This window comes from Gymnoscopelus braueri, assembly GCF_963280865.1.
Source record: "Gymnoscopelus braueri genome assembly, chromosome: 10".
In the NCBI taxonomy this organism is placed as follows: domain Eukaryota; kingdom Metazoa; phylum Chordata; class Actinopteri; order Myctophiformes; family Myctophidae; genus Gymnoscopelus; species Gymnoscopelus braueri.
In genome coordinates, this window is record NC_137611.1 from 28,494,122 (window position 1) to 28,632,961 (window position 138,840).

The 138,840-nt window shown below is 43.0% G+C and overlaps 2 protein-coding genes across 7 annotated transcripts; both read right to left on the reverse strand.

Annotated features, from left to right (window-relative positions):
* Positions 1-2,212: 2,212 nt before the first annotated feature.
* LOC308094226 (5'-AMP-activated protein kinase subunit gamma-1-like) lies at positions 2,213-25,232 on the reverse strand. 2 transcript variants are annotated; one of them, XM_080440746.1, is made up of 15 exons: positions 25,012-25,232; positions 23,296-23,367; positions 21,253-21,514; positions 11,150-11,379; positions 8,371-8,422; positions 7,242-7,348; positions 6,521-6,602; positions 5,469-5,527; positions 5,325-5,370; positions 5,138-5,192; positions 4,900-5,026; positions 4,345-4,510; positions 4,200-4,237; positions 3,911-4,057; positions 2,213-3,255 (listed from the first exon to the last, which is right to left on the reverse strand). In XM_080440746.1, the coding sequence occupies exons 1-15, from the start codon at positions 25,096-25,098 to the stop codon at positions 3,139-3,141; spliced, it is 1,647 nt and encodes a 548-aa protein (XP_080296872.1). In that variant the 5' UTR covers positions 25,099-25,232; the 3' UTR covers positions 2,213-3,138. The 2 variants fall into 2 exon arrangements, with proteins under 2 accessions (XP_080296872.1, XP_080296873.1); XM_080440747.1 differs by lacking the exons at positions 21,253-21,514; positions 23,296-23,367; positions 25,012-25,232 and adding an exon at positions 17,536-18,225.
* A 2,392-nt stretch (positions 25,233-27,624) lies between these two features.
* On the reverse strand, positions 27,625-120,905 carry LOC308092880 (histone-lysine N-methyltransferase 2C-like). 5 transcript variants are annotated; one of them, XM_080438988.1, is made up of 61 exons: positions 120,153-120,905; positions 113,955-114,143; positions 105,154-105,242; positions 101,672-101,819; positions 98,046-98,270; positions 95,896-96,005; positions 95,593-95,702; positions 94,838-95,000; positions 94,320-94,491; positions 90,958-91,072; positions 86,216-86,391; positions 85,588-85,949; positions 80,880-80,957; positions 79,658-80,391; positions 78,043-78,165; positions 75,043-75,159; positions 74,552-74,656; positions 72,853-72,957; positions 72,571-72,752; positions 72,207-72,371; positions 71,875-71,981; positions 71,622-71,693; positions 70,591-70,803; positions 66,165-66,284; positions 63,879-64,004; positions 63,593-63,723; positions 62,141-62,333; positions 60,619-60,711; positions 60,085-60,132; positions 58,742-58,882; positions 58,565-58,597; positions 56,357-56,500; positions 53,244-53,379; positions 52,895-53,118; positions 52,572-52,645; positions 51,901-52,098; positions 49,729-51,687; positions 48,739-49,052; positions 45,156-46,714; positions 43,951-44,062; positions 43,685-43,751; positions 43,518-43,578; positions 43,133-43,365; positions 41,017-42,681; positions 40,556-40,747; positions 39,142-39,306; positions 38,881-39,010; positions 38,463-38,610; positions 37,889-38,073; positions 37,569-37,705; positions 36,485-36,767; positions 35,307-35,446; positions 33,984-34,103; positions 32,757-33,876; positions 32,502-32,638; positions 30,436-30,581; positions 30,170-30,344; positions 29,963-30,079; positions 29,807-29,880; positions 29,563-29,671; positions 27,625-29,471 (listed from the first exon to the last, which is right to left on the reverse strand). In XM_080438988.1, exons 2-61 carry the CDS (start codon positions 114,140-114,142, stop codon positions 29,379-29,381), a joined length of 14,961 nt encoding a protein of 4,986 aa, XP_080295114.1. In that variant the 5' UTR covers position 114,143; positions 120,153-120,905; the 3' UTR covers positions 27,625-29,378. The 5 variants fall into 5 exon arrangements, with proteins under 5 accessions (XP_080295114.1, XP_080295116.1, XP_080295113.1 ...); XM_080438990.1 differs by having other exon boundaries at positions 52,000-52,098; positions 80,880-80,960; XM_080438987.1 differs by having other exon boundaries at positions 80,880-80,960.
* Between the last annotated feature and the right edge of the window lie 17,935 nt (positions 120,906-138,840).

Below are 138,840 nucleotides of genomic sequence, written 5' to 3' on the forward strand. Positions count from 1 at the left end.
ACATATTGAGCTTGTGAAATGAGACAGTCTGCATAATGAGTACTTTCACTTTAGGTATTTTAAGTATATTTTGATGTGAATACTTCTGCATTTTTAGTCAAGTAAATGTTGAATTCCGGACATTTCCTAGCAATGGTATTTCTACTTTTGATTGATACTTTTAAATAAGTAAAAATCATTGGTACTTATTCCGTCACTGCTTAGACTACTATATACGTTATAGAACATAATTTAAAGCAATAAACAGCATTAAACAAGGTAGTGACTTTACACCCATATCTTACACCTTATTTTTAACTATGGGATAATTAAGACCTGAGCCTTAAATATCTAGCATTACCATTAAAATTTTATTTTTAATCAGTTCTAAAATGTATCAAAACGTACCATGGTGAACAAATGTCACGGTATGAGGCAAAAATGAACTGCATACTCATCTTAAAAGTACATTCAGTGTCAATTTATTTTTCTGCAGCCAGAAAAATTGAAAAAAGTAAAACAAAGAACATTCATAACTTGTGTAATTTCTCATGCTTGCACATGTACAGTACGTCTCGATCGGATACAAAGTGTCTTTGAATTTAACATATCGCCACAGTATATTTACAAAAATAACATTAAAACCGCAGTCTCTTTAAACCCGATCTTCAGAAACATTCATAAAAATAAAGCTTTCTCTGGCACATTTGCTCAAAATGCTCCTATATTTACAGTGAAAGACGGAGATGAGTCCTGTCAAGCTACAGCACAGGAATACAGCTGTGGGACACCATGTTGCTTTGCATGGTACATTGTAAATTTCAGATATTTTTTGTCTGTTATGCTTATACATAAAATGCAGAAAGAAAAAAAATCTAAATATCTTGAAATTGACGGTCCTTTTCTCGTCTTTTCATGACAAAGAAAATGCAGCAATTTCTCACAATAGATTCCTAATCCTCTTTCAATATAGGAAAAATTCAACGCCTGATCTAGCATATTTCTTGGCTGACAAAGACTTTATATATTGTTAAGTCACTTAAACATAATAATCCACCTGCCTTTTCAATATTTTAGTGTCACAAAATGATTTCAAAATGTATGTATTTGGGGAATCTGAAGTTGAACAAAAATTCTAAGTGGTGACGTGTGTGGGTTTCATTTCACGGGTTACACAGAATGCTCTGGCTATAGATATCTTTCGGGGAGAAAAAAAAGTTTGGAGTATTTTACTTTGTATTTGTCTGACCATTGACTGGTTTTATAATAAAACCAGATTAAACAGTAATTTATTTTTGGCTGTCTGATACAGTATGCAAAGCTACAAAGGGATGATAATTCTAAATTAAAATCTAAATTAACAAACAGATGAAAATACATTTCTCAGTATTTCAACATTCAATGTTCTTCAAAAAGAAAATCCAAAAAGAACATACAAATAAATGCACTTTGGAATCATTTTTGGTACAACTAAAACCTTGTTTAGTGTGAGAAGGACAAGCAAAAGGCACACATAAGTAAATAATGGGGAAGATTTGGGCCTTAATTCCTTCAATGTTGCTGGCTAAAAGATTGTTAACAACATTGATGAAATTACCATATTCTGTATGAAGTGTAGACAAAATTATTAATGTATTTTCAAGGAAGGTTGGCTTTTCACCAAACACTGAGACATTGTCAGTTTCCATGACTGTGATGATACAGTAGGAGGTCAATCATTGTAGAATGTTTACCTTGGTATGAGTCATGCTACAAATAGTAGTTTGGCACTGCTGAAAAACAAATGACAGAGCAGCATGATACAGGAACACCACAACCCAATACACCAAGGCCCTATTTTTATCATTACAAGTCCTCCACCAGATCAATTCTGTGGGAGAATGTGCCTCTGTATCTATTTATATGTATGTGTGTGTGTGTGTGTGTGTGTGTGTGTGTGTGTGTGTGTGTGTGTGTGTGTGTGTGTGTGTGTGTGTGTCTGAGCAGAACATTCAAACAAAAAGCAGTTCTATTCAGACAGCCGATGCTCCAGTGTAGGAGCTTCACTTCCACTTAGTCATCTAGCTCTTTGGTTTCCAAGCCTTTATAGTGCATCAGCGGTGGGCTGCTCTGCGACCCTCAGACTGGCCTTGCGCAGCCTAGAGCTGTGATCCCCGCCTCGAACCCAAAATTCTCCCACTGTCTCCAGTTCTGGTGACGCATCCTCCCTCTCACTCTGTCAGGATATCTGGACCAGAGGAGACAGGAAGAACAAAGGGCAAATTAGGACACAAGAAAGGCAAGACACATCCCAAAACACAGCTGTGGTTGTCACTGCTTAAGGAAGGAGGAGTTGGGCTGGTCGATGTGTCACGTTTCAGTTACATCACAGCTTGTTTACTTTGATGGGGTTATCGCCCAAGCGTACAGCATTCAACCTCAGACATGGAAATGATTCAGTAATGAAATGTGAATCTCTGACATCATTCAGTTACAAGCAGGCTGACACAACTTCTAACTTCAATGACGCACAATGAGACAGGTTGCCATGACAACACACAAGCACAATTACAACCTTCTGAGACAGGGACTTGAGACATACTCATTTAATCTCTGTCATGACATGCACAGTACCTAGCAGGCAGATGCTAAGCACATGTATTTCAAAGCTCAGCTCTGTTTTTTTGAGTAGCCAAATATTTTTTACCCCTTTCCCAGCCCAATTTAGTCATTATGCCAATGCATTCTTCCCTACACACTTGTCTGTTGTCACTACTTTTATGCCCTACTGGCTCACCTGCCAGTGAGGAGCCCCAAATGGGAGGACATAGCACGCTGACAGGTGCCGCACCCAGCCAGTAGGAATACATTCAGTGACAAATATCACCCTCCCCTGAACACGGGCCAATTGTGTTCGCACGGACACTCGACAAAGCCGGATGCACCGCAGTGGATTCCAACCATGTGGCGGGCAGGCACATTCTATTCTACACTATACACTGCATCACACTGGCATCTAGCAAGGGCAATCAGACAGGCTGGCAACACTCCGCCTCAGCCTCACACCGGGCGGTTGACCAGAGCCAGGGCAAAATGCCTGTTTCCTACCTGGTACAGGTTTTACAGTGCAGGGTGGGGGGAGAAGAGCTCAGGGTCCAGGAGGGAAGGGGGGGTTTGGGGTTAGCGATGCTGGGCATCTATACCTGCTGGGCTGAGAACCAGAGCCTGAAGGATGTCCGACAGGGAGATGATACCCTCGATATTGGAACGTTCATCTACTACCACCAACCTATGGACCTACAGACAGACACATTATGTTATTGAAGCCCCCCTCAATATTTTTAGCATTTTTCAGCTGTTGAATGTTCTCCAGTGTCCAACCTGCAGTGCTGTACATAGATTTCATAAGCACAATTTTTGACGAATAATTTCATTTTGTGGGTTAAGTTCACTGTATTTTGATAAAAGTGGTCAAATCTACAGTATGTTCTGGTACATCAAGGGTGGACAACCACCTCTTTTTGATCGACCTGGTGATCAGAATGGACCACTGAGGTGATCAATTCAGTTGATAAAGAAAAAAAAAAAAAAAAACATGCCATCTAACATTCTATAGTCACACTAAGACTTGGTGGTTTGGATGTGAAAACCAACTATCATAGTGGAGTGGTGCAACAACATTTTTAATGAATGACCCTATCACATAGCAATGTGGAGGGTAACTAACTTCCATTAGATTCATCTAATAGAAAATGTATTCTACATATTTTTTAGGGTTTCATTTCATACTGAAATCCAGTAATACCTGCACCCTAAAATTATGTATGATTTCAAACCACAGCCGTACATGGTTTGGTAAGGAAATTAGGGGTAAAATGAGAAATGTAATTGCTATAGGGGGCTTTCAGATAAAGGCTACTTTTGCTTGTTATGCATGTACACGTGCTCTCACTTCGGCTCTAACTATCCTGTCCACTATTGTCTCCAGTGTCTCCAGCTTATGGCACTTCATCACTCCCTCGAAGTACTGGCAGCGATGCTTCAGAGCCTGGGTGACGGTTATGTCCAGGTTGTTGTACGTCTTCTCGGCAGCCAGGTTCTACACACACACACACACACACACACACACACACACACACACACAGACACACTTTTAATGTTTAACTGCCATCAACTAAGCAAAAAACAAAACAAAAAAACAGCAGCTTTCAGTTTGAGCAGAACAGGAAATGTAGACTTACTATGACGTCAAATTTGGAGTAAATATCCACAACTTTGCCTGCAAGGAGAAATAGATTTGGGCACAGGAAAGTGTCAGGAGTGCATTCGTCCTTTGGCATATATATCATACATAGAGCTTCAACATGCAACAGTTCTTGTTTGTACCCGATTCATCAACCACAGGCAGAGCAGACACCCTCCTCTCCACAAAGATATTTAGGGCTTTGATGATGGGCGTGTCAGGGTGGATGAAAGCAATTTTGTTGTATGTACCGATCCCCAGTTCCCCAAGGGTTTGTTTCATGAAAGCTGGTTTGGGCATTTCACACACCTGGGAACATATGCAGAACAATTGGAAGGTAAACTGTCATTGCAGTTACTTGCCAACCCACAGAGATTCTCGGCATAGCTCCAATGAACACTAGGTGGCAGCAGATATGACATGAATGTGAGGCAAAAGCAGTATTCATTTTCATTCAATTTCAGGATAGACCATTAACCCTGTAGTTCCTATTTTGAAAAGTTTTCAGGAACGTTGTAAGATTAAAAAAACAGATTTTCTTTTATACATTTTTCAAAGATAATGAAAATAACAGATCTACAAGCTATTCGCAATTCGTCTTATGATAAAGTATATAGGGCTTAAGTGGTTAATCGTCTATCACAGTATTGAATAATATGTGGCTTGAACACTAATGAATCAATAACCCAGGGACTTACAAAGAGCTGCAGGAACTTGAGGATCCTCTTGTGTGTGAGAATATAAAGTGCGTTTCCTGTGACAGGGTCGATGACAGGCAGCCGGTGGATTTTGTTTTTGATGAGAGTGTATACCGCTTCAAAAAGACTACAAGAACAAAAACAGAGCCGTTAATGACCAAATACACACAGTCAGACAGACTGTCTGACTTTCAAAACAGAGAATTCATTAATTATCTATGACGATCAAACAATGTACCTTGCATCAGGTGATATGTTCACGAGAGGCTTAAATGTCGCTTGCAGGTAAACCTCTGTGGAGTATCAGAAGGGAGAGAATTGATTCTATGCTGTGTACATTGTATAAGAAATAGCATTGAAAACTGTCACAGAATGCGAAACAAACAGCAAAACAGGCAATACAGCACTATAAACAAGCTTCTAACCTCTCCATGTCTCAAGCTTATGTTCCTCTAACTCGTATATTTGCACCTGCGAACAAGAGATGGCAATCAGTTCAGAAAGCACACAGATCCTCGATAGGACAAGCAAATCTCATGCAAACATCAGCTCCTCTCAGGGAGACCTACCATTGGTGACTTGTAGTATCTGTGTAGTATGATGATGAAGTCTGTGATTGTCAGCATTCCTGAAATAGTTTGCACAGTCAACAAGCCTTGCAATACTCCACAAAAAAAAAAAATAATAATAATAAATATATATATATATATATATATATATATATATATATATATATATATATATATATATATATATATATATATATATATATATATATATATATATACATATACATATACATACACAGAATCACATGTACAAGTTAATACATGGCTAAAACATTCGTATTCTAAGTACCTCTGCACTTCACTTTGTACTTCAGTAGCTTTTGAGTTTGATTGTCTGTTTTGTATCAATAGTATAGTAGTACATCACCCTATAGCTGACTGAGCTTTCATTATTCAGCACAGGGCAGGCTGACTTGCATTAAATCTTGGCCAGAACACATCATGACTCAGCCAATCCAGTATGCATCAATATTATGGAAATTCTTTTACATTTTAAATGCCCAGACGCTACAGAATTCAAACCCGATTCTTGGGACCTCTTTTTTTGTCACCTCCTTTTTTTCCCCTCAACACTAGATCTCTTTGCCGAAATAAATAAATCTACAAGCCGAATCATAACGCGTTGTCAGCTTGTAGATCTGCTACTTCCACCAAATGATCCCCTAGCCTATTATGAAATTGTTTTGGTAGAGTCATAAATCATTTTGATTTTCTGTGAATAATATACCTTCTTCGGGTGTAGGTTACTGAATGCGAAATAGAATCTTAACCTTTCAATAGTTATTGCTGTGCCTAATGGTGCCTGAAAACACTAAATGACTTTTGCTCAAAACAACATTACATGCCACAGGCAAAAAACTACTATTGCAGGTTCAAAACACATTCAGGCCTGTTTCAGAGAAGCACATGGCAACTGATGCTTCCTTCTAATTTTCTACACAATAGTTATGATAATTCCTCGAGGCATTCATTAAGACATGCAGAGATTTAATAGGCATTTGTGACATTTTCCTTATCAGGTGTTTCTGCTTAATGGTTTTCAGGGCGCTTACCCACAAAGCTTTGTTTCTCTGTATCCCATAGTGGAGCTGCACGCACACCGTTGGCAACCAAGGCAAAGAATGCTTTCTTAACCTATCAATGACATTGACAAGAACAATGGCTAAAGAGCTTAAATGGAAACATTTGTAATAAGATTTAGTCGTTTCTTCAAGAACCCCCCCCCCCTTCTTATTGGCATGTATAGTGTAAAATTGTTTGATTAATGCAAAATTTTAATTCCTCATGGAATTGTTTTGGGCTTAGCATTTCCCTTTCATTAAGATAAGGCTGGATGTAGTGAGTTCAGTGGTTGAACTTCTACACATCAAAGAGCTTAAACAAGCCCAAGATTACTGTTTAACAGCCCTATGCCAATTTCACAACCATCTTAAGACAAAATTCTTCCTGGCCATTGTAGCCCAATGCTACAGAATTCCTGTGGAACATTAACTTCACTTTATGGCACAGTGGGGAAACTTAAGTATCACATGGATGTTTTCCATTTTACTGCAGACAAAACATTTATTTGCATTATCACACAGGAATACTGAAACTGGCCACTATGCATAATGTTGTGTCTACGCTCACTTGTTCACAAAGGTGTGCTCATCAGTGTGTGTGTGTGTGTGTGTGTGTGTGTGTGTGTGTGTGTGTGTGTGTGTGTGTGTGTGTGTCTCTGTGTCATCAGATACACAGTGAGAGTACAGCTGCATGGAAGGGATCAGCACTTACTTGCAGTGCAGTGTCAAACACAACCAGCTTTGAGCTAGTGGGGACAATGTCATAGCACTTGTGCGACTTCATAAAGCGCATGTAAATATCACTCTCTGGTTCAGCAGCTGCAAGGAACAGCAGGAGAGAGAAAAACACATTTAGAAGAAGAGGGAGAGATCTGACAGCTCCTGTGATGCTGGATCCCCAGCTCTTCTACCAGAGTCTACATAACCATTACTGACTTGGACCACTCAGGGCCACTTAAAGAGTAAATGGCTGCTCCATCTGAAAGACTAAGCTCTGGAAACAACCATAAAGCACCAGCAATGAAGGCATGTAGAAAACACAACAGACAGAATATGATCTGGACAACAATGTAGGGTTGTAAACTTGAATTCAAAGAGTAGATGCCAACAAAGTTATACATAAGAAACATAGAAATGCTGCACTGTAATAATGCATAGGTGCATATAGGCATATACCAGCATTTAAGTTTAATTATAGGACCTCAATGGAAAGAAGTCCCCTGGACTTTTTTGTGTTATCCTTTTAGACAATGTGTTTGACTGTACTCTGCTGTTTGCATTTCTGTCTAATCAAATATTCAATCAATCAATCAAGTTGGTCCGAAATAGCCTACTCGTATGAGCAAACTATTTTAAATGTTTTTTAAGCATTCATCGCCTGTTGGAATGCTGCAGGAAGTGTGACTTTCACTGCATTGCATTGCATTACATCTGTCGTGGTTCATGACAAGAAACGTGTAACATTAGCTTGTAAAACGTCGCTCACAATAGATACATTTAAGAGATCAATACTGACTGCTATGATGTTAATGAACCGATGAAGTCACTATACCCTGTAGAGGGAATCCCTCAATTTGTGACATAATGGATGAATCCTCTGATCTCACTGGATAGGATTCTGCAGACGTGAGCTGCATACGGTGCTTAATAAATGGCTCTTTAAAAACAGGTCTGATGTTTAACACAAACCCCATCGAAAGGTAGCTATTTGTTTCAGCTATTCTGAATCTCTGTTGTCATACTTCGCTTATCCAGGGAATCCCGGAAATTATAAACTAGTGAAAGGACATTTTAGTTTAAAACATAGAAAATTGGCTAGATTATTGTAAACATGCACTTACCATCATCGTCTAATTCAAGTTTCTCCAGCATGCCTTCGAATAGACCGTAGACCTGCAGTAGGAAGCAGAAGTTAGTCAGTCAGGAGGACCGTAGCATAAAGAGCTCACGACACACAAAAAGACGCGCACGCTTTGAACGCGCGACAAAGTTTGCTGTAGATTGTAAGCAGCTAGGGTGCAGCGACTAGTGTTGCCATGTCGGCTTATTATAAGCGACTTTGGGCTTCTTTTTCTGTAAAGTTGCTTGTAAAAATTGGTTCGCAAAATATTTTCATGAAAATGTTGTGCCAGCGAGTAATTGTGTATGTAGAATGTTTCAAAAATAGTTTTTTTGAAAATAGCAGATCTACAAGTTCATGTGAGCTTGTAGATTTTCAAATAGCCGAAGCCGATGCGTATAGGCTTAAAGTGCCTCATGTGGCCTTGTTGCTGCTTTTGGGCTTGTTTTCCTAGACCTGGTTGCTTATTTCTCTCACAGAATATGGCAACACTAGCAGCGACTTTCCTCAATGTCCCGATAACCTACTACCGTCACGTCCCACAACAGCCTGTCTATAGTGTCTTCACTCAATGCGACCCACTTCACACTGGAAGCGTTAGAAATTGATTGTCTAAAAACCCTTGCCGCTGTGTGTCGATGGAACTTTATTGCTAAATTATTACTAGACGATGCACACCCCCTACAACACCGAATGGAACGGTCCTAATCCATTTGCTGCAGTATGGGGCAACCAATGCCTACACACTGGTCATACTAACCACTACTACAGGAGGTGTGTCAGTGTTGCCATGTCCGCTTATTATAAGCGACTTTGGGCTTGTTTTTCTGTAAAGTTGCTTGTACATATACATATTGGTGGTTGCGGGTTGCGGTTTTTTTTTTGGCTCGTTTCTAAAGTGCAGTTGCTTATTTGGGCTCGTTTCCTAATGTTGTTTATAAACCAGTGATTCTCAAATATTTTCATGGCAAGGACCCCCAATATTCAAAAATTACCTTTATTCCTCCCCAAGATTATTCCCCAAATATGTTTTGGAAAATAGCAGATCTTCAAGCTCTTCGAGCTTGTAGATCAGCTATTTTCAAATAGCCACAGCCATAGTCGCTTGAGTCGCTTCTGTTGGGCTTGTTTTCATAGACCTGGTTGCTTATTCCTCTCGCAGACTCTGGCAACACTGGTGTGGGTGCGTATGTCAGTTCATACACAACTTATGGGGCAGTTTTCTGCATCTCCCGGCGTATTTGGCTGTAATAATAAGCAGAGGGAGAAATCCCTGTTTGTCCCGACAGAGAAAGTGTCTGTGTCTCACTAAAACCGAGGAGAACGCAACGCAGCCACCATCATGCTCTGAGGACACACCCCTCCTCCATGCAGAGCCAGGTCGCTTCACCATATTAGGACATTCCTTGTTACCTAGTAGCAACAAGCTACACACACACATCCGCCTGTCCATCCACACTTTCATGCTTTTTCTAACAGGAGGAAAACGATTAATATGCAGTATATTTAAATGGGATAACGTGACGGACTGTCCAGCTTAAATAACAAACATCCATCTCATTTGCCTATAGTAGTTTATGCAATAGCAAAGTTGCCAACAAGACAAAAACAAAAAAAAGCAACAACAAAAAAACATGCAGAGTGATCTTGAGTTTAAACAAGCATTTATGTTGAAACCTTTTTTGTGTGCCTGGCCTATTTCACTACCCACTGCGGCTGGTAAATTATATACAGTATGCGGCAATATATACAGTATTATACACACACACACAGTATATACATACAGTATATAAAGCCTTATAAGTCTCCTCTGGGATTCCCCATTGTTGCCATGAGTCACCCAACAATGGTGACACAGAGCTTCTCCAGCCAAAACTACTGCACCTTCATAAATCTTCCTTTGCTGCATCACAGTGGGGATACATCCTGCTCTGCTGCCACAGGGAAAACTAACATGCACGCATAGCTTTAAGTGAAGGCAATTTATTTAATTAATCCACTTTAAGACTGGAATTAAAATTATAGCTGATTATCGAGTGAGCCCTGTATTTATGGGGGGACAGGGAGGGTGTGAGAGAACATCCTTCTATGAAGAGGGAAAAATGACAGACAGAGAGAGATTCATGACGCATGAGTCCCATACCCAGCCTTGGGTGTAAGTATCAACAAAAAGACGAGGTTGGTGATGAAATATTGATTTGCCCTTTCAGGGTACTATACTCAAAGCGAGCAGTCTGACAGTTGACGCAATCATTCTTCATGAGACCACAGCACATCGCACAGCAATTCCTCGCTCCCCCTAGGACACATCAGTATCACACAGCTTCCCAGCTGTTATTGCACAGAGATGAATTCTAAACAAAATCATTGCTGATGAAGAAGCTCAAAGCTAAATAAAATGCAACCTAGATCTGGGCGGATTTAGCAAGACCACTAATTTGTAACCACTAATTCTATTGGGGGCAATGCAGAAACAATATTTACACACTGTTCAGAGAGTCAGGACAGATGTAAATACTGCCTTGTTGACACACACAATTGGAAAAGCATCGGAGCTCAAATCAAATAAATTTTTGTGAGTAATTTCCATGTAAAAAACCTTTAGGACTCAGAGGAAAGAAGCACATGACATCTTGGATGACGCCATGAGAGGCCACCATTGACCAGCCACAAATCACAAAATTGTTATTAATAATAGCCATTTCAACAGTTGCACTGCCAGTGTTATTGGAGAAACTAGTAAAGAAAACAGAAGGATGAGAGTACAGCATATGACTCACTTGTTGTGAGGTAGTGTTGGCTGGAACTGGGCTGGAGTAAGGAATAGGGGGTTTGGCAGAGGGGAGGCTGAGTTGCTGTCCTGTGTCAGGGGGAGACGAGAGTGAACGAGAACGGGAGCGAGAATCCAGGCGTTCGAGGGCAGGCGCACTCTGCTGGGCCCCCTCCAGGGAGAACAAAGGGGTGCTGGGGGCCTGGGTGGGTGTGGTGGGAGTAGAGGTGAGTCCAGAGGCTGTGGAGAGATGAAGATCAAGAATGAGTTGCGAAAGTTAGCACTCTTCTCTTCTAAATGCAACATCATCAGATGGTCAACTTGCAGCTTTTGACTTCTGCATTAGCCTTCAAACTGGTGCCACTCATAATTATGTTCAACTGAACTAAACCAGTGTACTGAAAGGTAACCAAAAGTGGCTCGTTGGAAACAAAAAACAAAATGTGGTATTTTTACACTCTCAGAGTTAAATTAAGCTCGAGGACTTTTACTGTGTATTGTGTACAACCATATTTTTTCTCTCTTGCGCATGATCTGCATCTATGCCCCTCAAGTCCACGAACAACGGGCAATAATACATTGGTGTATTAAAATCAACCAGCTCCGGTCTAGTGGACAGCTGTCTATGAAACAGGACCTCGTGCAGGCTCTGGCAGTGTCAGGTTGTGGGGGCGCCAGACACATGACAGCCCTCACATGCCCCTAACGTCATGACGTTACGCAGGGTGACATGAGACACTCACGCCCCCCATCAGTCTGTGAGAGGGTTGTCTGATGTACAGATCACAATCCTGATCTGTATGTTTCAAACAAACACTACTGTTTGTACTGTTGTGAGTGCAGTGTGTCTACGGGAACACTGTAGTAGTGGTTCTCAACATGTGGTCTGGGGACCGTCAGGGCAGGGTTCCAGGGGGTTCCCCAGCTAAATGATTGATAGTTATGTACCAAATGGATCTATATTGGTCTGTAACTCCAAAAGTGTATAAATGGAACCACATGGACCATTATGGGTCAATTTGGTTCCATTTGTACACTCCCAGGGTTAAATAATACTTTTATGTATTTTTATAGGATTTTATAGTGCGGAGATAAACATGCTATCAAATAGGGGTCCGTGGCCTAATGCATATCAAACTGAGGGTCCTTGAAATTAAAAGGGTTGAGAATCACTTGTTTAAGGAAAGCAAATTCATGCATGTATGGCAGAAAAGAATAAACAACAAACATCAGTAAATGTTACATTTGGTTGGTTTGGTCACATGAATATGGTCATAAAATTGAAAGTGAATTCTTAATGGTATAAGTAACTACTTCTTAACTCTAACAACTCTGTGAGTCTGCAGGTTCCAGACCATGATATTTACAAAATTCTCCATTGGGGCAAACACACTTGGTGCTTCCTAATAGCAGGCTAGACAGTTCACTGGCTGTGCCCAAAGTGGGCCTCACTTGATCCTTGTGTGCAGTGGACCTTGACTTATTAGGCCCAACTTGATCCTAAAAATGTGCAGTAGCAGTTAGCATAATTTGTCCCCAATCTGCTGTTGTGTCAGAAGCCATGGAAAACACCATATTCACAATGATCCTTTCTCACTCTAAATTCTATTGTTCCTTTTTGAAATGTCAGTTACGGTGGAGTCTGGAGTTTCAGCTACAAACAGCATTTTCATAAAGGAGGACTTAAAGTGAACAGTGATTTGTTTCACATTGTGGAAGCTTGTTCGTCGCTCTCCACTATCTCTTGACATTTAGCTGGCTCATACCAACCCTCTTTGGCCTGCTTTGCTTCTGCTGTGTTGACTTCTTATTTTAGCCACGCTGTTGTGGCACATTCCACAGTAGGAGATAACCTCCACCCCCCCCCCACCCCTCAGCTTGGATAAAAGGGGCAAATGGGGCAGGCTAGAAATTGCAGGGTAACAGGAAATGGATGCATCTTCAATATACCAAATCTGCTTCATGAGTGGTAATCAGATATCTAGTGCATACTGTATTAGAGAAATGCAACACTCTATCTGTATGGCAGTACTATGGCAGAGCATTGAGAGCCTGTCCAACAACATACGAATGTACGTAGGTTGCATTGAATATCTGTGCAAGGCAAGTATAAAGGGCATCCCTGAATAATGATTAGTGTCTCTCCTGTTATCGTATTAGAGTGTAACGCTGGCATATGTAGTTCAAACTCGCACAAGCAGAGCTAGTCTAGAGCAGGGGTTCCCAAATGCCAATCCATGCTAAGGACCCGGCCCATCTATTGTGAAATAGGCAGAAAAAAGAAAAGAAAAAAAATCTCATCTACAAGCTCATAACGCGTTGCATCGTGAGGAATTTTGAGCCTGTAGATCTGCTATTTTTGAGAATCTTGGAAAACGTTTTGACAATAATGACATGCCCAAAATAGGGATGCCAGGTTGAAACCGGTTACTGGCGCAATAATCTTGATGAATTGTAATTGAAATTAAATGTTTTATGAATTGTATTTTGACGACATTTTTTTTATTTCAATTTCAATTTTCAATTGACCCCCCTGGCGCACCCTGGTGGCCCCCACTTTGAAAACCTGTGATCTAGATTCTAGAGCAATAGGGTGTGTGTGACGATTGTGATGGTACGGTACTCCCCTGAGGAGTATCAGGGCTGAGGGTGTTGTCAGCCACGTGGGGGGGCGTTAATGACTCCAAGAGCAACGTGATCCTTGCTGGTTGACGTCAGAGCAATAGCAAGGCCACCACAGAGCCCCCCGGGGGACACTCTGGAACAGACATAGCTGGCCGGCGCTGAGTGTTTATAGGTGTTGTTTGTGGCTTTGCTGCAATGAGCAACACGACATGCCATGACCCCAATTAGTAACAAGAATATCAAAGCCATTTCCTACATAGTATCCAATGTTGACTTCCTGTGAAGAGAAAGCGTCTTCCTAGAAACTAGGTATCATTTCAGCCATCATACAGAAATGGACAGGACTTAAATGTATTTGGAATATACATATTTCAATTACTTTTGAGTATTTATCATTTCTACTACTTTTCTACTACAATAAAATGAAAATGTAGTTTTAAATTAATCTATACCACTAGTTCTCAGTGTGGGGTCAGGGGACCCTCGGGGGTCCTTGAAGGGTTGCCAGGGTATGGGAACTGCAACGGCCTCAAACGGAAAGCCCTACAGAGAGCGGGGCAGATGGCCCAGTGCATCGTGGGAGATGAGCTTCCCTCCCTCCAGTAATGATATGAGAAGCGGTTTGTAATCAAGGCTCAGTGAATCGTTAAGGACACTGACCACCCCAGCCGCAATCTATTCTACCGTTGTATCAGGAGCTGTACCACCAGAACCGCTTCCTCCTGGCTAGCAACAGAATGTTGTGCCGCCTGTTGCCAGGCGGTCGTGGCAACATAGGCCACCACCCACTCTGTATGTATAGACTGTAGAGGTGCTCTGCTGCCACTGTATTCAAACCGCCATCTATGTTTACAATGACATGCCTGATATACGCTGCTAAATGATGCCTCACCTGCACATACCCTTCAACTTCTTTACACTCCAAATGATTGGATATACAGGTTTTGTAGCAATTGTACAAATATTGGACCTTAATTGACAAATGTTCAATCCTGTTCTAATCATGTATACGTCACATTACTTAAATACATATATATATAATATATATTTGAACATTTTTGACCAAATAGACAATTTTACATCGAGGTGCCCACTCTTCCCGTTACCGTCCCTTGTTGTGAGCTTGGTATTTTTGTACAAAAATGTTGTATGACAAAGTATTAAATAGGGCTTAAGTGGTTAATCTAATGTAATCAATTTAGTCGATTATCAAAGAAGTCTATTAGACATTCTTTTCACCTAAGTTTATTGATATATAAAATATAAAATAAATATATAAAAAAGAACACAGCTCGGGATAATTCAATTAATCGCAAAAGTAATAAATAGAATAATCCCAAAGAAAATAATCAATAGTTGCAGACAGTCCTAATACAGTATACGTCTTCCTAGATGGACAGTGTTCTCCTTGGCCTGTACTGTAATATAAGACCATGTATGTTCTTGATATGTATCACGGAGGCCCTATAACACCACGCCTGGAACTGTCATGGAGTAATCTTGGCGATTAGGGTTCAAGGACTGGTGGGGCGAGCTGAAGGTGTCATCACATACACTATGCCTACGTCTTTATGATGAACACCACATACCACATGGCCGTACATCACTATGACAGCTCTCTGGCCCCTCATCCGCTCACTGGAAGTCAGCCAAGGTCTGAATCAGGAACAGTGAAGTTCAAGGTTCATGCTTTCAGTTGAGTAGTTGATTGGTGTCACATTAATGGTGTTACCTTTAACTCTGAATTTGATTGATTTTTCTGTGAAAGGTTATGGGGTAGAGCAGTGGTTCTCAACCAGTGGTCCGGGGACCACCAGTGGCCCTTGAGGGGGTTAAAGGTGGTCCCCAGCTAAATGATGGAGTTGGTAACCAAATGGACCCTTATAGATCTTTAACTCTTGAGAGTGTAAAATGAAACCAAATGGACCTGTAAGAGTCCATTTGGTTTCATTTTACCCTTTTTTTGTGTGTAAAATGAAACCAAATGGAGTTAAATTATTGTAAAACATCTGCATTACTTAATTAAAGAATTGTTATTTTTTATCAACATTAGCCTGTTGTCTCTCCTATAGTATCAACATCAATACAGCATGGACTTGTGGACAAAATCTTATCCAATGATGACAGAATAGTCTTGGGTCTGAATCTCATCAAACGTCCGTGCCTCAAATGCTGAATAAATAATGGACCTTGATATTAAAAGGGTTGAAAATCACTGGTGTAGAGGGTGGGAGAAAGGAGTGGGTTGGATGGTGGGGATTTGGGATGTCACTGTATAGGCAAGTATGCATATAGCCTTGCTAATTCACATCAGGGGGATTTTGTTTTAATGGATTTCTACATTTATGTTGACATTTTTTGCTTTTTAATATTGTGGACACCACCAGGAAGAGTAGCTGTTGCCGTGTGTGGCAGCTAATGGGGATCTAAATAAACGGCAATGGTAAAATAGCATGATTAACCACTTAAGCCCTATCTATATACGTCATCATCCGATGAATAGTGGAAATAACAAAACAACAAAAAAAGGTAAATGGTGCATTTATATACAGTAGCATCTTTACCAAAAGTGCATTACATTCACCCATTCACACACACATACTGTATGAAAAAGTTTGAGGACCACTGCTACAGAGTTATGCGTTATGTCGGAATTGCCCTGGCGAGGCTCAGATGTCTGCTGTCTATTTTAATGAAGTTTGACGTTTTCAAAATAGAGCAGCTATTCCAAAGGGACTGAGTGATGTGGGCCAGAAATAATGACAATGGATTAACACTTTATCCCGTGCAGAGTGGCTATACATTACTAGGTTTACACCTAGTAATGCATTACTAGAAGAACACCTATAGATATATACAGTATATATCTTTTGCTGATATATTCCATTCTAAATCTACAGTATTAATTAAATAGAATGCATGTAGCACTGTGCTGTCCTGTATGAGTCATATAGATATGATTAATTTTGAAAATCTACTACCTCTGGCCAGTGGCCACAGCTAAGCCTCTCAGCTCTTCCAATTTGGCTTGTGTCCTTTAAATGTACCGTGAATGCATTGCATGCATTTCGTGAAACAAGAGACAGTTCAACCAAGTGCCCAGTACCTGAACTATGAGAACCTCAGGCCACTGGTAAAGCCCGATTTATATTTGGTTAGCCGATCTACAAGCTCACAAAGCGCCGTGCTGCGACACGCTGTGATATTGTAGATCGGCTATTTTCGGTGGAAGACACTGGCACGCAACCAAGTATAAATCAGGCGTCACATTCCAGCACCCACAAATACTGTATACTCTGCTTTTAGTTTTAGCTGCTTCCTTTCTTCACCAGCTTAACAGGGAAGAGTGTGGTCTGTAGGTGATAAATCTGCACTTTCTACAAGGTCCCACCGCGAGGCTCAATTTTAAAATTTGTGTCTTGCACTAATGACTGCTACATTAAATCAATCTGTGCCCATTATCTCAATATGCCCAGACCATTCACTAACAGAGGGTGTCCTCAGAAAGCCTCGCTGCAGGTAACAGATATAATATTATGGGAGTTTTATGGTCGTGTACTCTAGAGATCTGAATTATGTGAAAATAGGTCACTGAATGTAGTCACATGGACCTTGTGCAGTAGTCAGAGGACCGTTTATACTGTAGATAATAAGCAACACAGTAAAATCCAGGATGTTAATATAACTAACTTAAGAGTCTCAGAATTTAATGTACACTCTAGATTTTGCTGTGCACACAGGGATCATGTGATCAAGAGCGCAGGACATTACCCGACAGACAAGATGTTTCAGACTGACGTCTCCCTCCAAGCCCATCTTGCTCCTTGCGCTTCTTGCTCCTCCTCAGGCTGCCAAACCTCTTCATGGAAAGTAGCGGCTTGCAGATTCAAAACTAAATTTGACCATGACCACCCGGGTCACAAAAGGGGCTCAAAGTGATGGCCCAAAACAGAGAGTCAAACAAGAGTCATTCCATCTGTTCCAAGTTTAAACAACAAGGCGAGTCAGGGAAACTTAGTGGACAGCTGTATCCTAACCAAGGTGAGCACACAGATTTCAATTGTTTAATATTGTTTTTGGCTGGTCTCTGGTTTGGGTTTTGTGGAGAGAGCTGGTCCTGTCGGGCGTCTGTCCTCTTCAGTCAACGGACAGAGAAGACGGTGTGAAGTTTTCTCCTGGCTTCATATACCGTAGGTCTTTAGCAGCTAAAACAATCTGAACAATCTTCCACGAAGAGGCACATTGATTCAGATAACGTCTTTCTTCAAGCCGGTAATCCTAGTTTGGAACAGACAATGATAAATGACAGTACGTCACAAAATGCAAGCCAAGTTTACTTATCCTAAAGTCCTACAGAGCCAAGGAGGACCATGCAGTGTGCGATGTCTGTAGCAGCTCATACGCAGCTCGATTGAGAAGGCTACGGGGAAGCTGGAAATTCTACACGTCCTCTGTGAAAGGTCCCTCTCTCCAGTGATGCAAATAACACCATGGATCAGGGAACCTCCCACCCACTGCCTGGTTGCCCCCCCCGAGAGCGTTGCTCACGCAGCAGTGGCGTCAGTGCTGTAAATTGTCAGGTGCAGCTGTGGGTGGCGTCTCTTTAATATAGCACGCGTGTCAGCAGCCTGTAAAAGGAGGCCAGCCTGTGACAGATGCCCAACGATTGGCTCTGCCGCTGCCATGTCCCAGCCCCCATACTGCCCTCCCTTCCTCTGACGGAGCAAAATCAGCACAGGGCACATCTGTCTCATTTTGTCTTCACAAAAGAGTAACACAGCAAGTGACACACACACTCGGGATCATAAATCCTAAATGTCTCTTGAGATCCAAATCTCCTAAAAGCTCGAACGACTCTTAAGTGCTGGCAGAAGAGTCGTGAACATTATGGCGTTGCCACGTTTATGTTCGCCAGTTTTAAGAGTCGACTATCTCCATGTAACTTTGAGAGCCTGACCTTTAATATTGCTGAGAGCAGGCCAGTTTGGCTGGCAGCAGGGGGGCATCCCAGATCCTGTCAGCTGATCCGAAGGCTTCCATTATTCAATACCACTACCCCTTCTCAACAGATTACCCACTTAGAGTTTGCAGTATCGACTGCACGTCCAGTGCTGGTCTCACCTGACATGTTATGCAACTACTGTACTCAGCCTAAGCAGCACAGGATGTCAGTCACCACCAGTGAGATGTCCAACACCCCGTCCAAATGTTTTCCCTCTCATCCTAGTAAAACACATTTGCATAATTCTGTAGCGCCGAAGGTGCAAATTCTGAGGACAGCTAAGCTGCGGGGTATTCAGACATTACAAAGCTAGTGTTTTTAGGTTGGAATAAAACATACTTGAACATTTATGATGTACATAAAAGCAAATTCTCAATCCGCATGTCTACGCTGCACATGACTCTGCCCTTTTAAGGATTGTTTTCTTTGAGCTGGGGAAATCAAAGCTGCCCAGTTCTTTTATTTACTGACAACATGCAGTGGCAACAGAGAAACACGGAAAAATAGAGCGAGAGAGAGAGAGAGGATAAGAAAGGAGCGAGTGAGCCTGCATGACTGTGTGAAGAGCTTGTGTGTCTGGTCACTTCCAGATAAGGCCATGAAAGAGCTACAGAGGTCTACAGCAGTGAGAGACTGACAATATCCAGACAATGTGGTAAATGCATATTTAGCATAGCTGTAAGCAGGACAGTCTGATCATATTTGCAAATACAGATAACAGTATGTGTACATTTTGCCCTGATGCCGTTATAAGTTAATGTAGCATTATAATATAAATATATCCCTAAAATAATGATTTAGAGGTACTTTTGATCAACAGCGATGTCAGTTATTATTTTTCTTATTTTTGGGGGGTTTGAACTGCAAGTGCTTTGAGACAGAGAGCATGGTAATTAGCACACCCTGGTGGTGAAAGCGGGAGGCCTACAAAAACAGTTGAATTGAAGCTTATTCAAAGATCTGATACAAAAACCACAGAAAGGTCTGTATCCTTAACCATAACATTGTTTTGTTGCATTACTTAAAACTCTATCTGCCATTCCCTCTGATCCTAAAATCAGCCTATATTTCAGTGGAATCCTGGGTAACTGGGTGAATGTAGATTGGTGCATTTTAGCATGGTTACCATCAATAACCATTCTGCTGCCAAACTGACCCTCTGCGAGGAAGCAAAGAAGTGTGTGTGTGTGTGTGTGTGTGTGTGTGTGTGTGTGTGTGTGTGTGTGTGTGTGTGTGTGTGTGTGTGTGTGTGTGTGTGTGTGTGTGTGTGCTAAGGAATATGACTCACCTTTTTGGTGTCTCAATCTGCTTCCTACAGTAGTGTTTCCATGCAGTGTATAAGGCCCATTATATAAGAGCTATTATAGACATTAGTTTGTTCTTTGCCATTACACAGAACATTATTCTTGCTAAATACCTTTTCATTAGGAGGGCTTACTTTCTCTCCCATTTTCTGCGCAGTTGTGCTCAGTGGTATTCTCATTATGATATCTCTGGGTCATAATTATAAGCTGTTATGAAAAGCTGTTATAGCAGGATCAGTGCTTCTGGGAGGGCAGGGCAAGTAACTTTGCAGTGCCCGACCCAAAGCCACAAATCAAGAACTAAACAAACTCTTCTTTGTTAAGTCAATGACACCTTTTTTCCCCTTCCTACAGGAAGTTGTTGACACAAAGAAGTGAGTGAGTGATTTCAGCCTATTAACAACACACCCTGCTAATAAATCCCATGTATAATGGCAGTAAGATGTCACAAGATAAAAACTGGCTTGTATTTCCCCTGCAAATAATACCATGAGCCATTGAGGGTATGCTGCATGACAAATTTTAAGACAATCCTGCAATAATGTAGTATCTGGTCATGACTACACAGATTGAATATCGTTTCCTGTGTGATACTCGGTGGTAACAGCTTTGTCGTCTGTGTCTGACTTCCTCAATATTGTGCTTTGTTTTAGTTTTGCTGAAGGTGCAACATTATAAAAATAAATGAATAAATAAATAAATAAATATGAGAGAGAGAGAGAGAGAGACAGAGACAGAGACAGAGACAGAGACAGAGACAGAGAGAGAGACAGAGAGAAAGCTAGAGAGACACACAGAGACAGAGATTTATCAATGGTGCCATGCCACTCTAACCTGCGAAAACACATCCAAGAACATGTCAAGTCACATTGTTAGGAAAAGGTTTCTCGTTGCTTTGGTTACCACATAAAATAGTTTGTAGCCTGACTTAAGTCCTAAAAAGGGGTTTTGTTCTACCATCAAACAATGACTAGCTCATAGGAAATGTACACAGTGCTAATGAGAATGGCTGCTGACTGACTTTTCTATTTTGTGCATTGAGCACTTGCTTAGTGCTGTCTTCCTTATTTTTGTTGACATTTTTAAAATGCAATTGTGATCTGTCACACCTGAAAATGTTCATCAATGTCAACATTTTCAGAGTGCAAGACATTATCAACAGTGTGTGTAATAGGGGCTTACCTTTCCGGGCTCTAGAAAAGAGCTTGATGCTAGCCGGCGCTGAGCTCGATGAATTGCGGAAGATACCACTGAAACTTAAGCGGCGGGGGGACTTGGGTGGGGAGTTCTGGTGGGAGGGATATGGGAAGATGGTTTTGGCTGAGCCTGGACTGGTCTTGGACTGCACTGGGGCAGACATGGGACAAGATGGCAGGCTTGTGCTGGCAGGACTCCTCGTGAAAACTGCTTTGGTAGGGCTGCTGGAACGGACACAGGGCTCTCCCTGACAGAGAAGAAAGAGGCAGTTTCATTTCATTGCAATCCTGTAAATGATTTCAATCTAAAGCCTAAGTGTTCCTATAGTGTTGTACTATGAGACAGAGAGGCTGAATACACAAGCTGGGAAATATAGGGAATATTCAAGCATAAAACCGACACTGACTTATCAAACACTGAGAGGTTTATCTTTAAATGACAGCATGTTCTCTGCAATTTTGGTCACTTCTCCTTTAATGAGATATGAAACCATGTTTAGAAAGCCTCATCGCATTCGTTCATGAGACCTCATGCAAACAACAACAGCACTACGAAATGAGTATCACATGCACAGCTGCCTGCTACAGGGCAAACTGATGATGTTTAGAATCTTGTGGTTGCCGTTAAACAGAAGACACAAACCTGCATCATTTCAGCTGTATCTCCATGTGTCTACAGCACAGAGTGAGTGTAGCATGTATAATAATGAATGCCTTTTGATTCAAGGGCATGCAGACTGGTCTCATCTCAGATAGAGGTTAATAACCACAGCACAGGACTCCCTTATCATATGAATGATAAATAGAAGAGAGGGTAGACCATCTACTCTGACAATGAATCAGCACTTCTCCAATTAAATGATACTAGCAAAATATACAACATAGTGACGCAGATCATGTTTACGATCTTGACCTTCCTCAGTATCATATCAAAATACTCAGAACCTCCCACTCTTTCCATGTACAGCAACCAAAACAAAACATGAGCAAGGACAGCCAATCTCGCTAGAGACAACATGAGCTTCCTCCAACTAGTGACTAATACTTACAGCGCCAACATTTTAACTGTGTGCGTGAAGGTAATGTGAGAGTGAAGGAACACAGCATACAGTGATCCACCGTATACAGAAAAAGCATTTACAGAAAACACAGTCAAATGTAGTTGGAGTGTTTTGATAACAGAATATGTGGATAAGAGCCTGTATAATCAGCAATATGTACAAAACAGGAGATAAAGCTACATGCTGACATGGGAGGCAAAGACAACCATTACTGCTCTCGAAGAAAACAAAACGAAAAACAAACAACAAGTAGCCTACGCTACATCTCTAAGCTTCACTGTAGTCCTCAAGCCAAAATGAGATACAGACAGTAAATGTTTTCATCTAGACTCCTCTGCAAACGGCTCAGGGCAGTATTTTCTTAAGGCTGGCACAACGCCATGCAGACATTTCTTTTGAGCCAATCCAATGGCAAAACTGTGGGAGTGAGAGCACACGCCCATCTCCTCTATTTGCCAACAACACACTCGTCCTTCCCTCTCCCTCCTATTGTGCAAGAGCGTGTCAAGGCAAGTGAGCCACATGACAATGCATGGCACTCTTTCTATGTGCCATCAACCTTGAAATACTGTAAATATTTCTATTGTAGACAAAACTCTCTCTTCATTTATGGCATTTGCAACCAAGTCAAATTAGATTAGAGGCAATAGTAGAAGGAGGATGCTGTTTTCGCTGTCTTTGCATGGATCAATTTCCTGTACATGATCCGACCAAGTGCCGGACAAACAGAGGCAGAACACTGCTGTCTGCTCTTCAGGGTTGGTCGTGAAGACAAAACAGACATGTCTGATATTTCACTTACTGAACACCATATATGAACCAGTAAAAAAAAATCAAATCAGAGACACTAGACTAGTGTATGTGTATTATGTAATGAAAGAAGTATAACTCCCCCAAATAAAACAAGTATTTGGAAAATGTTATATATGAAAAATACAAATATATTACTTGACCTAAAACATATTTACCTTCCGAGTGCCATCTTTGGTTGAACCACTGGTCTGAGTGTCCACTTGTGGGGACGTAAATGCACTGAAGTCCTGAACATAGAAGAGGATCAGGATTAGTTTAAAAATATGTTTATTTGAGCAAGCTGACATACAAACATATTCATGAGCATAATATACGTACATCTATACACACACATGTATACATGCAGGGGCTTAAATCTCAAGAAACACTGCAGAAAATAACAAAGAGGCATGTAATGACAGGATGAATGCCCAACTGGATCCCAGATTCCCAGCAGAAAAGCGTGTTTGAGTCAAATAAATCTAAAGGGAAAAGTGTGCTGCCAGCGTGCCTGGCAGCCCCACCATTTTGCTGATTTGGGTGAAAAGCCACACAGCCTGCTCAAGGTTTCCAGTGTTTGAAAGAAGAGAAACATGTTGAACCACATCTGAAGCATGTCCAAAGAAGATGCAGCTCATGACCTTGCTTTACCTTCCTCATACCAAACAGGTTATTAATTCCACCTACAGAGACAGTAATTACATAACAGTAACAGAAACACAGTGAGGCTGTTGTGTACCATTTTTTTAATATGGTTGTGCAGATGTTTTTTTTGTATCTCTTGGATGCAATCCAAAACAATATGCCCATGAGCTAAAGCTACATGAATGTAATATGTGCAGTGGAGACTGAACAAAATGCATTGTCAGTTAAGTAGGCACTCTTGTAGCTCAAGGGATGCTTTTGAACTATACAAGCTTCAATGCAGCATGAGGGCACATTAATATTTAGTTCAGCAAGTACACAGCCTCTTTGACTTTAAAAAGAAGCAAATACATGATGTCTGCATATGTTACAAATGATGATTTGTGCACGGACAAGGGCAAGGTTATTGTAAGAGAAGCCAGACTAATGAAATTTGCAGTTTCCCCCCACAACCAGAACCACTACACATAATGAATCATGACTCATTGGTTTGGAGCCCTGTACGGTTCCTCCCAAATGTTTTTCTGACTATTATGCCTCTCCAGTTTTCCACCGACATTTTATAAACAATGTTACATTTCTTCACAACCTCCCTTTAAAAAAAATGTTAAGCTTTATATGGTTCAAGTTTTCCACGTCTTGCGATGAAGAACGGGAAAGTGTAGTGGAAAAAAAGTAGTGTTAAGTGTAAATAAGCTGTAGTAGCCTAGCCATGGTGATCAGCCAGATGATGCCTTATATAAAGTTCCATGCACATCAATGTTAGAGGGCATCATCATGGACACTGGCTGCACAGGGCCATATTAAAGCACCAATGCAATGCAAATAATAATAATAATAATAATAATAGGCTAATAATAATAATGACAATAAGAAAATGAATGTATAACGGGCATAATCTGCACTGCAAATTGTGCCTTGTACGTTCATTTTCTTATTATTATCATTGGACTACAAGTATTATTATGTCTTTGGCACAATGTCAATCAATGCAAACGACATGACCTGAAAGACACGGGGCTGCCTGTCACTCACGCACGCTCGCGTTTAGTCGCGCGTGCGTGTGACAGAACATGATGTGGAGGAATAAATAATAATAAGCCTGAAAGTTGCAACAAGCCCTCCTGCAACCTACTTAACGCACATATTATCATTATTATTCTGTACATACAGCATGTACTCAAACCATAGGCGTTGTTATACAGCGATTTATGACAATCGTGTCAAACACTTCACCAGCAACTCACGGGCATGTTTATCCGCAGACTTCTCTTTTTCTTCGGTGTTTTCTTCGCGCCGTCCTTCTTGCTGGACTCCATCACCGTGCTTCCCATTGTATTCCTGGATGGTCCAGTTTGCTGCAAAAAAAAAGAGCGACAAAAACGCGCTTTGCGAAGTAATGCTGAGCTTTATAAATGAACCCAGATCCCGTTCAGCAGCAGCTCCTCTGTTTCAGCTTCAATCTGACACTGATCTGATCCACCAGGAAGTATAGAGGCTTGGCCACGGTGAGAGCACACACCCCATCAAACATCACAACACGCGCGCACGCGCACATTCACGAGCACGCATACAAACACGCACGCACACGCGCACACACTTACACGCACATCTACACGCGCGCACGCACTCACTCACTCGCACGCGCACGCGCACGCACACGCACGCACGCGCACACACGCACGCACACACAAAAAGTACTACATTGTTTTACTTGAGTAAAAGTATCAATACTGCAATGTTGAAATACTCTGTTTCAAGTAAAAGTCCGTTATTCAAAATGTACTTGAGTACAATTACAACAGTTATTGGTATCAAAATGTACTTAAAGGGATACTTCACTCTCGGGCCGGGGACACATTTAAAAAAAATATTAAAAATAAATGAAAAAAGTTATGGAAAATTCATGGCCCCCTCACGCATTAGAGTGTCCTACTAATGCGTGAGGGGGCCATGAATTTTCCATAACTTTTTTCATTTATTTTTAATAATTTTTTTAAATGTGTCCCCGTCGGGAGAGTGAAGTATCCCTTTAAAGTACCAAAATTAGAAAGTATTCATTATGCAGAATGTCCCCATTTCACAAGTTCAAAATGTATACAAATCTTTTGAAAATGGCAAATCTACAAGCTTGTGAGCTTGTAGATCTGCTATTTTCAAATGGCCGAAATGTACCGGTATACAAGGCTGTAGTGGTGGGTAGCCTAATGTATGTTTTGTAATATATATATATATTTAAAGTACTAATATCTAACGTTTTCAAATAATTGTAGTGGAGTAAAAGTACAATATTTGCCTCTGAGATGTAGAAGTAATTGGAAAAACTCAAGTAAGTAAAAACAATACCTTAACATTATACTTAAGTACAGTACTTGAGTAAATGCACTTAGTTACTTTACACCACTGAGACACACACACACACACACACACACACACACACACACACACACACACACACACACACACACACACACACACACACACACACACACACACACACACACACACACACACACACACGCGCGTAAGAACTAATGCTACTCGTAACAGCACCCCTAGATGTCGCTATTAGTCCTTGGCCCAAGACCACAAATTACATATCGGTACCATCTGGGTTGTAAATTCTAGTTGTGGTTTTTGTTTTATTCCTAAACATCCCTAGATTAAGTTTTGATATGATAGACCTTGCGGACTGGTGGTAGCTTTATAGTGTTTATCACCTCTTAAAGTAATAAACTGCTGCTGTTCAAAAACGAAAATATGCCTTCCCTGGAAAGCATCTTTCCTTCATTATATCACCATATCCTCTCCATGGGGTGTGTCTGCACTGCAGGCCCATTTCCAGTTGTAACGTACTGTGGAACTAGAACAGAAATATTTGCTGATAGTTTCAATATACTTGAGTGGACTGTTCTACATTTTCTTTAACTTGTATTATACCTCATGCTGATATTCTGCTGAGGCTGGAGTTATCTGCCATTGTACCAGGATTATGCAATGATTCTACTCATTCAGAATGTAATGAGTTATTTCAAGTAAATACTGTCTGTAATGATTGTACTACTAATCCAATGGATTCAGTGTCCTCTGAAACATCTTAATTTCCGGTTTAACTGCCATTTAGAATTTTGAAAATGTCAGAGATGGATTCAGCATCCTCAACAACCCCCAAAATCACATATTGTTCAAATAGGCCAAGCAGTTGCTGAAATATTGTGGTGACTGGTGATTGTGGTAATTAATGCCATTTAAGCAAATTGTACTAAATAGAATTAAATCCTTTCCTATTATTTATTAACAATAACAATATTTGGGCAATATTACATTCACGTCTATAACAGGTTCGTACAGGTATGTGTAACTTCCATCATGTACTATATATAGGATTGTATTAAATAGCATTATCAAATCTCAATAACTGCTTTTCAAGTTATACCAAAGTCATGCCACCTTTTATAAGAAAAGACCTACAAATGTTTTAATTACCTGTACAATAACCTTAATTGAACTGTGGATAACTGTAGTTTGTCCAGTAGGTGTCACCAGTGGGTAGCGATTGCAGAGAGACTAGAGATGCTGATCCTTCACCTTGTTGGAACCATTGACTGTATATAAATCATGGATTGTGTTATATAAACAGAATTACAGACAGCAATCTTAAGCATAACAAGTTTGAATGTAAGTCCCAATTTATGTCAGTGTATTTTCATTGATTACAATTCAGGAAATGGTCTACTACCTTTTGACTTTTCTTTACTTCACAAGGCAAGTTCTAGACAGTATTGATAAATTAAGCTTTGGAGAAATGACTTATATTGAACTATAAGAGACTGGAAATTAATAATGTCTTGCACGCAGCATAAGATGTAAAATAGTTTATTTTTGTAAATGTTTCTAAATTCAATTCCACAAACTCCAAACCTCATATTACTCTGTACACTTCAAAAGGCATTTTTCAAAAAAACATTTCAGACTACTTTACAGGACCAAGAAAAATGTAGCACAAACACACTGGCAGGATGATGTACTATCATACAAGAGAAGAAAAATATCCAAGAAACAATTTTGTTACAACCATTCATTGAGAAAATATATACAATTGAGTCTTCAGAAAGTTAAAAAAATACATGCCATATACATTACAAGTTCTAAGACTGTCTCCAAAATTTTACAGTCAACTTGAAATTGTGCACGCAAAACTCTTCCATTTCTAAGCATGTGACTTGTGAAGTGTCAGTATATGAAACATGTTTGATAAAGTACAATGCCATTCTCCATCTAAAAAGGTAGCACCACCTACTGTTCCAAATTCCCACGTGATTCTTCTTGCACATTAGTTTCGTCTAACTGGCAAATCATTAGACGTTTGCACCTATTTGTCATTTTATTATTTTCCCCCAATGTAAAAACAAACACAAACATAAACGGATGGAAAACATGGTGGTGGTTCCTATGCCTACTGGTGTTAAAAAGTTAAAAGCAGTTTTGGGTGGCTTAAAACCTAATTCACAGTTCTTTAAATCAAACCTGATTAACAGCAAAACAGATCAGAGTAATCTCCTACCATCTGAAGAGTTCGTTTGATTCTGTAACCGATAACTCGTTACCACGTTAGTCAACAAAAATATTTCTTTTTGAGTGGTCAAAGTACGTGTAAGTCACAAAACACTACGCTACAATACCTTACTTTTCATACAACAAAAATACTTTGTGAATTATTGTGGTTATTTTACAAATTCTGTACAGAATAATCATAATATATACTCTCAAACTCAAATCATAATGTCCATCTTAAATAAATTTCAACAACAAACAGAAACAAAAAACAAAAACAATTTAAAAACACCCAAACATCACGAAGGTTAAGGTAGTATTTGGTCGGTTATTCCTATAATTTTCTGTATGTACATTTTGTACAAAAGTAACAGCATGTCTTCAATCTTCAAAAACAATAGCAGTCTAGCCTTCTTTAACTGTCTCATCATTTTGAGAATAAAATTCATTCACTCAGTAATAAATACAAAACGTCCTCTCGAATTCCACACAAATCACATGACAGAAACCTATGATAAAACTGACTCATGGAATCAAGTATCTTAAAAGTTTTTTTTTGTGTGTGTTTGTTTCTTTTTTAGTGCAAGTTAATATTCCCTTCGCGGTATTCATTGCTGTACATTCCCCATTCAGTGATGTCTACATTGAGTCATACGGTATACATTGACGGCATGAAACAAAAGGGCCTGCCCTTAGTAAGCAATAAGGCCGCACACTGCACAGTGCTCTCTCCCATCATTCGCTGGTGGATTTTGCGCCTTATGTATACCCAACAACACACAGATACATATAGACAGACAGAGGACATCCAATAATACAGAGCCTCTCACATATGGCACAAGTCACATCCTGCTACTGCCCTGCGTATATCTATTCCTCCACCCATCCCTCTCTCTACTAGCCAACATGGGATTTCATTCACCCGTCTAAGGGGGATCAGGCCTTCTGCTCATTCATATAATGACTTCAGTGTGAAATGCTCATCTCTGTACAGAGATCAGGGCATCCACACAGTATGGCAAGAATGCATTTGTGTTTTTTTCTGATGTTTTCGTTTCGCTCAGTTAATCCACTTCCTGCATTCAGGAGCTCCACAGTGGCAGGCAATCTTGTGCTGACCATCCACAGTGTCAAACTGGTAGTCGAAGCACAGCTGCAAAGCAGGGCAAGAGGCAAATGTGAGCATGAATGTAACGCATGTACAGAAGTAAATTGATATTTTGATTCATGGACAAGCGACCCACCTCCTCTCCTTTCTCAACCCTGCGATTGCAGCTGATGATGATTTTGTAACCCCTTTCGAACGTCACCACCTCAGCGACACAGTTTGGGGCACAAGAGTGGTTGATGTACCTTTGTAACGGAACCACATCAGGACATGGGCATGGTTACACTTCATTCATATGATTCATCAGACTCATAACATTATACATATTAATGGGACACAGTCTATTTATAGCCTGACATTTTTCAAAATGTCTACTGTACCTTGCTAGCCCCCCTGTTCGAGAGGCATCGACGACATGTTCGCTGTCAATCCGAAACATGAACACAGTTCGATTCTGTAAGGGAGGGAATAAATATGAATAATAAGCAGAATTTTTTACTAAAGACCAATATATAATTAAAAAAAACATAACATACCTGAGATCTATAGAGCTTTTCTTTACTGATGGCAACCTCATTGCGGAGGATAGTTCCATTGTACTCAATCATCATGGTTTGTTTTTCAATGTCCCTAGCGGAAAACAGCCCCAGGCCCTGTGAATAAACAAAACATTTAGTGATTAATTCAGTCTACAGGAACCTTATTAGAACTGGTAAGTATGTCACATGTAGTACAAAACGGACCTGGATACGGGAGCGGCCAAGATAGACATTGGCTCTCCACTCGCTCTTCATCCAACGATACTGGGAGGACCTGGGATGCACTACTGGCGGCTTGCTGGGAGGGGCTCCGCCTTCTCCTTGGGCCACATTCTGGTTGGACCTGGCGCTGTTGTTGGTAACAGCCTGGGGCTGTGGCCTGTGTAACAAGGAAGATGTTTGAGTGATCAGCCATCCTTGAGTCAAATGCAATGGTAATGTTACGTATACGAGGGTCATCTTAGAGTTACCTTATCACCAGCGTTTTGGAGAGGGGGTTGATTCGTGGTTGGGAGCGGGCACTGCCAGCAGGGTTGAACATGAGTGGCAACTCCATCAAAGGGTTGCGTCCATAGCGGAAGGAGTACTGCTCACATGCTTCCACTACTCCAGGGAGCTGGAACAGAACGGGACAGGGTTATATTCTACAGCCTTGATAAGAACAAGCTGATTCATTCCACTGGTTTTATTTCTATTTTTTAGATTATGTCTTCAGCATTTCTGCTTTATTTCGACGTACACAGTGAGCAGAGAGATAGAAAAGGCAGGAGAGAGATAGAGGGGGGATGAGATGCAGCAAAGAGCCCCAGGGTCGGATTCTAACCCAGGCGAGCTGCAGGAAGGATTTAGCCTCATTTATAGTAGACCGGTTCCCAACTCGAGATCGACAGAAGTCCAAAACAATGCAAGTTGGATGCATGCTCCACCTACAGTGGTTACACAATACCCGTTGAACCCGTGTTAGCTACAACGCTGCGAGGTCGTGCCGGTGTCAGACCAAGGTACTGCAGCTGAAGTACAAGATAACATGTAGACAATAGACATTTCACTGTGAAATGCATGCCAGTGTTGTATATCAAAGTAAAACAAAGTTGTAACTGACATGACACTGGATAGCCATGTGTCTTTGCTCTGTTGAAACTGCAGTCCTCAGCCCAAACAGAACACATCTACAAGATAACAACGCGTGTCACCTCGCAGCTCTTTATTAGCCGTTATGGCAGGATCTCCTCGTTTATCAATAAGACAGAACTGAGGACCCTAGCTGGAGCACTCATACAGTGTAATCTTTTTTTAAATATATTTTCTGGGGCTTTTTCTGCCTTTATTGATAGGAAAGTAGGCTGACAGAGAGATGGGGCACACAGCAATGGTCGTCGGGAACGGGAGTCCAACCCACGATACTCTGTCAAACTGGATTACCAGCATATGTGGTATGCGCCTGGACCGCTAGGCCAGCGGGCGCCCCTATACAGTGTCATTTTGACTATGCATCACCTCATGGTACTCTAGCACCTATGTCACTAAAACATTACTACAGACCTCTCAAAACAAACTACTACTAGACCTCACTCCCAGGACTCACCTAACCCCAGCTCACTTTACTAGGCTGGGATGGCTCAGGGTAGAGGACAAAGTACAGCATCTTGCAATGGGCCTTGTCTGTAAGATCAGTGCCCATGTTATCTGTCAAAATACTTCACTAGAGTGAGAAACGGCATTCTACTATTCTGCCACCAAAATGTGGAACTCTCCACCAGCCATCAAACGGTGCGACTCCCTATCCTCATTCAAAACCCCCGTAAAAGAGCACCTGTCTGAAATATACAACAGGGGGAAAGTCTTCTAGCTTTCCACCAGAGTACCCCCCCCTCCCCGCCACGCTGTTTCTGTAAATACACCTTTTATTGCTCCTGTATTGATGATGATTTGTATTGTATTTTTTGTGTTATCCTTTCAGCATTGCGTGCGAAATTGTACTTGCTTTACTCGTTGATAACGGATTCAATCAATCAAGAGTAGATCTGTACTTTTTCCACAAGGGACACCCTTGTGCAATAGAGTATAAATTAACTCATTCAGTGCCAATGACGTGTAACACGTCCATTTTTTCCAAAGCCCAGAGTGCCAAAGACGTGTAACACATATTTTCAGTGTTTACGCAAGATGGCGCTCTTGGCTAACATATGGTACACCATTTCAGTCTCAGTCACACAAAGATCTAGGAGATCACGTGATCGCAAGATCTCCTCCACCATTCACTTCCTGGTTAACGTATTTGGGAAAACGACTGTATCACGCCTCCTGAATGAATGAGTTAAGCTTAACAGTCTGCTTTTGAAAGTAATGATATCACGATCTCTATTCTGTGATATCTCATACACCGTTGACTGTCATTGTCTACCGACAGCACTGAATTGGATACCGCACGCTGTTTACTGTATTGACAGTATACATTGAACATATTACGCACACTGTTTACTAGTTAAAGCAACTTTTACGTTTTCTATAAAATCACAGAAAAGCAGATACAAACCGATTCAGTGATTTTGGTGACAGCAGAGACCGTGAGCCCAAAAAGGTCCTCTCCTTTTAGGTACACAGGGAAAAGTTGCAGAGTGCCGGTTTCAGCTCTTCTCTCAGCGACTGTACCGAGAACTTTATCCCACACTCCTAGTGGGACAATAAAAATAAGCAAGAACGTTATAAACCATATCATCTGTTTACATGGCTGGGATACATGGACAACTTACATGATTGAATTGAATCCTCTGACAAGAGTGATGCATACCTTTAGCAGTATGGTCAGCCAGAAGCAGTTCTTGGTAGCCCTGTTCAATGACCCGGATGCAGAACTCTGGCTGATCATCTCTTTCCTCCACAGAGCACACGTAGCGGCAGCGCCGGTTGCTTTGGCGCATGCTCCAGTAGATTCGACAAGCCTCGTAGCCAACTGGGAAGATGGTAGTGGCCGAGTGGAAGGCAGCCATCTGCTGGGGTGTGAGTTGTCCAATGGCGTGCAGTACCAGGCTGCCCACGCGAAGGGTGTAGCCTAGCTCGGGCTGCCGTATGGCAGCGGCCATCTGACGCACTTCGTCCCTCTGGACGTAGACGCGGCGAAAGACAGCGAAGCAGCGCAGCTCGTGCTCTAGTGCCTGGCCAGTGGTGCCGCGGGGCCTGTGGGCGTGACACAACATGGTTTTGTCCTTGAAGAAAGTGCAGTGAGCCTGCAGGGCACAGGTGAAGTGGTAGACGTTGGTGCACCGGAGGCGGTGGCAGCCGCTGGTGGCACCCATCTGCTGGCAGAAGGCGCAGCGGACTGACTGCCCGCGTCGCAGCGCCATCTCCACGTTGATGAGGGCGCCCGCCTGAGTCTCGTACACCTCGGTGGACCACAGGGCACAGTTGAGGTGGACCCACACGTCCAGATCAAGGTTGAGGAGCCTGGCGGGGCCGTCTGTGATGCCATCTCCCAGCTGGTGGCAGAAACAGCAGCGCCTCTGGTCGCGGAGCGAGGAGGCCGGGCGCAGGGAGGCCCCCAGCTTCTTCAGGAGCTCATCGATCTTATCCTCATCCGGGAGGAGGGAGTTCCCTCTGTGCACCACCACCTGGATCGTCCACTTCCTCCAGCGCAGGCCCTTGTGTCTCTTCCCCTGGTGCCAGCCATCATGGTGGGCCCTCGGCCGGGTCTTCAACTTCACTGTGACTTTGATGGTGTCAGATTTGGTCTCTGTCTTTGGTGTCACGCTGGCCGTGGGGAAGGGGATGGGAGGGGTGGAGGGGGGAGACTGTTTGGGCTGGAGCTGGGCCAGGCAATGGACGTCCAGAGAGGACATGTTGTTGCTGTACTGGTGCTGGGCTTTGGAGAGGCTCTCCTTCTCCTCCGAGTCTGGCAGAAGGGCCATCGTTTCCTGGAAAGACCGGATCAGAACATGATGTACAACGCACAAAAAAAACATATTATATTCTCTGCCTATTTAGATTGTTATGTTAATGCAAGGTATGCTGTCATACAAACCTTAGATTCTGTGTTTGATCCGGGTTGTGAGGATGAAGACGGGGAAGAAGCATAGAGAAGGAAGCAGCTGTGACTGCAAAAGACCAAGTTCCCCTCGGAATTCAATTGACCTTCAGCCTCCTGAAGAGAAGTTGGGAGTCACAGTATTTAATAAATGATTCAGTGATGAATTAAAGCCTGATCAACATGCCTCACTGAAGTTAAATTGGAATAAAAATGTAGTTATGAAATAAACATCAAAAGGCTACGGTATTCAAATAACTGAGGCATCCCCAGTCAGTGGGGCACACTGCTTAACCCACTAATTGCCCTGGGCTGGATTGCACTTCAACAGGGAGGATTTGCATAATCAGTGGATATGTGTTACTATGCTTATGTGGGCGTGTCTGTGGTTTGAGTGTGGACGTAAAGTATAGATGTGTATGTGTGTGGGCCTCGAGGCTGAATGTGGATTAACGTAACCTTTGAAGTGAGGTCTGGGCCTCTGGTCATGACCCGTCTATACAGTGCCTCCTGGGAATAGCTACCACTATTATAAGCCATGGCCTATAAGCATGCCTGTCTGGCATAGACAGCTTTCAACGGGCCAATATAGATTTAATAATTTAGACCTAACCATCAACTAACCTGTTCGGTATGGTTATGTAATATGGAGGTACTGGACAGAAATGTCGGTGTTTACATAACTGCTCATTTCAACTTCATAAGCATCGACAGTTAAAAAAAATAAATAATCTTGACTGGATTAAGACTGTTCAAGACCACGTACACTATCAGTAGTTACACAAAAATGACTGCCCACCTGGCCATGTCTTTTCATTGCTAAAGATTCTTCACGGTAAACATTACATTACTCCCCTTTTTATATATATATTTTTGTATATATATTTTTTTCATGTTTTTTTTTTGTACATAGTGGTATTTTTATGTTGATATTTGAACTGTTTGGTTGCTACTATATATGTCTATGAAATTAATACCAAGGACCCCAACGGAAACAAGTCCGCAAGGACTTTTTTGGTCGGACCTTTTAGACAAAAAGTATTATAAATGTTATGTGTTGTTTTACATTCCTTTGCCTAATACAAATTTCAATCAATCAATCAATCAGAAACTGGCTCTACTACAACTACAGCACATATTGTGTGTAGTCACGTATTTTGGAATTGAATTACAGTATTTGTCCCACGCTCCTCCTGATGTTGTAATGCAACTCTGTTATGTTTCAAAGCCTTGAAGTGATCAAGACAAGTCTTCCCAGGATGGCATAAGAAAGAGAAACCATGGATAGACATGCCAAACTATGCATCTGGAGATCACTACCTGTTTGTGGGCAGGGATATCTTTGGTGGATTTCTGCACTCCGTTTCCAAGAACCACTACCTTGCAGTGACAGCACCACTGAGGCTTGGTTCCAGGGCTGCCCGGGGGTTTCTGATCAGATCCTCTGACTGCAACTGAGGCTGGAACAGAGACACAATTTAGAACAATTACAATTAGACACAACTACCACTCATGTATGCCCTAGAAGCAAGCCCACTAGGACATGGGTTCCCAAACTTTTCAGCCCACGACCCCAAAATAATGCGGAAATTGACTCGCGGCCCCACCTAAACCTGGAGGTCATTTATGCACATAAACTTGCACGTTCGGTGCGCATTTGTAATGTATTAAAATGGTAAAATGTACTATTTGTAATCATTTTTAGATTGTATTTCATCCATTGTTTTGAATAAAAAAAAGAATAAAAAACGTTAAAAAAAAAATGATGACCCAAAATAAATTCGTGACCCCACCGTCAGTCTCCCGCGACCCCAAGTGGGGTCGCGACCCCAACTTTGGGAACCCCTGCACTAGGATCATCCTATGTGTTTTTCTCCTAAGGCATGACTTCAGCAAAGACTGACAGAGGAAGATAGGGGACAGTGTTTCACAACATGCCCTCTCACAATGATATTTCTCACAGTATGATGTTCAATAGTAAAATCAAACAAACATTAGGAAGATGAGCACCTAATTAAAGATCTAAAAGTAATTATGCTAGATAATGGAGACAAATGCCTACATCCGTACAGTCATGATGAGGTGTCCACTTTCTCATCTAAAAAGGTTTACATGCCAACTGCCCACATCCATTAGACTCGTGCCTGATGGGTTGACAGTTTGCACGCCAAATGTGCTCCAAGGATCATTACTCGGTTTCATTAGCTGAGAGGGTCGCTGTCTGAAATCAATAAGGATGCCTGTCAGCACCTGGGCCAGACACTGCCTTTAGCCCCAGACGGATAATGATGTGCGAGACAAAACGGCCATTTGTAAACATAGTTAAAAGAGCTAATTAATTCTAAGGAGGTTGGGGGGGACACCATTGCACATTGAGACTGGCCTAGTGTTTTGTGTTATTGTTTTGAGGATGTCGTTAAGGATTGACAGAGTATTCAAGCATTCAGCACTTTTTTTTAAAGATCTATTTTTATTCAGGTTATATAATATTATCTCACCTGGGCCCTCAGGTTGGAAACGGAGAGGCTGCTGGTGATGCTGCTGCATAACGCTCTGTGCTCCGCTGGACCTCATCAGCTGGCCATGGCCCCCATGTGGAGGTCCGCTGTCACCGCGTCCCTGGAAGAGCATTGGGGACCGATGCTCCAGGCCATGTGGGCCCACCCTCAGCCCGCTGAGCATGGCCAGGGGGCCCCTGTCTGGGGTGCTGCTGACCTCATAGCTGCTAGGGATCTTCACACAGAGGAGGTCGGAAATGGCTGCCACCACACCTGTGATGTTCTGAAACCAAGCCACATGAACAGTCTCAGTCTCACACGTCCTTATTAGAAAACATATACCTCAACAACAGGGTTATGACGGTCATAGAATTTTAGCTGGTCGATCGTCACTAGGTAATTGAAATCGATCGGGATAATCACATCGTCTTGTGGGGGTGGGTAAAATGTGCTTTTAATTTTGTGTCAGTCAAATTAAAATCAGTCCCAGTATCAGCATGTGCTGCTTATTTTAATGATGTTGTGCCGTTGTAACTGGTCACCCATTGGACCATAGAGAGGGGATGGAATTCTCAGAGTAAACAAACTCTTATGTCGGCTGCCTCTGTGGACATATTGGGGCAGAGTCGACGCATAAGCCCATGTTATTTGATGACAGAAATATATCCTTAAATGTTGGGCAAATGCAGCTGAAGGAGGTTCAGACATGGAATAACTGAAGCCTAGCCCCGCTAGCCAAGTGAGGCTAGCTGGTAGCCTATAACAAACCGGTAGGCTAACGCCATGAAGGGTGGCTACTGTACGTGCAAGGTTCCCAGAGACAGAGAACTGACAGTTCAGAGCATGTCAGGACATCAAGGATGCCTTAGATATTTATAGGAACGGTAGATTACTTTGAAAAAGTATACATTTTAGAAAAACATTAACAGATGACAGATGTTTTGCGTTTTGATGACTGTCAATCACACTAAAACGAAATAACAGGCCCAGCCCTAGATTACATTTTCTTTTGTGGCATAGGACAACAGACTATTTTGACAACATTGGTTTACTGTAAAAGTGTAATGAATTTGTGTTTTCTCACCTCAGCTGCTTGTGGTCTCAGAGTGATGGCCACTGACACCAGGCCCTGTTTGGAATCATTAGACATAGAACTGAAGGGAGAGCCGAAGAACATTCCAGAAGGCTCCGTCTTGACATCCTGCAACTTGATCTCTGACCCTGCAGTGGTAGGGACATTAGTATAGTATTAGTATAATAAATAAGGGTACTGAATAGGATTAATAATTGGCCATATTCATATGGTGGCCATTTTTATCTTGTGTCATACTGTGCCAAGTACGACAGAAGAGAAAAAAGGGCTGCTGTGTGAATATTGTCAATGATCGCATAGTGTGTATTTACCTTTCCCACCAGGTGCAGGGAGCATGGGGAGGATGGGAGACAGGCAGGGGGAGCGAGGCTCCTCCTTCACCCGCGACAGGTCTGGGTAACGACTTATCTCCATGCCGACCACACTTTCGGGAGACGAGGATGGAACAAAGCTGTCTGGCGTTTCCCTATCTTTGCAAGGCTCCTGCCCCCTGTTACTGTTAAAGCCAAGCCAAGAGAGACAATATCCGATTAGCGTAATAGTATAGGGACCATATGGATGATTTTCAACATTATCTCTATATATATATACACAGTATTTGTTGGAGAGTTCCATTTGTTGATTTAGCCTCAGTGGTGACTGTGAAATTGTATTTGAAAATAGCGTTTTACAAGCTCACAATGTGCCATAGCGCGTTCACGGTATTTGCTCAGTAGACTGTCTATTTTTGCCAAATGTTCAGCTATTATCAGAGAACGTTTGCCTATTATGACATGCCCAGAATAGGGATGCTAGGGGTTCATTTGGTTGAGCGACGTTGTGACAGCCATCTGTAAAAATACTGTTCACTGTTCACTAGCATCTGGCAGCGTCTGGCACCGTTACCTGAGCTCTTCCTGGTTGTTGTGAGGCGGGGTGGGGAGCGAGGCTGGAACGTCCACCGTTTTGGGTCCCTGGGCGATAGCTCGGGCCAGCAGGTCTTCTTCTGTCCTGAATGGGACATGGAGCGGCTTCGGAACAAGGCCTTTGGAGACTGGTATGGAAGAGGAGCACATTAAAACATGACATTGGCATTGCACAGTGAATTATAACATGCCTTAAACGGCACAGTACCAACTTTATGAAATCAACTGCTTCCTCTGCAAACTTCTAGACATTTTTTTGAGGATCGAAGTGTCAGGATTTTCCCCTCACTCGTTAAAATGTCAGGGGTTTACTATTTGGGAAATAGGAATTTTAAAAACACAAAACTTTTTTTTTTCATCTGTCACTAACTCCTCTCTCTCTCTTCCCGAATGCTCACCTATGACAGCGGCTTTGCTTGCCAGCTCTTCTGTTGTGGCAAAACCGTTGATCATCTTCTGTCGGTTCACAGGTGGCGGTGTGGGAGGGAGAGATGCCGGTGGCGTGGGCGGGTTGCTCAGATTACTCTGCTGTGAGAGGCCAGACACAAAATGATGTCATCACACCATGCTGCAGCCATACTGACACATCGCATCACTCACTCTGCTACTCTTGCTTCCCTTGGGAGTCAAGATCCAAACAAGGTATGAACGGGACTCACCTTGTAGGCCAGCTGGGAATAATAGTCAGAGACTCCGTCCAGCGACGCGCTGCCAAAGTTCCCAGACAGAAGGTTCTCTCCGTTCAGCTGGCCACTGCCGTAGGGAGCGAAATGGGCAAAGTTGACCCCGATGAGTGGCTCCATTAGGGGAAGCAGGGAGAGCTGCTGTAGTGTAGAGAAAGAGAGCGAGAGAGAGAGATAGTGTCATATAGTGTCAGCGATGAAAGACTGCAAAGTAAAAGCCCAATTAAAGTGTTAGGGAATGTTCAAGCTTCAACTGTCTGAATCAGTGGTTCTCAAACATTGTCATGGCAACCTGGGTGGAGAAAAAAATGGTGCCAGGCAGGCAGGCACCTCCATAACAGAAGATTTGTGTAAAACATTATTCAACAAAAAATCTTTCAAAAATAGCCAATCTACAAGCTCACAACGCATTACATCGCGACACGTTGCAAGCTTGTAGATCAGCTTTTTCTGAATAGCCGTAGTATAAAATGGGGTTCAAGTTAACTGCCTGTGACGCTAAATTAGCACATTTTTCTGAGGACCCCCAAGATCCCCTTCAAGGACCCCTGGGGGTCACGGCACCCACTTTGAGAAGCCCTGACCTACAGTACTAAAGGTATCTCACAGTCTGCTATGCTTACTGTATACATTTAGTTATTATCTTGATACTTTATAGCTACACTTTTAAATTGTCTTGTTGCTACTCTCGTATACCTGTACATGGGATGTAACAATATCATCTTGAATTATACAAATACTTAGTCTTCCATTTAAGTGATGATTCATTTTTAATAAAAACATTTTATCAAGCTTATCTTGGGTATGACACCACCGAAATAATTGTAAGAAAAAAAGAAAAGAAAGAAAGAAAGGGAAAAAAAACGGGAACCTCAGCTGGAGAACCCAGTAGTACAGCATACATAAAACGATTCAATTAAGAAATGTCTTTTTAATCAAACTGTGTTAGATGTGATGTACATTCTATTACAGTACACCTCAGAGGAAAAGAGATGCTGTTCAAAAAAAGGGGGGGAGGGGGAGCTTAAATCAATAACGAGCCCAGAGGAGGGTTAGCATAATCATAATTCTCCTTCCATTCTCCTGAATAATAACCGCTACTAATGCTTGGGTGTTTAAGTGTCACCAAGCAATATCATTTTCAAGTACATAATTACAGTAATATGCTTATGATACACGAAATGGTGCCTTCACGCCCAGTGGAAACAGTGTTCTAATTCAGCTCTAATTAGTACTGCAATCGAATGAAGGCGGCGTGATGATTTCATGCAAGGCTCTCCTATAATGAAGGATGTCCCCAGCTTCTTTTTTAGGTGCCAAAACTTATAGGGTGGTGTGTCTCCCTTCCACTGTCAATGAGGATAAGATCATAGCGTCGCATTTTACCTACCTGTTTAATCTGGGTCATTATGGTATCGGTGCCAGAGTGCATCAGCGACTTCTCATCCCCTTCCTTTTTCCTCTTCTTATACCTGGAGGCTGGCTTCTCCCCACCTTTGGGTGCTCTCTTGTTCCTCCCTTTCTTCTTTTCCTGTTCAGGGAGCAGAGGTCCGGGGAAGTCGGCCATGCCATCAGAGTACGCCTGTGGGTGAGAGGGAAGATGTCACCTTCCTATTCTAAGTCTGCTCAAGCAAATGGTTACAAAAAAGTAGAGCATATCCTAAAAACGTAGTTGTTTTTGAGCAGTAACATTGCATTATTATCAGAGAAGCCACATTTTGAAAGCTATTGGAGTGACTCAGCTATGACTCATAGCAGTGTAACCCTGCGATGTACATCCCATTTGAGTCACTTTGGTGTGTCTTTGGCCCATGCTGTCGATCACTTTCATCTCTAGAGCTACAGACTCACCCCATTGCTGTCCATGGAGCACTGCCGCAGAAGGGCCTTGCAGTCTGTTGCCTCTTCCTCCTCGGAGCGCATACTCTCGTCTGACCTCTGGTGAGGCAGCCCCAGTGGAGGCGTGCTCTTGTTCTTCAGGAGGTGTTTCAGCAGTTCGTTGCTGGCCTCACCCTTGTTGGGGGGACTCTGCCCTGTGGGGAAAGGGGACATGCCCCCTTTGCTGCCCTCTTCTTTCACAGAGCCAATTTCAGAGCTCACATGGCTATCCCTGGGCCCGTGGCACTCGCTGGCCTCGATCTGCTCCAGCTTGATGTTGCTGAGGATCCGCTCTTGTTCCAGTGCCTGGGCCCTCGCCGTGTCTGAAGGGAGACCTGGCTGTAGCCCTAGCCCGCCAGACAGCTGCCTCTCCAGCTCCGAGTGGCTGGGAGTTGAAGAGCCCAGGAGCGGGGATCTGGAGAGGTCCTGGTCTCCGAAGAGATGGGTGTTCCTGGTCGGTGTGGAGGACGTGTCCGACACGCACGGCGTGAGAGGAGCTGTGAGATCAGAATGCGGGGTAGAGGGTGTCTTAACAGAATCTGCGTCATCGTCTTTCTTCTTTTTGCGATTTCGCTTCTTTTTCCCTTTCTCGTCTGGGATTATGTTGGAGTAGAGCTGAATTAGGGATTGTCCCGATCCGGGGTAGTTGGAGGGTAGAGGTGTCTCACCCCCGAATGGAGGACCTTCACCTGGCATCTGAGGCATCATACCTGGTCCGCTGAACCGACGAGGCCTCGGTTGACCCTGTGGAAAGTTAGCTGCTTGCAGGGCAAGATTATCAGGCCCAAAACCAGGCCCCATGTTCTGGGGCATCATCCCATTGCCCATCATGGCCCTCCTGTCACCTTGCATGAATGTTCCTGGGGGAGAGCCCATGCCCTGCTGCTGGGGAAACATTGGACCAAGTTGTTGTTGTGGTGGTGGAGGCCGCTGGGGCTGCATGAAGTCCTGAGGCAGATCGGCATTAAAAAATGGCATCTGAGCGAGTGGCGCGATGTTCCCGTCCGGCCCCACCATGCCTTGCTGCTCCATCTCCATGCGCTGTTTGAGTGCCTTCTGTCGCTCCACCTCTTGCATCAGCTGCACCCGCTGCCTCTCCTGCTGCTCCCTCAGCCTCTCCCGCCTCTCGCGTTCCTGGAAACCCTCGCTGAATGGGTTATTGTCGTCAAACTGCGCAGGTTTTCCACCTCCGCCTGGTGGAGCCTGTGGTGGCTGGGGTTCCACTGGCATCTGGGGGTGCGGAGGTAGGTTTCCCATTGGCATCTGATGCGGCTGGCCTGGATTCCCCAATGGCACCTGGGGTGGCATGATGGGTGGCATGACAGGACTGGGCATGGGCATGCCGGGGCCGGCCATGGGCATGGGAGCTCCGGGGTGCCAGCCTGGTGGTGGATTGGGCATGCGCGGAGGGGCATTTGACTGCCCTGGGTGAAGTTGCATTTGCATCATGGGGTTCATAGAGGGTTGGACCATTGGTCGTCCACCTGGGACCATGCCAGCAGGACCTTGCATAGGTGACATAGGTGGCATAGGTGGCATAGGTGGCATCCCGGGCATCATGGGTGGCATGTTGTTTTGCTGCTGTTTGACTCTGTACTCCTCAATCAGCTCAGCATGCTCCTTCTGCTGTTTACGGATCTAAGCACCACAGAGACAAAACATATAATTACGATGTAATTCAGCGCACTTGATTGCAGAGCCTAGGAGCTGCTGTATAGTCAAACTGTTTTCTTTCTTTAATGGGTTAAATCAAATAAACAGAATTACGATGCTAGGTTCGATGTTTACCTGGTATCCTAATTTCTTTGAAGCACTACATTGCTCTCTCTGCACTCTATTTATGGGACCATTCACCCTGTTTGATTACCAAGGTTCATGCTTACTCTAATCTCGCACTCTACAAAATGCCTAAATTGTATGAAAATACACCTACCGGTACTTCACAGGGGAAGACGTATAAAAGATGACTTCTGAGACACATTAAATGAAGCCATTTTGTTCGAAGCTAAAGCTAAGGTGAGAGGACTTTGTCCTAGCTCGGGGGCAGCCAAGCTTCAGAGAGTTGAGTTTTGACAGGCTGAACATTTACCTGCTCCAGTTGTTTCTGCACTACACCCTGCTGGTCTGTGACATGCTTGAGCTGCTCAGCATCCTCCTCTGGGAACTCCCGTCCTGCCTTCTTCGCCGTTCTCTGCTTGGCTGACAGGGCCTTCTTAGATTTCCTGTGAGCGCCGATCTTCTCTTCCAGAAACTTCTGCTGCATCTGAAGTAGTTGCTGCGTTTCCTGGAGCCACTCCTCATACTGAGCCCTCTGAGCGTTGTCTAAAAGAGACAAAGGTTCCTTTGTTATTGAGCTTGACGGTATTAAAAAAAAAAGAAGAAAACATTCAGACATCACCAGGGCTGACGGTACTTAAAAATAAAAAAGGAGAAGAAAAAAAAAGAACTGAGAGGCATATAATTGGAGAACTTACTGACAAAACCTGGTCCAAAGTTAGGGGGATTGGGCCTTGATACTTGTGTCAGTTTGCCATCCTGCGTTTAAAAGTGGACACAAGATGTTAGATGCTCTATTCATTCTTCTTGTAATTGGTGTATATGAAAATGTCATAACATGCAGGTGGACAAATGTTTTAATTACCTGTCCAACCACTTGTGGGGGTTGGGGAGCAGTTTCAGGACAAGGTGCTACAGGACCAGGAGGAAACCTGTGAAAAGTCACAAAAGCACACTTTAAAAGGGCATTTCTTTGTACTGTACAGCTCATTCAACTTTCCAAACAATGCTATAAATGAAACCAGGCCATGCAGTGGACAATATTGTTAATTATTACATATTACAGCTATAACCTGCAAGTTTATACCCTGCTATAGCATTAACACACCAAACACCAATAATGTATTTTACCTGTTCATGACCATTGGTGTCATTCCCATGTTGTTCTGAACCATTACTTTATTGATGCCTTTCAGTGCTACCATCTTAGCCTTCATAATCGGGTCAGTGATGGCATCAAAATCTGCAATTGACAAAAAAGGTATAGTGGCTTTTCAGAGAGATTTACTGATAACATGCCAATTGTTCGGTGGTGCACAACCGTGTTTCAAACTCTTCTGACATTTTAACAGAAACATATTCTATATTATGACTGGCCAATATATTAGGGCTGTCAGAACAAATTTCATGATTCGAATATAATTCGAATGTGATTTTTTTAATTACATTTGAATGCTAAAATTGCCATTCGAATGTAGTTAAATAAGGTTTTAATTTTCCTGACCTACCAATGCGAAAACAGATGCTTTCATCATGTCACGCACGATCAACAATAACGTTTGAGTACATGCACTGCACACAGAAAGTTAAGGTCGTCGTCACTGTGTGTGTGTGTGTGTGTGTGTCTGACTCTGGTCACGCTGAGACACACCACGTTGGTTCAGCCCTTAAAGTTTCCCCCCATAAACTTCACTTGAAAGTTACATTCAAGAAACTTGAATAATTATGACAACAGCAAAAGTTTTTATGTAACACTGTCCGTCAGTAATGTAGAGGAGCTCTTCTCTGCCTCTTTCTGTCGCACAGCCGTCCTATCCCTTCAACATGTAGTTGAGCTGTCGATCAGACGATCTGCAAGCCCACAACGCGTCGCTGATGCAACCCGGTGTGGGCTTGGAGGTCAGCTGTGTTCCCTGCGCGACGCCGTTGAACACCGAAGCAAAAACAGGCACTAGGCAGGAACGCACAGACATAAAGCGGTGATGGGTCACAGACGAGAGAGAGCCCCAATATATATTACTCTCCTCTTATCAAAAATCTGAAAATTAACCTAAATTAAAGCCATAACCTTTAAATTATATAGTAGGTTTCACTATTTTGTTTAGCCTGTTATTATAGCATTTGTATGTGTGCATGTGGGTGTTTATTATTGTACAATTATACATTATTTTATATAATCATATATATTATATAAAATATTTGAATATTAAAAATAATAAAGCATTGAAATTTGAATGGGATTATAGAGGAAAACTGAAAGCCCGTCAATATATTCACATTTCTGAAATAATCAGAATCAGTATTGCATTGTACTTGAGAGTATCATCATCATTTACCGATGTTGGGGAAGAAGGAATCACTGGAGCGCTGTCGTATCATGGCCTGCATTTGTCTCTGCTGCTGCTGCTCCTGCCTCTCCTGGTCCAGGAGATCCTGCAAGAGGAGCGGCTGCTCCTCCAGGAGCAGTGGCCGGTGCAGCAGTGAGCCCTGCTGCATGGCCGAGTTCAGCATGGCCTGCTGTGCTTGGGTCAGAGGGCCCTGGTCCACTCCGGGGGACAGCCCCAGCTGATGTTCCGACACAAACCCGGCCATTGAAGCTTCCCCCGAGGTGGCGGTGGGGTCCATCGCAAGTCCAGAGGAATGCTGAGTATCAATGCCCTGGTTCTGCTGGGGCATGAGGTTATTGCCTTGATTGACGGATTCAACCATTGGGTTTAATGACTGGTCTTCCGGCTGCTGCTTAATGAGTAAACTAGAGAGGACCGGGGTGGAGTCGGGTAACACTCCCTGCTGGTTTGCAGTCATGTTGCTTCCGGCCGCTTGCTGGTCTGTCACCTCTGCAGCTCTCTGACCATCTTTGACCTCCATTTTGATCTCCAGCCTGGGTATCACAGGGGCAGAGCCATAACTCCCGCTATTTTCCTGTTTGACTTCGGAAAAGTGCTCATCTGAGGCCTCTGACTTTGCCATTGCTGACATGGAAGTAGATGAGTTCTCAGCTGCTCCGGAGTTTGGGTTTCTCTTTTCAGACAGGGCCTTCTGGATGTCTGTGGTGTCATTGTTATCATCCATTGGGTCACTCAGATCCAATTCCTCATTGAACAGGTCTTTCTTGATGTCATCTAGGTCAGGGTCCGTGTAGGCAATGATGTCAAACTTGCCAGATGTAAGGAAGTCGTCAAGGTGTAGGTCGTTCGTTTCTAGGTCTAAGTCTTTGCCATCCTCTGCATCCAAATTAAGATTATCCAAGTCAGCATCAACCAAGTCTTTCACTTCCACGTCCTCAAGATCTTTGACTGCAGACTCCTCCGTGTCCAGTTTCTCATCCACGCCTTCAGACTGCCCTGAAGAGAGCATCATTGATGCTGCCATATTCTGGGACTCACTTGAAGCTGGCTGACTCATGGATCTCATCAGCGGAGACATGATGTTGCTCCCTGGTATTTGGGGCTGATGGTTTAAATTGTCCATGCTGCCCGACAGATGGAGCTGGCCAGTCTGGTTGCCCATTGGGTCCATCATCCTGGGCCCTTGGTTGGAAGGAAACCTAAACTCGGGTCCACCCATGAAGCCTGGGGGTCTATGTGCCAGCATGTTGGGGTCCATGTTGTTCCCTTGCATGCCACCAGGGGCAAAGGGCATGCGAAGCCTGTTCTCTGCAGCCCTGTGTCGTAGCTCGATGAAAGGCTGGCCCATGATGTTGTGCTGCTGCACGGGGATCCCACGTGGAGGGTAGTGCTGGGGCAGCCCGCCGGGGGGGCCTCCCATAGGCCTGGCCATGTCCATAGATATAGACCGTCTCATTTGAAGGGGGACATCTTGCATTGGATGAGGACCTCGGGCAAAGAATTCCTGGCTACCATGTGGTACTGGACCACCAGGTGGAAATGCAAACCTGAAAGTGAATTAATAATGTTTTAAGTACAATGCTGTGACTTATCATTTTATTATTTCTGAAATAGGGCTGGGTATTCACAAAGATCTTCTGATTTGATTTGATTCAATATACTGTATACACTGCAATAGACAAGCGCCCCCCAAGAATCCATGGTAAAAAAAGTTCTGAAAACCATAATTTTCTGCGATATTTGTGACCATCTGAGAAGGAGTGGTGTGGTTTTGTGGCACGCAGTCGACACAGAGAGTATGAAGTTAAGCCTAATTTATGCTCTGTAGTCGCTCGCCAAAGAAAATAGATGTACCGTATTTTCCGCACTATAAGGCGCACCGTCAGTGCGCCTTATAGTGCGGATGCGCCTTATAATCCGATGCGCCTTATATATGTATCAATATTGGTTCCCTTGGTTTCCGCACTATAAGCCGCACCGTCAGTGCGCCTTATAGTGCGGATGCGCCTTATAATGCGGTGCGCCCTATATATGAAAATAATACATTTATTGAAGGTGCGCCTTATACTCAGATGCGCCATATAGTGCGGAAAATACGGTACGTATAAGCCAAGAACGCGATCAGAGATAAGAATTGTAAAGGTAAAGGAATGTTATACAAACTAAAATTCTCCTGGTATTCACACTATCACGGGGTGAGTAAATGATAGGAAAGATTTTTTTTGGTTGAACTACTCCTTTAATCAGCATGAGCGATGAGTGCATTTTAAATCCATAATCCATGGATCTGACACCCTGCACCTCCACTCTCCATATGCCTACCTTTTATCCGCTAACCACTCACAACAAATTGTCTGCTGCCCCGCTTCATGTGGAACTGTTCTTTTTTATCTGTTGTCCTGTGTTCCACATATTGAGACAATGGCTCACATTTTGATTGGCTCTAGTTTTCAAAAGTGAAACCATTGCAGGACAGATGCTTTCCTAAAATCTGTCTTTTAAATTATATATTTTTTTAGCTTTTTACTCCTTTTTCTTCCCAATTTAGAAATTATGCCAATTGATTCCTCCTCACACATATTTCTGTGTGTTGTCACTGCTGTTGTATTCTACTGGCTCACCTGCCATGGCTGCCAGTGAGGAGCGCCCAACTGGAGGACGTCACCCGAGCGCTAAAATCTGGCTTTTATCCAATGGCTGCACAGAAAGTAGGCGAGGCTTTTGTAGGCTGTGTTTGATGGCAATCAAACTGCACACATGTGGGTCTACAACATGCATTGCGACGCGTTGTAAGCTTGTAGATCGGCTACTTTATAGCATGATGTAGTATGATGTAGTATTATACATGAAACATAAATGAACCTGGGCATAGAATCAACCATATATTCTAATTCGGCTGTCTTTGAGGGGACAGTACGTACCATGGTACCGTCAATGTAAATAGTTTTTTTGGTCAACTAGAGTTTGTTCGATATGTTACTAGGCACAAAGAAAACTATATAGACACCTTACAGGAGTGGAGGTCCATCATAAATGGCACCAATACAAGACTATGTCAAAATGAACTGTGTATGAAACACCAGAGGGCTTTCTGTTTTAAACAACTTCTGACGCAGAGGAGGTAAGTTAATTGAAGACCCCCCCGCGGGCGTTACTGAAGGCTGAGGAGCCACTGCAAATGGCCCCTGATGATGTAATTGAAAACTGTGGGCGCTGAATAATTTAGAAATAGCAATGGCCAATGGGGAAACGCCAACACTTAGCCGGCTGACCAATGGCGTAACTTCATCAGGCCAGGTACTGAGTAAGTCAACAGACTTTCACGTTTATAGGGTTGGCCCCTGCAATACAGCCAAAAAACACACCTCCTTTGTACAACGAAACATGATTATACAAAGATCGATCTTTAGTATTTGATCAATCAGAAATTGAAAATCAATCTTTACAAGTAGAAATCGCAATTAATTAGAACGTTTATTCTTTTACCCAGCCCTATTCTCCATTATAAAAATAGTAGCTCATTCATAATAGTGTTATAAAATAAGAGCAATATGAGAATAAAATGACCAACCTTGGCCCCTGATGTCTCAGTGCAGGGTCTCCAGGATGTGGAACCCTGGCATTAGGCCCCTCAATAGGGAAAGGGCCACGTTGATCACCAGGGAAAGGCCCAGGGAATCTCATGGGCCCTCTCATGGGTCCTTGTCCAGGATAGGGTGGAGGGGGCCTATTGTACATCTCACTCTGCTGCCCAGGACCCTCCTGGGGCCAGGGTCGAGGTGTTCCAGGGGGCATGCCACTGGCAGGATCCTGGGGGAGTCTTTCCTGGCGGATGGCACTCCTCTGTTGTTGCTGCTTCAGGAGCAGCTCTCGAATTCGTTGCCGCTACAGAATACAAAGCAAGATGTGTAAGTGTGCAATTTATTGAAAGCTTGTTGAAATACTACAATAATATTATTATTCCCTACAATAAAACCTTTTTATAAAGAATGTCTTACAACTTGATTAATGCTTTAGCTTTTTTTTGTTTTTTTACCCATTTAGACCTGGAAAACCTATACGTTATACCTTTCAATCCGGGAACACCTTTGTGTAACATTAGCTGTTGCTATCTATCTATCTATCTATATATATATATATATATATATATATATATATATATATATATATATATATATATATATATATATATATATATATATATATATATATATATATATATATATATATATATATATATATATATATATATATATATATATATATATATATATATATATATATATTATTATTATTATTATTATTATTATTTTTTTTATTCAAATCTGAAGTTTTTCAGAAAACTTAGGTCAGGATTTAGAAGGCGTCTTTAGAATCGGCCTCAGGTCTTTAACTGACATGGAAATTGACAGGAGAATTGACTGCTGGTCTAAACAATACTACAGTATGATGACTCAATATATTACACTGTATGTAAACTTAAAATCAATTAATTAATCTGTGATCTTGCTGCGAGCAGTGTGAACAAGCGAGTTGAACACAAAATGCAATGTGCATGTACCTGTCTGAGTCTTTCCTCGCTGTCAGCCAAGGGAACACTCTGAACCTCAGAGGACGGGCCAGGCATCGAAGGGTTGTTTGACAACTGGCCAGGGTGGTCTTGCAGGGCATTGCCACCGTTTCCCATGCCTGAATGATCCTTCATCTCCATTTTCTCAGCCGCCTGCGGCCGAGGTGTCATGGGGCCCTGCTCAAAAGGGTCATGGACTGGCGTCTGATTGGGTCTCCTGGAAGGAGACTGCGTAAATCCATCTTCTGACATGCCGGGGTGTTTCGGTGTTTGTGAGCCGGTATGAGGGAAGGGCTCTTGGAGCCTGACTTGAGGTGGAGAGAATGGATCCTGGTTCCCCATTGGCCCTGGCCTCGGCCCTTGTCTGTTGAGTCCATCAGGCCCCATACCGGGCCTGGGGGTCCCTGGCGGCTGGGCATAGGGATCATTGAGCATTGGTCTGGGAACCCCGGGCTGAAACATGTCACCACTCCCTGGCCTTGGTGCCCCGGAAGCATTGCTATATGGGTCCATGGGCACCCTTTGGCTACCCGGAGACTTGGAAAACCTTTCACCGACGGCTGGCCGTGGAGTATTAGGTTGCTGGGCGTAGGGGTCCACTGAGTGGGATGGAGACATCCTTTGACCACCATGAGACGGATGACTGAACTGATTCATCCCGACGGGGCGAGGAGTCGAAGGGGCCTGTGAGTAAGGGTCTGAAGAGGGACTAGGGGCGTTCAATGGCTGTCCGTAGTTATCATGTGGGCGCGGGGTGCCAGGCGGTCGGGCATAGGTTTCAAAGAATGGCCGCGGTTGGCCACTGGGCTCGTTCATGGGTCGAGGGGTACCAGGAGGTTGGGCATAGGGGTCCGTGGCAGGCTTGGTGGGTCCAGAAGGTTGGGCGAAGGGGTCATAGGTATAGTGGTCAGGTCTTGGGGTAGAGGGTGCGTGAGCGTAAGGATTTCTGGACATTTGTGTCATGGGTCCTGGCTGAGCAAATGGGTTGCCCTGAGGGTGATGCTGGCCCATTCTGGGAGGACTGGTGAAGTTGTCATTCCCAGATGGTCTAGGGGTGTGAGGCTGCTGAGAGTAGGGGTCATTTTGCTGACTCTGGGAGAACCTGTCATGCGGCCCTGGTCGGTTAAAGGGGTCCTGAGCCTGGGGAGGGGGCATGGGAGTTTTAAAAAGAGGGACTGAGCCAGACTCATTGCTACCAGGGATAGGAGCTAGTAAAGGCCGAGAGTAAGGGTCAGACAGGATCATTCTGTTCTGAGCCATGCGCTGATAGACTTCGTTTCTGATCATAGGTCTAGAGTAAGGGTCTCTATTCGGGGAACCCATTGGAGGTCTCCCCTGGGCAGCTTGACTGGACCGGGGGGGACCCATGGGTTTCAAGAAAGGGTCTATCTCAGCAGCTGGTCTCGGGGTGTCAGGAGGCTTGGCATAAGGGTCACTGCTCATGGATGTGGGTGAGCCAAAGGACTCATGAGCAGGAGAAGGCCTCCCTCGGTCCTGTTGCTCCATCATGGAGTTGGGAGATTTGCCAGACTCCATAGATATTCTGCGACATGCATTCGGCGCTAGAGCAGGCGGTCTTGGTGTGCCCACCATCTTAGCATATGGGTCCCATGGTGAGGAGGGTCTTGAGCCGGAGGAACCTGGAGAGAAGACTTGAGGGGACTGGGGCTGGGAGGAGGCGCCTGATGGAGGTGGAGGAGGGGGCCGTAAAAACACATCCTCCTTCCCAGGATGATGTGGCCTACCGAAGCCCTCTTTAGAGTTGAGCTGCATGGGGGACATGCTGCCATTGCTAGGCTGCGAGGCGGGGCTCTGGTTCCCACTGTTGTTGCCGTCTCCATCAGACAGGCTGCCTCCTTGCTGTTGAGCAAGGAGCTGCTCATTCTTTACTTGCTCCAGTTTCTGTGTGGCTTCAATCTTCGCTTGCTGTTTGCTCTTCTGCCTCATTTGCTGGTGAAGGACCACAATGAAAAGGAGGTAGGTATTAGACTTCAAAGGAATGCATACAATGCTTTCAGTCCAACATCCTAACCAGACAAACTGGACAGACTATGTAGGGGATGGTGCAGTTGTCTCTGGGGGCCTTTCTGAAGCACCTTTCTGTCGTCTTAACACTAGCAAACCTGCCGCTGCATTCCCTGACTTCACTACATACTCTCTTACCTGTCTAAACTTCCACTCTTGTTCATGCTCTGACTCTTTGGGTTTCAAAGGGTCCTTAAAGAGCAGTTCTGTGTCTAGTGGTATGTTGGGGTCAAACACCTCAGGGGTCAGCTGCTGTGGTGGGTGCCTCTTGACCGTCTCGTTGGACATCTGGACTTTGTTGATGCGCAGGGCAGCTCGGTTATCCCTTGCCTTTTGCTGCAGAACAAAATCATAGATGCACACAAAGGCAATACAGAAACGCATCCCAAGCACACACACAGGCACACACAGGCACGCCACAGAAACAGAGGAAGCAGACACAAAAAAGAAATGATCAGTTGGGGCCAAAGTCACCTTAGGAAGAACTAAAGCAGGGTAGATTTAATCAAGAATAAGTCTTTAAAACATGGCTACTGCCAGATAAAATTACTTCTAGTGAACTTAATTACAGAGACCGCAGTGAGCTCTAACACTGAGCGCTGCTTCCTCTGTTAATTGGTTCATCTGTGAAAGGCCGGATTTCAGATTGCATTGGCAAGAGGCAAGGGGGCCAGTCTGCCTTTTGCATAATAATAAAGCGTCAGCACAAACACCAGTCACAGTTTGAGGTTTGTTATGTTTCTAGTTAATTCAGACTTGGATATGACTGGAGAATTGACAAGCAATCTCAGACATATTAATGATCTTACCACATATGGGGCCCTGTCTTGTGAACTTGCTTTCCTCCATAGTTTTGCAATTTGCTTCACTCTTGTAGACCAGTCTGTTGATAAAAAAAGAAGGGTTGTCATGCCAATGGAGAAGTCTTTATGAAGAGAAGTGTCTCATCTTGTGTACTGACTGAGCACAGAAGATATGCTTGGAATAATACTCAGATATCTTGAAGCATGATTTACACAGGCACAACAAGTAATCAATCATCTATGAGAAAAGGAAAAACAGTATGATCTGGATCATGGAATGAAAATTTAGATTTTAGGGGGGCCTAGCTGGGTAATTTCTTTTAACTCACCTGGGAATTCTTCCTTGAGATTGGGGAAGTTGACGTTCGTATACAGGACTGGTGCTACGGTTGCGAGCTCTCCCAGAGTTTCCTCCTTTTCCCATTTCAGTGTACTCCTCTGGGCATTGGACATGGCTTCGGTCTCCCCCTCAGGCAGAGAACCAGGAGGGGTGGGGCCTTGGCCATGGGTGGGAGAGGGCCATGGACTTACAGCCTGATTGAACTTCCTGTCCCTGCAAAAGATGAGTCCAACTTTTATCTTATGCTGAAATCACTATGCTCAGCAAAACCTAAATATGAGGAAAATGCAGCATACATTATTATATAAGAATTCACAAGAACACAGACGTTTAATTACCTTGGATTGTCAGTGAAAGGCATACGGTGGAGGGGGGAGAAATTTTCGGGGATGCAGGGCCCTGCTCCTGGATTCGGAGGGAAACGTTGATTTGGTCCCATCATGCCATTAGGCATCCTTGGAAACATGGGATTCCCTGCAAGAAAGAAAACGCATTTAGAGAGCTGAATGATATGCTTTAGACCATGAGAACTGGATCAGATATATTGGACAGTTTTGGGTGCCAGGCGATATCGATTTGGTAGTGGCATCTAAACCAGCAGTATCATACCCAAGATGCATTGCACAAACAGCCAGAGCTGAGCTGAGCCAACGTAAATTCAGGTAAACTGTAAATAGTTTTTTTTAGGCATTATGTTACAGGTGGTTAACTCATTCACTGCCTGAATTATTTCTGGCCGTGTTTGCCCACTGTGAGTTAAGTTTAGTTGGGTTTGGTGTGGTTAAGGTCAGGGTAAGGATCTGGGAGGGCGGTTAGTCAGTGAGATTGCGTGAATAAGCCTGGAGTACATATCTACACCTAATTTTAAATTAAAACAGAATACAGTGTACACATACAGAGTAGCATACAGTAAATGGACTGTGAAGGCTGCAAAAGTTAAGCCTAATCAGACTAATAGATTTAGTTGAATATAAAAAAGCAGCAATTACAATTTCTTTGCGTAAATTCATTGAAATGAAATATACGGTATTAAACCCATTTTGGGGCGGGACCCCTATTTTTAACTATACTTTTCAAGACGGGAACACCTTGTGGGGTTCCTGTTGCTATCTACAGTATATAGCAACATAAATGTTTTGTAATTTATGAATACATATTTGAAGTTTTTCCAGAAAACTAAGGTCAGGATTTACAAGGTGTTTTTAGACCTCAGCTCTAAATGGGTTACACAATAATTATTTAAAAAAATCATGCCCTTCGATTATTCTATTAATCAAAAATAGATAGAACAATAGAATCATCGTGAGAGTAAATAATTAATAGCTGCAGCAGCCACGTGAATGTATGAAATATAACAATTACAAGCAGGAAACAAATTAGAGTGAGCCTTGAGAGCTGCTTTCCAGTTACAATGGCAGTCAATGAGAGCCTATTTAATCATAACAAGGTAACAACCCAAACCTCTACAAAAGTGGTCATGCCCTTTAAGCAAGGAAGAACAAAACGTTTTGAAGCAAGCAGGACACATTCTACAGTCTTTTCACGCCATACGTTATGGCAGGAACAAAAATAACTTTACTTTGTGTAAGACGCAAGCATTGTGTCCTTCAACGCTTGCCAGACACATCCGCTAATGTAAAGTATTTCAACCTGTTGCATGTGCTGTTGTGCAAATATGCGTTGCGTATGTCATTTCATGTAGCATTACTTAACACAACAATTGTAATAGTATTATTATAGGCTACTAATTTATTTTGAAGCTGGCACGATTACGATTCCCTTCCCCCCACAGTTTTTATAAAGTCCTCCCTGTTGCGCTGTCTGTGTGTCTGTGTGTCTGTGTGTGTGTGTGTGTGTGTGGGCTAATCTGTGTGCCGTGTTGTGCCAAATATGCATAGATATACAAGCTCATTGTGTGCTTTTAGATGAGCAGTTTTTTTTAGTATAAAACAGGGTTAAAGTAGTTCAACTAATTCTGATGCTATAGACGCCTTAACAGACAACGTCACACTGATAAGAACCCATTTTTTGAAATATATAATCCTTGGTATATATAATCTTGGTATATATGATCCCCCAACCCCCTGTTGTGTGTAAACAATAATAACAATTCAAAGCAGTTGTCCTCCAAACCCCACCTCCAGTGGCTGTCATAAGAACGGAGGGAGCGCTCTATGATCATGGCACCAGAACCTGCTCTTGCTCGCACAGCTGCAGCCCATCAAGGCTAATTTATGCTCCGCCCGCGAAGGTGTCGCTCGCAGAGAACGGCCGAGAATAGCAGACCTCCAAGCTCACAGCGGTCACATCCGTGACGCGGTTGTGAGCTTGTATGTCAGCTGTTCTCGGCGTGCAATACCGTTGCGTATAAGTATATGTCTCGCTAGGGCGCACCCCACTAGCCAACACACAAGAGGGGGTTGAATGAACTGAAACCAGCGCACCCCAAAACAGCAGGTTTGGGGATCTGTTGGGAATTGATTAATTGACTGTGCGTACAGTCTCAATGTTTGTTAACAAATAATTGGTCTATATCACCCCGGCGATTTTACTCATATGGATATGAAGCATCGACTGAAGGTGGAAATGTACACATTTACCCGAAGAGTAACACAATAAACGCTAGAAACTAGTCAAACAACTCCAAAGACTACATTTCCCATGAACACGGCTGCTGTAGGAGACGGTGATTTCAGACCCGGAAGTGTAGTTCTTAAGACTTTTAGGGGAGAATTCATTCCATTTTCGCCAGAAACAGGCTGTATCAAATATGAATGAATACCATAAACGATGCAGAGCCACCCCCCTGACAGAATCGCCGGGGTGGTGTGTTTATGTTTGGAACACAGTTCTTATACGACTTGATCTAAGATTCCCCAATGGGGATTTCAACACAAAAAATAAAGCCACAAACCAGCGAAACAGCGCCCTCTAGCCAGACGTCAGACTTCGGCGCTATATATTAACTCATTTAGTTGGGGACCCCCTGGAGGTCCCCGGACCCCACTTTGAGAACCACTGACTTACAGTACCTTTAATCTGTGAATAGGGAGCGCTTGATCTGATTTACCCAAAGCGTCAATAGCATCAATATTAAAACCGATCAAGTTTTAATTAAGACTTGTGATAATATGATTAACTCATTCAGTGCCATTCTTATTTATGGCAGTTTGGTTCTGAGTGCCAAAGCCAAAATTCATTGTAAAAAAAAAGTGCTTAGGAGCCGAGATACAGCCTTTTTCAGTAAGAAGTTAAACAAGAAGTGAATGGAGCAGCAAATCTTCAAATCATCATATCTTGGGTTCTGAACATTTTTTTCAAAAAAAAACAAACAAAATCTTTCATGACGTCTTAGATGTCACGTGGCGCTCAGGGCGCTCAGAGGCCATGACGTCAGTGGCACTGAATGAGTTAATTGTGCAGCCCTACACGGCACTGATGGACAGTTTACCTGTGCTAGGGTGGGGCATGCTGGTGCCTGGTGTTGCAGGGAGGGGTCCTGGGCCCTGGGGATGAGGCACCTGTGGTGGTGGTTGGTTGTTGCTGGGGCTCAGGACTGCTGTGAAGAGATCTTCTACATCCTTACCCTCCAGCTCTGCAAAAGAGTATCAATTAAGTCAGCACTACATAATATTGATTATTATGTATAATTCGAATATCGACCGATTTGATTTGTACTTTGCCTGACATCTAGGGCATAACTATACAGATGGCAAGTACAAATGATTTATCTGTAATTGCAGGCTAATAGTGCAGGACAAAAAAAAAGTGAAATGGGTTAATTTTATATAGGGTAAAAAAAAACAAGAGGTCATGAATTTCATGTAGAACTTCTACCTATGTAGAAGCGATTTGATTTTTTTTGCCTTATGGACTTGAATTTGTAATCAAACGCTGAACAATAGAACATGCTTTACTATGGGTGGGAATCACCAGGGACCACATGATTCAATTTGAATGAAAATAATAATACAAATTTGATCACAATTCTTGGGCCACAATTCAATAAGATCACGATTATTTGTGATCATGTTGCGATTCATTAAAATGTTTATACATTTCTGATCATTGTTTCGGTACCAAAGTCAGGTGACCACACCAAGATGGACCAGCTTGAGCTCACTAGTCACCAAGACAGCTAACCGGATGATCCTCAACCGTCTTCGACTTAGACTCCTCTGCTGAAAAACTGACTGAATGGCTTTCACCCTGAACGCGCAACAGTCGGGCAGATAGTGGCTCTGAGGCGGATACTGCGGTGATCACATTCATTGACTTCCCAAAACTTGACACCATACACCAGGGGTAACTCATGAACATTCTCTGGTCCTGAGAAGATGGTGCAGATGATAGCGGCAAGCTGTGGTCAGACTTGAGCCAAGATTCAGACCCATGATGGTTTTGAGATTCTTGCGGTTGTCCTACTTTCTGTTTATTGTGGCAATGGACCATGCCCTGAGACTCGCAATCAGTCGCTGGGAGGAGACACTGGGGTTCATGCTGTTCCCGAGGCAGACTAAGCAAGGACATTCCATCACGATCACCGACCTCGACTATGCACATGACATTGCCCTAGTCTCGGACACAGCAGAGAAAGGGAGGGAACTGGCAGTAGGAAAGGAGTGCAGGAAGATAGGCCTCAAGCTCAACGCCAAGAAAACAACAGTAATGGCATTTAACACAAAGGACAGAACGATTGCTACTGCCAGCTCGAGGTAGTTGAGGACTTCAAATATCTCGGTCCCTGGACTGCTTCGACGGAACCGGATCTGAGGGCACTTTCCTGGTTACCCTGTTTGGGATGAGGCGGCTGTTTGTGGCTACAGTGGAATCAGTAATGCTGTATGGGGCAGAGACATGGATGCTCACAGTACAGCAGGAAAAGGCCCTTTTCCAGCTACGATTGGCACTTGATGTCACATGGGCAGAACATATCAGAAACCTGGACCTTTACGGAGGCCTCCCGCGGGATAAAGACAAGGTCATGTAAAGACAAGGGTGACAAGGATGAGGCTGGCTGGACACTGCGTCAGGCACTCAGAACTGGTGACGAGCAAACTGACAATGTGGGAACCAACCTAAGGCTTAGGTAGGAGGTGAAAGAGGCGCACCACCTACATAGACACACTGTGGTGTGACAGAGGAGCTAGCAACAATGCAGAGCTACGGTCATTGGTGCTGGATAGGATTTAACCTGAGAAAGATCCGACAGGGATCAAAACGTTACATTCGAGCATTCAACAAGAGTTGCAAGCCCTTCTTTTGAATTGAACTTCTGTACTTTGCAGTTTGGTTCAGCACCAAGGAAAGAGGGATGTCATAACATTACGTGGCCCTCACATCTAATTTAAAAAAAATCACGTGTTGACTGAAATAAAGTGTTCTTTCAAAAACACTAGCCATATTAAAAAAGAATTAAATCAATACATTTCACAGAAATGTCAAATAATAATAAATAAAATAAGTTATTCTTGGAGTCAAAGAATCGATACAGATCATATCAAAAGAATCGCATTCTTACACTGAATCGAACCCCCCCTCCCAACCCGTTTCTGTACTTTGCATAACCCTAGAAGGTTTAAGGGCAGTACATGCTCTTTGCGTTTGACAAGATCAGATGAAAATGCTAAATGTTGATAGAAAAGCATTAAACACAAACCTGGAATTTTGTAGAGTTTGCTGAGAATTGATTCTGAAACAAGCAATGAAAGGAATGGGAGAGAACAGATAATTATTAAGTAATCATCATGTAATTCATAGCAACTCATCAAAGGGGAAGCCAATGGGACTTTCGGCACTTCAAGATGATTTTATAAGTGCCTTGTCCCAGACTAACCATCAGTGACCATCTTGTCCAGCTCTGGGCTGAGGATGCCGTCCAGAGGTTCCTCTGAGAGGGCACGAGGTGTTCGTCGGCCAGAATGGGAATGGGGAACCCCTGCGGAGCCGTCTGAAATGTGCCCAATGTCCAGCCCAGCTGTGGAAACAAACACACAGACGTACGAAAAAAAACAAACAAAAATCACAACACATGCACATATGAGGCACCGGTCAACGACGTGTAAAAATAGGCCTAAAGTGAGAACATGTTTATTGCCTAATCAGCCCGTGGAATGCAATCATAACAGCACATTCTAAATCACAGCTCCTAAGGGGTCCCTGCATCATGTAATACGAGTGCTCTGGGAGCAATGAAGAGGCAGACAGGTCATATTAATTCTGAGCAAAGATACATAAACACTTGAACGCTTGTACAGGAAAACACTGTTCTGCCCCCTCAATTACGCTGCTCTTTCCTACCAACAGCCGTTACACTCCTTATAATGAGGACTAAAACATGCAACCTTCAGCAAATTTATAATAATTAATTCAGCTAATAAGAAGTAAAAACCCATTTGAAAAGATGGATAACTGCACTGCCAGCAGATTAAATGAAGATGATGAACAATGAAGCAAGCTTAGCAAAATTCTTCGAGATGCCTATCACTGGAGAACTATTTAGATACTCTTGCCACAGAGGCTAGCTTCTTATTCTCTCCTGCACGTCAAAAACACAAACACTGAGCAACGACGACAACGACAGCTGTTAGTTCCCAAGTCTTGTATTGGGGCAAAAACATATCAACCTAGACTACATTTAAGTTATACAAAGAGTACTAGTTACAAAGAACCAAGGACACATATTGGCCTCAGTGGAATTGCAAAGCTTTTCTCTGCCAAATTGCAAAAAATAAATAAATAAAATGTCTAGAAAAATCGAATGAAGGTTTACTTAGGCCTCTTGTTCTCTAAATTGCTCACTTCTAAATTGCTTATTTCTTTGAGTTTGAATGGGAGTGTGTCCTTGATGGTCTGTCTCTGTAAACATCTCTCAGGCATCTCTGGTTGGCTAGACATGAATTTGTACTAAAATCACTGGTTTGGGCACAATTTCCTAATACATTGCAATGCTGAAATGTATTAGGAAGGAGACACTGCCTGTGTGCAAAGATTAGTAGGAAGCGGCTCAGCACACACACACACACACACACACACACACACACACACACACACACACACACACACACACACACACACACACACACACACACACACACACACACACACACACACACACACACACAGTAAGAGAGGAAGAATGCAGTAAAGCAAGGGATGAGTAGGCCATGGCACCCTTACCAAAAGGAGGAGGTGAGCTGTCAACCTGGAAGGGGCAAAAATCAAGACCTACAAAAACCCAAAAACCAGATATAAATGAGTGAAAAAAAGAGTGGAGACAGAACAGGCAAAAATCACGCTTCAGACAATGCAAAAATAAAGATAAATCAAGTGTGAACGAGAAGGAAAACCCACAGTCAAAAGAATGTGACATTCAAAACTACAAATGTGGTGAAAAGAAAAATAATTAGCTGTCTGAGGAAGTTTTTGCCCCGTTTGCAACCCCCACCACCATTTTGAGAGGCTAGAGCTAGAGGTGTAGAAGCTATACATTATTGCCACTGTGACTGCCCGTGAGATTTAACCACTTAAACCCTATGCACTTTGTTTGTTGACCAGTGTCACCCAGGGGTCTATACTAAACACCCTACTTTTCTCCCTTTATAAAAAATCTTTTTGCCAAAAATAGCCAATCAACAAGCTTTAGATCTGCTATTTTCACCAAATATCCGCCCCCAGAATAGGGGCGCAAGAGTTCATGTGGATATGACGCACCAGAGTCACTGCTCGCCTTCCCCAGCATTCCCAAGATGTCTGCGTCAGTGTTCAGAACGTCAGACAGATCAACTAATGGTTCCTCAGAAGTCTCTGTAGATGGAGAAGATAAAATGAAGCAATCAAAAATCATAATTAATGGTAAATGATAAATGGACATGAGGTTAGGAGTTGGCGCCACTCATTCAAAAGTGCAAAACAACGTAAGAGTGTGTGTTTGCATGTAGTAGGGCTGAGTGTAGCAATTCAGCATTCCTAAAGTCTGTGAGGCGAACGCAGAGCTCCTCCAGAAATAATAGTCTCCGGAAGTCTATGCAAATTAAGACATTATTGGTTACTAAGTTGGTTTACAAGGAAAGCAGCAGAGTTGAACTGTCTTTTATGCCAAGTTCCCTTGAACAATGATCTATACTACACTGTCCCTATTGCTGCTAACCTGCAGTGTTGCCCATTTGGCTTGTAGACAACCACATGTCTCCATACACATGGAGTTTTTGCCGGGAGAGTGTAACGTGTGTGGAGGAACACGCTATCCCTCCCAGCTCCTCACTGAACAGTCTCCGCAACCAACCCGTAGAAGTCACTAGTGCAGCAACAAAGAACACATTCCCCAGTTGGCGCCACACCGGTGAACATGGCCAATTGTGTTTGTTGGAGCGCACGGCCAAACCGGAGGCACCAAAACCCCAGTCTCCATGGTGGTGGTCAAGAACTTTAACTCTGTGCCACCTTGATGCCCATAAAATAGAGTGTGTTGACAAAGCTAACCTTTGAGTTGATTCCTATACTGGCAGTCTGGCTTGTTTAGGCCATTGACTACAGTAGGGGTTTCAAAAACTACAGTACTAGACTTTTTATTTATTTATTATAAAGCAGTGACAATATATCCACAGCAGCAGGCGTTGTAATACATCTACAGTATGGGTAAATGTTTTCAAACAAATCATGGTTGTCATACGTGACGTTGTGCAGTCAGTGAGGGGCGCTAAAACAGCAGACGTGCAGAAACGAGACAAAGGCCGAGAAATCCCTGTTATTTCTCTAAATTGGTAGATTACAATCAACAGTGTGGAAATATTTTACTTACTAAAGATTTCTACTGTAGTTTAATAAGTACTAAGTTGTACCTCGAACTGTTTTGAGCATGTGGATCATAGCCTTCGAACAACCGAAGGTGAACATAGATTAGTTTGAACAATCATTTTTCGTAGTTTTGCCATGTTAAGTAGAAAGCAGTCGCAGTGTTACAGCATTCAAACCATGAGACAGACAGTACTGTATCTCCAGCCTCAGACAAGCTTACAAGGGGTTTAGTCCAATCAGATCGCAGCTCATTTCTAAACAATATAGCCATTAACAGGGAAATAGTCTATATCTATGTACGATGTACTGTATAGCCGAAGCTGTGAACAGACAATGACATGTATTGATGGTGGTATGGTCCTTTAACATGACAGACACTGGACCATGTCTCTTACTTTAATGGTTTTCAGGAGTAATTAAGCAATGTTTGTGTACGTACGTGCTACCACAGGTCTAGTAGGGAGAGGAGTGGCCGAGGCGCTGAGCAGGGGGTCCGACGAGGGGTCCAGGAAGCGGGTGGTGGGGTGCTTCCTGTCTGCATGGCCCTGTCCTTCCTCCAATAAGCTGGAATCTGCCCCCTGCTGCCTGCTCTGCTTGCTCTTGTCCAACAGGTCCTTCCCGAAGAACGCCTCCTGTCCATGACAACACACAACACGGGTCACTTCCCTGGATTGACACCGTTACCACAGGAGCTGTCAACCTGTCATCCCTGACACTCCCCCATGAGACTTTCCTTGGGAAAGCACACCACTCCTGTCTGGTATAAGCCTAGGGTTTTATTCACACACACACAAGGCGAGGGCCCAGGAGAATCGACCAAAGTGACAGGCAGAAGCATTGAGACCAACACACATGCTACGGTCACTGTTGTCCCCACTTGTCTCAGCAACCTCCTCCCCACCCCCAACTGCATGTATCCACCGGTCGCCTACCTTGCTCAACCCAGGCACGTGACTGCAGCTCCCCACTGTGCCGAGACATTAAAAGCCTAACGCGCCGCCGTTTCAATAATTAATCAATTGCGCTTCTCTGCTTTGGACCCTTTCGTTTAGACTGAACAAACCCTTCCTCCTCCGCCCCCCCCCCTACCGCAGTGGGATACAGACCAACACTGACAGCTGCCAGTGTCTTAATGCAACTCACATATCTCCATGTTTTAGCCAAAAGAAGGTGACATTGAGATGCTGACTTGGAGAAAGGGAGTCTCAAAGTCATCTCCAGTTTAGCTCTCGTACGTCAATTGGCAAGCCAGACAGGAGCCGTTTGGAGAAGATGATCGGTGCAGAGTATTCTCAGTGGAAATCTCCAGAAGCTTCAGGCCATTCCCCTCTTATTTTTATTTTTTTAAGTATACAGAAGGGGCTCCCCTGCACCAAAGATCTATCTTTAAGTGGTTGCCAGGCAATGTATTCCGTATTCTGAACCTCCCCTTGCCATGGGCGGGATTACGTGGCAGATTATGAAGATAGTGTATGACATGTCCAGACAATGAGTATATGGATGGGTAGCTTACATGATTATAAAAATGAAATAATGACTGTTCTGACTTTTAAGTTAAAGGATAATTCTGGACTAGCCTTACCTTTATATGATGTTATTATGTCCTAGGACAAGTGGTACAGTAGAGCATTTTCATAACTCCATCCCATTAATTTTTTTTGGTTTTATCTGACGTTCATAATAACAGAAACCTGGCCACAGTGTTTTTGTCCCAAATGGAAAAGCGGCTTGGATGAAATCACGGGTGAAATCTCGTCTTGCGAGACTTCGGGAGGGGTGCATCTAACACAAACACCGTGGACAGTTTTCTGTCATTAGGAAAGTCAGATATCACAGAATCTTTTTTTTCTAGACTTGTACTGTATCAGCTATTGCTGTTCAGGTGACAGACCTGCAAGTATGCGGGAAAAGCCTCCTCTAATTTGGTCTTCTTTTTCCGGTAGCGTTTCTTGATCTTCTCTGGGACCTCTGGTCCAGGAGGAATCTCATCGACGGGTGTATCAGGCAGTGCTTCTGTCCATGCTTTATACAAAGAAAACATAAAAAAGTACACATTTTTTTTATATGAAGAAATCCTCTCTTTCTTCAAGCTCACAAAGCTTAATCTAAAGTCAAGTCAACCGTTTTACAGAGAGAACTGTAACTATATGGAGTGATATGTAGAGGTGTTCACTGACCCTCCTCCTTTCCTGTAGGGTTCTCTGATACAGAGCCAGAAGAATCCTTCCTGCAGAGGGATCGCTTGGCCTTGCCGGGGCCCTGTCCTGGACGACTCCTCTGGCGCACCATGAAACCTCCAATACCTGAGTGAAGGTTATTTCTTTTATTTAAAATCTTCAAATAATACTCAAAAAAGGTTAATTTTAGGCTCTGAAAAGACACAAAAATCACGTACTCTGAGTTGCATTTCTGAAAGATTCCTCTCCCCCAGACACCCTATCAGAAAGTTTCATCTACCCAAAACAATCTACGGCATCCAAAGCAATATAAATCAAACAACTTGTCCACTACCGACAGGCTCAGTCTCTGTCATGTCAATTTTATTTATCAATTAAATTGCTTACACTTTTTTGCATCACAGATTGTGCCGTTAGAAGGCATCTTGCACATGAAAATATGCCATAACTGCAGAAATGGTAAACACGCATCTAGAAAGGGATGGGCAGGTTTTAAAGCCTGCCCAGAGGGAATAAGGAGTGTTAGCTGGAGATAAAAGTGACATTAGAAGTTTCACTGTTGAGAAGCACTGGTGAACAACCCCATTGCCAGTATACTCAATAATATCCTACACATCCACATACATCTTTTATGTCGCTCCATGCCCACTCAGCTAAGAGTCAGAGAGCTACAGTAGCTCCCAGGATCTAACAACAAATTAACCAACAGCAAAGTTGCTAAAATACTCTAAACTGCATATCTTAGAAGGGAATGGGATTACATGATTTGTTTTAGCCAAGCTAGTTAGTTAACACATCGGGTGCCAAACGCGGTCTGAACCGTGTTTTCACAGAGTAGCGCTTCGGTCACTTTTCTTTTTTTTCACACGAGAGGGGCTGGAGCAGCTCTGGAATCTGAGAAGGAAGGGCCTTATAGATCACCGTGCCAAAAAACATGGCTCCCCATCCGCTCCTTCTCTAAAACCCCTGTAACTCCCTATAACTGAAAGATGTCATCGTTCCAGGCGTTAGCCAGGACCATCGTGCAAAATGCACGCATGCTTTGTTTCACATGGATTGCTCGTCTTGGAGTCAGCTTAAACAACGCCGCGCAGCTCAACGGTGAGATTTCTGGCACCGAAAGTAATCTGTTATTATTAAATTCTGGCACCGAATGTGTTAAGTGTACATAATGAAAGGAAATCTCCAGCCAGAAATTTTAGGACATTTATTTGCCCATAAAATCTGTATCATTTATCATGAGGATCAGGATATCCTTGCAGGCTTGAACTAGTTCAACTACTCTTCCCTCAAAAGTATTCTTCTGGAATTACATCATAGACTTGTATTAGAATTCTATACGTATATGCACTCATACTCCAATTCTTATTAAGTTCCTGTCCACCACCGCAGAGACTAGGGATTAGAATCCTCTGCGGTGCTTCTGGCTTGGCCGAGCATCAATACAAACACAACTGGCCATGTTCATAGGAGGGAACCCGGGCAGGGAGGGCCATATATGTATGAGGGCTGCTCACTGGCAGGTGAGCCATTAGGGATCAATAGCAGTAACACGCCTTAGACGCCTAAGTGTATGGGGAATTCAGAAAATGGCATGATGACTACATTGGGAGAAAGAGAAAAATATACAGCAACTAAAAGGTCACAATGACTATGTGGTTGCCGTACTTGCCCAAATCGCAATCAACCATATGATTTGGAACAATTGCTGTGAGGGGCATGCGAGAGAACAAGAATAAAGTTCTACCTGGCGGTCTGTTCAGACTACACTGGGGGAAGGCACAACATTGCATCTTTTTGCACTGCAGTGCTCAAGAAGTACTCCTCCTTACTGAGTATACTACCACCTTAAGAGATGTCCTGGATTTTGAAGACATGCTTTAGAAAGCAGGAGAAAATAACATTGACAGCCCGCTCATATTGGTTCGTAGCATTATGTCCCAACGAAACCTTACACAGCACATATTGTTTTCAGGCTTTGTGCTGTGAATTTTATTTATACTGTATGTCACATGATGCAGCTTCAACATGGCCATGTCTTAAAATATACTAATTGAATTACCATCTTAAACAATGATATGACTGAAGCGGTGTAGTGACCACTGCTTTCATGATGAAGACATGGTTAAGAAAATAGCCCCTTGGAATACACTAGATAGAGCACTCTGCACGTCAGAGGCCCTGAAATGGCTGTGCTGTGCTTGGCTGCAGCTAGAGAGAGCACTGGGCACGTACTGCACCATTTTACGCTTCACAGGAGCTGTCTCCTTCAATCAGGTGCCCTACCCGGCCGGTACGGCTTCCTCTTCCTCTTCTTGCTGCCGTCGGCCCCCTTGGAGTCGTCTTCTGCTGGCTCTCTCTCCAGGCTCGAATCAGACTTCCCCTCGCAATCCAGGAGCTCTGCCTCTGTGACAGGGAGACAGAACGCGTACAATGAGACAGTCCTGCAGCACAGACCACACTGGACCCCCCCCCCCCACCCGACACAAACACAGCCTGGGTCAATTCTATCTCAACTCCGCTCAGCGGTGGAGCATTAAACCAGGAACCCCAGTTTGATAAACGGCACATTAGGCCATGCCATGCACTCCCATTTGATATGATTTTTTTTTTTATCTCTGGGACAACCAATTTACACTGTAAAATCCTCAGTGTTACTCTAACTCAGAAAGGACAAATGGTTCCGGAGTTACAGACCCGTAAGTGTCCATTTGGTTCCCAACTATCATTCATTTAGCTGGGGACCCCCTAGAACCCCCTTGAGGATTCGGCAGAACTCAAGTTGAGAACTAGTGCATTACACTGACTGAAATTAAGTTCAGAAATATCTCAACACTTATTTCAGTTTTTTCCCCCCAATTTTTTTTTCAGTCAACGTCAACGAATTTCTACTGATCTTGTGTTTGGATATGAACAAAAGGCGTTTGGGAAACCATGGAACTCGGATCAACTGTAACTGTCTTATACCGTTAACACCAAGACAATAATGCACTCCCAAATATTGCACCTATAAACCAATTGCAATTCAGACAACAAGTAACTGAATCTCTATCAAACATTCTTAACTCTTTAACTGCCAGAGTATATACACATTAATAAACTCACCCTTGCCAGCGATTTTTGTGTTTTATAACCTTTTTCAAGTATTCACAGAATATTTATCTCCAGTATGATCGATCCCCTGATGGTTGCTAATCACTGAGGGTTTCAACGAGGTCATCGCGACCTCGTTGACATTTGTTGTCTGCCTTTGAAAATAGCATGCCTTGACCAAAAATACATAGTAAAAAAAAAAAAGTAGACAGGAGCCGAGATACAGCATTTTAAAGTAATAAGTTAACCAGGAAGTGAATGGAGCAGTAAATCTTTGGATCGCGTTATCTGTGTGAAAAAATAAACTTTTTTTTTTTATTGACGCGTTAACTCGTCCATGGCCATGTGGACCAAGTAACAATTGACTCGAAAACGCGTTCATGGCAGTAAAAGAGTTCATGAGGATATTCCATGCTGACCCTTGCCGTTGGCGTGTCTTCTAAACCAAAACGCTCTGGTTTCTGTCTCTGTGCATGAAAAACTCTCACTTAAATTCTACAATGAAAATCATGTAAGTGCGGTGGAACCACCATACACATTTTCACTAAACCATTGGTGCTATCAGCAGTTATTTTTCATATTACTCCCTCAATGTCTCGCTTATGGGAGAGCGCCCCCTGGCGTGATCACCGAAGCATTTATTATCCATTTCCAGACAATTCATTGGCTGGATCAAAGTCCCACCAGAACACGTCAAACCCCCTTTGTGCTACATAAGGGACCTCCGTGACCCGTCACACTATTCAAACTTTCCTTCTCGCAGATATCACAGAGCACGCATCTCTCAGTCTGAGCAACAGTCGAGTAGTTTACTAATAGTTCACCAACAGGACAGGAGCGCATCTTGGACCCCGAATGCTACCAAACGGCTTTCTGGGATTTTCACAGCATTGTGTAAATCCAGCATTTTAGCTCTTCTTCTTTTAGCTCTCCCATAAGTGAGACATCTCGCACGTAATACTCAAATAACCGGGGTTAAGTTTGTAACCTACTAGAGGTCCGGGCGCCCTACGGGCGCCCTGCCCCCTAGCCGCGCACAGGGCTCTAGTGAGGGCTCGCTTATTTTGGGGTTATGAAATTGTGAAAAAAATAAAAAAACAGGGGGTCCCCCTTGGAGGCTTGGGACCCCCGCAAAACATCTCGGACCCCTTGGGGGTCGCGCGAAACATCTCAGACCCCTTGGGGGTCCCTGGAGACCTAGTGTGGTCTAGCTCTGAGATTAATGGAGTACAAAGGGAGAAAAAACAAAAGGGAAAGCTTGTTGGTCGCGAAACCTGGCAACCCTGGGTTGAGGCAGACAACACATGGCGAACGGCGAACATGTTGCTTGCGCACCCAGGCAGACAAAGACATGGCAAAGGAAAACGGAAAACTGTAAAGCCACAGCCACGCATGCAAGAGGTTGCACATGAACTCTCCAGCCGCACTGAGGCACTCCAACACAAACACTCTGACAGTAAGCTTGACACAACAAACATCAGCACCACACTGCTGTTTGTCCAAAACACACAATATCTCCTCTCCCAGCGAAGTCATGTGTTCATTTATCGACAGCCGTACAGACTCCATTTGACACATGTTACCTCATTTATCCAGCTCTTACTGACTGTCCCCTAAGATCCTGGTGTCTGGTGCATAGCGTGTCTGGCCCATGGCTTGTGGATCTCTCGCACATGACTGGCTTAGCCTGTGTTGCCTGTCCCATAGCTTGTAGATCTCTCGCACATGACTGGCTTAGGCTGCGTTGCCAGGTGTGCTTATTTTTGTAAGCGTTTTTGGCCTTATTTTCAAGTTACTACTACGCTACTTCAAGTTTGCTTCTTGAAGTAGCGTGTAATTGGTTGTTTGCATGCATGCTGTTTGCTTGTGGCCAAAGTGACTTTCGTGTGAGAGCCTTGGGGGTCCCTGGAGACCTAATGTAGGTCTAGCTCTGAGATTAATGGAGTGAAAATGAAAGGGGAAGATGCAAACGAATTGTGTGTGTGTGTGTGTGTGTGTGTGTGTGTGTGTGTGTGTGTGTGTGTGTGTGTGTGTGTGTGTGTGTGTGTGTGTGTGTGTGCTTGATGTTGGTCGCGCGACATGGAAACCTGGCAACCCTGGGCCTGTGCGGCTCCTCCTTTGCTGACGAGGCACGTTTTTAACTCGAGTCGACAGTACAGCGTAGGACCCGGATGAACGGCAGAGACAAACTGGCGAGGCACGTCACGCATGCGTAATTTTGCCAATTGTATTATAGGATAGTTAGATGTTTTGACATTAATGTTCTCTGTTGCACGGTCCCATTTACCAAGGGAAAGAGCATAAAGTCTTGGTCAAAAACTCTCCTAGCTCTTGAATCATTTGCCAGAAGGCGGTGGTGGCTACCCAGTGGGTGATGGGAAAGAGTAGATCACTCACCAGAGAGGGGGATGAGGGGGGTGAATTTAAACATAAAACAGGTGATATTAACTGTTAACTGTTGATATTAAGTATAATATTGTAAAGCAGAATTGATGATAGGCTAATGTACATGTATAGTGGATTCACAGTTATGTAGTGTATGTTATCTACTTGTGGACTGTCCGTGCACGTAAATGGCCTTGGGGTACAGTAGGTGTACATGTACAGTGTGTGTGTGAGTGGGGGTGTCCGTGAGAAAGTTTGATCGATCTGGACCTGTTTGTGTATATGTGTATGCACACGTTATATGTATAATATCATATCATATAATAATGTATGTGTATTTATGTATCATAATTTGCTTGCGTGGGGCAAGTCGGAATGATGCATGTCGGGAACAATGCAAGTTGGGAGTGCATTCCCCACCCGGTTATGCAATACCCGCACCAGTTTACCAGTGTCGAGGCATGCCCAAAAATGGAGCTCAGGCCATTCTATGGTGTCAGTACTATGATGACATATTGATGACATCAGGGTATTCCATATACAGAGATTTGCTGATTTATTGATATTTTTGGGAGTTCCGCTGATCAGACTGACTTGCCACTACCATTTATATGGAGATCCCTGAGAAAACCTCAACAACTCGCTGTGGTTCTGTGCCTTCATTGCTTCGCCCCCTCAGCCAGACAAACAGACAATATTAACAAATATTACTCTGAAACAATATTAATTAACCCATTAAGACCTGAAGCCGCTTCTACAAATGTCTTCTAAATCCCAACAGTATTCTGAAAAAACGTATGTTTCTATATCAGTGGTGCTCAAACTTTTTCATGTCAAGGACCCCCAAAATTATATGTATTTGGCCGCCAAACCCCATTTCAAAATGTTTTGTTCCAGGGACCCCCAGAAGCAAAGATTTGAGTAAAAAATGTTTGCTTTAAAACAATATTATATTCAAAGATTTGCACACATTTTCACGATTTAAAAAAAATAGCAGATCTACAAGCTTGTAGCGCGGAAGTTGGTGCCGCGCTATGAGCTTGTATATCTGCTATTTTTGAATAGCCAAAGTGTAAAATAATGCTTTTTAGCTCAAATCAAAAAGTGACTCAGATGCGTTCCAGGTCTTAATTAATATTACTCTGAAGGCCTCGATTAGCCAATCATGCGATGAAAGCTGTAGTGATTATAAAGAGTATTTTTTTCCCCAAGCACTGTTTGGAAGACAGGGTACCTCTGTTATCCTCCATGTCTTCGTCACGGGAGTGCTCTGACAGCGGGTCCACGGGGGCCTGGAGCACCGCCACGCTGTTCTGGTTGATGATTTTCAGCTTCAGCTTGGGCTTGGGCTTCCTGCGCCGCGATGCGGTGGCAGACAAGCTCTGGAGCTGGCACAGCCCGGACTCTGTCAGACACACGCCGTCCTGCGTGTAGGTCCTCGCCAAGTCTGAAACACATAGTAACAAAAAGAAGAAGAAAAAAGGGTTGAGGGCTATGACCACTAAAAGGACAAATTTCCAAAGATTTTCCCAAAAGGTTTTTCCCAAATGTTTGCGTCGCGACGCATTGTGAGTTTGTAGATCTGCCATTTTCAAATTTTCACCTATAATGCCATGCCCCCAATAGGGATGCCAGGGTTAAAGTGGTTAATAACAATTTGGCAAAGAAAAAATAGGAGAGGCTTATTATGAATTAGGAGCCAAAAGCCACTGGTTGGAAAATATACATTTTGCCATTTCTGTTGTTATTTATGTCTCAGTGTTAACACATTGACTGCCAATCGCGTAGATCTACGCGAACCTATTTAAAGCCGCCACGTGCCAATCGCGTAGATCAACGCGAACCGGTGTGTTTTTTTTCTTTCTCGAAATGAACAAAAAGTGCACTTTCTGAAATTTTCGATCCACTTCCGTTTCCGGTGGTGCTACCGGAATTATCCGGGTTCCGTTTTTTTCGATCGTATCCGCTTCCTGTCTGGGATCCTGTCTAAAAGTCGATTATCTCGGTTGTTGTTTTTCTCCTCGCTGATCACTGTTTAGCGTTCACCGCTGTAGCTTCAAGATGGCGGATTGGATTTCGAAACGGTTTTCGCTGGCCGTTTCACACAGATCCCCTGTGTGTTTAGAACCAAATGAACGCGCACTTTTAACGTGTTTAGCTGTGGCGACATGAAAAAAACAAAAAAACAACAATAAAACGCTGGCACTGGTGAGTACATTATGATATTAACCTCTGGCATGGAATGTGTTAAAGCTGCAGCCTTACCCATTTCTTTAGCCTTTGAGACGATGTGCGTCATAACTGGAGCCTCAATGGAGTCTCTGGCCTTGGCCGTTACTGCAGCAAAACAGGAGACACAAAAGGCATTAAATAACAGATACGGGTCGAGGAAAAAAAACCAGTAGGGACAACTGTAATTGTTCTACAGCAGACATTGTAAAAAGCATTGAAAAAAGAAAGGAAAACACAAGGGTTAATTATGATGGTAAGTCTGGTGAATGAATGCCGCAGTCCCTACCCCTAGTGGTCTTGAAAGCGCGACACATTGTGCAGTCAAAGCTGGTATCTGCAGCTTTCTCGACATCCTCCTCCGAATGGAGCCCCTGACAGGAGGCATGGAGCCATCTACAGAGAAGAGAGCAGGTTTAGCTACTTGGCAATTAGAACTGAATTATGAAGACACACACACACACACACACACACACACACACACACATCCCCACACACACACACAGTGTATGTGTAGGTGCGTGTGTGTGTGTGTGTGTGTGTGTGTGTGTGTGTGTGTGTGTCTGTTGGGTTGACAAGAGACATGCTGAAATATTTGGCTCATTGGAAGCGGGTGCACACCTGTCGCATTGGCGACACTGAACAATGACAGTGCCCTCAGAGTAGTCCAGCATACAGATGGGGCAGGTTGCCAGGCTGGCACAGGGGGCACACTGAGTGTAATTATTCTGCCACTCACACCTCAGGCCAGGGGAGGTGGCACCGCACTGGGTACAGGCCACACACCTGCGGGAACACAGAGAGGACAGAGGTCACAGTCCACTGACAAGACCAGGGCCGATTTAAACGATACAGAACTTGTGACACCTCGACAGAACACTCTCCTCGGGAACGGAAAAAGTTAAAACGAGGATCTATTGGAGGGAATGGTACTGTTACATAGGAAGTGAGGTCTCAAACTGAGACGAAAATTGTCGTTGCTCACCATTTGCACTTCCAGCTTTCCTTGGGTACGTTCTGCAGCGGAGGGTCCAGGCAATAGGTGTGATAACTGATGTCACAGTCGTCACACAGCAGCAATCGCCCGGGGTCTGTGGCCTGGCCACACGCCTCACATACTGTGCACTCCAGGCACCGCCAACCTTTACTCAGCACCACCTTGGTGATCTGGGGACAACGTCAATGACAAGTTAAAATGTAACAAACATGGATGTGTCCCAATATTCTGTGAGCACATATTTCACTTTCATTGTGAGAACGTGCTTACCTTTAGACCAACACAGAAGGGATGGTAGCACTGTCCACACTGAGCACAGGCCAGGAGGCGACCTTCCGCGCCCTGCCCAAAACTTCCACAGACCACGCACATGTCCTGAAAGGAAGCAGAACAACATCAGGCGTCTCGTCCAATGGAGGCTGTTCGGCTGAGATGCTTGAGATTCTAAAGCCAACACTGCTGCTCAAACGCCAACTCGACAGAATCGTATTTATAGCAGTTCTACTTATTCCAGAAGAAGTTTCGTTTGCTGAGTTGTGCATCTGAGACAAGCTGGCTGTCGTTAGCTCCTGCCTGTCAGGAGAGAATAGTTGGCTGCTGCTTAACTTTCTGGCACAGCCACTCGTCAATCACATGCTACTGCTGCTGCTACACCGCTGGTGCTGCAAATTGCAATTACTTCACTGTGTGGCTGGCTTGCCATTTGAACACACTGTGACTAAAAAATAATTTCTCCTGTCACCAGCCTAAATTCTGGTGATTGCTCCTTAGTCCTAATTGCAAGAATGTATATCATGTATATCTAGGTTCCTGAAATAAATAACAGGCTAATAGAAAAACACTTGTCAACGCACTTATTCACGCATAGCAATTTCCGATAATTTGTGTCTAATAAACACAATTTTGTCAACTGCTCCTGTGGCCATCCATGTGTGCACAGCGTACTCAGCACCGTACATTATCTTTCAACTTAACATCTTCTGGTGTTTGACACTGTAGGCATGTTCATAACTCTGATGGGAAGCAAACCTACTGTATGTCTGGTCTGTTTAACAAAGTAATAGTTTCTCTTTGTTTCTTTGTTGTGCCAGGCTAAATATTCTCGTTATGAACTGAAATGCATTCATAGTATATTTTAGCATGTCGGCAGGCACATATACTGTGTGTGTGTGTGTGTGTGTGTGTGTGTGTGTGTGTGTGTGTGTGTGTGTGTGTGTGTGTGTGTGTGTGTGTATATATATATATATACACACACACACACACACACACACACTACCCTCCCACCACCCAAAAAATAGGGCTCCTCCAAAAGCCACAGTGTTAGTTAGAACACTGCATAGATTACTGTATATTACAAATGCCTCATTACAGTAGCCTTGGAAGTGCAATGCTGCACATACATTCTGAAAACCACAATCCATAAGTCCCACGGTCACTTTAAGTACAATATACAATAATAGACTTTCAGCTGTCAGACAAGTCTCTATTGGTCATGGTATACAGGGTATATACATCTAATAGAGTTATAGTAGACAGAGCATTAATTAATTTTGATTTGTTCCATAAAAGAAACAACTAATGCAGCCTATTGCTGGATTGTTTACTGAATTCAAAGCCAAAGAAAGAAAAAGAATGGGAAGCGTATGCGTCCCATATATCTTCTGTTAGGGGGGAAAATATGCATCATCTACAATACAGTAGGACACTGCTACATTATCTATTGAACAGACATAAGAAGGCCAATGTTAAATATCCAACATGACCCAGTCTTATAAAACATTAATGAAGTGTCCTGCTGAAGGTAGGCTGGAAGACTTTCTTCCCCCAATGGAATCAATGTGCTGGTGAGACTGGGTCTTTTAGCACACCATTTATCTTCTCAGGGTGTTAACACGAAAGGCAGAGGGTCTCTAAAAATAATTTACACATACCCCTATAGCTATATTGTATATTGTAAAGTAAAACATACCTGCTTCAATGTGAAACTGTCCATGCTGGAGAATATGACCACTGTGTTATGCATGGCATTGTCCTCCTCTTCCTTGATTGGGTATTGTGTTTCTATTGCCATGAGCTGCATATTAGGAAAATAAACAAATAATAAATAAACAAACAATCAATGTTGTGAGATAACATATGCCAAAGCGACTGTCCTACAAAATACGGTACTGAAATACACCGTGGCCCTTTCACTATAAGCCGCCAACCGATTCTGATGTTGGATCACGGCGTGGATTAGCAATTATAATTTTTACATTTCCCAATCGCTGAGTCATTCTTAATTATTGAGGAACTAAGCCCCAGAACAACTGAAACAGTCAACAAAAAATTAATAATTACTGCTTTCAAGGCGTCAATTCAAGCCTTTTGAGTGAAAACAAACAATGTCGTATGTCAGTTGAGTTAATTGGGCATCTGGTGGTAATTATGTGATCATATGATCTTGCCGGTAACACATACCCCAGGATTGATGGACGGACTCACTCCATTCTTGCCCCTGGCTCGGCCACGCCCCCCTCTACCTGACAGCCCCGCCCCTCTGGGCCTCCTCCTGCCTGGGAAGCCTGAGCCTCGACCCTGCAGAGGGAAGGAAGCAAAATCAGACATTACGGCACTGTACCTCAGCCTCGTGCGCGCACGCACCAAGCTTTCATCATCGAATGCGAGAAGCACATGACCAGGTATAAGCTTTACAATCTCTCGAGTACATATGCATTGCACACACTAAGTAATTGAAGTTCTAAAGTAAAATCTAAAGTAGGTTTCATAGAAGAAAACATACGTGAACTTTCTACCTGCCCATGGTGGAGCATTGAGGCTGGTGTCCACCTTATAAGACCACAAAAAGGAACAGCAGTTCTCAGCTCTTTCCAGAGAGGTTATGTCACTTCCCCTCTGGTAGTGTTTGTATGGAAGTGAGTTGTCACTTCAAGCAAAGCCTGCATGATGAGTAAGTGATTTGCTCAACACACTCCAATCACACATTAAATAATATATAGAAGTAGGGAAAACTCGTCATTGCTATAGCTTTGAAGAGCAAAGTAAATAGGGTAAAAAGTAAACTTGGGATATTTCATACTTCTTACTTCAGGCTGAAGTAATCCTCATTATCTAAATAGTACAGAGTACAGGTGCCCAACAGGAACAAAACTAAATCTACTCAATCGGCCCCCTTGGAATGTGTCTTAGCAGTGGCGCTAGGGGTGCTGAAGAGTATGTTCAAACTGCTCTCCACACTGCAACAAGAGGAACTATTATTGTTTAGGAACATTGAAGCATGACTATTATTGTGGTTGCACATCAGGGCTGGACACAAGTATTTGTGAACTTGTGTGCTGACACTTAAATAACTACCCTGTTCGGTAGAAATGATCAATTCTGTGGTCTTGTCTGAGACAAAAGAACAGAATTAAACTACCACCAAGGATAAAAGAACGCTGCACACCCCAGCCACGGAGCTCCCCAGCTCTCCATTTGTGAACACAGTGGATTTGAAAAACACCCAGAGCATTTGTCCCCATGAGATTTGAGTACAAGTCTTATGGGGACAAATGCTGTGAGTGTTTTGTGTTTGGTCAGGGATGAAAGGGGGGAAGATGATGATGATGCAGATCTGGAAGTATTTATTTATCAATCTGTGGGGTAAGTTGATGCGTACAACGCTGTCCTCTTGTCAGTCAAACATGGAGCAACGTTCTGCTCTTAACTTATGTTCAAGTGTTTAATAAAATACATCATGTCTTGATTGCGATGGCTTTTTCCATGCTATACATTGCATCTTAAAATATTGGCATCGAGCCTGATAAAATAGAGCCATACAGTCCAGCTTCTCAATACAACAACAACAACACACATGTGAGCTCCACCTCTGGGCGTAACCAAGTGTTATTCCTGTATGCCTTGTGAAAAGAACCGATTTACAAGCGATTTACAACGCGTAGTGATGCTGCACTACATTGTTAGCTTGTAGATCTGTTATTTTTGGCATGAGACAACGTCATACAACAGAATATAAATTAGTAGTTAAAGAATTTTTCGATATTCTGGTATCAAAGTAGTTCAGTCGGTGTCATGAAGGTATCAAATTTTGGCACTCAGCCCTAGTGCAGAGAACGGCAAAACACATTTTTTGAGTCTGCACCGCTGGGAACATTTTCCCTCTTCAACAAACAGATATTAGGGGAAAGACATAACGGTTATTAAACTACTAAGAAATGCATTGAATGTTTTGTGTTTTATTTTATTTACTACAATAACAATACAAGTAGTTGACCCGCCGGCATTTGACAATGACCTCCCCTCAAAAAATGTATCTCTAAATTAATCCTATATCAAACATTGTCTACTATTTAATTGACAGTACTTGATTTGAAACTTGTGAAGGAATATACACTCACAAGATTTATTGAATACAAATTTATTAATTTCTGAACTTCCTGACATTTTGATCCCTCTTTGTAAGAACTAGTAATTTTAGCGGTAGCCCACCAATTCTGCCAGAATGCCCTTCTGACTTTACAGCAAGCACTGGGGCTCTCGGAAGGCTGCTAAAAGCCCTCTGAGCGGCTGTTGTTTCTTGTGAGCCGGGCTCTACTGTGCTGTCAGCACATTTCCGGTGAGAGGCCTCTGTCTAATCGCGACTGTCAAATGGCAGTCTACTTCCAAGAAACCCCGGGCCGTGCCCCCAAATCCCTTCCCATTTACGCAGCATTTGGCTCTGGTCCCAACATCTCCTCCCCTCTGTGAACCTCATAACTGACATACTGTACAGTATGACGCCGTTTAACCTGGATTGGCCTCCTGCCACAACGAGCCAATTAACCCTCACTCAGCTCTGCTGAGTGCGACGACAATGTCACCATGGCAACAGATTGCGGCATACATTTATTTCACTAAGTGCCCGCATTTTGCTGCTTCTCTCACGCACTCAACCCTCCACCCACTCAGGAAAAATATGAAAACAATACAAGAATAACAAATCAAGTCGAAGAGTAAACAGACACTTTGGTTAAATTAAAGCGCAGGACAAACAAACAAACAAACAAACCAACAGCGCCGGGCTACAAACGAGCACATAGACCACAACACGTTCATTCGTTAGTGTTGATTATTAGTCAATGACTTGTGGGCACTGTGGGATGCGGTATTACCGTACTACGCCCACAGCTTGATTTCCTCTTTTCTTTTTACACTAATGAAACAATATAGCTAAAGTTAGCTAAACTTGGCTTTCTGAACCACATTTCCCTGGCTGTTACCACATTACAGTGACACCACAGGTCTCTGAGTAGTACTGCTTGTGTTTTAATGTAGATAAGTAATCGTGAGAGTGCAGACTACCATTCATCACAATGACATTCAGCGACAGCCTGCCAGTGCATATTGCTAGGCCTAGGGTAAACAGAGGGCTAACGGAGGGCAGCTGCTGCCTGGGCGTCTCTGATGAGCCATGGTATTTACCACTCTGATGCTCCAGCCGGGGCTGCCGGAGGGCTGCCTGGTCTTTAGGACGTCCCACCCCTCTGGCTGGTCTGGGGACCAGGATGAGGGGGAGCTCACACTGCTATGGGGGCTCCATGCGCCCTAAGGTAAGGAGGGGCGAGTGAGAGAGAGAGAGAGGAAGGAAGGGTGACAAAATGCAGCAACTTAAAAACAAAGCCAGCGAAGGAACAAAAACATATAAGAGACAGATGTTAGAGAGATGCAGTGAGTTTTCTAATGTAGCTGCTTGGGAACTGTTCAACAGACCCTAAGGTGACAGCATAGGAATCTGATACGCTATAATACGAGCAGGACAGGTTTGAGAATTTCCATGCATATGAGTTGAGGCTTGTTCATCATACATGTAACTACTAACTAGATAGATGGATAGATACTTTGGCGCAGGCAAGAATGGAGAGCAGAATCGTGTTAGTCGCACAGCAATCTCACACTGCAGAGCTTGCCAAGGCATCACAGCACCATGCAGCAGGAGAGAGGCCCTGCAACCTCTCGTCATGGCAACTGCGTGTCTCTCTGGCATGTTGACAAAACAAGGAGGGGGATTGCGTCAGCACGACAGCACGTGACTCTACTATACAAAGTGTGCCGGACCAAAATGGGAGCTACATTCAAATCTCTGAAACTAGATTTCCTCAGGCCTAGTCTAACAAATTAGTCTGAACCTAGTAGTGTTTGTTTAAGCAATAGGATATATCTAGGGAAGAAATAACAGTTTGCACGCTAAATTAGTCTATGCTCAGCAGCATCATTCATAATATATTATAGCCATGGGTGTGATTCAATTCCCTCTTATTTGTCTGCAATAGGCCTCATACAGTATAGTATGACTATGATAGTCCCTACTGTAAAGCCAGGAATGAGACACTGAAACGAGGAGATGAATAATAACTTTGTTGTGGTAAAAAAAAAGAGTCATGTACAGCTCATGGGGGTATTACGGAGAATACCAGAAGGGCCACTGGGCCAGTCATGGACACACAGTGAATTGGTGAATGTTCCTAATGTATAGGCTTGAAAGATGTTGTTTGTGACATGGCAATGGCATCAACATTGACTGATGATATGGCGAATGCCACTGAGGTGAGGAATGGTAAGGAATCTGTCTTTACTTCAAAGAAATAGAACTGCTACAGGCAAATGATTCATACTTCCGTGGAGCTCTTTATGAATCTAGTGCCAGTAACTAGTCACGTGGAACGCAAACGGAGGGGGAGGGGAATGGGAGAGCCAGCCTCCATCTCCACACTGCCTTTTCCCATTATATCCATACAGCCTGCTGCTGCAAGCTGCGACATGACTGAATTATGGAAGCAGTAGATCCTGAAGCCTGCAAGCTGCTTAAAGCAACCCACCGGCACCAGGGAAACACAATCCACCTTCATTGAGCAGAGACCACAGGTCACCAACCCATTTTTCACATCAAAGTATGTCACATACTGTATGATCACCAAATATTAGCCTGCACTCCACGGATTTAACACTTAAGGAAACAACCGGCCGCATGTCCTGAAGAAAAAAAAAGAGAAAAATAAATGACAGTTCTTCAGTGATGTAACGTTCACAGTCACCCTACCTGTTTCACTCTTGGCCTTCCGGGGGAGAACTTCCTCTTGGAGATGGCTGGCTTTCCCATGCCAATCTTCGGGGTGAGTGGTATGAGTGTGGTAGCGGGCACCATATTGGTGTGATCTCCCACCAGGGGGAGAGTGTGGGACTGGGGAGGCTCTCTGGGAGACGTGCCTCTTGCCAGAGGGGAGGAGTGGGTAGGGGAGGCAGCCATCTCAGCCAGTCTGTCTAAGGACGCCGTATGAGGTTTATCCTCAGTAGACGGGCTAAAAAATGTGAGAATGGGCTTGCTCTCAGGGGTAGTGTCCATCTCCTCTGAGGTGGAGGATGCTGCCGAGTGGACAGCCTCCTCCTGCTTCCAGTGGATGGAACCCTCTCCTCTCTCCTTGCTAAGTTCTTTTGGGGCGGTTTCAGGGGAACCGGCACCCATTTGATCCCCACCCGAAGGCTCTGATGGTAAGACTTCAATGGGTTCCTCCTTGATGGTTACTGATGCAGTACTTGGTTCTTTGGTGGGTGAGATGATGGCCTTAACATCCTTTGTGCTGGGTTCAACCATGTCCTTCTCAGGGCAGGCCTCCGACTTTGCTGGCTTGGTTGATAGTGTAATATCCGGTGACTGTACTGCCTCCAAAGACAGCTGGACTGGGAGGGACTCTGTCTCTTGCCGGGGAATCCTTGGAGACTCGGGACTCTCTGTCGATGTAATCTGGGTCACAGGGGTCTCTGCTGGTTTTATTTCTGCAAGTGGAAGAGCAGAGATGTTAACGTGTTTATGAACCGACAGCATCTAACTGGAGACCAAAAGTGGGCTCCAATGATTACATGACCTTTGCATTTACTTGTGAAGTAAATGCAACATGAGTGAAAGGATCTTCTGAGTACTAAATGAACCTGAAGAAATTGTAGTTTCTTCTCAGTGGCTTTGCCCATAATCATAACATTACTCTTAATAGGTTTCACTACTGTTGAAACGGGGTGGAACATAATCATTTAGCTATATTGTTGACAATTCCAGAGGTCTAACTAGAGTTAGAAAAGATTTGGAGTCGGACAGTATTAGGATAAAACAAAATTAGATTGAATGAATGTTTAAGTGCATAACTGCTTGTGATGATGCAAATTTTAAGTGAAATAACAGTCATTCAAATTGACTGTAACGTTCATGGAAAAGAAAAGGAGGTGCCATGATGTTGATTAGAGTTAATTAGAAGGCCATGGGAACAAACCTTGTTTGACCTCTGTCGGGTTTTTGTTGCCAGGTGAGTCAATAACTTGCTGCTTAACAATGTCATTTTCCACCGAGACTTCTGAGGAGGAAAACAAATAATGCATGATTATCTGCATAAATATGGATATTTCTAAATGTGTGTATTGCAGAGAGTAAATATTGAGAGAATGTATGCCCAACAGTCAAATTAATTGACAGTGAGGAATGTTTTAAAATGTGCCTGCATTATCTAAAAATCCAACGCTGAGAAACCAAGAGCAGAGAAATCATATCTGAGCATATCTGAATCCTTTTCCCTCTGGGGGATTATTATTAACTCTTTAATTCCAATCAACTCCAAAGTTCTTAAAGTCAGACGGGTCACACCAACTATTTAACATACCTGACTAGGAATGTTATTACCGGTAAATAAACTAAAATGTTACTGCACCACATTGATGAGCCTTTACACTTGCTTTAAAAAAAAATCTGATCCTGGTGGTCATCAACTATTGGATGCAGTCACACTGTATAACAGGTAGACCAGCCAATCATATATAGGTTACATTTCGGTATGAATCCAATGCCCTTTTTTCTGCCTTTTCGCACTCCATTTTGTGCCGTATCAAAGCCATCTCTGCGTGGCATCAGTCCGGTATGAATAGAACTAGTCATTCCTAGCTATCAGGCATCCTCACAACGACCCAATATTCTGCCAGACAGCCTCTGACAGTACAGATAGTCTAGTCTTAACGAGGCACCCACCATTTCAATCCACACGTTCCCATGTCACCCTATTCCCGACACACGCATGCACCTGCTAAGCATCTCTGCCAGGGAAGGGAGTAACCATGACAACCAACATCCCAGTTTCTGTGCGCTCTGTGGGCTCATGACTGTGCAGCTTGCAGGTGCACATCCGGTGGCGATGCCAGAAGAGTCAACTAGGAGGCAGGCTTAAAACCATTTGACCAAAGCCCAACACATGTTCTCATTCACATAAAAAACCTACTTCCTATATCTTGAGCGCTGAATGGGGTGATGGTAAAGATAAACTCACAAGGCTCCGATTAACCGCATTCATCCTGGCATCCCTATTTTGGGCATGTCATTATAGCCACAAAAAAAAAAGATCTACAAGCTCGAGCTTGTCGATCTGCTATTTTCGCCGCATGACACCTTTGTATAAAATAGGGCTTAAGTGGTTAATGTAGGTAAGGTCCTACGTCGAGTGTGATTTGCGCTCCCAGGTTAGTCGAACGTCTCTCGGGTGAATCATGATAAGCCTGCTGTTAAGCCCCGAACAGAGGAGGATCCTGGCAGGTGACGACAGCTCTGTTTAATGACAGTAATTATGTTACACAGGCAGGCAGTAAGTGGTGGCAGTTTCACGTTCTCATGAAGCCAAAACCACTACATGCACCGGACAGAAAGAAAGTTCAATATATATACTGTATATCAATTAGGGCTCATGGTTATCAGGCAGTTCATTCTAAATATACATTACCTCCTCCAAGTTTGAAGGCAAGGCAAGGCAAGGAAAAAAAGATTACTTGAGACTCGAGAGGATTCAATTCAAAATCCTTATCGCTACTTGAGGGGGCAGAGACGAAGGAGCATCATGATTCATGCATTGGCACGATGGCAAGCTCGGCTCAATCCAATTCTGGAGAGCAGGGCATAAACCTCTGATGGCTTCCCTCAAATCAATACACAGATCAGAGTCGGTAGGCCACTGCTAAACTGTTATTTACAACCACAGCGGGGGAGGCACGACCTTATCAGTTAAATCTATGATGCAGCACCTCGTGGCCTTGGCTGGCACGAAAAACAACTTCTCCCAACACACCCACTGATCATTACGGGACTCACACTCCGCAGTGTGGAGCCAGAGGAGTGAGAGAGTGAATGCTGCTACTGTGAGCGTGTGTGTGTACGAGCAGGTCTCTGTGAGCAGCCATGAATGAGCCTGCTTAGCTCCGAGGCAGGTTGCAGGCAGGGGGATCTGTCATCATCACCATCATGCTAGTCCAATCCATTTCTCTCCTGCCTGTGGAGTCGGCCGTCTAGACAAGAGTGTGGGCAGGGTGGCTCGATCCAATATGCCCAGCCCCACCGCTCATTTCCCTGCTTCCAGGGGTCTACTGCTGGCAGCCGACTCCCACAGATCAGAGTGGAGATGGAGTCCTTTGCTTCATAAGTTTCTGGCGGCAGTGTCACGCAATTCACAATGTTGATGCTGCTTGTATGTCAGCGAGGGAAGACGGGAAGGAGGTTCTGTTGCCATTGGAAACACTGAGGAGTTATTGGGAAAGTGGGGCTAAACCAGGGCACAGTGATGCTACAGCGTGGCCTAGAGCTGTAATGCATCGTCTAAAGGCAAATTTATACTCAACCGACCATTAAATCCAAAATACTTTCAACTGAAAATGTGTTGTTTGTCATACGAAACGCCTTAGTGGACATTTTATGCAGTTTTAAAAAAATACATTGTATTTTTTAAGGGCCTTACAAAAGCTTACCGTTATATTGTTTTTATTAAGTAAAAATATATGTGCTCCTTAAATTATGGTGGGTGGTGAAAAAGTTTAGCTGATGCTCCTACATTTTTAAATAGGAAAACCAGTGCTACCAAGTAAAAAAGATAATTTCGAGCCCTGGTGTACAATTTAGATTATGTGTCAGTGCTCCTACTGATAGAGAGGTTTCTGATTTGGTGGAGCTGCACGTCTGCAGTCTGCACGCGGACTCACGGACATGACAGCTCGAACCACAGACGTTACATTTGTTTTTGGCCCGATGCTTCCGGCGAGACCATTTCATTTTGAACAGACTTCTGGGAATCAAAATTGTAACAGATTGTTGTATTGACTATGTAGCTACCACTGGTGTCGCCAAAAAGACTACAAAAAGGAAAGTTGCATAGTTTTACCTGACTTCATGATCTAATCTGAAACCTACAGTATAGCCTGAACATTGCAGATTGACAAGACGTTTGGAGATCTGTTATTTTCAATGGATGACACATACATTAGGACTACCCTTGAAAATGGACGATTCGAGTAGTCGGTCAGAGGCCCCTGAGTCGTACGAAGATTACTTGATTCAAGTCTTTTTCCCCCTGTTGATTTCTTCTCTCAAGTTAGTTTAACCTACTTGACAGTAGTAGTGTTTGAAGTACTGTAGGTAGACTTCAAAATATAACCTGGGTTGACTAAACATATAACCTGGGTTGACTAAACATATTACAAATTCTAACTTGACTAAAAATACCCAGTTAATAAAGTTATCTGAAGCCATCTTGATGCTGGTCAGAAGTAAACAAAACAGTGTCGGGTACAGCCCTAATATATATATGTTGTTTTTTTCTTGCCTATTTTTTCTACTGATAGCTGGCAGCCTGGCACGCATGTGCAGTTTAACTTTTGCCCGCTTATTTTGCGGTGCAATAATCTGATCCCAGGTCAGCCTAAAAATCATCCAGTACTTCATGCTTTTCTCTACTGATCAGTGCGGAGTACGGGTATTCTCGGATCCACTCAGGTATCACAAATAAGGATAAACAGAGCCAGGACCCGAGGTAATAGAATGTGAAGCAACCTGGACCACCCTGAGTGACCTTGATAAAATACGGACCCGAACCGGTACAGGTCTCAGGTAGGTACTGTCGGGTATTTTCAGTTCAGGTGAAATTGAACTCTTCCACGTTTTGTTCGGAACCGCTTCCCCGCACTCCACTTTGAGAACCACTGTGGTAGGGAACTTGCATCAAGGGTAGCTAATATAACATGAATACAGCAATTTCACTTCCCCCAAAATTAAGTGGTTTGACTACTTTTCTTTATGTTAATAGAATCCACATAAAGATAGCTACACTGTATACAACATTGGGTTCTATAAAAGTTCAACATTGCAGTAAGAGTAAAGCATAAACTAGCAGTGGTGATGGGAGCCTCACTTGTACAACACTAAAGTACACCAGCACAAATATGCACGCGTGCGTTAGCATGTACACACAACACAGTTTGCACTGTTGACAACCATGAATGATCAAACCAGTGTCTATTTTTAAGTCCATTTTAAACTAATTCAAGTTTTTGGGCTAATTTACATTTTTAGGCAAGTGAACATACTCTTGGGCAAGTGGAACATAACCTGTCTTGAGACCTTAAGTGTCAACCCCTGAATCCAAAGCTCTTCTTCCAAGAAACAGCAGGGGGAAGCAAAAGTGCTTTTAATTTCACAATGGAAGAACTTAACTGCGGTTACAGGACAATATCTGCTTATCGGTGGCATCATGGAAAGCTATTACAGAACGTGGTTTTACATCAAATTAAGAGTGCGAGTGTGGTCGTCTCTGGTCTTCATACAAACTCCAGTGCTTTCATCTGCCACAACAGGGGATTTTTAAACTACAGATACTAATCAACCGGAAGCTACAGTATGTAGCCAAAAACCCACACCTGCATCTGCAGGAATTCCTCTACTTCACCCAAAAGCCTATTGTGTATGATTTAAGATCCTCGTGGAACTTTTGTAATACTGAGAGGTAATAACCCAGTCGACAAACAATCCACTCTCGCTCTGATGACTCTGAAAGTCCAGTGGGGACACTTGGGCATGCAGGGGAAATAAAGAGATTAGTGAGAAAAACACAGAGCCATTTCCGGGGCAAAAGAGTCTTCCTGAATACCGTGTAGTGCACAGTTGGAACAAAAAGGACTCACCAGGCTTCTGGGCCGACGTGGCTAGGATCTCCTCCTGAACGGCGGCTTGGACTTGGACCGGCTCCCTGTCCGAGTGCAATGGAACGGTGAGTAATTCCGGTTCGGGGTCATTGTGCATTTCAGCAAGCGGTTCAGTGCCAGGTTCTGAGTCCGTGTGCGTTCGAGCCAGCGGTAGGCCGGCCTCCGAGTCTGTGTGCATTGAGGCCGACTGAGGGCTGAGCTCCGGCCCGGTGTCCATATCCTCCTCCGCCTGCGAGGCCTGCTCCGGAGCAGGAGACCTGCAGTTGGAGCAAACATAGTCCTCCCTGGGGTGGATGTCTGCTTGGCCTGAGTTCTGACGCTCGCACTCCAGGTGCAGCCATCTGAAAGCAAGCGAAAGAGAAAGGGATTTATCGGATGACACGACAAGAGATTTCTGTGCAGTGTTTTGCCTTTGTGTCTCCCTGCATGGTCCCCCCCATGAACATCAATAGATCCAACACATTTTGCAAGGGACAACCAACTTCCCCAGAGGAAAGAATTAGGCAGCTTCCTTTTTTCCCCCAAGCAAGGCTCTGTAAATGGTGGGTAGACTAGACATTCTCATTCAGAGGTCATAAGCCTGATAAAGGGGATTATGATATTCTACCTTTTGCAGCTGTGGCAGGAGAGCAGGTCTTTGTGGTGCTCAGGATCAAGGATGCAGGCACACAGAGGGCAGCAAAGAGTGGGGTCCTGATGTTGGACACAGTTCTCACACAGCAGGCTGGTGTGGTGCCACTGGCCGCCGGTTCTTGTCCCACATTGGATGCATACTCTGCAGTTCTGTGAAAACGGAAGGATGGAGGTCCCATTAGCAAGATGATTGACAAAGCCTCAGCATACATACACAGCATCGCATTAAACAGAGCAGTGGGGAAAGAGACACAGACCACGTTTCACCACCGTGGATGTGATGATGTGGCATGAATAGTTTTTCTGCAACAAAGTTTCAGCCTTTTTCCTTTTTCTTTTCTTTTTCTTACTGCAAGAGAACCTACAAAAAAAAACACCAACCACCAGCGCTCACATTTTCGAACATATGATAATCTGTTGTGGAAGAATATAAACAGGCTTTCTCTTGCTTGCTCTCCCTTTCCACTATGAGGGGGTGGTGGCCTATTCCAGCAGCCAGCACAAGCGCAGAGGCGCTGACAGCAGTAGCTTTCTAACAGTTAGCTGCCTAGACAGACACCAAAGACAAATGAGGAAAAATACATCACAGATCCGCAGTACTACCGTTTATAAAAGCATTATGTGTCATGAATAAAATAAATTCATGCTACCTAGACAATTATAAAATGAGCCCATGAGAAACTTGAGAAGCAATCAAATCCATCAGTATGATCAATTATTTTTCCTAATTCTCCTACCTTGCTCAGGTGCTATATGTCCAACCTTACGAGTTAGGGTAATATTCCTCATGTGTCACAGAGTTGTTGACATATTTCCTTAATTTCCTAGAGTGACTGTCTAATAAAGAAAGTTTGAGTGGTAGATAAAGGACAGCTCCGCAACTAAGTGCTTGTCAGACTCCACCCACAGACACGGTAAACAAACACCGAAAAGTCTACGAGGGATGAGGCTCAGACAATCCAGCTGGCTGGAGGAACACGCCAGAGAGCTGAAACTGGAGCAATGATTCATTTTTCATTCATTTCCAAGACATGGAGATGCACATGGCTGCACTCAGAACAAAACTGCCTTGGGGGTGCGGGTGGAGGGAGGGGTGAATGGAAAGCAAGCACCAGAGTGTGCTGGGGGGTGGGGCGGGGGGGGGGCGGGGGGGGTCTGTAAGACTGCGTTCCGTGCTGCCGTGCTGAGTCAGACAGAGATGTTAAGTGTGGAGATGTTCCACCAGCTGGTGCCTCCTCTACTGCTGTGGTTGTCTATGCGCACCTTGGCCTGACCGCCGCAGCTGATTGGGCAATGTGCTAGCCAGCTGCCTGGGTGACAGGCAGGCCACCTGCACTGCCAGAAGCCTGGGGTGGCCGTGGCCTGCAATGGTGGGAGGCATGTACTTCCGTTGCACACGCGTGTGAGTGTGCATGCACTCACACATATCCGTTAGTCCCATGTGTATGCAGCCGCACACGCACGCATGTGCATGCACAGAAAGAACCACACAGAGTTATCTTGCGGAGCTGAGGTTTAACTGCAGCATTCAAAAGATCAGCCAGCATGAGTCATTTCTTAACCACAGGAAGCACAGACGCAAACCACCAAAAAAAGGTCATTATTCTCTTGTGTGGTGGACACTTTTCTAATCTATGCAGTAGGACAACAGCTAATGTTCAGAAAAAAATATGTAGCCTGAGTAGTTAATTGGGTAGGACATAGTGCTGCACAATTAAAAGAAAGTAATCAAAGATCATGATTTCGTATTATTAAATTATGTAATTGTCTCCTCACATCAGACAAGGGTTAATAACCAAACACTGCAAAACCCATTTCAACACTCACAAGGCACATTAAAATAACACAGGTTCATTATATGCCATTTGACCGAAGCTATCACACCAATTAGGACTGCACAATTATGGCCAAAATGATTATCACGATTATTTTGATCAATATTGAGATTATTCATAGATTTTTTGTGACAATATTTTTGTATTGCAGTGGGCTTTTCATATGGATTGGGAAGTGACTCGCTTGGATCTGCAAGGATCCACTGCGCAACTCAAGTGAAGAGACACAATGTGTAGAAGAAAGTTAAGCATATTTCAACTAGCCTGGAATCCAGACTGATTCACTACGTTAGTCTCCTTCTCACTTCGCTACTCAGTCTGGCCAGGGTCCTATTTGACTCGTATTTCTATTAGGTAGGCAAGTCAGGAAGTGACTTGAGTTTTACATTGGACAACACTGGTCCCATCCCCCTAGCCTGGTAAACCCTCCCTCCGGAAATCTCAATTCTATTTGATTCCTGGAGTGAGTCTGGCATGAACCGCCTCTCTGCAATATTGGCTGTGTTTATACCAAACGGCCGCGCCTATCAGCGTCGTCGCACATCGTTCTGTGATTGACAGCGACAGTTGGCCAATCAGGTGGCGAGTTCGAGTGAGCCCAAAACACGAACGGCAGCCATCTTTTTCTGTGGGCAGTTTTCTCCGCTATTTTTTTACTTCAAAAAGCTCTCTAACTTCTATTTTGAGGCACGGAATTTACTTATAAGATATCGTTTGGATAGAATGTAGTTGTTTAACTTCATATATGTGGTCAATTAATCATGACAAAGCCTATTTAAAAAATAATAATTAGAGAACCGGTAGGGGCGGGCAGTGACACCATTGTACCCGAAAAAGGCAACCCATTTTGGGTATGGCTGTCTCAAAAGTCCCGTCGCGTCACATTAAGACTGGTGAACTGCTGATTGGCTGAAGGGGAAAAATTATCATTGGCTGAAGGGGTTGTCAGTCAACGGTATTACTCCCGCCCAACTCCAGCACAGCCAATATTGCAGACAGGCGGATCAGGCCAGACTCACTCCTGAAATGAAATGGAATTGAGATTTCCGGAGGGAGGGTTTACCAGGCTACCATCCCCCTCCCCCACAGACCAATCAGAAGCCGCAGTTATTTTTCTACCGTTTGTGCACGGAGATAGAAGGCTTTCCAGACTGTGAAATGAAGTGAGAGAAAAAAACGCAGAACCTAGCAAGCACTCAGTCTGGATCCCAGGCTACATTTCAACTATGGCAGCGGGTGGGTGTGTGCGTGAGACCAGCACGAACATTACAATTTCACGGGATCGTCCCCACTTGTCGCTCTGCCTGTCAGACCGCCCATGCCTCACCACCTGAATGCTCATCTCTCATTCAAAATTAATTACTAGGTGCGTAAGTCACTTTCTGTGTGAAAAGCCTATAACACAGCTACATCCATGTTGTGCTACATTTTTACCAAAACTTACTTAATTACAGGACACTACTTTCACTTTTACATTGTGCCACATTCCTGCTAATTTACACATCTTTGCAGACCTAAAGGTATTTATTCACCTCAGGTTATCTCCTAGAAGCAAAATATGAAGTCTTTCACTCCGTTCATTGTACCTGCATGATGGATGTGCATAAAACTCTTGAACCTAACAAGTTGACGTTTCGTAACATTGGCTGGTAAAGGCACAGCTCCAAACAATTTAACTCATGTGCTTCTTTGAGCACCGGTGTTGCACACTGGGGGTGGCCGATCTACAAGCTCACAAGGCATCACAAGCTTGTAGATCTGATGTTTTCGGTGTGCAACAGTGGCGTCCCCAGGAATTACATTTAGGGCACCCCCCCCCCCCTCCTCTATTACCTCCCAAAAAAATATTTCAACTCAATCGAAAATCGGCGATCGAAAACCGGCGAAAGTGGCCGTTTTCAAGATGTTTTGGCCATTATCTTTGGAACGGAAGGTCCAATCTGCTCAGTTCAAAGCTTGTTGGATGCGTGACTTTGAGGACATTAAGCACGCAATGACACCTTTTCGGGTTATTTGGGTTTTCTAGGGTAGGCGAGATCTTAGTTGGGCAGGCGACCGCCTGTCCTGCCTCTACAGTGGGTACGCCTCTGGTGTGCAATACCATCATACGACAAAGTATAAATAAGCAATAGTTGGGGGAGGGGGGCTCATAGCCTTGTAGAGGGAAGGAGAGACAGTGCACTTAAGGCTGAAGACAGCACTTCCAATCCAGTCCTTCCGCATTCATGTTGCTGATTATATTGTTAACATCGCTGTTAAAGTGTGTGGGAATCTGCCACATTACAAGTGCTAAATTAGCAGGAATCATTTAATCGTTCCATGGTCAGAGCACACATTCTAAATGTCAATAATGGTCGATCATGTTCATTTAATTGTGGGAAGCCAGAATTGTGATCGAGATTAAAATCGGATTAATTGTGCAGCCCTAGTACAGATAAGCACAATAATTAACACAGGCATTAAGAGCGTTTTTTCTTTATTTTTTAACCAAAAATCTACATCATCAATTAAGAAAAATAGTCACCAGGCTTGTAATTTTAGCCACAATAATAAAGCAGCCCCAGTAGGACAACACCATACTATGGGTATTGCCACCAAGGAAAATCTTACATGGTGCATCAAGAATTTTGTGCTGCAGTTATCCATCCAAATTACCATTAACACCGATACCAAAACATCACATGCTCTAAGTCTAGGTGGTACATACTATAGGCTTGAAGCGTAGCTGCAACCCAATATCTATTACCTTATCTTGTTCTTTGTTGCAAACCTATCAGATTGCCATGCGACCCACTTTTGGGCCCTGACCCACCACACGAGAAACACCGCCTGCCATTACTAGGTAGAAGCCAACTTTGTGGCATTTGACATTTTGTCCCACCTTGCATCTCCAGCCGTTGGTGGGGAGAGAGTCCATGGCAGGTTGTAAGCAAAAGGTATGGTAGCCTTTGTCGCACATGTCACACACCAACATCTTGGTGTCCTCTCCTGGGTTCCTGCATACCGGGGAAAGCAAAACGGAGACAAATTACATGTGGTAAAATGCATACACTGAAGCGAGGAAGGAGTTTCATATTCTGCATTCAAAGGGCACCACAGTCAGAGACAGCATAGCAGTTTTGTCTTGCAATGAAAAAGGTGTAGCTTTAGTGTTTAGTGTCTAGACCAGTGGTTATCAAAGTGGGGTCCGGGGACCCCCAGGGGTCCTTGGGGGATTTCCAGGTGGTCTTCAGCTAAATGTGTTAATACAGCATCACAATCACTGTGAGTACTTTATCCATTGGCAATTGAAAAATAGCAGATCTACAAGCTGCAAGCTTGTACATCTGCTGTTTTTGAGAAACTATACTATATCTCAAAAGTGTTGAATAGTTTTGCTTATTTTAACACAAATCTTCTCTTCTGTGGGTCCCTGTCAGGGGATCAATTTGGGGGTCCTTGACATGAAAAAGTGTGAGATCCACTGGACTAAGCCGCACAGGGAGCCTTCAATTGGTTCCCCTTGGTCAAACACAAAACATTGAATCAACATTTTTCCTCCAAACCTCTGCCTGTCAGGCTCAACTACTTGGAGACGATTCAAGTTCAACTAAACTAAAAGGATTGTGACAGCTGGAAGTGGATGAGACTGACAAGGGCAATGGCAATAAATGGTGTCAAGGCTGGCAAGTAGTCAAAAACTGATCACCGTTCAAGGATTCGTTGTTTTTGTGAACGTGATTTTATTTTAAGGATAGTTTTGAGGATCCGTCAAACGATGTCAGGGCTGTCAAACGATTTAACATTTTAATCAGATTAATAATGTATCATGATTAATCCCCATGATGTGTAACTATGCCCAAAATATGCTAATTTTCTCTGAATATTTTTGTGGGAACGGAAAGATAAATGACTCTTATCACTAGCTGCTAGACTCTTATGACTCTTATCACTAGCTGCACTAGTTGTCGCTCTGTTATCTGATTACTGATAGATCCAAACAATGATCCAAACAAGATGGAAAGAGAACCTGTGCTTGGCCCTATCTGGATGAGGAAAAAACACAATTTGGTTATTGCCAGAAAAGGCTGCGCAATATACGTGGGCAGCAGCTCAAATCACATAGCACCAAGGGGTGAGAGCGAGTGAGAGAGTCATATATCTTTCCGTTCCCACAAAAACATACAGATATATTTTGGGCATAGTTATGAATGATGATAAATCATGATTAATTCATGATTTATCTGATATTCATCAGATTTTTATAAAATAATGTAATCGCTTGACAGCCCTAGTTTAACTCATTCACTGCCACAATTATTGCTGGCCGCGTTTGCCCACTGCCAGAGATTTTTCATTGAAAAACAAAAAGTACTCAGGAGCCGAGATACAGAATTTTTAAGTTTTAAGTTAACAAGGAAGTGGATGGGAGATCTAGATCTTCGAAAAATCATATCTCCTTGGTCTTTGAGTCAAATTTGAAAAAAATAAAATTACGTTTTTTACGTCAGTGGCAGCATTGGTAAACGGGAATAATTACGTTTATTACGTCAGTGGCAGTGAATGAGTTAAATGTCCTTGCTCAGAGACACTTCGGCACATAGACTGGGCCGACCGGTTGGGTGAACCAGGCACCTTCTGATTACCGGACAGCATCTCAACCCATTCAGCTATGGTCGCCCTGTAGACCTTTACACACCCCAAACCCTTTGGCAGTTTTTCCTCAAAAACAGTCTGGTTGTTACATAATAGGAATATCTGGAGTGGCAAAATAACTTTGATGACGTTAGGATTAGGAACTCCTTTCGATGCGTCTGTGTGAAGCTTAGGTGAAAATTCAATTAAAGAAGATCTTTTTTTCTCACTTCATTTTCTGGGAATTTCAACCACGTCACTTCCTTTTTCCTATGTTGTCAAAGCCTTTCATTCACAATTGTAAACATGAGCTCTACTAGTGACTCCGATTCTTTCAATTTGCAGTCAGCCAATCAGGCGATGGACTCCTTTTTTTTAATACAAATACCACTGCCTCTCAACCCACTTCTCTCTTCTCAGAACGAGTGTTGAGCAGCCCGCCTCCTACCCCAGCTCCGCCTTGCAATGGTCTCCATTGTCACGGAGTTCAGCAGGAAGGAGATTTCATCTGCACCACCAACGGCGTCTTGACTTCTCTCTCCTACGATAGGCATATCATCATCTTATCTACGTGTTAATGGAATCTAATTGCCAAAAACTTGTAACTTTGTAATTTCAATACATTTTCTTAACCCATTAAGACCGGGGACACGTCTGTGTCATTTTAAGATTTCTTTGGCTATTCAAAAATAGCAGATATACAAGCTCATAGCGCGGCACCGAGTGCCACGCTATGAGCTTGTATATCTGCTATTTTTGAAAAATCGTGAAAAAATATTTTTTATATATTTTTTTCAAAAAACGTTTTGGATTTAGAAAACATTTTTAGAATCGGCCTCATTGAAATGTTCCTGCCCACCACCGATGAGACTGGGGAATCAATTCCTCCATGGAGCCTCCAGCACAAACAACTGGCTGTGTTCGCGGACGGGAAGTGTGATTTCTGACACTGCACTAGTGACTCCTGCAGGTTGGTTCGGGGTGCCTGTTCAGAAGAGAGAACTTAGGGGGATAGTATGTGTGCCACTTCCTCCCGGTGAAACTCCTCACTGTCAGGTGAAAAAAAAGCTGCCGGTGACTGCATGTATATTTGAGGAGACGTTGGTTGTCTACACCCTCCCCAAGACCAACAAGTAGGGGTTGGCAGTGACAGGGACGACAAACATGTGGGGGCGTTGGCAATGTTTTTCAGCCACATCCGAATGACGAGCAGCTCAGAATATACAGTATATGCTTTTCTTATTATCGACACAAAACAACAAAATAATGTTATGCAGGGGAAAATGTGCGAATTGAATAATGAGCACTTGCTAGGCCTGTTTGGCCTTGTAGTGGGGGGGCAGGCTATAGTGGATGTCTCCAGGCTGGTATAGCTGTAGCAGCCGTGTTGTTTATAGAGGGTCAGAGGGTTAGAGAGCTGAGCTTCAGGGCATAACATCCGGTTAGCTCTCCACAAACCACAGAGGAGGTAAACAAACTGACAAGTCTGCACCATGCCTGGCGGCCGCAGAGGAAGAAGTAGGAAGAAGAGTGAAGGTAATAGACAACCTATGAGCGGACAACAACTTTCAGTGTTGGGGATTAGGATTAGGGCAGATTGAGTGGGCCGGGTGAGGCCAGGTGACTCACTTGCACGTCAGGCAGATTTTGCACTCAGGGCACTGCCACCCTGCCCTTCTTAGAGGGGTCACGGCCATATCCAGGCACATCCCATGGTAATGCTGACCACAACTGGTGCAGAATAGCTGGTCCATGATGTCACCCGGGCTATCACACAGCGCGCAGTTAACATCATCTGCAACTGAAAAGAGGGAGAATAGTTTAAAATAAGACATGGCAACCAGAGATCTTCACGGGTCCACCCGAATTGAAAGTACCAGACAGTACCCGAGTGGATCCGAGAAGATCCGTACTCCGGATCCGTCTTTAAAAGAAATGCCGGGTCCAAATCTCTGAACCAATCGGGTCTCGGAACAAATTTTGTAATTTTTTACCATGAAAAACTCAATTGGCAACATTTGGTCATCATGCTGTTAAGATAATATAACACAGCCTCGCTGCTTTCAATTTATAATGATTACTACATTATCCATTTATTTGTGTAGTATTCAAAAGTAATGAAGTGTACTCCATTCTAGTGGACTTACATCTGTGAATGGCCAATTCAATGTGTTCCGGACAGAGGAGGGAGACACTCCTGACATCCTGAAAAGTCCCCGCTGCCCCCGCACAGGGGTAATGGTAGAGTTGAGTACATCCGTCAGCACAGCACTTAATGGATGCTCCAAGGCGCTTACAGTATGCACAGTGCTATAGAGACAAAGTGAAAGAGATTTGAAATTAAATGAAGCATTCTGTTTTGAATCTTTTATTGTTTCATCAGTTCAAAAGCCAGAGCACTGTTCACGTGAAATCAGTCATTGCCTGTATGCTTGACTCAGGCTCACACTCTCAGTTCTTGATCAAAACTTCTATTTGAATTATTATTATTACACTACATTGGAGCCTACTGAAGGTAATGCTCTCTAGACCCTCATGAGGGCATCTTTGCCTTCAAACTTGCTCAGTTCTACAAGCGCACTCTAATAGCCACTCTGGAGATTAAGTAGAAGACTTGCTGATGGTTTTGCAGACCAGGGGGTGCAAACACAATCAGGGAGCTGTGAGCTGTGCCGCTGTTAACACTAGGAGCTAAGCTTCCATGAGAGCACAGCCCCCGTTGAGTGGCGTGACCTTTTCCATTTCACAGCTGAGAGATCCACGCTGCCAGGGCCGACCTTTACCAGCTAGCCTGATCCATCAGCTTTTCTCTGCATCGCTGAAGCAGACCCTCCCTGCTGCCCCAAAACATTACAGACCATGTTAACTCCTATTAGCCTGTGGATGTGCTCCCTTGACTCACCTTTGTGCTCCCTGAGTCAATGGCTCTGTCCACATTAAGCAACGATTGTCCCTCGCCCTCACACACACCCTCAGACCACAACGCGCAACTCTGATGCGCCCAGCATTGCCCTGCAATTACAAGACAAACAGAAGTGGTCATGGCCAAGAACTGGAATCAAACATCAGACAAATTTGTCACCATGTATCAACACAGACACATACTTATACGAAGCTTTCACAGCCAACACACATTCACAAAAATTCCATGGAAGGAGCCAAGCTTCCTCAAAACTGTGAAATTTGACAAAGCTGCAGCTCTTACCTGACTCAAAGAGAGACTGGACGTCAAGGTCTTGAGGGAGGCCGACATGAGAAAGCTCATCCCAGAACCGACTGGTTGGGTCTGGCTCTTCCCCATGGCTCTCAGACCCACTGGAACAAAGACAGAAGAATCAAGAAAAAGAGGTCATCAATGGAAACCAGGTGCAGAAGGGCCAAGAAAACATGACAGGATGAAAGTAAATGAGAGAACCATGAATTGATGCGCTCATGTCATTTTACAATGATGAGGGATGATAACAGAGTGAGCGGGGCGGGTGGGGAGAATGGTAGAGCGTAAAGAAAGATGATTGGAGGAGGAGGAAGGCCATCTTATTTGGCATACACACAAGAGGCTGGCTGTTCTGTCTCATAAACTCTGCTGAAAAGGAAGTGTTTCTCTGAGGCTCTGGCTTGCGCTGCTGAGCTGCAGAGCAATGCGGAAAATGTGGAGGGGAAAAATTAGCATTTAAAAAGGACCCTGCTTCCAGTAAACAAACCAATGGCCAAAACTAAGAGACCAGTTCCTGGGACCACGACGGTGTCGTGGTGACATATGGCCTCGTCATGGCTGTCAATTGCAGCCTTTTTAAAACAGCTATATTAGTTTTAACAGCAATATTATGTAATCATCACGCCCACCCCCTTACTTCTCCACTTCCGTCTCTTCCTGAGCCCTCCTGTAATCATCTCTCTACTTCTGGACCAAATCGATACCCCCCCAGCCCCCCACATAAATACTTTCTATTTCTCTGTATGGCACAGTCAAGGGCCGGTCTCAATGACCAATCACAAAGTTCCAACACAACAATGACTGGTTGGCTTGGCACGCTGCCAGACCTGTACTGCTGTCACTGCACGTTACGTCACTGGAACCCCAGGGAGATGCTCTATTGGCTCCAAAGAACTGAAACAAATTAGGCTGCTGTCCAAAAGGAGTCTAGGGAGGGTCCTTTTGTTGGCACGGTGCACACACACAAGCAAGCCTCACGTGTACCCTCTGCCCTATGTGGCTTTCCTGGGCCTGGGGACCACAGCAGGCATAAGGCTACTAAGGCCAAGTGCTAATTTAGCCTCCAAGTGTAGATTGCTAATGTGGCCCGTTATGTCCGAGCAGCCATTTAGCCAGTGCAGAGTGGAAACGCCGGCCTGTGAATTTGTGTGTGGGCGTTAATTCAACCGGCAACGAAAATAGTGATAAATTTAGCCCTCGAGAGAAAATAATTAATCTATGAAGCTCTCAGAAAAAAAAATCACACATTAGCACAATGTAAAATGAACTGAGAGTTGAAATGAGGGTGCAAATTGGCTAAGAAAAGAACCTGGTAAATGGTTACTGGAACTGGAATATCATCTATTACGGATGTTTTTTTAAAGTAATGAATGAAAGAGTTTTAAGTGAAGGCACATCCTTGTGTTAAAGCACAGGTTAAAAATGATTTTACTTGGTAAGGTTGACAATTATTGAAAATGTGTCTGTTACACATGATTTGTCAATGGGCTGCATTTCAAATCTTTTTGAAGAAAAAAAGCATGATTGTAGGTTACTCAAAGAAAGGAAAGTAATTATTTTTGGCATTTTGTTTGCCTTTTTGTGGTCTAAGAATGAATAATACATCCAACACTGATTTCAGGCCCCTCGATTCTTTAATGCTTCAGAAAAACAAAGTATCAATTCAAACCCTGTATACTGAACAAAATCGTCATGAAAATAAAATATGCTTGCATTCAATTCCGAATTTTAAGTGATACAAGCATAACGTGCATTCATCGAACACTCTACAGCGTGCAGAACACTGTAGAGTATTTTCAAAATTAAAACCAGTATAACGCTTCCCCTTCCATTTATATTGCAGGATCACATTGTTAATTCCCCCCCCCCATGTACACTTGACACCTGAATTTCCCCATGGGGATCAATTAAGGTTTATCTTACCGTATATTATCTTATGCCCTGCCTATGAGGACGCAGAATAATGCAAGAAGCATTAAGCCAATGACATCAAAGCAGTGCCGCTGAGCAAGCTCATTTCATCCAGCTTATTAACTGACCACACAGGCTATCGCAGATGATTTTACTGATCCAGGCCATCACTGACGGCTACACTCCACCCGCTGTGAAGGTAGCATCACTGATCAGCCAGCCCCACTTACTTTAGCTTGCCCCTCTGTCCTGAGGTGGCCTCTTCGGCCACATTTGGCTGAGTGGTTTCGTCACCGCTGCTGCTGTTCTCGGTGGCCTTGCTGTTGCTCGTTGAATCTCCTTTGCTCTTGTGGCTGAGGAGAGGGCCAAGCTCGGGCCTGATGTCGAACGCTTGCAGATCCCCCTGACCCAGCAGGCTGCGGCCACCACAGTAACAGAAGGCACACAGACGCTCGCTGAAACAGAGCGAGGGAGGGATCTTTAATTATACATACTATACCTACTGTGACTTGTTACAGTGCCATGCATGTCACAGTGAATTATGTCTAGGGCTGCACGATAGGAAAAAAAGAAAAACAAAGTGATATTCTCTAGTTAATATTGCGATTACAATTTAAACTGTGATTTACAGTATATACAGTATATTAACATAGCACAAAGAGTTCGGTAAACTTGCGTTTCGTCGATTATTTCTCTATTGTAAGAATGCTTCGTGGCAATAACCTTTATACCGTTGAAACGCCTGTGTATCGTCACCACCAGGCCGAAGGCACACACTGTCCGTCCGTGTGTCAGTGTGTGTGTGTGTGTGTGTGTGTGTGTGTGTGTGTGTGTGTGTGTGTGTGTGTGTGTGTGTGTGTGTGTGTGTCCATCCGTGAGCAGCTAATCTCCGGCACCGTTCGATCGTGTGAAAACTGATCGTGTGAAACTGTGCACGCATACTCGTGGCAGGTCAAGTAAAAACCTCTGCCCCAAATTTCTCACATCGGCCCATTATATCGCCGTACTCCAGCAGATTATGTCCAAACATCACGCTAATCAGTACACATTACCTCTACAGTCATGTGATCAAGACGGATCTGTCCGACTTTTCATATTCCATCCTGATTGGCTAATATTGGCTTCCAAAGTTTTCAGGAGTGGCCTGTTTTGAACAAAATGCCTCAAATCATGAACGCAGCGTCCCATTGCTGTGAAACTTTGCACAAACATTCCCACTAGGCCAAGGAAGGAATGCCACCCTACATCTTTCCAAATCGGCCATATGGTGGCACTATAACAGGCAGATTTCTGTGAGGAGCTAATCTCCGGCACCGCTGGACCAATCAGCGTGAAACTTTGCATGCACACTCCCTTTAGGCCAAGGAAGAACCTGCCCCAAATGTTTCACACCGGCCTGTTATAGCACCACCAGACGGCCATTTTTTAAATATTACACATACAGATATTGTCACACCAATGGGTACACATAATCTCTATAGTCATGTTTATTGGGAAAAAAATTGCTTTCATGCCGCAAATCATGAACGCAGCGTCCGATTGCCACGAAACATTGCTGGCCAACAATAAGCTACCTGCCCTGGCGGAGACTTGTGCTCCGAGGAGCACGTTTTTCTAGTTTGCCATTTAAATTGTGCCTCATTTGTAGGGAGCATGCATTTGTGTGATGAGCAGTGCAGCAGAGTGTGTGGGTTGCACCCATGAAAAATGTGACATATCTTCTCTGCCAATGCCAAACTGTTTATTCTGCTGTTGCTATCGAGTCTTGTTTTGAGCTTCCTACCCCAGGTGCCCCCAGGGTACCTGATGGCTCCGTGTCCCCCCATAGAATAAGTGTCTCCCTATAGGATCCCACTCTAACAGAGGTCTGTTAAAGTGGCATCCTATGGGGAGACCTCTCTGGGGAATACTTTGATAAAAACAGGGGGACTCTGTGGACCAGCAGGTATATGGGAAAATGAAGGCCTGTCCCTCGAATAATATTAGCGGAACGGCCCCTTACTGACCTAGAGGTCTGATAGAGTGGAATCCTATGGGGAGACATGGAGCCCCCCAGTTACCCCATGTACCTGGGGGTACATGAAGTGGGAAGCTCAAAACAATAGCGACAGCAGAATAAGCTGGCAGAGATTTGTCACATTTGTCATGGGTGCAACCGACATACTCAGCTGTGCTGCTCATCCCACAAATGCATGTTCCTTACAAATGGACCACCATTTAAAAAGGGCAATAAACAGGTTTTCCAACAGTATAAAAGTTATTTCCAAGAAACATTGTTGTAACATAGAAATAATCGACCAAACACAAATTTCGGAACTTTTTGTGCTGTACTGTGTGTGTGTGTGTGTGTGTGTGTGTGTGTGTGTGTGTGTGTGTGTGTGTGTGTGTGTGTGTGTGTGTGTGTGTGCACATATACTGTATACACAGACATACACATTATACATCTACACAAAACACTTTTTTCAGGTTTTCCTTGCCACAAGGCAAACAAGAACGAATACATTGAAGCCCTCAGCGCAGCAGTGTTGTGATTGTATGCCTATGGTGGCTTGCTGGCCAGCGCCGAGGGTAAAATGTTTATGGCTGAAGCACTCAACTGATTAAAACAGAGCTGTCACACGAGCAGTAGCTTCTTGAATCACTGACTGATACTTTACTGACTGAATATGGGAGTTATATCCATTTTAGTTTCTATACATTCCTCATTCCGTTCTTTGTAGCATTGCAGGAGGTGTTGCAACAAGTTTGTTGTGTTGCATCAGTTTTATCGAAAAAACTGTGCAGAACTTTTTCATGCATAATTATTTTCTTAGGGACCAAATCATCCTCATTCACTGTAAACACCCCCCCCCCCAACAGTTTTCAATTCACTCTGCCCATTTGAAAGTGCCTCTAATTAACAACTTGACTTCTGATTGGTTAACCAATAAGGGGTGCATCTGACATTGGTGCATGCTATGAGTGTGATTCTCTACCACTGTTGTGTATAGCTCACTGGCAGAGAAGTTTCTAATAAATAGGTTAATGGAGTATTACATTTTTTTATACAACTAGTCTTTGCAATGTACATATTGTGCTCATTATTATTACTCATATTGTAAAATGAATACACATAGTTTATGTTAATAAATACATGTTCTACATATTGTAATTAAGGCCAACGTGCCATTGCATTGGGACCATACATACGGGCATAATGCTTTCATTTGTGTCTTAAATATACAAAACTGTTACCACATACGCATACAAAATGCCATTTCGCTACTCTGCAGCCATCAACAACCACCTGCCAAAATACTAACGGTAAACAAGGCAAAGCGGCCTGGGCACATACTTCAATGAATCAATGAATCAATCCATCAATCTGCACCCATTCAAACTAGCCCAATGGCGCTTGCTATGGAGTGGACCAGTGAATGAGAGCAAAGACGGCATGAGACGCTGGAAAGTTGAGAGAAATAAAGCAGGCAGTAAATATTTATCAGGTTTCTAAGGGAGGAGATGGCCCTGTTAATAAGATCCCTGGAGATGCTGCCGGCCTGCCCTCCATCACCACCGTCGATAGCGCAAGTCAGGACGGGAGATTGATTACAACCTTTAACAGAGTGGCACCTGGGAAGTGTGCGCTACTGCTACCAGCTGATGACTCCATTTTGTTGACACAAACAGGCTGCATCATGCATGTGCATGAAAAAAGCAAGCTAGGCTTCTAACACCCCAAGACATGGAAACACAAATAAGCATACTAATGTGCTTATTCGTATGTCCATGTAAAACGCAGCTTCATCAACTTGACTTCATCTATTCACACTGCTCCACCAGATCTGGTTCAGGCTAGGTTCAGTATGTCTCTAACCTGCTTTTGACTTCTCTACTCGCTTGGACAGATGGTCCTGCCGATTCCACGGCTGGAGGGCTCTGGACCAGAGGGGAAGAGGGCTTGTCCTCTTCTGGTTCCTCACGGTTTCCCAACTCTACCATCTCCACTGGTTGGGTTGGTGTCTCTGATAGTCGGGGGGAAAAAACAAGATCAAGTCAATGAAAATAGTTAATCACAATAAATAATCACCCCCCCCCCCCCTTTTACCTCCATTGTTCAGAACAGGATTGTTAAGAATTGAGGAAATATTAATTGCTGATAAGAATTTACATGAATTATATTTCAAGTTTCTGTTGATACCATAAAGACACTGTAGTTGTACAGTATTTGCTTATCATAGCGCCTGATACTGTAATGACACTGTGATTGTGTATATTTCTTTCTGCATAGTGCAGGATACTGTATAGGGTCTATACTAGGGGTGTGCCGATATATCGTCCCGCGACTTGTTCCTTAAGCTTGTATAATTGTATTTATTTTTGTATCCACTTTTTATGTGTTTTATAAATAAAGACATTTTAAACTGAAGATGATGGCCAATGTTGATAATAATTGAAAAGATAAATAAATAATAATATCGTATCGATATTGTGAGCCCAATATCATGTACCGTATCGTATCGTGAAATCGGCACACCCCTACTTTATACTGTCGTACGTTGCTGATAGTGTGTTTGTTTCTTCTTTTTTTCACTCCTAGCTATTGCGTTGCTACTCTTGCAGTACTTCTTTTACTCCGTATCTGTATTCTAACTGCTGTGCTGCCTCTGATGAGTGAATTTCCCTGTCGCTGGCTCTACTGAAGGTGCTAGCGACTCGCGAGATGCAAATGTTGCTAGCGCTGGCTGATCTGTTGTGCTCTCTGAGACGGCAAGACATCAAACTGTACACTCTTTCATTCAGATCAACGCTGCACCCACTCATTCTAGTTCTCAAAGTGGGGTCCTTAGACAAGGACTCCTTGGGGGTTCCATTTGTACACTCTCAAAGTTATAGGGTTCTTGAAATAAAAGAATGTTGTCTAGGTCCGTCATATTGGACCCGTGAAGACCTCTAGTGTACACATGTGCAGTGTGTACGTGCTTTTCACTGTGTTGTATCAGAGGTGAATATCTTCCAAGTTTCTTTCAGGACAAAAAGTTTCAGCATTGCCTCTATCTCATCATGTACTATTAATATTTGCAATTAACATTTTTAGACGCCGAACATTGATGATGATCAATATAAGATAAGAAAAGAATCCTTTAATATATTTGTAATATGACTTTTAAGACATACTGCCCAGTGTTAGTTCCGGTTTGCTCCAGGTCAAAAACACAGCCTTTGTTAGCGAGATGGATGGTAAAAAATATGGGGACCATATGCGCAAGCACTGATTACAGTAAACCCACAGGGGACCCAGAGGCACATAACAGCAATAACAATGGAGGCAGAAAAAAACATCACGATGCACGTAATAAGGAGCCAGTCTTACATTGTGCAACGCATTGTGCAAAATACTCAACAGAATAAAATTGGGGGAAGTGGGGAATATGTTATCCATTTTATATATTTTTAAACCCTACCTGTGGTCTTTGGTTGAATAGATATTTGGTTATGATGTTATTTATTTATATATTCTTTAAGTTCCCATGAGAGGTTCCATTCACTCTTTATACACTGAGCTGAAATTGGGCCAACAACTAGGGGTGGGTATCGTCGTGTGAAATTTGCAGATTCTTTGGAATTGTTCCAAAGAATTATTAATTGTTTATCAAATAATAACAGCAGGAGAAAGAAAGATGTGTGCTCTTTAAAGTGATGTTGAATTTATTGTGATGTTGTGAACTGAACTTTATTATGCTTATATCACAATCACTACGGTCTATTGAAAGCTATGGACTGGTAGAATTAAAGTGTTACAAGAGCTGTGCTAAAACCGACCATGTAAGCCGTGCAAAATTAAATATGTTTGATTTTTACAACTGGAGTTTGGATAAATCTGTGATCCTGTAGTTTCAGTTGGTTAACGACGGAAAAGTGAATGGAGTCCAGCAATAATGACTGTAATCTAGGAAAGTCAGTCTTATGTGCACTTCCAAGTTATTTCACAGTCAGTTGGATTTTAAAAGTCTTCTAGTGTGTTCGATGCTGCCATCATCTTTTTCTTGAGTAAAATACACCCAAATTTAGAACTCGCTTTCAGCATTCTTGTCAGCTCGGCAGCTCAAGCTATCGCCACAGCATGGGGAATATGCGTGTGTGGGCACTGTCTGGCAGACAGGAATAACAGCTCATAGTAGGCTATAGTGAGCACGTGCAGTGATTGAAAATAAGGAATTGAAATGCTCAAAATAATTTGGTTATGGTATAACATTTGTCCTGATTCCTTTGTCCTGATTCCTATAAGTAATTAATGGACCCTATGCATCCTGGCCAACAACGCAAAGAGTCAATAAATGCTGTTACACGGTACTCAAACGCAGTGCTTTCAAGCTGATAGTTGGCCATCTGCAGCCTGGATTATGGCATATCTGTGGCTGAGTTAGATTAAAAAATGTTTTTTGGTGTTTATGAACATTTAATACTAACACCACCATACTGAGAATATTAGGGGTACATTTTACAATCATGTGACAAAGTCGTTCCAGTATTTGAGGAAATCCTTGCAGTGGCCTTCATAAGCAGGTCCTCTATTATTGTCCTGGGCTGCACATGCAGCAAAGTGGGAGCAAGACTGTATTCAGTTCTGTATTCATTATGGGTTCCATTCAAGACCCAACCACTGTGGAAAAAAAGGAAAAAAATCATATCTATTGTTGGATTCTTTTATCCCTCAAAAAGAAGCTGCCCGATGTTGCTCTAAGGTAAACTGGAGCTTAGAAAAACAAAAGCTGCCCACTGGTGAACCCCCCCCCCCCCCCCCCCCACACACACACACACACACACAAACAATATCCCCACCACTGCACCATGACAGCACTGAGATCTATGGGAATGGGAGGTGCAGTCACGTGACACGATGTACACATAAAAAAGCACATAAATGGGTCTGGGGAGAGTGACGGGATTTTAAAAAGCTTTTAGAGGGCATTAGCCTTGGGCTCTTTCCTGTTGCACCTCAATGCCAATCTCAGTGCCGGAGGAGGAGGAGAGAGGGAGGCAGAGAGAGAGAGAGAGCGAAAGAAGAAGGGGGAGAAAAATACACCCCTCTGCAGCTTCACAGCTCAAGCTAAACCCTTTCAATTACAGCCCAGAAGTAGAAGCATGGGGTGCCAAGAAAAAGCTCTCATCCATCCCTCTCCAGGAGAGGGGAGTCTCTCCTCTGCCTATTCCTGAAAATATCCTCTGAGGCGCTCCCTGTGTGAGGCTGCCTGAATGTGCAGCAGGTTCAACTTTTAGTTCACTCTCCCGCCAGCGTTCACCCCGTGGTGCATGGTGGATGGAAAGTAGCGCTGTGCGGCAGCAGTGGCTACTCACCTGTGTCCTGAGGGCCTACGGACTCTGTTATCTCAGTCCCGTCCATGCTGTCCTCCTCATCCACAACAAGCCTCCCTCTGGTGCGACCCCTGAGGGAGAGGAGAAACACAGAAAGAGAGGTAGATGGAGAGACAGTGAAAGAGGCAGCAAGAAACAAGAGAGAGAGAGCGCGAGAGAGATAGCAATAGAGGGGGAGAGGGAGGGGGTATTCATGAATAAGTTAAATATAGTCACAGCTGCCACTGATTTTTAATGGAGGCACTCAGGCCGCTGGGCAAGGCGACAGCGTGGAGGAGGGTGGTGGTGGTAGAGTCTAAAGATGGGGGTGTATAATGCTGGGACCAGTAGTGGCAGGCAGGCATGCGCTGGACTCCAGGGACGGAGCTTTCTCTACTTTGATGGGTGAGCTTTAAAGATTGGGAATTCGACCAGATGTTTCCCAAGAGGGATGGGGGCACTTGAATTTCACATTTTATATAGACCGATCTTGTAACCGGTGTGCTACATGTCTTCATTGGTAAGTTTTCTCTACCAATACATAACTAATTCTTGCTCACACATCAAATTTGAGTTACATGTGTTTATTTTTAGAGAAAAAACCAATGCCAAGCAAGTCTCATCATTTCCAGCCTCCAACCCCCGTGGGAGGACAACTCATTACTGTCTAATTGAAGTGCAAGTGCTAAACATGTGCTAGTTGATTTTCAAGCTAGAATACAGGCCAAGCCTATTAGGTGACACCAAAAACGTAATTTAAGTCATCATAAACAAACATCTAATCATGAATATGAATGAGTAATACTTTCTTGGTATCTGGCAATGACTAAACCTTGCATTGTTATGCTACACATCTCATCCAATTACAGGAATATCAACAATTATAACAATACAAATACGTACAAAATTATATAATTATAACAATATAAATAAATTATTGCGTTTCAATGTTGTAATAGTATTACTTTAATAATTTTACTTCACATTGGCTCAATTTGCATGTGCGTGCAGTTCATATTTTGAATACATTTGGGTATTGCAACTAGAGTTCAGTGATGTTGTTAGGTATGCGTCCTGCATCTCTGACACATTCAAATCTGAAATAACACATTAAACTCACTATCGATGCATCCAGGGGATGCACAGTTTTTTTAATGCTATATTGTTACAAGTTAAGACCATTCAACACCCCTTTCCATAGCCTGGAATCCAAATGTAGCAATCCTACGTTCATTTTCTGGGTTTCTTTTTTCTTCCAAAGGATGAACATAGCAAGATCAGTCTGGCTTCCAGGTTGTCTTTCCCTGTGCATCATATAAAAAGAAGACAGCTGGGTTCCAAATATAAATCTGCTATTTTGCATGAATTAATTTTTGGAAATGTTGGTTCTCTTAAAAAAAAAAAAAATTATTTCACTGGATTTTCTTTTATACTAGAGGCTCACATCTAGAGTTCGGGCCACTATGAGGCCCTCACACCTATGTCGCACTGCTGATCCTATTATATGCCCATATATGGAGATCTCTGTATCGGTCAGTCCTTGTCCCTTAAATCCCCATATATGGAGATCCCTGATGTCATCAGTATCTACCCATATATGGAAATGCCCCCTTTTGTGCCCATATATGGAGCCGACTGATTTGTTTGCGCCTGATGCCATGACCTCCTTTACATGGTTATGGCTGAGACATGAGCGTGATGACGTTTACTTTGACAGCGAATATTCATTCCTTTGCGTGGACATACCAAAGTAGGGAAATCGTCTGTGAAATAAATACCCTTATTTGGACTAGTAACGTGATGATGTTTCTAAGCGAACGTGATAACGTGATGACGTTCTGGCACCTCATTGGAAGGCTCTGGCCGTTCATTTAGAAAGGTCATCCCGTTACTGTCACGGAGGGGTTTCTTACTTTCTTATCTCCGTGCGAAGAAATGAATATTCTTAGTAGTTTATAATGGGACATGGTTATATATTCTGTTTCACAAGACATAGCACATGTACCCAAATGACCTGAATTGGCTGAAAAGGCTGAAACAACTCTTCATTTTATATTCAAGCCGCACTGTGTCAGTTGGAGACTAAATTCCCCATTCTAGACTGCGAGGCTGCCTAGAGGGTGGGCCAAAGAGTACATCCACCGTACATCACTGATCACATGACCCCCCCCAAAAAACACTCACACACAAATCAGCTCTAAGGTATAACACATTCACTGCCATTGACGGGACATCTCCGTCATTTAAAATCCACCCGTTCACCGCCATTGACGGATATGTCCGTCATAAAAAGAAAAAAAAAAGAACTCAAGATAACGTGATCAGAAGATTTACTGCTCCATTCACTTCCTGGTTAACTTATTACTTTAAAATTCTGTATCTCGGCTCCTGTGTTTTACTATGTATTTTTGGCCAAACATGCTATTTTTAACTGGGTAAAACAAGAGAACTGGAGGTCACGATGACATTTTATTTTTTCACTTAAGCACAGTGAAACCCTCCGTGATTAGCAACCATCAGGGGATCGATCATACTGGAGATAAATATTCTGTGGTTCTTGAAAGATTAGTCAGAATGCTTAAAAATGCTGGCAGAAGCTACCTGCCAATAGTAGAAAGCCCCTGGCCAGTACATGTGTTAATGACATCATTTCATGTTGAAAATTAGTGGAATTCCCCTTTAAATTGTCAGAAGTGTGAAAGCCTGTGACATTTAAGTCTTCCAAGAACATGCACAATAAAATCTTCACTGTTCATTTAACTCAGAGATAATGTTGTCACATCTTCTGCTAACAATGTCTCATCGGTCCATTGGCAGGTTTTTGGATTTCTAGTTGCCATGGCAATCTGTGGAGTCAAAGAATGCAATAGGTCACCAATTTCAGTGCAATGCTGTCTATGTATGTACCGATGCTTGCCAAGTGGACATGTTTATGGGTTTTTTAAGTGATTATAACTTCAGTAAACTGATTGATGAGAATTGCCTTCTCTCCAGTCATTTCGGTATGTAAATGTATTTATTTTAATGCTGCTTTGTTGTGGTCATCACTGGGACGTTGCAAAGTTGTGAGGACAAATGAATATCCCATTATCTCGTATTATCTTGCTAACAAAATCACTATGGAATGTGCAAGCTGGTTTACAGACAGTACAAGCAAGCTGGAGTTAGCGAGTAGTATCAATGTGCCAAATTGTTTATAGCCGGTCTTCGTGTGTCTGTGACCAGACAATACAACCAACAAATTGTGATGTCCATGTTTATATACACGCAATGTTTCAATTCAGACAATTAACATTCTACTGCAGTATCACCCACCAGTCCAAAATAGTTTATGGTATAATTTTCTTGACAACAGGTTAGCAATGTTTTATCATTCTTTCAACTCTAAAACATTGGGCTCCTACAGCCACTCATTTAAGACATACAGTGCAGCCCGTATGCCTTCTCTATTCCTAGCTGTTGGAGGCAGAAATAAAACAGCAGAGAGATACTGTATTTTCTGATCACCTTATCATGGATCCAAATCACCATTGTCTCCCTCCTGATGAGTAGTCCCCAAAAACACCTCATCAATGCTATTTTTTTTCCCCCCTAGCAGTGCCATCACAAAACCCCAAGCAACAATGGCCTTCTCTTCACTTCCCCCTTTCTGCATCCCTTTGAAGATAGGCACTATATATTGCACACTATAAATTGCACAAAAAAGTAAGTTATTACCACCAAGGCAGTGTAACCCTTGTCAAATCTCATGGAAACTGCCCAGTCAGCAGAGTAAACATGCATCAATATATGCACCCATACGCCTGTATGCACACAGGCAAATGGGTGTGTGCGCATGTGCAAAGACTAGCATGCGCTTGCACGCACACGCACACACACACACAAAGATCTGTCACTGTCGGCACCCTCCAATAGGAGCTCGGTTAACCCAATCTTGGAAGCGCCATGTGGAGGGGATAATTGTCATGGCTACAAATTAAACAGCAACATCCATCGCGAGTGTGCTAAGTGAGGAGAGAGACAGAGCCCAAATGAGAGCAGCGTGTCTCAGGGGTGCAGCGGAGGATGCAGGGGGTGGGAAGCACAGGGGGGTAATTTTCGGTGCCACTGGAGAGAGAAATCACTATCGGCTGGAAGCCAAATCAACCCCTCCCTCCAAATGACTTCCATGTCTAGATAAGGAACAACCCTAAAAACCTAAAATGATAGCAAAGAACTCTGCACGGGCACAATTTTTGTTTATTTTTTTCAAATAAACAAACTCAACACCATGAATGAAGTATGAGGACTTGGCAGTAGCCTCGAATCATTCTGACAGCCACAGAGATGAAAGACAAAGCCTAGATGTGCACTTCAAACATGAACAGAAAAAATATTTTTGCAATAATCTGTGGCTGAGTTAGACATGTAAATAAAAGGTTCTGGATAATAATAAAAATAAATACATCACTCCTTTGTAACAACTTGTTAACAGTTCAATCTTTGTTTTAAAAAAAACACCATATAGACAGAGAGTTCTGGCCTATGCTTAGGAACTGAGTCACGCATCCTCACAGCACTGGTATATATATGCCCTATGACAACTGTGGGAGATGTGTAGACATCTAGGTTAAAAATGCAACTTCGATGTCAAACTCTATAAATGTGTTGGGAGGAAAGGAGATGTCCAGTATTGTGAATATAGACCTAGATGACAGCGCCTATGCTACTATTTAAATTGCAGGCACTTTTCTTTTGTAACAAATCATATTCAAAGGCACACATAAATGCAGACATCACGCCTGTATGACATTTTCATCCAAGAGTGCAATATTGTGTGCATGGTGACGTATTCACATGGGCTGCTACACAGTACACCATCAAAAGCATCAAGTTTCAGCATTGAGACAGCCTTTTATTTCGGTGACAAACCTCAAGACTAGCGTCCAACCCCCATACCCTGCGCAACTTATCCCCCACAATCCCACTAACGGGAGAGAGAGAGAGAGAAAAAAAAGAAAGAGGGTGAAAATAATGCTGTGGTAAGTAGTCCCAGCTCTAAAAAAGCAGACTGGAAAAACAGACATGGATCGAGCAGGAGTGGAATGGACAAGAGACTGAGTATTGGCGAACCAATTGAACTGCAACAGGGTACACAAGAGCTTTGGCCTAAAGGTGCTGCTTAAACAGGAGAAATGTATTATGTGCATTACTACCAATTTACATTAATTCGAGTAGAAATGTCAGGGATGATCAGAGTTTATCAAAGGCTATGCAAGAGTTGAATGAACTTGTGCATGACAGTGTATGTCAGTTTGTTTCACTATTATAACAACTAAAAACATGTCACTAATCATTTAGAACAGCGGCCGCCCGGCCACAGCCTCTTTTCATTTTTTTATTTATTAGCTCCATTTCTTAAGGAAAAGGTCCAATTTCAACTTCACCATCTTGACATACTAATACATGACTTGTACATCATTCAATCTTTACAATATGAACAGCAAATGTAGCAAACCTCACTCAGCCTGAGGAAGCCATAATTATGCAAAAAGGCACAGCTCAAGTAACAGTATGCTTATATGAATAAAGCAAATATAATAATTTTGCATTTGTTTGTGGATTTGTTAGAGTGCACTGTACACAATATTGTGTGCATGCATGGTGACGTATTATCACATGGGCTGCTACACAGTACACCATCAAAAGCATCAAGTTTCAGCATTGAGACAGCCTATGATTTACTATGATCAGTGTCAATACCAACACTGGCACAACCAGTCATCACCAGCATCAACTATGGCTGCGCAATATATTTATATACGTATATGATTGGATATGGATTTTGGATATCTTAATATCATGATATGACATAAGCGTCGTCTTTTCCTGGTTTTAATAACATAAACCTTTTTTTATTACTAGTTTTTTCTTTTAATTAAAGAAAAAATTATATTAATCGGCACAATATGATATTATCTGCACATTATCGATAGTATTTGGTTAAACAAAATATTGTGATATTTGTCCATATTGCCCAGCCCTAGTAATAACATATACCAAGTTTGTCCCAGGTCATCCTAAGACTGTGGCATTAACACATCATCTGGATGCTTAGAGATTAAATGATCCATTGGGAGTTGGGTATTAAGACTGATTGAGGAGACAGAGTAGGGAGAGAGTTAAGAACCATGCAGGCATTATATTACACAGCAGCTCTAAGCTGCATTATGTGTTGCTATGGAAATAACAAAGAAGCCATGCACTTTGTACAATAAAAGATTGGGAAGGTTTTGTGCTGGTGTTACCTGAATTCATGGGGCTGTTTAGCCAAATCATGATTATTAGCACACACCCCTGGGTAAAATAAGTCTTCTAAATAAGATTATAACTGGAATAACCCCCAACCACAGCAAAAAGGTAGCTATTTGGGTTCTCGAGCTCGGCTGACCAGGGACTCACTCTGACCGAGCCACCAACTTTTGATCAGATTGAAAAATGTAATCAATGGATATCATGACTGCTAAGTTTCTATGAACACAAGGTTGTCTCAGAACTGCAGTTAACCTCATTCACCATGCAGGTCTACCTTGTTTGCCACACCCGCCGTGGAGTTGTGCATTATGTCTACTGGTGAAACAGCTGGATATTATATAAGAGAAAGAAAGGAAAAAAGAAAAAATATATATACACCGGTACACATATATATATATATATATAGCTAATGGGAGGATGGGATGGTGGGAGGGGGGGACCACCTCATCATGCTCATGTCACTATAACTCAGACATAACCATATAAGGAGTTCCCAATGCAGCTACGCCCAAATATGGGGTGTGTTGTCTAACCTCAATGTGGCATCATGGCATCAGGCGCAAACAAACCAGTCAGCTCCATATATGGGTACAAAAGGGAGCATGCCCATATATGAGCATATACTGATAACATCAGGGATCTCCAAATATAGGCATAAAAGGGACTGACAGGTAAAAGGATACATCCATATATGGGCATAGCGGTCGGCTCGGTTGGTGGTGCGTTGTGAGGGCCGCGTAGCCTCTAGTATAGACAAATTAGGCTTTCTGGACAGTGTAATATTAGTTGCATCAAGCTAATATGAAAGAATGTAATTATATAATTGGAGTATTTTGTAGCATATTATACATGCTACAAAGTTCTAAACGTAATAGTGATGAATATGCAACAAACCCGCCACTGCATCATACGGTAATTGCTAACCTATGGATTCTTTCTGTGCCAATTCATCCTCTGTTCAGCTGCATTTCACAATTCTAGTCGTCACTCCCCACTCTAGCACGTAAATGAACACAAAGCTGATTCTGCCTAGATAACGTCACAAAACCCGGTTCTGCATTTTATTTTTAATAAATATGTCAACTTCCCGTTCATTTGGTTATTTTAATTAGGGAAAAGAAATTGGATCAACGGATCCAGATCTTCAATTTTGTAAAATCAACAGGAAGATGAAATTTGCATTTAAAAACAAAAAAATAGCCCATCTGGGAAGCAGGAGGTCCCAGGTTCGATTCCCAGCCCCCGGCAATGTGTCGAAGTGTCTCTGAGCTTGGCACTTAACCCCTAAATGTTCTGCTTCTACAGGCTATAGACATATCACATGATTAATCATGGACATCCCAATTGTATTTCTAAAACAAGCATTTCCTCAGGGACTATTTTCAACTTTTCAATCAATCCAGGTTCACCACTTCAACTGTGTTAAAACACAATAACCTAACTTTGACCAAAAATAAAGGAGACAAAGTGCACCTATCATACTGAAATGAATGGAAACCAATGGCTGGAAGGCCAGGAAAATAGAAAATTGTCAGCAGTAATGTAAAGTATACAGTATATGACTTCTAGCGAGTGATCTAAACATGCAAAAACATAGTCCTTGTAGTATACATTTAAGCATGAAATTAAAATTGTACTTGTATGGACCATATATTACCAAATGTACTAAGAATACGTTGTTTAAAAGTCCATCTTGGAGCCCCTTCTCTTTAAGGTAAAACTTAATTTGGAAATTGTAGTAGTTAAGTTGAAACTGCAAAATGTATTATTGTTCAATTAATTGTTCAGCCATATAAAGTTAGAACATTTTATTTCTTCTTAATTTTATTAACATATGTATCTTTATTAACTTTGGTTATATCAAGCTGCAAAAGACTCAAAAGACCCACCTGGGATTAATGAAGTATCTATCAACCTATTGGTTTTGTGTTTGTCTTAATGGCCAAGAGCTCATTGGAGACATGTAATTAGTGTAAATCACATGTGTCATTGAAAGGGGGGTTAACAATATAGGCACCGCCTAATATATCTACAGATACAGATGACAAAGATGGGAGGGAGGGGATGACATAAGACTTAGAGCATGAGTGAGATGCTAACAACCACAATAATGTCTATTGTTTACACAGCCAAATATCCATGCAAAAACATGGCAGAAGATATAGCTGATGCCTAGGGCTCCACTGCAATGTACCTGGACTTTCTATTTAAACTTTCATATCAGTCAATTGGGAAAATTAAGATTTAAATATGTCCAGGAGATTATTCACAGTGTCCCTGCTCAGCAACATTATTTCATTTTGACTGGCTATTCCTATAAAAAAATTGAGAACTATATAAAAAATGGAGAACAATGAGTCAGAAACTGTAACTTTTTTTGGTCATCACAATATGTGATCACAAAGATCCAAGCACCAGACTTTAAATCAAATGATTTCCTGTGTGTTCACATGACAAACTGACATGATAATTTATGCATTATTGCACGAATGGACGACATGTAAACATACTTCTTCCTGGTTTTGGATGTGGATGAGGATGACGCCTGGGGTGGGAGAGTGGCAGCATCCTTGCGTGGCCTTCCACGAGGTCGCTTGTCTGCGTGGGCAGGGCTTCCTGTGGACGTGCCCCCTGCACTGCTGGAGGGCGGTGAGGGTCCATGGTCAGAGGGCTCCACAGTCTTATCCTCTGATGACATTCTGAACAAGACGAGAGGAGATACACACACACACAATCATGCCCTGTTCAAATGGCAGCCAAAAGAAACCAGTTCTGGAAGTTGGAACAATCAAATATTGCCTCATCTCTGATCAACTTTTTTCTAATTGAGTGCAGAATTTGAACAGCATATTTTCGCACTTTTACGTGCCTTATATGTCAGGGATAAACACATTGTTTGTAGTGAGGCGGGTGTGTGCGTGCATGTGTGCGACACTTAACACATCGGGTGCCAAACACGGTCTGAACCGTGTTTTCACAGAGTAGCGCTTCGGTGCCGAACGCGGTCTGAACAGTGTTTTCAGTCTTTTTGTTTTTTTCCACCCGGGAGGGGCTGGAGCAGCTCTGGAATCACCCACAGTGAATCTGAGAAGGAAGGGCCTTATAGATCACCGTGCCAAAAACATGGCTCCCCATCCGCTTCCGTTCTATCTCCTTCTGTAAAACCCTTATAACTCCGAAACTTTTTACGTTGGGGAAAATGACTCATTTTGTATGCGCCATCGCTCCGCCATTGTGACTTGCGGTAAAGATGTTATCGTTCCAGGCGTTAGCCAGGACCATCGTGCAAAATGCACGCATGCTTTGTTTCACATGGATTGCTCGTCGTGGAGTCTACAGCTTAAACAACACCGTGCAGCTCAACGGTGAGATTTCGGGCACCGAACGTAATCTGTTATTATATAATTCTGGCACCGAATGTGTTAATTCCAGTGCCGGCATATTCACAAAACATTAGAAAGACCTAAAAGGTTCCCAGTTCAATCCCACGGAACAGCAGAAAAAAACTGGGTGGGGAAGTGAATGGCCACAATTTACCCCTCCCCCTTTGAGCAAGGCACTGAACCCTACAACTGGGGGCTGTCAGTACTGTGGTTGTATTGGGCAGCTCCCAGGTTTAGAGCATTTATGCTCAGCAACCTTCCCTGGGTTTAAAAAAAGAAAACGCAGCTGTTATTTAATCATAATACTAACTCGATGTCTCTCGCTTATGGGAGAGCGCCCTTCTGGCGTGATCACAGGAGCATTTATACACTGACGTTGTACTGATAACATGAGCAGGTGGGCTCCGCCCCTTTTCACGAAAAGCTCCCATCTCTCTCTGATCTGAACAGGTTATTCATAATTCCCTTCTCGGGTTGATTATATCAGAGCATTACGCTCAGTCCGTCAGCTATCGTGTGGCTTAATTGTCCAACTAGGACGAGAACACATCTTGGACCACTGGACGCTACCGAAGGCTTTTAAAACTTACTTTGTAGTTCGACACTATAAAGTACATCTTTGATTTCGGTTCTTAGTCTCAACTCAAGCCGGTTTTTAACGACGTTCCGTGTTTTCAAGTAATTTTGAATACGTTGTGGCGGTTTCTTTAACTCTTTGAACTGCGTGAGCTTGATTTCAGCGACATTTCGGGCTCTCGAAAAGACGTTTTGAAGGTTTGATGATATTTTATAGGGGTGAGACATCGTAGGTCTCCCTGCCTTATGCTGCGTAAGATTTATCCTGGCACCATTACGCGCCTTCCTGAAAGCCGTTTTGAAGCCATTATATCCAAGTAGACTGCATAAGTTCTCTCCCCGCGGCTACATATGCTGAAACCACAACAGCGGGACATTATTACTCTCTGGGCCCACAGCTGTGATGGCAGAGTGGCGTTGGACGTTGGACTTGAAATCCAATGTGGACTCCCTGCACAGGTCTGAGCCCTGCTCACGGCGACTCATGCATTGTGTGTTGTATTTCGGCATGCTCAGTGGTCTGCTGAATCATCCTCATGTGCAAAATGTCCTGGCATAAAGGCCGAGAGTAGAACGGGGACGGACGGCGAGCTGAACAAGCTACTGCCTCCCCGAACGTGCATGGGACATTTGACTGCGCTGAGATGGTTGAGAATGGGTTGTACCGCCTACCCTCCATAGAGGGAGGAGTAGCCTACCAATTGCTCCCCGCAGCTGCCTCCTCTCTGACGTCGGAGCCAGCCTTCGGGGCGACAACATTTTCTTCTCCTCCTTGACCAAAATGGACTACAGGGCTGCGGCCGCAAAACGCCAGAGCACTGAGCGCGGCACGGAGCTCTACAGGACGGCAAGGGACACTCCGACACAGGAGACAATGGCGGAGCTCCGCCAAATCTCAGATGAAATCCTGGTGCGCGTTAACACCACAATCCAAGCCGCGGGGCGCGCCATGGCTATACATGTTGCCTAGGAGAGAGCTGGGTGGCTCGACCTCTCCAAAATCCAACGAGCCTATGTAATTCACTTTCAATGAGAGGCGGGCGATTATTTGGGACGCGCGGAGAAGTTGAGGGGCGGTGAGGCAGGCGGGCGCAGTCCCGTGAAATTCGCGCTCGCGACCGCATCTCCAGATCAATACAGCAGACCTGTTCAACCTGTTTAGGCTGGGGCTATTCCTATAAAATCGCATGGCCCCAAGTGGGCCAGACGCCCAGACCTGCATGTGTATGACGGGCGAGAGGGTCTCGCTCTGACCAGACGGTCAAGAAGCTGCTGCTGCCCCCCCCCCCCCCCCCCAAATGTTACGCAGAACTGTGCACCAGCAGAAATAAACCCCTCACAACTCCCATTCCCAGTTTACACGAGTTTTGACTGCGCTGAGATGGATGACAATGGGTTGTACCGCCTACCCTCCATAGAAGGAGGAGTAGACTGAGCAGAGGCTCTCTCACTGGATTGTGGACGCCATACAATTGTCCTACTCTAGTAAGGGTCTTCAAGCACATTCTACTAGAGGGATGTCTGCATCCTGGGCCCTTTTTCAAAAGGGATCTCTATCCATGATGTCTGTGCTGCGGCGAGTTGGTCTTCACCTTTGACCTTCGCTACAGGTTCTACAGACTGGATGTGATTGCACCGCCTCTGGTGCATGCCTCAGTGTAAGTTCCAGCAGGGGTTAACCCCATAGGCTGACTGATTAGGACTTCAAGATAAGTCTGCAATATGGGAGTTTATAACTCCCTTAACCGAGACATTGAGTGACATTGAGTGAGTATCATGATTAAATAACTATAGGTTACAAACGTAACCCTGGTTATTTGAATAATATGAGCGAGATGTCTCGTCAAAACACCCTTCTTGCATGCTTACCGAGAAGGGAACTGACCTATGTTGAATAACCTGTACAGATCAGAGCCAGGAGCTTTTTGTGAAAAGGGGTGGAGCCCACCTGCTCATGTGATCAGTACGACGTCAGGTCCAGCCAATAAATTGCCTGGAAGTGTATAAAATTATGCTTCTGCGATCAGGGGGGCGCTCTCCCATAAGCGAGACATATAGCTCGTATTATTCAAATAACCAGGATTACGTTCGTAACCTATAGTTTGTTGTTCATAATTTGGGCTGGTGTTCAACGTTTTTATGTCCAAATATAAAACTTGATGTTACCAGCTTACAAAATGGCATTACATAGAGGAATCATTATCAGTTAACCTTATTTATTTTAAGAGGTATCCAGTCTTTAATAGTATAGCTCTATCGGGCCAAATGTTCTTTCAGTTATCCCTCTCTGTACATAGTGCGGTTTTGTTAAAAATGTAGTGTAGGAGAATTTTTTTTTTGAAAAGAGTGTAGGGATGACATACAACAAAGGCTGTAAGCCTAATTGTAACCCAAACCAACACAAGTCCATGGTGTGCACCTTTGTTCACTTTAGCCACAGGACACCGTTTGCCTTCCTCTCATGAAACCTGCTACCCCTCACCCTCCATTTAAGGTCACTTACTCACTTTTGGTGGAAATTAAGTAGAATAAAACTTTTTAGCAGACAGCATTTTGAAAGTGGCTCACATGCCTGCATCACACAATTTTACTTAGGTCTCACATTCACATTAATGGTTTTGGTTTGACAATCACCAGTGGAGCAAAATGTCATTTGTTCAACATGAATGACAGCACTTCAATTGCTCTTTAACCCTTTCAGACCAGGAATGCATCTGTGTCCCTTTAGATTTCTTTGGCTATTCAAAAATAGCAGATATACAAGCTCATAGCACGGCACCGAGTGCCGCGCTATGAGCTTGTTGATCTGCTATTTTTGAAAAATCTTGAAAAAAAAGTTTTGTTTTTTTTTTCAAAAAATTGTTAGGATTTAGAAAACATTTTTAAGAATCGCCTCAGGTCTTAATGGGTTAAGTTGCTTAATATGTCAGCACAATGTTGAATTGTAGTACATGGACCGAATGCATCATTTGGGGTATCCTACTACATATTTAAAACATGCTTGCCTATGGTTAAAAAACTATTAGAGGTTGACGTGGCTTATATTTAGACCTAAACCATAAATGTTTACACTGATCAATGCATTCTGAATCAATCTCAGGAGTGTGATCTCTGCCCAGTTCATCAGATGGCATTGTGTGTGGTGTGTGTGGTTGTTTTGTGATGCTCACTTTATGCTTTCAGGAAGGATGGGTTAACCTAACCACTTACCCCAGCATCCGTATTGTGGGGGAAACTTTGCAGAAAATAGCAGATCTACAAGCTCACAATACGCAACGCATTGTGAGCTTGTAGATTGGCTATTTTCAGGAAAGATATTTAGTGTAGAGCGAAAACAGGAAAGTCAACAGTGAGTGACTAGTATAGAGCCCTGAGGGACTCTGGTCAACCAATAGGGTTTGAGTGGTTAAACAAGAGCTGACCATTTCACAGGTTAAACACAAACAGTGGTGTGGTGTAACTTCAAAGAACTCAATTGTGCACCTCTGGTACAACTGCGTTTGAATGGGCCAGCAACAGGCCTAAACGTTAAAAACAATATCAGTTTATGAATTGGTTACCATCCCAACAAGCACAATACAATATCTCACATTGGTCTTTGGATAACTAAACGTAGTAGTGAGGCCTTTAAATTTAAATGCAATAGGACAACCGATTGAACCTCAATTGCAACCTACAAGGACTGTCCCTTTAATAACATAGCACTTAAACCATCATTTGGAAACTGTTGGCCAAACACAATCAGACGTGGTACATTGGAGAGATGCTAACGTTAGCTTTTGTTAACTCAAGCTTGAGCACAAAGCAATTGCGTGCTCTTAAATCAGCTAACGTTAGCTGTCTTTGCTAACCCGTTGTTTAGAAACTGAGGCATTCCTTGCTCAGCGACCAGAGAGACGCGACTGTTGCACACAATGATCAGTAAATATGATGTGTATTATATCATGATTAGTGCAGCCAGATCGCAACAATGGAGTGTCTACATTCATGTTAGCCAGCCAGCCATACAACTTTGAAACTGGCACAGATAGCAAACAGGTTAGCAAACGTTGACCAACTCCGCCTGATTAGTATAACGTTACTGTTGTTTGTGTAATGTTGGTGTTTGTAATGTTCCACCGCGATAAGGATGCTCCACAGGTACAGTCAATGGAGATGTTACTGTGCTATCTGTTAGCCTACTGGGAAACAACTGGCTGCTAGGCAATGAAACGAAACATTTGGCCCACATACACACGTAGAGGGAGAGGGCTCGGGCTATTTGCTGAAACCCAGCAGCTCATTTATAAGTTATACTTAGCCGTGCTAGACGAAAATGACATCTTTTCAACTGGAAACAAGGGCTGAAAACACGTCATATAATGTCGGGCGACGAACTGTAAATGAAGCATGAACTGTTCCGTGGAAGGGACTCTACACAAGTAGTGTGGTGGTGGTGGTGGAGGACTTTCAAGTGAGCTCCAATTAACATTATTTTTGTATTCTCCCCCAAACCATTGTGGAGTGGATCCCTTTGTTTTGGTGTGTTAATGTGATGTAACGTGCATTCGTGTCATTACGGTGTTTGTATTGAACACATGAGCCGTTCCATTCCGTGCAATAGTCTGAGTCATGAAAAGCAGTAAGGCGGCGACACAAAAAAAACAAAACAACAACACCAACATTTAAGACTGTAGCACAATAATGTTGGCTCATGTGTCAACTCCATACCATATCTTAATAACATAATCTTCCAGGTTTATATCTTACCTTCCAACCCTATGAATAGCGAATTATTCTCTTCATGTCCAGAATACTGGGGAGGAGGGGTGGGGGGGGGGGAGTAAAACGTCACACTTTTTTTTATCACTCAGCCAGCTAGCTTAGCAGGCTAACCGAGCTAGCTCGCTTCTCTCCAATGAAGGAACACCGCAGTTCTCACAAACGCATCCCGCAGAAAACAACCGTGATCCGGCGCTGGAAGAAGAACGTTATTCCTGACTGCGCCCATTTGATGGCGAATCCAACGGAAAGCAGCTTCATTGGCACCAGCAGCATTCGATGATGGATCACTTTCCTTTCTCCAATGACAGCTGTCGTCGCACCAAATGTTTAGTTTCGACCAGTTCGGCTTCTAGAACCGAACCAGTCGGCGTTCCAGATATCCACCCAAAAGACACGGTTCAACCACGGGGACACATCGGAGAACAGTTTAGTAAACACTGGGAATCCAAGCAGACGCGACCATCACAACTCCATTGAACGTATAAATGTTGTATTTGATGAGATGCTCTCTCTTTTCTTCAGCTGCGACAAGCTGCCTCCTAGTTCCCCCAGACTGGAGACTCTCTCAGCCAGCCTGCCCTGCGTGCCACGCACCGTACGACGACCCCAAAAAAAACACCCGCAACCGCGCACTGAAAACCCGCCCGGTGTAAGCACACGCGCGCACACGTTAATATGTCTGTGAATTTTGTACAAAAATCTAAGTTTTCGGCGACGCTTCGGTGTACTCCGCGACGGTGGCCATGTCTAGCGTTAAGTGGCACCGAAGCACCGCCCTCTACAGCTTCCCCCCGAAAATCTAGATCCGACTACACGACCGAGCGCCTCGCGAACGACGCGTCCAAGAGTTACGGTTTGAAGAAATGCGAACGTGTCCGAATGACGGTGGTTGTTTGGAAAACACCCGGGGAAATATAACAACGGAAATCATGCATAACCCTATTAGACAATTTCTTCAAAATACTCCCTGACCCTGCGGAGGGATATGGGCATTTAGTAAATAAAATAATGAATAGGGAGAGTTGGAAAACATGGCTGCTCTGGACTGGTGACGCTGGATTGGAGCGGATTGTCAGCCAGTGTGAGGCTCTTAGTGGTGGTAGCATGCAGACCTCCAGCATGTTTTTGTGCTTAAAAACTGCATCAACTTTAACAACTGCCGTGACGGTATCATCTGACGAGCTTTGTATGTCGTTTCAAATGATGTATTTAGGCAAATCACGACCAAATAGCTCCCAGTTGCTGCTCAAAGCCAACCCCCCATGCACACACGCGCGCGCGCGCGCGCATATACATATACATAAACGCGCGCACGCACTTTCTGCACACAATCATGCAGGCCTGTGCTTTTATATTGGTGGGGCTGTTACGTAGCCAACACAACAGCGGACATACTGTGCAGGCAGGGGTTAAACTTGAGAGAGCCCCCAGGGGTCGGGTTCTAGCAGCTACCCCATTAGGTCTGACTGAGTGGCGGAAGGTGCTAGATAATCTATGCATCTCTTTCTAACTTCAGTTTGGCCCTCTATTCCCCAATCACTAGATTTAGTTTTGCGCCGGGAAGCCAGACAATTCCTTGCGATTTATGTGCACTGTGTGTGCACTGCCTTTCCAGCTATGGTAAGCTTTGCTAGACTCAAGCTAGAGCACAGCTCTCCGTTCTCCATGGACTATGAGCGCCCTCTGCTGGGTAAGACACAGCACCCAGACATTTTCCCCTTTATTCACTGGGAAATATAATTTCCCCCACATGTACAGGAGTTATTTTTTATTTGAAACCGGTTACATTTAGCTCTGGAAAGGACATCTCCAAATTATATTATTGTTATTATAGCAATAGTAGTATATTATCATTATTATTATTATTATTATTATTATTATTATTATTATTATTATTATTATTATTATTAGTTTCTTTTTTTGTGGTGGTGGTAGACAGCAGTAGTAGTAGTAGTAGTAGTAGTAGTAGTAGACCTAGTAGTAGCCTTGTAGTAGTCAAAGAGAGTAGTAGTGGTAGTAGTAGTAGTAGTATAGTAGCCTAGTAGTAGGCCTAGTAGGCTAGTAGTGTAGTAGTAGCCTAGTAGTAGCCCAGTCAAAGAGAGAAACCTTTCATTAGAGAATCATGCTGTTTTTATGGTGTTGGACAAACCAACTAATACTTGTTAGAAATTATTATCAGTAATACAATTTATTTGATTTACTCAAACAGGCTGATTAGCTACCTCTATTTCTTTGCATTCAAACACACTGTGCTGTTTATTCCACTTTATAGTAGGCTAGTGTAAATGGATAAACTTTTGTTTCTGAAATCTCCACAATGAAAATGTTAAAGTAATAACCTTTTTTTCTGTCATCTTTTCTGTATCTGTAATTTAATTTGTGTATACTGACTTTTGTCAATTAGTGTAGTGAAATGTAATATATATTCTATTTTATGTAACCAGATCCCATTGTAAACCCACCACATCTTGCTTCTTACCTTGCAACCCTGGTAATGTGTTTTATGATTGTGTAAAGACAAGTGTCTTGTTCAGTAGTGTTGCCTGACATCACTGAAGTGTTAGACACCTGTTGTCCAGGTGTCACTTTCTAAAATATGACCTTTGGGCTGGTGTACATTTACACCACAAGCACCATTGCCCTAATTACCTTTAAACACTAGATACTACTGTGCAGTCATGTATGAAGAATATGTTTGAGAACCCTTATCCTTAGAACTTAATATTGAAACCTTGTTGCCTCACCAAATGATTTTGTTTCCTATAATGATTTATGCGCTTGAATACATTTTCACTCAGAAATGTGTTACCTGAGCTTTGATGACAGTCAGTGCCATGTTATCATGTATTTTGAGGAATTCAATATTTATTTAGTATAATATCAGTAATATTTGTAAGAACACTGTTTAATGAGACAAACAATTCTATTTTGGTACTTAATACCAATTCTGAGTAGGCATACAGAGTAGTCCAACACACGCACACAAGGGTTATAAGGAACTTGCTTGTGGAATCTAAAAATGGCATCTACAGCTTGTAATGTTTGACACCTTCTTTTGGGCTGTAATCCATGGACAAACAGTGAGTCAGAGTTATTTGTGAAATTCAACAACTATTATTGCAAGGGGGGAAAAGAAAAATCGGGTTTGTAATGTTACAGACAGAGGGCAGTATAACACCAAGAAGAGTCAGCTGGAAGAGTAGTATAGCCTATTTACAGTAGCCTACATTGATTATTTCCAATTCACAGTAGTTTTTTCCTTCTTTTTTCCTTCATTGTCTGTCCATCTGACTATATTATATTATCCTATCTGGATAATCATCAATGATATAACAATAGCTCTTTTACAGGATTGCGGGACCAACGTTATTGAGAACTTATTTGAGCAAAAACTACAATAATCTATAGCAAGTTCACTGGACTATAATTATGGACGACAATGGAAACAAGCTTCTGCCTTTTTTTTTAGATAGATCTATCTATCTATCTACTGTGGTTAAATCTTTTTTTTTTTACCTTTCATTTTAAAAAGTTGTAACCACTTTTTAGACTCATTTTAATATACTGTACCACTGCATCACATGAACATCGACACCCTCTTTTGGGAAATTAAAAAAGGTTAGAAATATTCAACAATTGTCAAAAATAGCAAAATTATCAGATCTAAAAGCTCACAAAGCATAGCTATTTTTGTTATTTGTCATACAAGGAAGTAGGTTTTAAGTGATCACATGAACATCGACACCCTCTTTTGGGAAATTAAAAAAGGTTAGAAATATTCAACAATTGTCAAAAATAGCAAAATTATCAGATCTAAAAGCTCACAAAGCATAGCTATTTTTGTTATTTGTCATACAAGGAAGTAGGTTTTAAGTGATACATTTATTTCTGTGAAGCTTTTGACAAGCCAAAAATTTAACATCTTGAACAATTCTTTGCCATGGGAGTTCAAAAAGTGTATGTTTTAATTCCAACCCAACATGACACCATGTGATTGGGATAATTAATTAGTTCCACCCTCTCTGGTTAAAGGTGTGTTAGAAATTGTGAAAATGTAGTAATACCACTGTAATGGAACAATGCGTTCTGAAGGATCCAACATAAGTTAGAATAGTGGTAATTAGGCTCCACTCCATGGGAGCCAGAGTATAGGGTTTCATCTTAGCCATCTAAAGTTTAAACAATTCTCAAATTTAGACCTACTTGTAGGAGGACAAAAGCAGTGTACATTTTAGAAAAACTAGTATAAAACTAGTATAAGATATATGTTGATTGTGATAGCATTTAAGGGTGATTAAAACATTATTTTACTGTTACAATTACAAAATATGCATTATTATTTGTGTATTTATGGAAATGATAATGTTTCTAGCACTCTTTTCAACTCAATTTGATATATTTCCTATGCTTAGAAGCAAGAATAGCAATGCCTAAGCATACTGTTCATCCCCAAACAAGTGCAAGTTGCATTTGATGTCATAATAACTGGGACTGACTACTGCCAGGTGGCCAGATGGATCATAGTAGACATAATAGAAGAGAGAATAAACACGAAACCTGATGCTGGCTAAACAGAACATGATATCAAGATACAGCTTGTGAGTTAATGGAGTTCCTGTTCTCTCACACAACTGTACCTGAAAAAACTAAGACAAACTAGAAAAAGTGCTCCTCGGAGCACAGGTCTCCGCCAGGTCAGGTAGGATAGTGTGGGGCAGCAATGTTCGGAATTCGCCAATCAGGCTGGAATGTGAAAAATCTGGCGGATCGGACGGATCCGTCTGGATCAGTTGACTATAGAGATCATGTGTACCGATTTACGTGATGTTTGGATACAATCTGAAGAAGTAATATTTAAAAAATAGTTTTATATAAGTCGGCCTCCTGGTGGCACTACAATAGGGCAATGTTGAAAGGGTGGCATTTGTTCGTCAACGTAGTGCAAAGGTGCGTGCGAAGTTTCACCGCAATAGGACGCTGCGTTCATGATTTGCAACATTTTGTTCAAAACGGGCCACTCCTGCAAACTTTAGATGTCAATCTTAGCCAATCAGGATGGAATATGAAAAATCTAACAGATCCGTCTTGATCACATGACTATAGAGATCATGTCTACCGATTTGCGTGAAATTTTGATAAAATGTGAAGGAGTAATATAAAAAAATGTGTTTTATATAAGTCAGCCTCCTGGTGACGCTATAAAAGGCAGATGTGAAAAATGCAGGGCAAAGGTTTTTCCCTGACCTCTAGGGAGTGCACATACAAAGTTTTACACAGATCGGTGCAGTTATAGGTAAAAACAGTAATCGGCATGTTATAGCGCCACCATGAGGCTGATTTGAAAATGTTTGCAAGCTGTGTTCATGATTTGAGGCATTTTGTTCAAAACGGAGCCCTCCTGCAAACTTTGGAAGCCATTTTTAGCCAATCAGGATGGAATATGAAAAATCTGAAAGACTGCTTTTGTGTAATGACTATAGAGATACTGTGTAACGATTTGCGTGACGTTTGGACAAAATCTGTAGGAGCACTGTCAAAAAATTTGTTTTGCAAAAAGCGGCCTCAGCTAAATGATAGATAGTATAGGAACCAAATGAACCAGCTAGGGTCCATTTGTACACCGAGTTACAGACCCATAAGGGTCCATTTGGTTCCTAATTGAGACGTCTAGTTTTGTTTTTAGTGACATGGGGGTGTTAGTGAACCATAAACCATAAACGAGGAGATCCTGCCCAAAAATGTTGTCCTTTGGTTGAAACTTCATGATCAGTTTTGATGCAATTTTTTCACCGGAAAATACAAAATACGACCCAAATACGGTATAACCTTGTCTTTACTTTACTTTACTTCTGATTACATTGCACCAACTCTGACCGTAAAGCCTGGGGATGCACAAGGTTGTCATTGCACCCAAAAAGTATGGATTCTAATTTTCCCAGACATAATGTCAGTTTGCTATCAGAAAGTGCAGATATTGCTGAGCTCAGTGCTGAGGGCTTTTTCTACCAGCATTTTGTCCCTGTCCGAGACCAGGAGTGCAGAGTCATCCTTAAACAGGAACAAATTGCTTTTACATCCTAATTTCATGTCGTTAACTGGAAGTGACGATGGAGGGCTCGTCTGAGGAAGACCTAGAGAGAACGTATAAGAACAGTATAGCCCTAGAATGCGACGATGAAGGGCTTGTGTGAGGACGACCTAGAGAGAACGTATAAGAACAGTAACAGCCCCAGAATGCTTACCCTGTGGAACCCAACAGTTCACTGGGAGGGACGAGGACAGGTTGCCATTTACATCAACCACTGGTACTCTTATAAGACATAATCAGTAAATCAATTACTGATACGTAAACAGACAATGGAACTTCAAACTGATGTTCTGGTATTGACCAATCAGATGAGAACTCTGATGATATAGATTTGCTTCATAAAGTATAGCTAAGATATATTATATCAGAGTTATATCATTTCAAAAATTCAAGTCATGAATCTTTTAAGTTTTCACTAATATCCACGTTTTGTAGAATTGTTAGCCAGTTCCATTAACAAGTTAATTAGTTACCCCTTCACAGTCCCATCACAGTATGGGTAAAATTGATTCCACGACAGAATAATGTTTGAATTGATAAAATGTGTAGAAAGTAATTCCCTCCTCACAAAAAAAGCCTTTTAAATTGAGGCCAAGGGGATTTGTGATCCCTCTGACTTTTCCAAATGCTTCAATAAGGGCCTCTGAGCACAGACCCTGTTTGATGAACAATTCTGTTGCCCATGGCTGGTGGAGCTAATTAAAAGCTATTTATAATCAAGGGGAAATATAGCTGAGAGAGACAGGGGGGGGGGGTATAAGAGTGTCATGAATCAAAACGAAAGAATCATTGAAACCAAAACTAAGGAATCTTCAACATTCACTTCACATGGGCAACGGAGGGATAATACAATGGAGCCAAAACAAATGATTCAGAAATAAATCTTCTCTCTTGCGAGATGGGGCGGGGGGTAGGGGGTTACCTGCCTCCTTTGAGCACTACTGAGAGATGAGAAACTCCTTTAACAACTTGACTAACTATGATATTTTATCACTTTTTGGAACAGACTTCAGTAGTCAAGTGTGATGTAAGGTTCCAGTTATAGTGCAGGGGCCCCCTTCTCTTGAGGAAGAGGAGAAGACCTGTTGGCAAAGTCGATCTTGTTAGCTCACAAGGTGAGAAGATAATGATGAGAAATAATAGCAGAAAAGTATTCTCACATAATCTGTTCCAGAGCAAAAGATACTGGTTCCAGGTGAACGATTGACTGATTCGTTATCTGCTTCTGTCCATGTAATTACTTGACTATGGAAACACACCTCAATGAACTCATTAACAAGCCATCATGTTTTCACAAATAAATGCTAATCATTTCACCAGAGAGTAGCAAAAACATTCAATCATGTGCATGCACACCGTGCGACACAAGCATAAACAGAAGGTCAATAGGCTGCATTTCAATTATCTCTCATCAGCCGGAGCCATTATGTCACATGACTTTGGATAACAGGGCGCCCACGGTCATACGTACTGGCAATGTAATCATTTAGAAGCTGGGCTGCAACTGCAAACTCTTTATTAATTCGTGGATAAGAACAAGAGTGAGAAATCACTCATTGATGTGACAGGATACAAAAGTACTGCCTGAATATGAAACATGACATTTTTGTATGCCAGCTTATGGAATACAGTCTTTTCTCCCGTCCTCGCCCAACTCATCATAAGTGCAACTGGGGTTGCACTTGTGAGGTCTTGTGACACAGTAATCGATTACCTCTTGGCTATGCTCGAGTCAACACTGTCATCTCTTCACTACCCTTTCCAACCCCTTTCCACCCACTTAATCTCCTCCACCTGACGTTACTTTCCACTGAGGAGAGACACGATGGCCTCACAGGAAACGGTTTGAAAAGCTGAGAGGCATTGGAATCCCCCTGGCAGCACACACCAGAGGCCTCATTATAATGAAGGTTATATCCCTCTGTCCTCTGTGTCCCTCTCCATTCAGAAATCTCTCTGATGTCCAGGAGTCTATCCTGCAGATGTGAGGTTTACCCCTCCAGCATGCCAGTAGCACTGCACATCTGTGGCACAGTATGCACGAGTGTGGGAGACTCACAATTAGAAGGAGCCCAGGTGTGTGTGTGTGTGTGTGTGTGTGTGTGTGTGTGTGTGTGTGTGTGTGTGTGTGTGTGTGTGTGTGTGTGTGTGTGTGTGTGTGTGTGTGTGTGTGTGTGTGTGTGTGTGTGTGTGTGTGTGTGTGTGTGTGTGTGTGTGTGTGTGTGTGTGTGTGTGTGTTGTCTTACCCATACTTCCCTGAGGAAAGGAGAATAATAAGAGATCCTCAGGTTAGTCAAGTTAAAGTCCAGGTTAGGCTATACTGCACTACACTACACTCATATTAAATGTCTTTATTTCACATGGCTATATTTTGCCACACACAAGCCATATGGTCTGGTTACAGTTATGGTCCTGACCTCTGTGCCTGCCTGTCGCCTGCCTGTCATGTCCAGTCATTTCTCACATGTTTGCTTGTGAAAAAGCACAACGAATTTCAATTCTGTGTAGTTTTGTTATCTTCTTTCTTTTTGTGCTGATGTTCCCCTGCGTCCCAGAACAGCATGGTGCCATAATGGAAGGCAACCTATTGCTGACACAGATAATTCCTTGTGGAGTATTGCTCAGCCCTCTGTAGCTATGGACAAAGTTAATTCTCAGGGCTAAGTTCTCTTATAAACCTTGGAGAGTGGATAGCAGCCCATGAGACACCAGTTATTGATGCATTGTCCTCCATACTATTATCTCGCAAACCACTGGACCAATGAGCGTTGTTTTACTTTTTGATTGGGCTGAAAGTGAAACTTGGCCCAAATATGGAGATGACTGACTTCATAATACTGATGTCATGACATAGATGACTGACATACACTGGCCACATGACATCCAAGATCCACAATAGAAGCCAAGTTGTTATTAGACCCCGTCCCGTCCTGTTATATTATTCTATACGTATGACCTAAGTAAGTTTCACTGTTTCAGGACTTGCTTAGCCGACACGGGGCCATGCAAGTCGGGAATACACACCCCACCCATTGTGCAACACTCCTGTTGTCTATTGCACTATGACCACGGCTTGTGTACTTTCTGTTTCATTACACAAGCTGCCATTTATATTGGTGACACGGCATAAAAAAGGAAGTGAAGCTTGGCCAATCCTTTAAATATGTGGGGTTGGCCAATCAGGGACTTATATTGGCTAAGCGGCACAAACGTTGCGAAACGTCACCAATCTGTAAAGCAGGCAGGTCGGGTTGGCCCATGCATACTAATATAATAGTTGGTTAAATGGACATCTGCATGCTTACTCAGACAGTTTTTCATGAATAGTGAGAGAACAACTGCTTGTCGTTTCAGTGCAGTAATGCTTGTCAGACCAGTTAGGACAGGACTGGGAGATTAAACATCACACTTAATACTTCAATGTCAATTTGTCAAAATGTCAAGCCATGTTCAATTTACTGCTGGACTTTTCCTGTCCATGAACATATGAATCCAGTTATAAGCCCATGGTGTATGGAGACATCTGTGACAGTTGGTTAGAACTATAATTGAAATAAAGCCTCCCCTTGCATTGAAATAAAGCCTCCCATACTTTATTCATGTTATCAAGCTGTCATGTTGCTTGTTTTCATTACAGTGCAATGAAAAACTCCAGGTATTGTTTGGAAGTGGCCGGACTTTCACATTCCTTCTCATTACATTTCCTAACTGGACACACTGTCACAAATCATGGATGAAAATATTAATTTCTTGATAAATTAGAGGAGAAAAACTAACTCTTCAGATGTGATGTGTTTATACCAACAACCTTATGCTGTATCCTTTACCTAATCCACCATCAGTTTGTAAAGCTATTTGGATGTCACTGACAGGTTCCTGTGACTTAGATGTTTGATGAATCTGCTTGAGCCAGTGAGCTAATCATTCAGCCACTTCCTATGTTTCAATCTAATGCTGCTTCTCTCCATTCTCTTAAAAGCACTGAGAATATGGAAATTACGTTGATCAGCATTTTGTGGAACAGGTTCACAAGACAGCACTTTATCTATCAGTCAAATCCAGAGGGTCTCAGTAGAGCCCTATGAGAATTAAATTAAACACTAAATGTGTTTCGTGGATGGCCTGGCAAAGTGTCCTCTGAGAGCTGTACCAGCATCTTATAATAATAATATACTGAAAAGAACAACCCTTTCCATTTGTATACTCTGCATCTGTCCTTACAGCTTTGGTTTCAATTTGTTATTTTAAGATGTACAGTTGTACGGGTTGGGGTGGGAAAGTGGCGTGGTTTCACAACGTGTGTGTGTGTGTGTGTGTGTGTGTGTGTGTGTGTGTGTGTGTGTGTGTGTGTGTGTGTGTGTGTGTGTGTGTGTGTGTGTGTGTGTGTGTGTGTGTGTGTGTGTGCGCGCGCGCGCATGCGTGCGTGGGTCTCCATGCGCATGTGTGCTCGCGTGTGTGTGTTTATAAAAACAGACATGTAATGGGCTTCTTGAATGTCCTAATTAAAGTATCACAGTTCCATTTAACAAAGTATCAGACCCTGGCTGATGCATTCAGCCAATTGACATCCTGTACACAATAAAACCGCCTACATCACAGAGGAAGTCAATAAAACCCACATGCTCCAATGCCACTGTAACACAACACTGAAGCGGACATGCCCGTAGACGTGGTTCTGTAACACAACACTGGTCAGACAGGCACCACCATATCTTAAAGAGGTCATTGTGCCGTATATGCCTGCTAGAACACCTGTGTGCTCCCAGTGTGTAGGTTTGCTTGTGGTTCCTAGAATATCTTAAGAGAAGAACGAGAGGCAGAACCTTTAACTATCAACTATCCTCAACTGACCTTCTCTTTGGTCTGTGAGGGAGTGTCCCTCTCTACATTTAAGATGACTGTAGGCTAAAAAGGGAAGTTAAATGGGAGTCTTTCTTTTCCACTGTAGCCAATGCTTGCTCAGGGGGGAAAACCTTGGGTCTTTGCTCTATAATCATAGATTATATGATAATATCTTGAGACAGACAACTTGTTGTGATTTGGCACTTTAAAAAAAATGAAATTAAAATTGAAACACTAAAGTGGTCATGATCATAGAAATGGTTCTGTAACGCAACACTGAATGGGACATGCTTGTAGAGATGGTTCTGTAACACAACACAGTGAAGCGGTCATGCTTATAGAGATGCAGGTTCTGTAACCCAACACTGAAGCAGTCATGCTTGTATAGAGATGGTTCTGTAAAACAACACTGAAGCGAACATGCTAGTTGAGATGGTTCTGTAAAACAACACAGAGCGGACATGCTAGTAGACATGCATGGTTCTGTAAAACAACACCGAAGTGGACATGCATGGTTCTGTAAAACAACACCGAAGTGGACATGCATGGTTCTGTAAAACAACACCGAAGTGGACTTGCATGGTTCTGTAAAATAACACCAAAGTGGACAGACATGCTAGTAGACATGCATGGTTCTGTAAGTGTAAAACAACACCGAAGTGGACATGCTAGTAGACATGCATGGTTCTGTAAGTGTAAAACAACACCGAAGTGGACATGCCAGTAGACATGCATGGTTCTGTAAAACAACACTGAAGCGGTCACATTGAGAACCCCTGCTGTACAATAGTAAGGAAAAATAAGGAAACAAAGGATGAAAAAGTGATGACATTGCTTTATTTGTTGAAAAGCAGAATTCATTGGTACACCTTACAATTAACGCCAATTCATGTGTGTTTATGTGCATTGTTTATGTGCCAGCTCATGTAAGGCTACGGGTCAAAGAACATTAATTAGCCTAACATTTCCCTGTGAAGTTGACAGTTGCAGGATCATTCTGGTTGGGTGCCTTAGATAATGTATTCATCAATCTGCATCTATTTAACTTTCCAGGTTCCAGATGGAGTATTTTCAGTGGGATCAAAACCACCTTTTGAAAATGTAGGCCAGTTTTGTGGATCTCTAAACCTTCTTTCTTTCTTTCTTTCTTTCTTTCTTTCTTTCTTTCTTTCTTAGAGAGAGAGAGTTTGAAGAGACTGCTGTCAATTCATCATGTATTCATGAGAAGTGAACAGGCAAGTGTAGTTACAGTAACTAGCAGAATTTAGACTGCCAAAACTTTCCAAACTTACCAACATCACACATAAAGTATACACTCCTTCTATTACTGGTAACAAAAAAGTGGCACCATTAATAGAAAATTTTGTTCTGAGTTCAGTTACACTGTTTAGGCTATAAACTCTTCTACAGTACAGATCAGTCCAAAATTTCTGACCACAGCAGGAACTCTATCTCCATTTCAAGTTTCATATTTTCTTCTTTGGGCATCAAGGTGGTGTACTGTAGAGGAAAAACATCCACCACAGAGGTGTGGACTGCACTCCCTTCAATGATGCTCCCGCTTGGATGAACACAGTTGGCGGTGCTTGTGGGTGGGAAGCCGGCAGGGAATTGTGTTCTTGTCACTGCACTAACAACTCCTACTGGTTGGTCTGTCTGTTTAGTTTAGTTTTTGTTTCATTTATTTAGGAACCCCATTAGCTGTCACAAATGGTAACAGCTGCTCTTCCCATGGGGTCCACACAGGGCAATATTCAAACATACATATATACACACAAAGAAAAAAATGTTGCAAATGTAACAGAAAGAACAATGATGATACAAATTATAATAATGATAAGAAGAAGCAGAAAAGGAAGAAGAAGAAGACTACAGTGATGCAACACTGTTGTTCATTGTTCATGAACAGTCAACACAAAGCAAATTTGTACTGCATTTTTGTTATGAATTAAGGTGAGATTAACTTTATAAACCCCATAGGGTTTTTCAATCTCATCTGCACAATCTGTTTTTATTATGTTGCTGACTATGTTGCTTCGTTTCTACTTGTGCAAGTAAATACAATTTAAATAAAGTTAAAAAGCAAACATACTTGGTAAAGGTAACATATTTCTTTTTTTTAATAAAACAATGATGAACTGATACTGAGCGTGAGCATCACATTTTAATCTACATATATATGTGCTCAAAGCACTTCCCCTTCACCACACTAAGGAAGTAGTTGGGGGAGAGAGAGAGAGAAAGAGAGAGAGAGAGAGAGAGAGGGAGAGGGAGGGAGAGAGGGAGAGGGAGGGAGAGAGAGGGAGGGAGAGGGAGAAGGAGAGGGAGAGTGAGATGAGAGGGAGAGGGAGATAGAGAGAGAGATTACAGTTTATTCAGGTGACAGCTCCAGTTGACTAATTTACTGCTTCGGGTGGCTGCTATAGAGGGAACCATGAATGCATCAGCAAGTGTAGGAAACTACAACAGACCCACAAGCAAAAGTGAACAGGTAGGGTAATTACATTTTTTCGAGTTTTTCCTCTTTATAATTTCTGATAATGTTTTGTTTCAGTTGAAATGTCTTTAGGATATTAATAGGCCCCTCCCGCAAACTTTGGGAGGCAATTACAGGATGGAATATCAAGAAAAAGCTGCATTACACATGTTTATCACGTCTCCAGAGAGATATGTAGTGATTTGTGTGAGTTTTGGACAAAATCAGTAGGAATAGTAGCAAAACTTTGTTTGGGCAGACACTTTTATGGCCTCTGGGATTATGTAATGATATGTACAGAGTATCTGAAAGAGACTTTCATTAGGTTAAAGATTCATTGTTAGTATCTGATGGTGATCCGGAGAAGAAATTATAAAGGGTCTGAATGAACGAAATGACCTCCTCCGTCTCCAGGCAGTAGTTAACTGTATTCACTTCAGATTTAATGTATGGGGCGCACACAGGACCCATTCTGCAAGTGGGTTTAATTCACATATTTGTGATTACACTCCCTTTTATGCAACCGACACGTTACAACATTGTTGTTGCAATGTCCGTGCCAATAGCCCCATACTGCTGTAGCCGCATGAAACAACACTGGTAATTAGAACAAATTCCATGAAGCGCTCCTCAATGGCACCATCAGGGGAGACGTCTCAGCTGGTTTATGTTGGAAATGTCAGGCATTGACACCCAAATGAACACAGGCCTACACAGGATGGAAAACACTGTCACAGTTTGCAGTACACCAAAAAAAGAGCGTGGTTGGTTTTTGCTTGCGGGCCGCCAGGTCCCCTGGGCTGCAGCCCCATGAGCCAGTGTGTTAGATAGGGCTTGAATGAGTACATATACCTTCATATGTTAATACACGGACCTGTCAGTAGTATACACACCTTAATACCTTCAGGTGCTCATATATTTTAGAACAGGGTGTTTGACAGCAGAGGTCAAGATGCTGTGACACAAGAGGAAATGGGTGAAAACTATCCCAAATTCAGGAGTCTGGCTGAATGTAACGTTTCTAAATAAGTCATGACATCCAAACCCATTAGGGAATTGCTAGAATTATATTTGCTCTCCATCCGGGGATCGTTTCAAAGTTTGATGAGGCGGGTGATGGGTGAGCTTTCATGCGTCACAAACTTAAGGGTGACGGTGTCTGTGGACGTATAGGGAAATGGCAGAGGCATATGTGGTCAGATGTAAAGCAACCAGTCATGTAATGAATTCTCAATTGTGCATTGCAAAAATCACACACGCGCACGCACGCACGCACACACACCAGGTCTTAGATTGTGGGCAATCAATCTAAACATAAATATAGAGACGGAAAGGTGAAAGTCTTGCTGAGACAAGCATCTCGTATTTCACGTCGACAATAGAACAGGATATGATAGTAAACAGCAGTGCATGTGGAGATCATCATACAGGTGCAGAGGATTCGAGAGGAAGCTTCATTGCTCCAGCATACAGTATATGCAAAAAAGCTGAAAAAGTTAATAAAATGGGACAAGTGTGACTAATGTGATTATGACCAATATATTTTAACTTACATAGGGGAACATATTTTGAGATAATTGTATTACAACATTTCTTTTTGACAGTTCAAAGGCACAGACATTTGTTGTTCCTGGGAAATATTTACACATCCAGGTCAAATTCCCAAGCCCCAAAATACATAAATCATGGATCACAATTGTCCTATAGCAAATGATGATCCAACGCTGCTGGTTGAATATGCTGAAGTACAATGGAATTACATTTAGGGAGTCTCCCTCTGTTCATAGTGATGAATGAACCCTCTCTCTTTGTCAAAACAACAAAGCATGCAGAGACAAAAAGGCTTCGACGATGAGTAATTGTTTTGGAGCTCAAACATGTAAGCCTTTGCGTATAGTGCAGAATACTTCTGCCAACATGAGCTATTCAGACCACTTTTTTCCCTTTACAAACAAACCACATATAAGCACACAAGTCTTAATGTGCTGCCAAGGTAATGCATGAAGCTGAACCTCCAGAGACGAAGGTGTGATGGAGCTGCAGTAGAGCGGCTGTATTCTCGTTACCCACCTCTAATAGGAGCACAGATGAGATCCTCCATCTCTAATAGTTGGAAGCCCACAATTTGACATCTGTGAGTATCTCAGAGATACCATAGCTCATCCACAATAGCACAGATGTGTGCAAATAGCACACTGAGGTGCGCACACTTATACATAAAAGCCATTTACTTTGGGTGTGTTTGAGTGAGAAGGTTCCAATGCTGTTTGTGCTGTGCAACGTAATATGCATTGTGAATGCACAAAAACAATTTCATTTTATGTGCTGTCTTTCCCTTCACTCCTTTTTGTCGATACATTTGAAAATAAATAGTGACAGGTTGTGCAGAGACGTTATTTTCTAGATGAATCTAGGACGATATACTGTATAGTCTTTGTGTCAGAGACTGTGTCTCAGCATTTCCTCTAATGGCATGATTTATCCTTGTGCTAAAGCCACAGCACTGACCTGTTAGGAAATCCTAATAACACCCTTGTAGTGTCAGACAGACTGCCATATTACACAGCATGTGATTAGTGTTTGTTGCACTGGAAAATAATGAAAGCTCATGTAAACAACTTGTTACCACAACGGTGGCTCAGAACAGATGGCCATGCTGCATGCAAGTGAGCATCACTAATATCCATCAGTGGCACAGTACACTTTGACACAACAAGACACTTTTGTTTGTACAGCATGGAGTGGTGCACCTGAGCATTTCCAAATCTGGACTGTTTCATAACAGTAGTTATGAGACAATAGTGCACATTGCTCATACAGTAGCCTCCATCACAATTAGCATGCTGTGTCTTAAAACAACCAATCCTCCAGTCGAGGAGTCAACAATAAACCCTGAAGATTAGATCTCGAGGGGTTCTCCTGACACGTTCACGGGACACAGGATTTCAAAATTCATATGGAGATAGCCTGTCAGTCTGTATTTCCCATCTCGTAGTCAAGATGCGGGGTGTGCATTCTATTTCTATGTAAATTGTAAGAAGCTGCATGTGGCACGGTTGGGTCCAATTCTAATTACTGTATGGATGTCAGACGATTGGCAAACAGGAGCTGTGTGGAACTGCAGGTGAAAGGCAATACGACAGGATGTTGTTGCACAATCAGACAGAGATAGAGTGGCAAGCACTCTGAGACATGTCCCTGAAAGCCAATGCTGGCTCTGTGAGTGATGTTAATGCGTGAATGCCTGCTTGCGTGCGTGTGTGAGAAAGACTGTGATTCCGTGTTTTTGTATACTGTATGTATGTATGTAGTGTATACGATATGTACCTTTTGTGTACTTTTCCCTGTCATTGCCCTGCCCAGTTGTTTGTCCATCTAAAGGCAATGACTTCAAAACCACATCCAGAATATGATCATCACACAGCAATATGACCTGAGTCCCAAGGAGCTGATTAGAGTTGTATAGCTACTGCAGGTTGAGGAGTCTGTGTCAGAAATACAGTACATATCACCACCCCTAGACAGCACCAACATAGAGAGACTGTTATATTTGTCTCTGCTGTTGGACAAGATTTCAAAGACAGTCATTGCATAATATTTTCCACTATAGCATTTAGTAGAAAAGAGCCGTGGAGCATCTGTCCTTCTCCACAATGTTCCCATTCCCATGTTTAAGCAAGTATAGGGGCAGGAGGACGTGGAGTGGTGGAACTGATTATGCAGTGGTGCCACTGCTCGTCTTTACTCAGCCACCTTCAGCAGCACACACATATACACATCAGTAAGCTGTGGAGGAACCTTTGAAGCTTGGTGATGCATTGCTTCCCTCCTAACATCACCAGGGCTCAACACTCCAGATTGCTGTAGTGAACTGCAATAGGCTTGCTTCCAACTCCTGATATCCACAGTACTCACTGTTCAGAAAGATTAATTTATGATTGTGAGCATGCGTAATTGATAATCAGATGAAGGGGAGGCAAGGAGAGAGCATCTTGCCATATCATGCCATAGTGAGGAATAGAATAACATAGACCCGTAAAAGGATCTATAATACCTGACTTTGCACAATCTTATGATAAAAATAACTATAAGCAAGAGTCCATATCCACTGACCACAACATGTATATTTGGTATCTCTTGAAGAACATTACTAAGCATCTAAATAAAGAGTTCTTAGGTTACCTCATGGATTGAAACGAGATCTGAGAATGCGCCACAGAATTTGTGGTACTCTTGTCTACTATCTCACAGGAAACGTGTTATTGACAACAGGAACTTGAGAGTGCTGATAATATTGTTTAAATGATGTCTTGGTGAGAAAATGTACTGTAGCTCGGTATAAGTGATCCTTCAGTAAACAAAAGCGCAAAGGGAATCATGTGAAATCTTTTTAGGGTAAACAACTTTGTTCTTTTTAACATTTGGACCCCTTGATTGACTTGATCCATTGTCAAGACAGCAGGAGGATGTGAGAAATTATGAAATATTTGTTTGTAACAATTTTATTAGCAGGGAAGGGGGAACTATTTATAATGTACATTGTTTACATCCAGCACAGGCACAGACAATCCCTCCCCTTGTATCACAAAAACATAGCCGATGAAATGTATATGTAGATCATTTAGATTGCCGTTGTTGTACTTCTGTCCAACATCTGATTCATCTCAATACGTCCATTCCACTGCCAAGAACCTGTCACCAAAGAGCAACATAACATGCAATTGTTCCCCTGTGACTTGAAACCTCTAGTGGCTGTTCTTCCATCAGCACCTCCAGAGTGCTCCTCCAGCTTGTCTGACCGAAGGGGCTGCTGTCCAAGGCGCTGATCTTACTGCTGGTCAGTGGGGCAGAGTTAAGTCAAACAAATCTCAACTGACTGATTAAATGTGATCTTTTTCTAAGTTGCAAAATGGAAACATTTCAGTACAGTAATTTTTGTACTCTGCAGTGGATGAAAATTAATTAGCCTATATATTTATCTGTATGGTGGGTAGAAAATAATGATTTTTTTTTTATCATACTATATAGTTTACAATGTGTGTGTGGCATAATATTTTGACATGTTCAAGTGTGAAACATTTCATTTGTTGCCACAGATGAAACAAAACTCTGAAGTTGCCAAAGGCTTCACAAGATAAGGATGTATTGAGGGACACAAAGTTAGTCTTGCCTTGTCATTTCCTCCTTATTATCCATCTTCTGTGTGTGTGTGTGTGTGTGTGTGTGTGTGTGTGTGTGTGTGTGTGTGTGTGTGTGTGTGTGTGTGT

Coding starts and splice junctions, on each gene's coding strand:
- LOC308094226 (XM_080440746.1), bottom strand. CDS start 25,098: ATGGGAAGCACGGTGATGGAGTCCAGCAAGAAGGACGGCGCGAAGAAA. Junction 7,349..8,370: donor ACTTGAATTAGACGATGATG/GTAAGTGCATGT, acceptor TGTTCCTTGCAG/CTGCTGAACCAGAGAGTGAT. Junction 5,027..5,137: donor AACATATCACCTGATGCAAG/GTACATTGTTTG, acceptor TTGTTCTTGTAG/TCTTTTTGAAGCGGTATACA.
- LOC308092880 (XM_080438987.1), bottom strand. CDS start 114,142: ATGTCATCAGAGGATAAGACTGTGGAGCCCTCTGACCATGGACCCTCA. Junction 95,703..95,895: donor CCAGTCTCTCTTTGAGTCAG/GTAAGAGCTGCA, acceptor TTGTAATTGCAG/GGCAATGCTGGGCGCATCAG. Junction 53,119..53,243: donor CCTTTCACTGACAATCCAAG/GTAATTAAACGT, acceptor CATCTTTTGCAG/GGACAGGAAGTTCAATCAGG.